Source organism: Mus musculus, chromosome 1 (assembly GCF_000001635.26).
Source record: "Mus musculus strain C57BL/6J chromosome 1, GRCm38.p6 C57BL/6J".
Classification (NCBI taxonomy): Eukaryota; Metazoa; Chordata; class Mammalia; order Rodentia; family Muridae; genus Mus; species Mus musculus.
This window is the reverse complement of record NC_000067.6, coordinates 162,656,720-162,791,484: the sequence shown is the minus strand read 5'-3', so window position 1 is coordinate 162,791,484 and position 134,765 is coordinate 162,656,720. Positions and strand designations below refer to the sequence as shown.

General features: G+C 40.4%; 2 protein-coding genes across 18 annotated transcripts in view; both read left to right on the top strand.

Annotated features, from left to right (window-relative positions):
- The first annotated feature begins 50,924 nt into the window (after positions 1 to 50,924).
- Prrc2c (proline-rich coiled-coil 2C) lies at positions 50,925 to 119,700 on the top strand. Of its 16 annotated transcripts, none has more exons than XM_006496770.4 (36): positions 50,925 to 51,160; positions 66,616 to 66,781; positions 68,198 to 68,375; positions 69,946 to 70,055; positions 70,879 to 71,004; positions 72,575 to 72,795; positions 75,124 to 75,206; positions 75,766 to 75,899; positions 76,006 to 76,093; positions 77,098 to 77,242; positions 78,128 to 78,181; positions 80,656 to 81,202; positions 81,799 to 81,956; positions 82,374 to 82,632; positions 83,512 to 83,719; positions 84,864 to 87,116; positions 89,095 to 89,303; positions 92,452 to 92,606; positions 93,212 to 94,052; positions 95,122 to 95,207; positions 98,561 to 98,749; positions 98,861 to 99,112; positions 100,252 to 100,344; positions 103,268 to 103,369; positions 107,229 to 107,430; positions 108,964 to 109,167; positions 110,152 to 110,264; positions 110,589 to 110,725; positions 111,428 to 111,659; positions 111,878 to 112,000; positions 113,257 to 113,475; positions 114,027 to 114,130; positions 114,668 to 114,794; positions 115,644 to 115,880; positions 117,334 to 117,386; positions 117,829 to 119,700. In XM_006496770.4, the coding sequence occupies exons 2-36, from the start codon at positions 66,670 to 66,672 to the stop codon at positions 117,899 to 117,901; spliced, it is 8,427 nt and encodes a 2,808-aa protein (XP_006496833.1). In that variant the 5' UTR covers positions 50,925 to 51,160; positions 66,616 to 66,669; the 3' UTR covers positions 117,902 to 119,700. The 16 variants fall into 16 exon arrangements, with proteins under 16 accessions (XP_006496833.1, XP_017175515.1, XP_017175509.1 ...); XM_017320026.2 differs by having other exon boundaries at positions 111,878 to 111,985; positions 117,829 to 119,237; XM_017320020.2 differs by lacking the exon at positions 117,334 to 117,386 and having other exon boundaries at positions 95,125 to 95,207.
- A 6,373-nt stretch (positions 119,701 to 126,073) lies between these two features.
- The window catches only part of Myocos (myocilin opposite strand), an 18,169-nt gene continuing 9,477 nt past the window's right edge, over positions 126,074 to 134,765 (top strand). The window contains exons 1-3 of one of the 2 annotated variants that reach the window (XM_017313712.2): positions 126,074 to 126,181; positions 133,126 to 133,439; positions 134,317 to 134,449. In XM_017313712.2, coding sequence (XP_017169201.1) covers positions 133,370 to 133,439; positions 134,317 to 134,449 — 203 coding nt within the window. In that variant the 5' untranslated portion in view covers positions 126,074 to 126,181; positions 133,126 to 133,369. Of the gene's footprint in view, positions 126,182 to 133,125; positions 133,440 to 134,316; positions 134,450 to 134,765 lie in introns of those variants that run through there. The other variant, NM_001177581.1, reaches the window with a different exon arrangement.

Here is a 134,765-nt window from a genome sequence, read left to right as displayed (position 1 = left end):
CTGAGACATCTCTCTATCCCAAGATTAGTGATAATTTTAATAGTCAAAGTTTGATTTTTTTTTTTGCAAAGTGACTCAAACTTTAACTATCTCGTATTTTTGTCAATGTCTTTTGAAATGTCTATCATGTTGGAATATTTGCCAACTGTCTCTATGACATTTTTATTTTTTTTTTCTATATGGAGTTTCATCCCAACTCTGTAGCAAGAAACTCACTGTAGTCTCCCTTTCCTATCTGACCCCAGTCCCCAAAATCACAGATCTTCTCCCTACAACTCATTCCATTATCCTAGCCTCTAACACCAGCAGACATTCACTAGGAACACAACAGCTAAGCAGAACAGGGAAACAGGTAAGCTAACTGAAGTCCCTCACCACTCCCTCCTCCCTTCCAAATCCAATCCCTGTCTTATCCCCAGCTCTGCAGCAGAACAACCAAGAAGCTTTTCCTGGACCCCTGTCCACATAGCCTGTGGATTCCATAGCTCTTCCCTTTCTAAACTCCCTTCCCCCACCCCACCCCCAACTCACTGCTTTGTGCCAGACCCCAACCACAACAGGGATCCTCTGAGACCCAAGAGACAATCTTCAACAAGTAGGTTAAAGATGGACCCACCTCTCCCACTGCTCCCAAATTCCAATCCTCCCAGTCCCATTCCCAGATCTCTAACAGGAAAACGTCTTCTATCTCCCTTTTGTCTTTACCCTCATTCCCAACAGATCACAAAGACCTTCCTCCCCAAGCTTCCTTTCCCCAACAGATGCCAACCCAGATTACTATATTCAGCAAAACTTTCAATCACCATAGAGTGAGAAAATAAGATATTCCATGATAAAATCAAAGTTAAACAATATTTATCTACAAATCTAGACTTCTTCTGGGTCTAGAAAGAAAACTGCAGCCTAAGGTGGTTAACCATATACATCAAAACACAGGAAATAAATCATTTCATAACATCAAAATTAAAAGAAGGGAAGCACACATGCACACATACCACATACCAGTGTCACCACCACCAATGACAACAACAAAATAACAGGATCAATAATCATTGGTCATTGATATCTCTCAATAGTAATTTTCTCAGTTCCCCAATAAAAAGACACACACCCAAGTTTGTAAAAGAAATATTCCTATAGTTTAAATGACATATTGACATTCTTATGCTTATAGTGGGAGACTTCAATACTCCATTCTCACAAATGAACAGGTCATACCAAAAACCTAAACAGAAATACTGGACCTAACAAAGGTAGATCAATAGAATAGAATTGAAGACCCAGAAATGAACCCACACTCCTGTGGTCACTTGATCTTTGACGAAGAAGCTAAAACCATCCAGTAGGAAAAAAAGACAGCATTTTCAACAAATGGTGCTGGTTCAACTGGTGGTGCACATGTAGAAGAATGCAAAAAGGAAAAGCCTTGAATACTAGGACACAGGGGAAAACTTCCTGAATAAAACACCAATGGCTTATGCTTTAAGATCAACAATTGACAAATGGGAGCTCATAAAATTGTAAAGCTTCTGTAAGGCAAAGGACACTATCAATAGGACAAAACAGCAACCCACAGATCGGGAAAAGATCTTTACCAACCCCACATCTGATAAAAGGCTAATATCCAAAATATACAAAGAACTCAAGAAGTTAGACTCCAGAGAACCAAATAACATTACTAAAAAGTGGAGTACAAAGCTAAACAGAGAATTCTCAACTGAGGAATCTTAAATGGCTGAGAAGCACTTAAAGAAATGTTCAACATCCTTAGTCATCAAGAAAATGTAAATCAAAATGACCCTGAGATTCCATCCACTTCACACTAATCAGAATGGCTAAGATCAAAAATTCAAGTGACAGCAGATGTTGCCAAGGATGTGGAGAAAGAGGAACACTCCTCCATTGCTGGTGGGACTGCAAGTTAGTAAAACTACTTTGGAGATCAATCTAGTGGTTTCTGAGAAATTTAGAAATAACTCTACCTGAAGACCCAGATATACCATTACTGGGCTATACCCAGCTACACTCAAAAAATGTTCTACCATATAACAAGGACACATGCTCCACTATGTTCATAGCAGCCTTATTTATAGTAGCCAGAAGCTGGAAACAACCCAGATGTCCCTCAACAGAAGAATGGATACAGAAAATGTGGTACATTTACACAATGGAGTACTACAAGCTATTAAAAAGAATGAATTTATGAAATTCCTAAGCAAATGGATGGACCTGGAGGGCATCATCCTGAGTGAGGTAACCCAATCACAAAGGAACTCGCACAATATCTACTCACTGATAAGTGGATATTAGCCCAGAAACTTAGGATACCCAAGATATAAGATACAATTTGCTAAACGCATGAAACTCAAGAAGAACGAAGACCAAAATGTGGACACTTTGCCCCTTCTTAGAAATGGGAACAAAACACCCATGGAAGGAGTTACAGAGACAAAATTTGGAGCTGTGACAAAAGGATGGACCATCTAGTGGTTGCCATATCCAGGGATCCATCCCATAATCAGCTTCCAAACGCTGACACCATTGCATACACTAGCAAGATTTTGCTGAAAGGACCCAGATATAGCTGTCTCTTGTGAGACTATGCCAGGGCCTAGCAAACACAGAAGTGGATGCTACAGTTACCTATTGGATGGATCACAGGGCCCCCAATGGAGGAGCTAGAGGAAGTACCCAAGGAGCTAAAGGGAACTGCAACCCTATAGGTGGAAAACAATATGAACTAACCAGTACCCTGGAGCTCTTGTCTCTAGCTGCATATGTATCAAAAGATGGCCTAGTTGGCCATCACTGCAAAGAGAGGCCCATTGGACTTGCAAACTTTATATGCCCCAGTACAGGGGAACGCCAGGGCCAAAAAGGGGGAGTGGGTGGGTAGGGTAGTAGGGGGGTGGGTATGGGGGACTTTGGGATAGCATTGGAAATGTAAACAAGGAAAATACCTAGTAAAAAAATTTTTAAAAAAGAAAGAAATGTATAACCATCCTTAACCATCAGGTAAATGTAAATCAAAACTACTTTAAGATTCCATCTTACATCTGTCTGAATGGCTAAGATCAATAACACAAGTTACTTATCATGATGATGAGGATGTGGGAGCAAGAGAAACACTCCTCTATTGCTGGTGAGAGTGCAAACTTGTACAGCCACTGTGGAAATCAATATGGTGGTTCCTCAGACAGTTGGGTATTGATCTACCTCAAGACCCAGCTTTACCACTTTTGAGTATATACCCAAAGAATGCTCCATTCCACAACATACACTTATTCAACCATGTTCATTGCAGCTTTATTTATAAAGGCAAGAAACTGCAAACAACCTGGATGTCCCTCAACAAAAGAAGGGATAAAGAAAATGTGGGATATTTATGCAATAAAGTAACTCAGCTATTTAAAACATGACATCATAAGATTTTCAGGCAAATGGATGGGACTAGAAAAAGTCATCCTGAATGAGGGAACCCAAACCCAGAAAGATAAATATGCTATGTAGTCACCTATAAGTGGACATTAGCCTTTAAGTAAATGATAACCAATCTATAATCTGTATACCCAGAGAGGTCAGGTAAAGAGGAGGGGTCTAGAGATGTATCTACATCTATCTCCCTGGGAGGAGGAAATAGAATAGATTTTACCAGTGGACTTGGGGCAGGTAGAGATAGGAGCAGCAGGGATTGGGCTGAAGGGGAGATGAGTTAGAGGGAGAGAGTGCAGGGAGAAGTGGCTATAAGTGGGGAGCATTTGGGAGGGGGGTTGCAGTGTGGAAACCCGATGCAGTGGAAACTTCCTAGGATGTATGAAAGTGATCCTAATGAGGACTCAGTAACCGGGGAGACAGAGTCTCACTCAGCCCGCATCTCTTGTAGCCAGGCAAGTCTTCCGGTGGAGGGACTAGGTTGCAATCAGTTGAGTTGTTGCCCAAAAAGGTCCAACGGAAATCATCAAACAATCCAGACTGTTGCGAAGACAAACGGTTGCCCTCAAAAAACTGACAGTGGGACCCCATTGCCGAAGACAACACAGAAGTAATTCATTGAACCTGGAGAGGTCAAGCTGGTGCCTAGATGGAGCCTTACCCCTACATTCTACTCTCCTTGGTGCAGGAAGATACTGTATAGGCTACTAAAAGAGAAATGTGATATCAACCTAGCCACAGAACATTTAACCTTCAATCTGTCCTGCCTGCAAAATAGGCTAGGGCAATGTTGGAACAGAACTTTCAGGAGTGGCCAACCAAAGTCTGATTTAATTTAAGGCCCACTCCATGAGAGAAAACCCATGCCTGACATTGCTTGAGTAACAAAGAACGAGAGAGACTAGGTAGTCCAGAAACTTAAGGTGTCTTGGTTCAGCTTCTATTGCTGTGAAAAAAAAAAAAACACTACTACTATACAAAGCTTGTTCTAAAACTCATTTAATTGGGACTGTCTTACAGTTTAGAGGTTTAGTCCATTGTCATCATGATAGGAAGCATGACATCACACAAGCAAACATAGTGCTGGAGGAAAAGCTGAGAATTCTACATCTGGATCCACTAACAGCAGAAAGAGAAAGTGATATGGGTCTGGCTTGGGCGTCCAAAGCCCAAATCTAGTGACACACTTCCTCCAACAAGGCCATACCTATTCCAAAAAGGCCATGCCTACTCCAATGAGACCACACCTCCCAATAGTGCCACTGCCTCTGAGCTTATGGGGGCTATTTTCATTGAAACCATCACATATGGTAAAACTAAACACTACTACTCCAAAAATAAAGTATTAATTAAATTATTCCTAATAATATTCTGCTATACTCATAGATCAGTGTCTTATTCAGTCATCAGGGAGGCATCCTCTGACAGCAGATGGCAAAAGATGCAGAGACCCACAGTCAAACATGACATGAGGAGAGTGTCTAAATGGAGGTTTCTATAAAATCCCTCCTCTCAGAGCTCAGGAGAATCCTGCGAAAGAGGAGGTGGAAAGATTGTAAGAGTTGGGGGAGGAGGGTATAGAGAACACTGGGAAAACAAGGTCCTTGAATCAACTAAGCAAGGTACATATGAGCTCACAGAGACTGAAGTAGCAAGCAAGTACAGGTCCCACATTGGTCTACTGCAGGTCTCTCCATCTGTAATATAGCTATTGGCATGGTATTTTAATGGAACTCCTTACTGTAAGACTGAGTGGGTCTCTGACTTCTTTGCCTTCCTTGGGACTCCTCTCCTCCACTGTGTCCAAGTTCAATATGATAGTTTTTGCTTCATCTTATTATGTTTTTTTTCATGTTCAGTTGTTATCTCTTAGAAGGTTGTTTTTTCCTAATAAGAGACAGAAATGGAGATGGCTCTGGGGGGGGGGGGTTGTGGAGGAACTGAGAGGAGGAAAGTGTCAGAAACAATGATCAGGAGATATATATATATATATATATATATATATATATATATATATATACTGTATGAGGAAAGAATTCATTTTCAATAAAAATGGGAAAGTGTCTATGATTTAATTTTGCTAGATTCAAATTCACCAATGGCTTCACAGTTCTCCAGTGTCACTATCATCAATTTTATAAACTCCTTCGGTTCTGCTGGCTGTTTTGTGACACTTTGTCACTGATTGGCATTGTCTTCATTGCCATACAATCATCAGACACATGTGACTGGTGAGATACTGAGGATCCAGATCTGTGGCTGTATTAGTAGCTTACACAAAGTAAATGAACTCACTATATAGACAGGGATGGCCTTGAACTAAGAATTCACAGAGAGCAACTGCCTTTGCCTCCCAAGTGCTGGTATTAAAAGCTTGCACCACCACACCTAGCTGCACTAAGTTCTGACCTCTCCCTTAAACTCTTAACAAAATCGGTCAAATCAGTATTTTGTAGAAGTAACACATTTGCATTTCTCTGATGACTGAAAACTACACTGGGGGGTAGATTTCCTTGGTGGCAATCATCGATGAGCCAGATGTCCCAATGCTTGCTGCATTTCAGCTGAGTGACAGCTTGCTACTTATGCCTTGAGAGTCAGCCTCTGAAATGAAGACAGTTCTCGGGGGTTTACTTGGGAGCTTGGACCTGCATGCCAATTTTGTTTTCCTCTGCATATATTTCACATCACCGCTGGCACATACATAATACTTTCAGTCCAAGTTACAGAATAACTCAAATCAGTCTCCATGGGTTTGGCTGCAATGAAGCAAGGCTGCCTCTTGTTTCATTACTTTTTCACACATGTATTTGCCCTTCTACCTTTCTACCATGTAATGACAGCATTTACATGGCTTAACTCTTCATGGAACATCGTTTTCATTTGTAACTAGAAATAGTTTCTTGTAGTCAAAATTACCTTCATTATTTCTTCACATATATCTTTGCTGAGAGTGGGTTTTAAAATATGAAATTAATCCAAATATGTGAGCCGTCTTCTTCTTATTCGTTAAGAAACTAAAACACCCCCCTTGTGATAGTTTGCATATGCTCAGCCCAGGGAGTGGCACTATTAGAAGGTGTGGCCTAGTTGGAGTCACTGTGGGTATGGGCTTTAAGACCCTCATCCTCGCTGCCTGGAAATCAATATTCTGCTAGCAGCCTTCAGATGAAGATGTAGAAATCTCAGCTCCTCCTGCACCATGCCTGCCTGGATACTGCCATGTTCCCTCCTTAATGATACTGGACTGAACCTCTGAACCTGTAAGCCAGCCCCAATTAACCGTTATCCTTTATAAGACTTGCATTGGTCATGGTGTCTGTTCACAGCAATAAAAACCCTAACTAAGACACCCCTTGTCATATCTCTTTATGTAATTGACTTTAACTTACATAAATCTGAGAGGGGGAGTTAAATAGGCTAAAGTTGTAGCTCTGTGACAGAATTTTTGCTTTTTAGGTTCTGTCCTAAGCAAGACCTAAGAACCAGGGATCCAATACTGAAACACAAGAGAACCTTAAATAAAAAGAATCAGTGTGAGGGAGTATCAGGGAGATGGCTCAGTGAGTAAAGTGCTTCCCTTGCAAGCATGAGTCTGAGCCAGGAGTGGTGAGTGTTTGTAATGTGAGCACTAGGGTGATGGAGACTGGGGGAGCCAGAAGTCTTCCTCGTAGGCCACCTCACCCACTTGGCAAGCTCCAAGCCATTATGAGACTCTGTCTTAGAGAAGTACACAAAAGCTCAGAAACAACATTCAAGGTTGTCCTCAGACCCCTATAAACATATACACACCCACGCATGTGCTCACACATGCACCTGTACTCACACACTAAATAATACAAAAATAATTGGTGTGCGAGGTCAATTAGATATGCACGCCCATCACCTAAGTGCAAAGAGGAGAGTGAAGTATTAGATTTGTAACTGTGCTGTCTACCGGTGCAGAACTCTGCTGGCAGATTTTTCAATTCCAGACACTTAACCACACTGACAAGTGAAGTGTAGCCTGCAGCCCTATGCTGTCAACTTAAGCTTCGGGTGCAGCTTAGGATCCAATTTCTGGAATCCTTTAATCCTAATAACTGAGAAATACTCTCTTAAAGAAACTCAGCTCCAGCTGACCTTTGCTGAACAAGTATTTCGGAACTGGCCTTGGAGACAGAAAAGTCAATCAGGCATGGATGCCGTATGTACGGTTCATTGGGAGAAGTTATTATCTAGTCTGAGAGTGAGCCTGATCTTGGATGTTTATAAAGGATTAGAGAAGCAATTGTGAGTGTTTCCATTTCCTAGTTGAAAATGAAGAGTCCCAAGATAATCCACAAACCCACTACTTTATTAAAACCACTTTGTCTCCTGTCAGTGATCACAAAATTCATATAGTTCATTATAAGAGAATAGCTTAAATAAAATCATGAGCTATCAAGAAGACTAGGAGCCGAACCAGACTTTGGAATATCACACTCAAGGAAATTAACATTAATCCAGTGGAAAAAAAATCTCTTGCTCAATATCAAAATACATCCAAAGCCGAACCAAGACTGGTCCTTGCGGAGCTCTCTGGCACCATTTCTGAAAAGGTACCTGCTACAAAGGAAACCCTTCAAGTGAAGGAAATTTTTGTTTAAAAAAAAAATACTAAGCTTCAAATATTTCATTTTTACTTTAATAAAAATAAAAATGAATTAATAAATAAATTCATCTTGAAAGCACTTATTTTTATTTTTCTGGGACTACCTTTTTGCATGCACATGTGTTCTAACATCTCGATCTTCGAAACTGAGTTCACTGGATGTGTTCAAAGCAACTCCTGAGTCTCTGTAGTAATAGTAATCACATTAACTCTTCAGGAGAGACACAAAAATACACACACGGGGTTGGTGAGATGGCTCAGTGGTTAAGAGCATTGACTGCTCTTCCAGAGGTCCTGAGTTCAAATCCCAGCAACCACATGGTGGCTCACAACCATCTGTAACGAGATCTGACGCCCTCTTCTGGTGTGTCTGAAAAACAACTACAGTGTACTTACATGTAATAAATAAATAGATCTTTTAAAAAAAAAATACACACACATTGACACACGTGTTCTCCTGGAGTCATCTTGTTTGTACCAGGCAAAGATGTCCCCTTCAGCAACCTCTAAGAATTTTACCTGGCATGTGACAAATAGTGCAAAAGAAAGATCAAATGGCCCACTGGTAAGAGCAAAAATACTAAAGAGACAAAAGCAGAGAAGAGGACCAACCAAGAGGAAAGACAAAGGGAAGCAAAGACCCCCAACTTAAACAGTGGAGACCTCCTGGTCATACAGAAGAATTAAGCCACTCTCAGCAAAACTCAGAAACTCAGGAGCAAAAGCAATGCCTGAGGCCAGGTGTGCTAGTGCACACCTGTGATTCCAGTGCCTCGGAGATGGGGCAATAAGACTAGAACTTCCAGGCCAACCTAGGCTACATAGTGAATATGAGAACATTCTGGGTTATATGAAATGTTGTGTCAAAAAAAATAAAAACAACCCATTGTTAACATCAAAAGAACTATGAGCTATGTATTCTGAGGGGTAATGTATCATTGCACCCAAGAAACAAGAACAGGATGTTTTAAAAGAATAATAAAAAAAAGAAGCTTGAAGAAAATAAAAATGGGAGTGAAAGAAAAGTTCAGGAATCCTACAGAAAGTGAGACCAAAGATAAAATGATGAATCATAAGAAAACTAAGAACTGGGTACCATGTAGGAAGCATAACATGGTTTTTAATTGTCTATTTCATTTTGTCCTTGTTTTTGGCTGTGATGCGGGGCAAATCTAGAGCCTCGCACACACTGGCCAACCTTTCATTAGATTCCTTTTGGAAATCAGACAGCTGAATAAGAGAGCTTCCAGAACTAGAATGGACAATCAGAATAAAATATCAAAGAAATAACACCTCTTTCCCTCCCCACCCCCAAAAAAAAATCTGAAAGCCTAGACAGCAAAGGCTTACTGAAAACCTTGCACAGTGAGTGAGAAAAGTCTCAAGCTAGGCTCCCTGAAGTTCTGTTTCAGACACGTGAAGCTTCTAAGTCCCATGACTAGTAGCAGTGAGCTGCCTAGATACAAGAGCCCAGCTCAGAGACACCAGGATTAGAGGTGTGAACTGGGAGACATTTGCATAGGAAAAGCATTTGAAGCCAAAGCACAAATGAAACAGCTGATGAGGAGTTGTGCAGATACAATGGTTCATACCTGTCATCTCACATTTAGAAGACTGAGGCAGGAGAATGGCTTCTACAACACTGTAAGTCTGGGCCAGCCTTGGGCTTTGCTTCCATATACTTCCTTCCACAATCCCAGCACAAAGACTTTGTTCAGTGCTCACGGATACCCAGATTTAAACACACACATACACACATATATGTATATATGTATATACACACACACACACACACACATACATACACACACACACACATATATATATATATATGTGTGTGTGTATGTATATATGTATGTTGAAGTCATGCAATCTCAGGAAGGAAATAACCATGTGTTCTCTTACATATGTACATCCTATCATATAACACACACACACACACACACACATACACACACACACACACTTGCATACAGAACAACATGTAGAACAGAAAACAAGAAAGGGTAAATAGGTGACAGGGAAAGCCTGAATGCAGGTGATGAATACTTGAATCATAGAATAGGATATAAAGCTAATTATTTTTTTCTGCTTTTAATTATGCCCAGATTTTAATATTAACAAAATGCGCTATTGTGAAGAACAGCTGCAAATGCCCCGCTCAGACAGGACACATGAACTCTAGCAAGCAGCTCCCCCTGCTGGCCTGGGGTTTTTTTTGTTTGTTTGTTTGTTTGTTTGTTTCTTTGGGTTTTTTTAGAATTAATTTTTTTATTAGGTATTTTCCTCATTTACATTTCCAATGCTATCCAAAAAGTCCCCAATACACTCCCCCCCACACTCCCCTACCCACCCACTCCCACTTTTTAGCCCTGACATTCCCCTGTACTGGGGCATATAAAGTTTGCAAGTCCAATGGGCCTCTCTTTCCAGTGATGGCCGACTAGGCCATCTTTTGATACATATGCAGCTAGAGTCAAGAGCTCTAGGGTACTGGTTAGTTCATAATGTTGTTCCACCTATAGGGTTGCAGATCCCTTTAGCTCCTTGGGTACTTTCTCTAGCTCCTCCATTGGGGGCCCTGTGATCCATCCAATAGCTGACTGTGAGCATCCACTTCTGTGTTTGCTAGGCCCTGGCATTGTCTCACAATGGTTTTTAATGATGCTCTTGAAAAGTCCTGAGACTGAACTAGAGTTCAGGTTAGTGGACAAGCCAGAACAACCTCAGATGACTCTTCAAAGCAAAACAACTGTTCTAATCACAGACCATGCTTATCCCCAATAGATTTCCACTACTGGAGACTGTGTTACTATTCATTCAATATTTAAAGAGAAAATTCACCCCACTTTTTTTTAAAAGATTTATTTATTTATTATATGTAAGTACACTGTAGCTTTCTTCAGACACTCCAGAAGAGGGCGTCAGATCTTGTTACAGATGGTTGTGAGCCACCATGTGGTTGCTGGGATTTGAACTTCAGACCTTCGGAAGAGCAGTCGGGTGCTCTTACCCACTGAGCCATCTCACCAGCCCCCACCCCACTTTTTGAAGACCATTTGCCATGTGAAAGAGCTACATCAAGTCATGCTATATTGGCACATTGGTTATTCCAAGATGAAATCGCCTGGTAAATTAACTTTGGAAAGACTAATTTGGCATCTTCTACTTCCCGAGGCAAGACACAGATTCTTTGGGGAGAGATGCTCTCTATATACCACGGATATTCAGCACTTACCTACAAATAGTTTGTTGCAGAAAAGTATACCCTGTTAAAATAAATTCTTAACACATCATTCCTACCAACTCTAATGGAAAGGGATTGCATGAGCGAATGCTGAAGGTGGCCATCTTGCTTACTGTCATCCCTAGTAATGTATCCAACTTCAGAGAGCCCATAGGTAGCTGGATATTCAAGTATGGAGCCCTTGAGAGAAACTGAATACTCATAAAGAAAGTAGGGAACAGTATACATCACTGGATAGCTACAATACATGTGTAACAGCAATATGCCTAACAATGTGGTTCTGTGTTTGGCTATGGCATAAGTCATTAAAAGTGAGTCTAGGAAGAACAGAATAGCCCTGTGTGAGTAGACAGGCATGTGATGGAAAGACTGCTGCAGAGCCCTTAGAAACCTTCCCTGAGGAGCTGGAGAGATGGCTTGAAGGTTATGAGAGCTTGCTGCTCTTGAAGAGACCTGGAGTTCAGTTCCCAACCCCCACCTGATGGCTCAGACCTGCCTGAAACTCCAACTCTGGGGGATCCAACTCTCTCCTCTGGCCTTTGCTGGCTCTTACCTGTATGTGGTACACATAAACTCCTACAGACACATAGATAAACACAAAAAGAAATGAGAAAGAGATCAACCTTGAAAGTTACTCTTCTTGGGTGAATTTTTGGACTGAGTTTGTTCCCTCTAGATAAGTGGTCTGGAGGATCTGTAACTATGTTAGTCATTTCTGCACACACACACACACACACACACACACACACACACACACAAGCATCAGGAGACCCCTGAGAATCCAAACTCTCTCCTATATGCTTTCCTGAAATACCTTGGGTGTCTGAGCTCAAGATTTCAATTTGCTTAGCTACTAAGAACTAATGGACGAAAAGGAAGAGGAGAAGGGGGGATCAGAAAGGAAGGAGAAGAGACAAGAACTTCTGTGGAGTGTTTTCATTTTTGCATTAGCAGTAATGTGGAGAACCGTTTGGAATTCTCTAGTTTGCGCCTGTGAAAAGCCCGAGTAAATAAACTAGCCTGCTTATTTATTTTATATAAACCAATTCGGTAGGCAGCTGCACACTGAAGATGCATGTATGCAATAAGCTCTAGTCTCCTAGTGCTAATATTCAAGTGGAAAGATGGAAATTAAATGCACCACCATAACATAACTAATGACAGGTGTGAGATAGGCTTTGAGGGACCATACAGGAGGGAAGCATCCGATGAGCTAACTGAGGGAAGGGGTGTGCTGAGGAATATGTTTGGGGAAGTGAGCCTTTAAATAGACACAAAAGAGAGACTGCTGCTCCTCAGATGCCGGCTGGAGGAGTAAGGGAATTCCAAGACAAGGACAGTAGGCAAGAAGTCCCTGAGCAAAAGATAGTGTGTCACATTGCTCAGGGGACAGGATAATGAAGAATGAAAGACCCAAGGTTAAAATCAAGCAAGACTTTAGAGGCCATGGTCATTGCTTCTCACTTGATCAAAGTTAAAAAGAACATGATTTAATTCGTGTTTCTCAATTTTTAAATACTACTTAGAGTGTTTAAAAAATCATACTAAGGTATGCTTGATTTATGATGTAACTCACCCACTTAATGATACAGTTTGACAAATTTTATAAATTGACTTAGTTGTCATTCATCAATGCAGTCACCTCAAAATGTGCCTGGTGTCCTGGGCACCTTTCTTTTTCTACACCTCTCCCAGAGCGACCACTGATTTGATTTCTAACTCCATGGACAGGGCTCAGAAGTGGTTTACGTGGTCCCAGTGTAGGAGTGTTGAAGTACTGGAATGTTTAAGAGGTTGGGCTAGTAGCTAGCAATAGGTCATGAGGTCTCAGGAATCTTACCAGAAATTGAGAAACACAAACAGGTAGGTGGATATGAGAAGAGTGTCTACACCCAGGAAGGTGACAACATAAGGGCACTCTGTCATTCCCTGCCCACACTCAGAACATCACCGCCTGTTCTAAGAAACATTCTAACAACAACGCTGATAAAGTAGAATGTAACAGTAGACAGTGACCAGGGATGGGAGGTAACAGGATATCGCTTGCTCTAAAGAACATAGGGAGGTGCCTGAAAAGTAGAAAGCTTTTGTTCAGAGCTCCTAGTGAAACTGTCCCTTCAAAAACTGAGTAACATTATACAGACTGAGCAGGTTATATTTAGGAACACATTTGTTCAGATATGCATGTGCCAACAATTAGTGAAAAACAGAAGCCATGGATAAGGAAGGAAGGAAGGAAGGAAGGAAGGAAGGAAGGAAGGAAGAAAAAGAAGGAACAAAGAAACAAAGGAAGGAAGGGAGGGATACATGGATGAGAAGGAGGTAGAAAGAAAAAAGTTGATAGGAGAAATTATGTAATTATAATCAACAAAAAGAAAATTTGACTATCAGAAAGTTCCTAGGAGTTCAACCTAAAGAAGGAGCCACACAGGAAGTGATCATCCCTACTCTCCCAGTGAGCCTCTCAAGACAAAACAAAATACATCCTTGGTCCTTTCTGCATTCACCTCCCCCATCTAGTTCAAGCTCTCCAGACTTGCTGATCTCCACACTTGGCTTCCACTTGAGCTAAGGCATCCTTGCTTCTGCTCTTGCCTCTTGAAACCCATACTCCCTTCACCTGCCAAAAGCACACGTTTCCCTGCTTAAAACATTGCATTAGCTTCCCCTCCCACATACAACAAATCTCAGACTCTAGCCATAGGACATTGGCCACAGGACTGCTCAGGCCACTTCCTCTAATACTAAAATCTGGGCCTGCTTGTCCCTTATACAAAAGGTCACAGGGCTGGGGAGATAGATTAGTTGGTAAATCATTTGCCTTGTGAGCATGAGTACCTGAGTTCTATCCCCGGATCTGCCACCCTTTTGAGACAGACTCTCACAATGTAGCCCTGGCTATTTGAAAACATGTGATATAGACCAGGATTAGCCTCAAACTCAGAGAGATTCACCTGCCTCCGTTGCCTGAGTGCTGGGATTAATACTGTGTGCCGCCATGCCCCACCCAGAACCCATAGTTGGTTTGGCGTTTGGTTTGGTTTGGTTTGGTGTGTGTGTTGTTGCTTTTTAACTGCCTAATGCAGTACAGTGCCCTGAAATCCCAGGGCTGGAGACATAACACGGGAGAGTACCTAGAGTTCATTGACCAGACAGCCTGATGGGCAAGCTCTGGGCCAGAAATAGACCCTGTCTCAAAAACAGGCTAACGACTTCTGAGGAACAATCCCCAAGGTTGACCTCTAGCCTCCACATATGCCTGCATACATACGCACATATATGCACAAATACCCAAACATACATGTGCATTTGCACATATATAACAATTCAGAAAAATAAATGGCACACACACACACACACACACACACACACACACACTGTCCATTCTCCCATATGATTGAGATCATCTCTATATTGACTTACAATACAATATACAAGAATACAATTGAGTTGCAATAGGTGATGCACACAGTATGTAACTGTTACACTATGCCTTCTAGCAATAATGACATGAAATAAGCATGTTCAATACAGGCTCAATTTCTAAAAAGTGGTTTTGGTCCATCTTAGGCAGTGGATGCCCCTGGTCCAGATGACCAAGTCATCTCAAAGTTCTTAAATAAATCCCTTGGAATTTCCTGAGGGGCAGTGGTAATAGGAGTATCTTTTATTATAATATTTGAGGTCTGCACACAGCTACTAAAACTCTTGGAATTTTCTAAGCGATGATAGTATTTCATTCCTCATAACAACCTGTGGTGGTTTGGATGAAAATAGCCCCCTCAGACTCATAGGGATAGGCACTATTAGGAGGTGTGGCCTTGTTGGAGAGGAAGTACGTCACTTTGAGGTTTCGATGGTTCAAGCAAGGCCTAGTATGTCTGTCTGTCTGTCTGTCTGTCTCTCTCTCTCTCTCTCTCTCTCTCTCTCTCCCTCCTACCTCTCCAACACCATGTCTGCCTGCCTGCATCCATGCTTCCCGCCATGAGAATAATGTAGACTATTATAAACCTCTTAATTGTAAGTCAACCCCAATTAGATGTTTTCTTTATAAGACTTACTGTGGTCATGGTGTCTTATCACAGCAACAAAACCCCTCACTAAGCCTCTGGTCCATCTGATCTGAGTTTATGGGAACAGGACAGTTTCTGAGCCCTGGGTTCAAAGTGGCCTAAACAGCTAGTGGTTAGAGGATTAGGATGTTGGACCTCACTTGGCAATCTCCAGGGGTGAGAGCGGGGCCCAAAGGTCACACTGCAGGCAGAGACTTGACAAGCTTCTGCTTGCTGGACACTTGAAGGTACTAGGAAGGTAGTATATCTCGAAAGACATTGGCCTTCTCCCTGGTGCCTGTCCATCTGCCTATTTTACTCTTTATCTATCTTTTGTAATATACTTTATTATAAACATTACAAGAACAATAAACAAAGTATTTCCCTGAGCTCTGTGAACCACTCTTAGTAAATTGAACGAATAGAGGGAGGGGTTCATAGGGAACCCCTACTTACAGCAACTCTCCTAGGCGAGCCCGGCCCATTGCAGGGTTTTCAGCTGGCACCTGAAACGGAGAGGAGCTTGTGGAAGAGTTTTGCTTGGCGAGGGCCACCTGAGCTTACTCAGTCTCTGCTCCAAGATGGAAGAGGCACATTCTCAGAGGCGCCTACCCTGAGGAGCAAAGCTTGGTGACTGAAAGGCATTGTGGGAATGAGAATATAGCCAGCTTTCTCCATGTAGGCAGAGCCCACGCCGAGCCCACAGGAGCACCCCTGCCTGTTTGTGCACTTCTTTCTGCGTTCAGACTCTTCTGGTCTGTAAGTTACCACATTTTGTTAATTTGCAATCTACCTCTGAAATCAGATAATCTTTTGGGTAGAAAGGCAAAACAGTCAGGGTGGATTATCACTAATCACTCCTGGCCCTCGTCCAAGCTTTGCAGGAAATGTTCCTGTTAGAATTGTCCTTTTTGTAAATTGTCTGAAGGTTTGTCTCTGCCCTACTTCACCTGCCTAAATCACCTTCTGTTTTGGTTTCCTAAAGAGCTGAGTAGCCAATAGCTAGGCAGGGGAAGACAGCTTAGACAACCGAGCAGAGATAGGAACTCTGGGAAAGAAGCAGGTGCCAGGGATTCGCCAGCCAGACAGAGAGGAAGAACTTGGTGACTGACTTAGAGGAAACAAGTGGGTCATGTGGCAGATGTGAACCACTATAAATGGGTTAATTACGTTTCACAGGCTTGGGAACAAGCATAAGCTAAGGCCTAAGTTTTCATTAATAAAAGGTCTCCACGTCATTATTCTGGACTAGTGGGTCAAAACAGTGCTGTGATAATTCCCCCTAGTATTTCCACTGCTAACCAACACTGCAATAGCAAAAGCATGGTACTGTGTAATTTTTTAAAAATATGAGTGTTTGAATTTATATATTTTTTCCTATCCAGTGAGGCCAGAAATTCAGTATGTTGTATAGGCAGCAACCAAGATGCCATCTTTGCTTTTGCAAGAAATGACTTTTTAAAAGAAACAAAAAAGCAACATGTGATGGTCTGTATATGCTTGGCCTAGGAAGTGGAGCTATAGGAGGTGTGACCTTGTTGGAGTAGGTGTGTCACTGTGGATGCAGGCTTTAATACCCTAGTCCTAACTGACTGGAAGTAAGTGTTCTTCTAGCAGCCTTCAGATGAAGATGTAGAACTCTCAGCTCCTCCTGCACCATGCTTGCCTGGATGTTGCCATGTTCCCACCTTGATGATAATGGACTGAACTGCTGAACCTGTAAGCCAGCCCCAATTAAATGTCTTTTATAAGACCTGCATTGGTCATGGTGTCTGTTCACAGCAGGAAAACCCTAAGACACAACACTAAGATTGTGTCAAGTCTGACCTACATTTAAAGTGCTAGTGGCAATGTTAGATGAAGAGAATCAGAGAAATCCTCCCAAAGCCAAAAGGAATCAGTTGCAGTTTTATAGGTGTCAAAGGAAGGGGGGAAATTCCAAGTTAGAGACATCCAGAGAAAACTAAAAATCAAGTCTGAGATGACTGGGGTAGAGAAATACAAAAAGTTTAAAAAAAAAAGGAAAAAAAAGGTTGGCCTAAAAGCCAAATTCTAAATCTTCACATATCTTGTTAAGTCCTTTAGGAGCTAAGGTAATTTCATCTCCTCATATCTTTGGTAGCTCTGGTACAATACTCGGCAGACAGAAGCAGATGATTAACTATTTGTTACATGAGAAAGCAAATGTTCGAGGTTACACTCACTCGTGCTTAGCTGAGTCAGGTGGCCTAAATAACTGTGAGGAACCCTGACAGATGGAGGAGGCTGCAAGTCAGAAGGAAATTTGCATATGACTTATGCATGCGGCTTGATGAGCCCATTAGATGACTCAGACACTGTTTTCTCAGTGTTCCTATACAGAGTCAGATGGTGATAAGGGCAAAACTGATTTCCTTTAAAGAAAAAAAAGGCAGTTATGAAAATAGAGTATGTTCACTTCAGAAAACTCTTGGCACACCTCAGTACCATCTCTCCCCTGTCTGAAAATATGACCGTAGTGATGAGGGGTTTCTACTGGCACATATACCAAGGTTCCTTTGTTAAGCTAGTCTTCTGTTGTTGGACATGCAGATACATGCCATATATTCATTTCACTTCTATAAATATACTTTAAATGCATCCCTAAGGTATCCCATACTCAACGGTCCTAAACACAGTCTTTCAAGTCCTATTAAAAACGTAAAGAAGAAGGCCGGAAAAGATATGCCACATTTATGTAAAATAGCTTACAAATAGAAATCTCTACTTCTAAAACTAACACATATTCACCACATTCACAATGCATTTTCAGTCAAAATTCTAACTGAATTTTGAAGAAGTTTAAGAAACTATTTCTAATGCATACAAAAAATAGTAAAGATTTTGAGTGGCTTATTGTTGAGGTGGGGGTGGGGCACAGATATGAAGACATGAAAGTTGAAAAAAGCCACTTCAAAGAAATAACTGAAAGCTGGCGGGACACAAACAGGTCACCAGAACAAAGGGAGTCCCAATAAGGCCTCAAGCACATGGTCTTCACATATCAGAGGGGGGCTCTGGCCTATTGGAAGGGCAGATATTTAGTAAGGGATGTTAGAACTGGAACACAAGACAGTTCTGCATCCCGTGTCCTACTACACCCTGTAGGTTGTGAGAGGGAAACTCTGTGGCTCAGGGACAAGTGAGAGAGCACCATTGTGTACTTGGCAGAGATAAGGAGACAGGGAGGACAGCCTAAAAAGCACACCGTCAGTGCAGAAATGTATACTTTAAAACATAAAAACAGAGGTTGTTTTTTTAAAGGAGGGTATCACAAAGCCAGCTGACAAGAAACAGCTGAGAAGAATACATACAGCCTGCTAGGCACTTTGGAAAGGGAGAAGGGAGGACCAGGAAGTCAAGGTTACCCTTGGCTACAAAGTAAGTTCTAGGCCAGACTGAGTTACATGAGAGCCTGGCTCAGAAGAAAAACAAAAGCCGCCAAATCTAAAATTCTACAGTTATATAGAAAGTACAGAGAAATTCTGTAAATAAATAAATAAAACAGAAAAGGCAATGAAAATACTACACTGAAAAACTCACCGAAGAATCTGATATATCATCTATGAAAACTTATTTTTAGACATGATAGTAACCGAAAGCATACAAGCTAAAATAGCAATCAGAGGACTGGGCTGTGGTGGCACATCCCTGTAATCCCAGCACGTGGGGGGTGGGGGGGATGGAGCAGAAAGATCAGGGATTCAGAAACATCCTTGGCTACATCATAAGCTCCAGAGTAGCTTGGAAAAAAATTAGCAATGAGATACCACCTCACAAACATTGGAAGCTTTCACACTACCAAGGATTGTCAAGAATTTAGAAAAAAAAATGGGTACTGCCAATACTGTACTTCTGAACCAGATGTGGAGCACCCTGGAGGCAGAGGGAAGGGGATGTCTATAAGTCTGAGGCCAGCCGAGTCTACAGAGCAAGTTCCAGGACACCCAGAGCTACACAGAGAAACCCTGTCTCGAAAACAAAAGAGACAATTGTGACTTGTCCCAGTGTGAGTGATGTTACATAGGATATTTTTTAGATTTCATTCACTAGTGTGTTTCCAAGCCTGAGAATGCCTGCTGACACACGTGCTTTTTAAAAGACTTTGTTTGAACCAAATGACTTCAATTCTGTGGTTTTGTAAAAAGCAAATAGGAGGAGAGATGAAGTAAGACGGTAAGTAGAATACTAAGGTGATAAATTCTAAGTGCACACACTTCACATTTCAGACTCACAAATGTTATGCAGGTTGTGTCAACTGAGAATATCAAGGCTGTGACTTTTCCAGACAGTGTCCTATTGTGTGGCCCAGACTGACCTTAAACAATACTCCTTTCTTAGGCCTGCAAGTGCTTTTGCAAGAGTGTACCACATCCCCACCTTCACTACACTCTTGCTAGCACACCAAGCATATCTCTTAATATTCCTGTTAGTGAGATGATAACTCAGCTTAAAATGATCCCAGTTCCTTGCAGGGCAGTGGTAGTGCAGGTGGATCACTATGAGTTCGAGGCTAGCCTGGTCTACAGAGCAAGGAAAAAAAATGTCTCAAAAGAACAAATAAACAAATCAAAGATCCTTATTCCTAACAGGTTTTCCAAGTTTTTCAGGAGAAAATGCCCTGCAAAATATTCTATAGAAGCCACAAAAGTCTGTTTCTTAGAATGTCAACTTTCATTAATGTAAGACTTGGTGGAAACTACCTCTTACATAAATATAATTACTCAAGAAATATATTATTCGATTAATAGTCTCATGTAGTTATAAAACAAACATTGTAAAAGCATGGTATATTCAATTAATAAAATAAGAGAATAGAAAACCATAAAAACATTACCCTAAAAATTGTTATGAATTAAAAATGCAAATATCAATTTTGATTTGCTTTAGGGCCCCATCAATCCTTACAATAAATGAAACGTGACAATTGTGTCGGCTATTTGATTTAAGAATATACTTGAAAGCAATACTAGGAGTGAACATTGTTTCATTTTATATTAACTGTTTAAGTAATGGCAGATTTTAACCCTTCTTTAAAAGGTTTCCCTCTTCCACATTTTAAGCTTCTCATTGAGTAATTTAAATTATCTTAGGAGTAAGCACTTTTTCTCCCAGCTTTCTATAATGAAAAAACAAAAGCCAAAAAAACCAAGCCTGAGAGCAACAGTTTAAGAGCCCATTCTTGGTGTTTGGGTGGTGAGTCTTTAAGAGCTGATATAGCTCTCCAGCCCAATGCCTCTTTTTTTTTTTTTTCCAAAAAAAATCTTTATGTTCCTTTATTGGAGCAAGATTCCTGGCGTATACAGTGATGTATTTACTAAACAGAGTCCTGGGCAGAAATTACACACTATCCATCTAGACAGATTTTGGTTACGCTTTGCCTATTGATGGAGTAGTTCCATTTATAAAGTTTTATACATCAGAAAGCTTTGAATTTGACCACGCTGTCCATTAATCATCTCTGAAAAAGTGGCATTGAATTTTAGCTCTATTTTACAGCATTAAAAAGCTTACTCATCAGGTAGCTTCCCCAACATTATCCTCTGCCCGATGGCGCTGAGCAGACAGCTCTTCATCCACCTACGTCAGTCTCACATCTGAGAGCTTCTGCTACATACCTGTGACAGACACTACCAACCACCTCACTGACTGCTGACCCTGACAGTTCACACTGCCAATGAGGACACACCAGCGGCTGTCCCTCATAGATGGCACAGAGCAACAGGTCAGTAACGGTGGGAGCAGGTAGGTGCTGCCGTGAGGTCCGGGTAAAGGCCCACTTTAAAAAGAAAATGCCAAATTGAGATAAAAATCAAGGGTACAAGTCCACAGCAGCAAGCTGTGCCCACAACTCAGTACGGAGACGTTAAGACATGATTCAAATCCCTTTCTCAATCTGCACAGCCCTGAGGTCATCCTGCAAAGTGCGTATCAAAAAATACGAAGTTGGGGAGACAAAGTTTGACGTGATGTCATTATGCAGTGAAACTTGGAAGGTCTGTTGAGCATCTGTTCTGACAGAAAAGCATCAGGTCCTTTATGTACACACTGATTTCATTGTAACAAAGCAACTTGTACACTTCAACATTTAAAATGAGCATCTTTTTCCTTCCAGTGAAAAACAAAAAAAAAAAAAAAAAAGAAAAGAAAAAAAGAAAAAAATTAAAGTTACAACAGAATGTCAACTCCAAATAAAACTGTACAGGTTCTGCTGATTCTCCCATTGAGTGTCAGGCCAATGCCTCTTTTTAAAATAAGTTTCTATGATGATTGCTTCAAGCTAACAAGAGTGGTCTTTCTCAAATTCCCCTTGGGATTTCCTTCCAGAAACAGAGAGAGATGCACTCACTGGGCAGCAGTCGCCATGAGGCTGTGCTAGATTTCCTCTTACGTGTGAACTTCGATAGGGAAATACACTCACACAAGCACTAAAAGACACTCACAAAACACTCACACACACATATACCCACACTTACATACACACATATTCACATACACACACCCATGTATATACACTCACAAACATATTCACAAATACACACACCCTCCTTTTTATTTTATTTATTTTTATTAGATATTTTCTTTATATACATTTCAAATGCTATCCCGAAAGTTCCCTATACCCTCCCTCCGCCCTCCTACCCTACCCACCCACTCCCGCTTCTTGGCCCTGGCATTCCCCTGTACTGGGGCATATAAAGTTTGCAATACCAAGGGGCCTCTCTTTCCAATAATGGCCAACTAGGCCATCTTCTGCTACATATGCAGCTAGAGATACGAGCTCTGGGGGTACTGGTTAGTTCATATTATTGTTCCACCTATAGGGTTGCAGACCCCTTCAGCTCCTTGGGTGCTTTCTCTAGCTTCTCCATTGGGGGCCCTGTGTTCCATCTTATAGATGACTGTGAGCATCCACTTCTGTATTTGCTAGGCACTGGCATAGCCTCATACGAGACAGCTATAACAGGGTCCCTTCAGCAAAATCTTTCTGGCATATGCAATAGTGTCTGGGTTTGGTGGCTGATTATGGGATGGATCCCCAGGTGGGGTAGTCTCTGGATGGTCCATCCTTTCGTCTTAGCTCCAAACTTTGTCTCTGTAACTCCTTTCATGGGTATTTGTTCCCTATTGTAAGGAGGAATGAAGTATCCACCTATTGATCTTCCCTCTTCTTGATTTTCTTGATACACACACTCTCATACATGCACTCACTCACAAAGCACATACTCACATGTACATACCCACTCACATACATACATATTCATTTACACTCATGTACACACTCACATACACACATACACACACTCTCAAATATGCACTCATTCACATACACACACATACACCCACACTCACATATATTCACTTACACTCATGTACACACTCACATACACACATATTCACATATACACACATTCTCACACATACACTCAGAGACACTCACACAACATTCACATACACACACATTCACAAATACCCACAGTCACACTCTCACACACACACAAACTCATATACTCACACATACATATTCACATATACACACTCACACACAATCAGATGTTACCTTCAGTTTAGACACAAGCACCATCCTTGCACTCACAGCATGCTATTTTTATACACAGCCTACAGAACACACATAATAACCTCCTCCTCCTCCCCCTCCTCCTCCCCCTCCTCCTCCCCCTCTTCCTCTCCCCCCTCCTCTTCCTCCTCCTCCTCTTCCTTTTCCTCCTTCTCCTCCTTCTCCTTTGTAAGGGATGAAACATTGAAAAGAATAAGCAAGTAGATAAACCAATTTAAGAAATTGCAGGTGAAGTTTGAAGTTGTTTAGGGATGCAAGATATTCAAACTATTAGATCCTCAAACTGGAAAACTGATTCTTGTGTGAGAGTCATGGCACTTGGCACTGATGCCATATTCTTTATGGATACTTGACAGTTCTGTATCCACATCAACATTCACATTCTCTCAGTCTTTAAGAAAGAAGTAATCTTTATCTTGAAAAGTAATTGAATTTCTACAGAGATGGAAATAGAGAGGAGCCTGAAGAAAAGAAGGTCCAGCGACAGGCCCAAAGTGGGGTCCAGCTCAAGGGGAGCTCACAAAAAAGGAACCTATCATGATTGCCCTCCAGAAGACCCAACAAACAGCTGAAAGAGTCAGATGCAGATATTTGCACCCAACCAATGGACAGAAGCAGCTGACCCCTGTTGTTGAATTAGGGAAGGCTGAAAGAAGCTAAGGAGAAAGGTGATCCTGTAGGAGGACCAACAGTCTCAATTAATCAGGACTCCTGAGATCTCTCAACACTGGATCACCAAACAGACAGCAAACACCAGCTGATATGAGGCCCCCAACACACATACAGTAGAGGACTTCCGGGTCTGTGTTCATTCAGAGATGATGCACCTAACTCTCAAGAGACTGGAGGCCCCAGGGAGTTTAGAGGTCAGGTGGGGTGGGGGTGGAGGCAGGGGAGGGGGAGGAGGTGTGGGATGTGGAGCAGTCAGAGGGTGGATGGGGGAGGTGGGTAATGGAATATAGTGTAAAAAATAAATTAATTTAAGAAAAGTAATTGAATTTAAGGAAAGTTTTTTTTATAAATTATATTTTCATAGAGCATAATTGAAACAAACTATTTTCTCAGCATCTAAAGGAGTCTTGTAAAGAATGTAATCATAGTAAATACAGTCATCTCTCAGCATCCATGGACCCTTGGGGATATCAAAATCTCTGAATGCCCAAGTCCCTTATATAAAGTGACATAGTGTTCACATATAACCTGTGCAGTTCTCCCACACGTTCACAATCAACTCTAGATTGGATCACCTACTACCCAAAATAAATGTTATGGAAACCGGTGTTATGTTGTACAGTTTAAGGAATAATGGAAAGAGATGACATTCCTTCATGTTCGATACAAATACAATCTTGCCTCCAATATTTTGACTACCTGATGGTTGAAGCCACAGTTGCAGAGCCCTCAGACACAAAGGGCTAGCCCTGTGTATGTGGTGAGGTCTGCTTGGCACTCCATACACAGCCATCTCAAAATATCTTCCTATGCATTCACTTGTTTAGTATCTGCTTCCCACACGAGATGAAAGATCAGAAACCTTGGAACAATCTTGGGGTTTATTTTTTTTTCTGTTTTATACTATGTACCCAGAACATAATAAGGGTTAACAAATGCCAGCTGGGCAAGGTTGTGCGCACCTGTCATCTCAGCACTCCAGAGGCTGGAGAAGAGTATCTGCAGAGTAACACTGTTCCGACTTGGCTCCTGATGCAGACAAAGACATTTGTTAAGCACCACCAACAAGCCACACAATTTTCTCTTTCTGCTTCCTCTAGAAGAGCATTACTGTTCACCACAAAGCTCCCTTCCCCAGCTCTCAACCCCATTACCTTCTGGAAAAGAAGCTGTAGTTCCCTAATGAATTGCCTCAAAGGTAATGGCTGCAGTTTGTTTACGTCATCAAGGTTGTTCCTTGGAGGCCTCACGGTACTTCCTGGAAACACATCCAAGACCTTTGCAAGAGGTGAGTTCAGGTTAGCTGATGACTTCTGGAAATTTTACAAGTCAGTTTATGTTGAATCCTGGAGTCAATTTCGACTCTTGACACAGACTGAGTTTGCAACAGGAGCATCCGCAGATGCACAGAAGTGCTGAGCTGAGCTTGTGCTTCTCAAAAGAGAAGCCAGGCAGCAGCATCCTGAGATGCTCTGGAAAGAGAATTCGATTGTTTTGACCCCCGCATTTCATCCCCTCACTGCACAGCGATTCGCAGAAGCAGGAGCGGTTCTGACACGTGGTGATTAAGAGGACAATGGTTCTTATTTATATCTAACCTGTCCATAAGCACCAAACTTTCCTTCTGACATTAAGGATTCCCATGCTTTAGTCTTGGACCTCTGGGTGTCTCTATGATGAGACCAATGTTATTCTCACCTAACCTCACTCAGATGCAAATGCAGATGCAGATGGTGAAAGTGCTTTCCAGACTTACCGTGTTATAAAAATCTGGTGACTTTCCACTTCCAACAAACTATCTCTCTCTCTCTCTCTCTCTCTCTCTCTCTCTCTCTCACACACACACACACACACACACACACACACACACACGGCTTTTCCAGAGGACTGAGTTCAATTCCCAGCACCTTCATCAAGTAGCTCAAAACTGCTTAAAACTCCAGCTCCAAGGGGACCCAACACCTCTGGCCTTGGCAGGGACCAACACTCACGTGCACAAACTGCCACACAGATACACACACACATCCCTGTCAATGTAGTTAATAGAAGAATGGGGGCAGCCTTGCTGGAGGTGACTAAACAGGAAAGGAGGGCTGGTTTGTTTGTGTTTTGTTTTTTTCTCATGAAAGTTTTGATTTGTTTGCTGGCATGTCCCCAGTCACTGCCTTTCAATCAAGTCTGTGTGCTCCACTAGCAACATATCAGCAAAACCTGTCTCCCAGACATTGAGTTCACCATTGCATGTATTCAGACTAAATACTGAATCTTCCTGAGTCCTCTTCATGTCTGAGCCACCTCAGAAAGGTGATGCCCTCTCCCCTCAGCTAATCATGGAAATGCTGTCCCAGACTGAGGAGAAGCTAAAAACTAGGAGGTGATCCTCCTGCGATGGTTCCACCATGGACTGTAAAGCTATGATGGATACCCACTTCTAGGCAAGACAGACGAGATTACATTTGAGGAAAGATTCCTGCTATTGGTATGCTTTTCCTGTATTTGTTAAATATATATAACAATCAGTAGGTATTAGCTTACCCTTTTGAGCGGATTTCTGCATAACAATGAAGATGTACTGTCTTGTGATGCTATATAAACAAATAGATGGTTTCTTAATTCTTAATGATGATTCTATAAGAATTACTAAAATTATACTAGTGATTACTAAGCCTTTAACAATAGGACTGCTATTAAGTCCTGATGTTAAAACTGCAATGAGAACTCTGTCAGTCTTCAAGTGTCACGAGTTAACTCCTTCTGAGATAGAAAGAGGCATTTCCAACTAAGAACACATTCCAAGAGGTTGTAAAGCTATTAATCAAAGATCATAAGAAGGGAACTAACAACTTATTGTAGGTGCAATGACAGAAGATAAAATATTGACTGGGTTTATCTACACAAAACTTCAATGATAACTTAGTTATGGTCTTTAACTCTCCATGAACCTATAGAACTAGTGACAGATAATGAATGTCTAGTCTTAATGGATACATATATAAGCATTCTCTGTTATAAACTTCTTATTCAATTTATGATTTGAACTTATGTTTAAACCTTTAGTGAACATGTGAACTATTCCCCTAGAAGAGGTATAAGAGACCAGGAACAATGACATTGCAAAGGCATCATCGCATCAGAGCAGAAGAGAGCAAGATAGGAAGGAGAAGGGGAAATTCAAAGGGAACTTAGAAATTAGGAGAGCAATATGCAGAATGCAGAGAGATGCATTAATGATGATTTAAAACAGTGGTTCTCAACCTATGGGTCTTGACCCCTTTGAGGTTGTTTATCAGATATTGTGTGTATCATACATTTATGTTAAAAGTCGTAAAAGTAGCAAAATTACAGGTAAGAGATAACAGTTAAATAATTTCATGGTTGGGGTCACCACAACTCGAGGAACTGTACTATATAGGGTCACAGCATTATGAAGACTGATAATCACTGATTTAAAGCTCTCCAAGAGCAACAGATTGATCTCTTAACCATGGAGCCATGTCCCCAGCCCCTAGTTTTGCTCTTATACTTCCTACCCTCTGATTCTATGAGAAATACTGGTCTGTTGTTTAAGCTTCTGTCTTCGTTACAGTTTTATTGATGTGAAGAGACACCATGATCAAATATTTATATAAAAAATATTTTATTGAGGCTGGCTTCCAGTTCAGAGATTTAATACATTATCATGCCAGGAAACATGGCAGCGTGCAGGCAGATATGGTGCTGGAGAAGGAGCTGAGAGTTCTACATGTTGATGCTCAGATAGCAGAAGGTGACTGTGTGCCGCACTGGGTGAAGCTTCCGTATATATGACCTCAAATCCTGCCTCCACAGTGACACACTTCCTCAAACAAGGCCACACCTCCTACTAGTGCCACTTCCTGTGAGCCAAGCATTCAAACACATGAATCTATGTGAGCCATTCCTACTCAAACCACCACACCTATCCAGACTGTGGTTTTTTTGCTATGGCAGGCCAAGCTGACTAAGGCAGAAGGTTTATGAAAAGAAAAACTTCTAAAAGAAGGTGAAGAAAAAGTAAGTTGTGAAGTCACAAAGAAAAACATTTAAAATACTATATTATGGAATTTTTCTTTAATTCATGAAATGAAGGAATATAAGAAACTCGAAAGCATTCATAAGCCCACTTGGAACAATTATCAACATTCTACCATCTTATTTCATGTGTTTCCTTACTTAATTTTTTATTTTTATTTGTTTAGTGAAATTGAGTTTTTAGATTTATTTTATCTTTAATTATGCATTTTTGTGTGTTGAGAGAGGCATATTCACATGAATGTGGGTGTCTGGAGGAGGAATATGCACATGAATGTGTGTGTATGGGGGAGACATATTCACATGAATGTGTGTGTGTGTCTGTGGGAGGCATATTCACATGAATGTGTGTGTGTGTCTGGGGAGACATTCACATGAATGTGGGTGTGTGTCTGTGGGAGGCATATTCACATGAATGTGTGTGTGTGTGTGTGTGTGTCTGGAGAGACATATTTACATGAATGTGGGTGTGTCTGTGGGAGGCATATTCACATGAATGTGTGTGTGTCTGGGGAGGCATATTCACATGAATGTGGATGTCTGGGAGAGTTATAGCCACATGAATGTGGGTGTCTGGGGAAAACAGAAGAGAACTGAATCCCCTGAGCTGGAGTCACAGGAAGATGTAAGCTACCTAGTGAGTCATTGTTGGGAACCAAAAGAGTCTTCTACAAAAGCCAGAACTGCTCTTGACAGCTAAGCCATCATTTGGGCAAAATGGGTTATTTTTATAGCAAATCAAGACACTAGCATTTTACCTAAAAACATTTCTATAATTTCTCAGAGGTATCTGAGAGACAAAGATATTTTTTTAAACAACACTCCCACATAAGGTTCATCATACTTTGTAAAATTAAGGGCAAATCTTTACATATGTCAATGTCTAGACCTAGAGAAACATAAAATTATATATTCATTAATGAATCAAGTTTTCAAATTATAATCTTTCAGTAAAGCTAAGAATTCTAAAAAAATAAAAGACAAAAAGAAAAGTATTTCAAAACTAAAATTTTCAACCTCCTTTTTTCTTCTGTTGTTCTGCAAATATAAATCTGGGTACTCAAAGTCCAGAGAATAAAAATAGGTTGTGAATCAAAACCATTAATCATGTCCTGTTATTTTTAGTTATTTGTCTCTTCCTGATATTTTAACTCAGCATCGGCTCAATATATTTCATTATATTTTTTTTCTGGGGAAAAGTGTTTTTGCATCAATCATGGAAAATTTTTAACCAAAAAGAAAAGAAATTAATCTAAATCTGAAGTTGAATGAGTTGTCAGAGCCACATCCACTCCTTTACTGGGGTGGTTACTTCATCATTGGAATTGCTATGTCAACTATCCTAAAAGTCACCTGAGGTGGTGAATGCCTCTAACCCCAGCACTTACAAGGTGCAGGATTGAAGATTAGAGATTCAGTGTTAGCCTCTGGCACATAACAAGTTTGAGGCCAGTCTTAATGAAATGGGATTATACCTGAAATGAAAAAAAAAAAAATCTGCCCCTTCCGGCCCACTGCAGCACCGTGGTCCCTGGCCCGGGGGAGTCTCCGGACACCCGCAAGGACCCACACAGGATCCGCCACGGGATCCTAAGACCTCTGGTGAGTGGAACACAGCGCCTGCTCCAATCCAATCTCACAGAACCTGAGACTGCATTAATAAAGGAAGCAAATAACCCGGCCTGATACGGGGCTCAAGTCCCTTCGGCCGGCCCACTGCAGCACCGGGGTCCCTGGCCCGGGGAGTCTCCAGATACCCACAAGGACCCACACAGGATCTGCCACGGGATCATAAGACCTCTGGTGAGTGGAACACAACTTCTGCCAGGAGGCAGGTTCAAACACCAGATATCTGGGCACCTTCCCTGCAAGAGGAGAGCTTGCATGCAGAGAGTACTCTGACCACTGAAACTAAGGATAGAGCTAGTCTCCCAGGTCTGCTGATAGAGGCTAACATAATCACCTGAGGAACAAGCTCTAACCAGAGACAACTATAACAACTACCTCCAGAGAATACAAGACGGCAAAAGGCAAACGTAAGAATCCTACTAACAGAAATCAAGACCACTCACCATCATCAGAACGCAGCACTCCCACACCACCTAGTCCTGGGCACCCCAACACAACCGAAAAGCTAGACCTGGATTTAAAAGCATATCTTATAATGACGGTAGAGGACATCAAGAAGGTCTTTAATAACTCACTTAAAGAAAAACAGGAGAACACCGCTAAAGAGTTACAAGTCCTTAAAGAAAAACAGGAAAACACAACCAAACAGGTAGAAGTCCTTATAGAAAAACAGGAAAACACATCCAAACAGGTGATGGAAATGAACAAAACCATACTAGACCTAAAAAGGGAAGTAGACACAATAAAGAAAACCCAAAGTGAGGCAACACTGGAGATAGAAACCCCAGGAAAGAAATCTGGAACCATAGACGCGAGCATCAGCAACAGAATACAAGAGATGAAAGAGAGAATCTCAGGTGCAGAAGATTCCATAGAGAACTTCGGCACAACAATCAAAGATAATACAAAACGCAAAAAGATCCTAACTCAAAACATCCAGGAAATCCAGGACACAATGAGAAGACCAAACCTACGGATAATAGGAGTTGATGAGAATGAAGATTTTCAACTTAAAGGGCCAGCAAATATCTTCAACAAAATTATAGAAGAAAACTTCCCAAACCTAAAGAATGACATGCCCATGAACATACAAGAAGCCTACAGAACTCCAAATAGACTGGACCAGAAAAGAAATTCCTCCCGACACATAATAATCAGAACAACAAATGCACTAAATAAAGATAGAATATTAAAAGCAGTAAGGGAGAAAGGTCAAGTAACATATAAAGGCAGACCTATCAGAATTACACCAGACTTTTAACCAGAGACTATGAAAGCCAGAAGAGCCTGGACAGATGTTATACAGACACTAAGAGAACACAAATGCCAGCCCAGGCTACTATAACCGGCCAAACTCTCAATCACCATAGATGGAGAAACCAAAGTATTCCACGACAAAACCAAATTCACACATTATCTTTCCACGAATCCAGCCCTTCAAAGGATAATAACAGAAAAGAAGCAATACAAGGACGGAAATCACGCCCTAGAACAAGCAAGAAAGTAATCCCTCAACAAACCAAAAGAAGACAGCCACAAGAACAGAATGCCAACTTTAACAACAAAAATAAAAGGAAGCAACAATTACTTTTCCTTAATATCTCTTAATATCAATGGACTCAATTCCCCAATAAAAAGACATAGACTAACAGACTGGCTACACAAACAGGACCCAACATTCTGCTGCTTACAGGAAACCCATCTCAGGGAAAAAGACAGACACTACCTCAGAGTGAAAGGCTGGAAAACAATTTTCCAAGCAAATAGTCTGAAGAAACAAGCTGGAGTAGCCATTCTAATATCGGATAAAGTCGACTTCCAACCCAAAGTTATCAAAAAAGACAAGGAGGGACACTTCATACTCATCAAAGGTAAAATCCTCCAAGAGGAACTCTCAATTCTGAATATCTACGCTCCAAATGCAAGGGCAGCCACATTCATTAAAGACACTTTAGTAAAACTCAAAGCACACATTGCACCTCACACAATAATAGTGGGAGACTTCAACACACAACTTTCATTAATGGACAGATCATGGAAACAGGAACCAAACAGGGACACAGTGAAACTAACAGAAGTGATGAAACAAATGGATCTGACAGATATCTACAGAACATTTTATCCTAAAACAAAAGGATATACCTTCTTCTCAGCACCTCACGGGACATTCTCCAAAATTGACCATATAATTGGTCACAAAACAGGCCTCAACAGATACAAAAATATTGAAATTGTCCCATGTATCCTATCAGACCACCATGGCCTAAGGCTGATCTTCAATAACAACATAAATAATGGAAAGCCAACATTCACGTGGAAACTGAACAACAATCTTCTCAATGATACCTTGGTCAAGGAAGGAATAAAGAAAGAAATTAAAGACTTTTTTAGAGCTTAATGAAAATGAAGCCACAACATACCCAAACCTATGGACACAATGAAAGCATTTCTAAGAGGGAAATTCATAGCTCTGAGAAACGGGAAGAGAAGCACATACTAGCAGCTTGACAACACATCTAAAAGCTCTAGAAAAAAAGGAAGCAAATTCAACCAAGAGGAGTAGACGGCAGGAAATAATCAAACTCGGGGTAAAATCAACCAAGTGGAAACAAAAACTATTCAAAGAATTAACCAAACAAGGAGTTGGTTCTTTGAGAAAATCAACAAGATAGATAAACCCTTAGCTAGACTCACTAGAGGGCACAGGGACAAAATCCTAATTAACAAAATCAGAAATGAAAAGGGAGACATAACAACAGATCCTGAAGAAATCCAAAACACCATCAGATCCTTCTACAAAAGGCTATACTCAACAACACTGGAAAACCTGGACGAAATGGACAAATTTCTAGACAGATACCAGGTACCAAAGTTAAATCAGGATCAAGTTAACGATCTAAACAGTCCCATATCCCCTAAAGAAATAGAAGCAGTCATTAATAGTCTCCCAGCCAAAAAAAGCCCAGGACCAGATGGGTTTAGTGCAGAGTTCTACCAGACCTTCAAAGAAGATCTAATCCCAGTTCTACACAAACTATGCCAGAAAATAGAAGTAGAGGGAACTCTACCCAACTCATTCTATGAAGCCACAATTACTCTGATACCTAAACCACAGAAAGATCCAACAAAGATAGAGAACTTCAGACCAATTTCCCTTATGAATATCAATGCAAAAATCCTCAATAAAATTCTCGCTAATCGAATCCAAGAACACATTAAAGCAATCATCCATCCTGACCAAGTAGGTTTTATTCCAGGGATGCAGGGATGGTTTAATATATGAAAATCCATCAATGTAATCCATTATATAAACAAACTCAAGGACAAAAACCACATGATCATCTCATTAGATGCGGAAAAAGATATAACACCCATTCATGATAAAAGTCTTGGAAAGATCAGGAATTCAAGGCCCATACCTAAACATGATAAAAGCAATCTACAGCAAACCAGTAGCCAACATCAAAGTAAATGGTGAGAAGCTTGAAGCAATCCCACTAAAATCAGGGACTAGACAAGGCTGCCCACTTTCTCCCTACCTCTTCAACATAGTACTTGAAGTCCTAGCCAGAGCAATTAGACAACAAAAGGAGATCAAGGGGATACAAATTGGAAAAGATGAAGTCAAAATATCACTTTTTGCAGATGATATGATAGTATATATAAGTGACCCTAAAAATTCCACCAGAAAACTCCTAAAACTGATAAACAGCTTCAGTGACGTAGCTGGATATAAAATTAACTCAAACAAGTCAATGGCCTTTCTCTACACAAAGAATAAACAGGCTGAGAAAGAAATCAGGGAATCAATACCCTTCTCAATAGTCATAAATAATATAAAATATCTCAGCGTGACTCTAACTAAGGAAGTGAAAGATCTGTATGATGAAAACTTCAAGTCCCTGAAGAAAGAAGTTAAAGAAGATCTCAGAAGATGGAAAGATCTCCCATGCTCATGGATTGGCAGGATCAACATTGTAAAAATGGCTATCTTGCCAAAAGCAATCTATAGATTCAATGCAATCCCCATCAAAATTCCAACTCAATTCTTCAACGAATTAGAAAGAGCAATCTGCAAATTCATCTGGAATAACAAAAAACCTAGGATAGCAAGAGCTCTTCTCAAGGATAAAAGTACCTCTGGTGGAATCACCATGCCTGACCTAAAGCTTTACTACAGAGCAATTGTTATAAAAACTGCATGGTACTGTATAGTGACAGACAAGTAGACCAATGGAATAGAATTGAAGACCCAGAAATGAACCCACACACCTATGGTCACTTGATCTTCGACAAGAGAGCTAAAACCATCCAGTGGAAGAAAGACAGCATTTTCAACAAATGGTGCTGTCACAACTGGTTGTTATCATGTAGAAGAATGCGAATCGACCCATTCCTCTCTCCTTGTACTAAGGTCAAATCTAAGTGGATCAAGGAACTTCACATAAAACCAGAGACACTGAAACTTATAGAGGAGAAAGTGGGGGAAAGCCTCAAAGATATGGGCACAGGGAAAAAAATTCCTGAATAGAACAGCAATGGCTTGTGCTGTAAGATCGAGGATTGACAAATGGGACCTTATGAAACTGCAAAGCTTCTGCAAGGCAAAAGACACCGTCAATAAGACAAAAAGACCACCAACAGATTGGGAAAGGATCTTTACCTATCTTAAATCAGATAGGGGACTAATATCCAATATATATAAAGAACTCAAGAGGGTGGGCTCCAGAAAATCAAATAACCCCCTTAAAAGATGGGGCTCAGAGCTGAACAAAGAATTCTCACCTGAGGAATACCGAAAGGCTGAGAAGCACCTGAGAAAATGTTCAACATTCTTAATCATCAGGGAAATGCAAATCAAAACAACCCTGAGATTCCATCTCACACCAGTCAGAATGGCTAAGATCAAAATTTCAAGTGACAGCAGATGCTGGCAAGGATGTGGAGAAAGAGGAACACTCCTCCATTGTTGGTGGGATTGCAAGCTTGTACAACCACTCTGGAAATCAGTCTGGCGGTTCCTCAGAAAATTGAACATAGTACTACCGGAGGATCCTGCAATACCTCTCCTGGGCATATATCCAGAAGATGTCCCAACTGGTAAGAAGGACACATGCTCCACTATGTTCATAGCAGCCTTATTTATAATAGCCAGAAGCTGGAAAGAACCCAGATGCCCCTCAACAGAGGAATGGATACAAAAAATGTGGTACATTTACACAATGGAGTACTACTCAGCTATTAAAAAGAATGAATTTATGAAATTCCTAGGCAAATGGTTGGACCTGGAGGGCATCATCCTGAGTGAGGTAACCCAATCACAAAAGAACTCAAATGAAATGTACTCACTGATAAGTGGATATTAGCCCAGAAACTTAGTATAGAGAGATATAAGGTACAATATGCAAAACACATGAACCTGAAGAAGAACGAAGACCAAAGTGCGGACACTTTGCTCCTTCTTAGAATTGGAAACAATCACCCATGGAAGGAGTTACAGAGACAAAGTTTGGAGCTGAGACAAAAGGATGGACCATCTAGAGACTGCCATATCCAGGGATCCATCCCATAATTAGCCTCCAAACGATGACACCATTGCATACACTAGCAAGCCTTTGTTGCAAGGACTGTGATATAGCTGTTTCTTGTGAGACTAGGCCGGGGCCTAGCAAACACAGAAGTGGATGCTCACAGTCAACTATTGGATGGATCACAGGGCCCCCAATGGAGGAGCCAGAGAAAGTATCCAAGGAGCTAAAGAGATCTGCAACCCTATCAGTGGAACAACATTATGAACTAACCAGTACCCCAGAGCTCTTGACTCTAGCTGCATATGTATCAAAAGATGGCCTAGTCGGACATCACTGGAAAGAGAGGCCCATTGGTCAGACAAACTTTATATGCCCCAGTACAGGGGAACGCCAGGGCCAAAAACTGGGAATGGGTGGGTAGGGAAGTGGGGGGGAGGTTGTGGGGGACTTTTGGGATAGCATTGGAAATGTAATTGAGGAAAATACGTAATAAAAAAAAAGAATTACCAGCACTATCATGAACAATTTAAGTGATGTGTCCTCATCATAAATTAATAAAATAATTAAATTTGATCTGTAAAAAAAAAATCTGTCCCCCATCAACTATGATTTAAGAATCTTCCATAGAGTTTGTATAAAATCCTGTCAAAAAACAAAAACAAAAAACAAACAAAAACAAAAACAAAAACCCTACAGCACCTAGAAATGTAAAACTCACAAAATATAAAACACTGAACAACAGATAGTGTGGCCCTCCTTATGAAAACAAAAGACTAATGGGAAATGGAAAGAACTATTGGCCTTTGGATGAACTTAGGAAGGAAAGTATCGGTGTTTTTCTTTCCATTTGAATGTTTAGAAAGACTCCTCTATACTTAATAGGTGCACAGTAATATTTGTTAACCAGGGAGGAGAGGGAGATGGTTCAGTGGATAAAGTACTTGCTGTGCAGGTGGTATGAGAGCCAGAGGTCAGATCCTTAGCACCTAGAAAAATGTTGGATGAGTATCATGGCAACTTTTAATCCCAGAATTCATGAAGTGGAGAAAAGGAGTTCCCCAAACAAGATGGCTTGCTGTATTGTTGAATTAGTGTAAGCTAGGTTGAAGAAACAAACAAACAAACAAACAAACAAAAAAACCAGACTCAAACTGGCCCCTCCTCTTACTGAATGCAGCACTATGGAGAGCCAGCCCCATCTGCCACTGGCAGCACTTGAGAGAGTGGATAGCAGTCCTGAGCCTTGCCCAGGCAAGACAGTGGAGCTGTCCCTGATGGCAGGTGGGGTTGGGGGTTAGCAGTCCCCAAGGGTATGAGTTTGAGAGAATTGACCCTACAGCTCATTTGCCATGGGGTGACATAGGTGGAGAGGTGGTACAACCCCCAACCCTTTACCACCTCTGAGAGTCAGGAAAGCTGCCCACAGGGTCCTGAGCGCAGGAGAGCTAGTCCTGCCCCTCACTAGTGCAGCATTCACGAGAGAAAGCCCTGTCTCTCTCGTGGGTTTCCCAGTAGTGCTGGTCCTGGTTGAGGGGGCCACAGGTGAGCCAGCCCTGAAGATGAGAGCAAGGAAGAGCTGGTCCCACCACTCATCTGCCATGAGGTGGCATGGGTACAAGGGTGAAGCCCTTCCTCCATCACCCTTCACCACCTGTGGCAGAAGGGAGAGCTGATAATGAGGTCGTAAGAGCAGGTAAGCTGGCCCTATCCCTCACCGACTGCAGCACTTGGGAGAGTGAGCTTTGCACCTCACCTGGGCAGCACAGTGGAGCTGGCTCTGGAGGCTTGGGTGTGAGTAAGCAGGCCCTGAGGGCCTCGATGGAGCAGTGCTATATAGCCTACCCTAGTGGTGCAGATAAGGAAGAGGTGGTGCACTGACCAGCTCAGCTACCACCCAGACCCAGATCCAGGGTTCTAAGATGGCCCACCCCGAAATCTACATCATCTGCAAACAGTTGGGATGCATGAAGGGACCAGTCCTGCTGTTCCAAAGATGCAAGATCTCCATGACACAGAACAACAATAGGATAACTAGGAAGAGTCCCAGTGATGATCCAATATGGATGGTGTCACAGAAGGTCTTGAACCAGACCAATGACTCACTGCAATGAACACTTGCAAGTTAAGATGCAAGTGAAGATGCAAGTGAAGATAGAGTGATAGACTGTGAGACAGCTTCCATGATGAGATGTTTTCTAGCTTTGTTTTTCTCTATGTTCTCTCTCTCTCTCCTTCCCTGCCCCCCCCAGTGTGTGTGTGTGTGTGTGTGTGTGTGTGTGTGTGTGTGTGTGTGTGTGTGTGTTTTATTTGGTGGGGAGGGAAGTTGCAAGGGCAAGGGGCAGATCTAAGGGGACAGGGAGATGAGTGGGACTGGGATGTATGATGTGACACTTACAATCAGTAGAAAGTTTTTAAAAATCATGCCTCAACACATACGATAGAGAACAGCTGAAAAAGATATCCAGCATTGGCCATGTGCACACAATTGCATGCACATGTGCCCCTGCACATTCACACATGTACACATTTGTAACACATACACATATCCATACAAAAAATAAATATACTTGTTGATTGGATTTAACATTGGAACTAAATTTTTCAACAGAAAAAAATAAGTTTTCAGTTATGTAAAATGCGATTAATATTTGCTATTCCACATTCTGGAACTCAGGAAGGAAGCAATTCTTATACAGTTTTTTGATCTGTATTTGTTCATTTCCTGCTGTTACAAATGTGTACGTTTGTGTTCTGAATTTGTTAGCCTACTTATTATCACTGTGACAAAATATCTGAAAGAAATGTCATAAGGAAAGAGAGGCTCACTTTGGCTCACAGCTTAAGCAAGTTCAGTTAGCAAACCACTCTTGGTTTTATGGTAAGATAGCATGCTATGACCAGAGCCACTTCAGAAAAGATGCTTACCTCGTTGTAACCAGAAAAAATAAAAAATTATGGAAGAAAAGAAGAGGAGAAGGAGAAGGAGGAGAAAGAGCCGCCCCCAAAATCTAAAAGCTTCTTTTAAGAGCATGTCCCCAATAACCTAACCCCTTTCCACTAGGTCCTGCCTCTTAAAGGTTCTGTTACCTACCAATACCAACCACCACCTATTGGTAGATTTAACTAACACCTGTGCCTCTAGGAGACAGAGCCAGTTTATCACAGGATTCATGCTGCACTTATGATTTCATGAGCAAAGTCATCTTGTATCCTCCACTACAGCTGTCCTTTCAAGGAAGCCAGAGAACTGTTTACAAGGAAGTTTAAGAATTTTCTTTATAGAGAGGTACTTATCAAAATGGTTTTGTGTCAATGAGATCTTGATTTTCTAGCCGGACAGCCTATTTGCCACATCTCTCTAAACCAATTCTATTTCATCCTTTCTTGGCCAAAACCTCACTAGATCTAAGCAGGCTTTAGGCCATCATGTATGCTTCCAATGGCAAACCAGCATACATACAAACACATTTTGTCGGCCCATGTATTTTTCTATTGGTACAATTTTACTGCCATCAACAGTAGCATGAATAACAATACCACTGGGACCTCCCTTTAGATAGCATTTTGCAGGAGGATGATGTGAACAGATATATTTATGTGTGTCATCATCAGAAGTTTTTTGATGCATTTCTCTCTATGGCGTCCCAACAAATGCAGCTTAACTACACAATGTAAGGTGGACCAATATATGTGTGTTGTTAGCAAAGAATCTTTTATCACGTGTTCTTTCATGTTAGCAGAACATCCTTTCTCTTGTGTCTGCTTCAGCAAAACGTTCCCTCATGATTCTGCCTTAGTTTTTCACCTATGTCCACTTCAGGAAAACACTCCTTCATGTGTTTGCCCAGCAAAACATCATCCGACACAGCTGACTCTCCAAAGAACCCTTAAAGTTTCCACTTCAGTAATCCTATATAAATGTTTGATGAATGAGTACATAAACGTGTCAAAACTGGAAACTAACAACTCGATAAACACTGACCACACCCAAGATCTGACCCAGTTGGAAGTTCACTCAACTCCATCTATGTAGCCTCACTCCAATGTCCCCCTGAACATTTCTCTGCTCAGAAATGGTGGGGGGTTCTTGTAAGATGTTTTGCTTTATGCATTTCTTGGCTTATAAAGGAAAGAGACTGCCATCATAAACCCTGGCCCCACAGAAATGCCTACTACAATTCAACATAATTCTCTAAGTATTAAGTAAGAGTCTACTGGCCAAGAAGGCTACAGCACATTGAGTCCTTGGGGAGGAGGAGGGAATGGACACCAAGAACAACATGGATAACAAGAGGAGTAAATGGAAGCACGGCTTCATCAGTCAGGTGCTAACCAGAGACCTTAACCATCATCATCCGCCAACTAACCTCCTCTGCTTTAACCAATCACGAAGTTTCTTTCTTTTACTTGTTCCAACAAACTTTATAAAGGATTTCCTGTTGTGCCTCCTCTGAGGCGCGATGAACCACTGTGGTCAGGTGTTGCTTGGCTCATGAATCACTGAGCAGTCAATTAAGCTTGTTAAAAAAACATCATGTGCCTGTTTGGTTTTGGTTTTGTGTGTGTGTGTGTGTTTTTTTTAACAAGTGTAAGTAAGGAAAAGTCTATCCGTGACTCATCTATCCCACTTCTTTTTGTTTGTTTGTTTGTTTGTTTTTGGGTTTTGGGTTTTTTTTTGTTTTTTTTCAAGACAGGGTTTCTCTGTATCACCCTGGCTGTCCTAGAACTCACTCTGTAGACCAGGCTGGCCTCAAACTCAGAAATCCGCCTGCCTCTGCCTCCCAAGTGCTGGGATTAAAGGCGTTCGCCACCACGCCCGGCTTCTATCCCACTTCTCTGTGCATATAAAATCAAATGAAGTCAAACCAAAGAGATCCTCACGCTACCATGTATACTGAAGCACGTTCCCAACTGCTAAGACACGGAGCCAATCTTGCTGCCCATCAAGGGGCAGGTGAATAAAGAATAGGATGCACACGTAATCATGAACATTTAATGTTATTCATCCATAAAGAAGGGTGAAACCCTGTCACCTGACACAAGATGATTGGAACTGATGTTAGGATGTTGAGTCAAATAGACCGGACACGAAAAGGCAAAAATTGCATGTTCTCTCTTGTGTGTGCAAGCTAAAAAATTATTGCCCCAGATGTAGGAAACTTATTACTGAAAGCTAGTAAAACATATATGCCTGATGTGGTGTCACACTCCTATGATATGTAGGAGGTAGAGAAGGATTCCGAATTTTAGATCACTCTGAGTTACACAAGTCTCCTTCCTTAAAAGAAGAAATAATGGAAGGAGGTAAGAGATTACACTGAGTAGAAGGACCAGGTCTGGGTGTTGCACAACACAGACACAATGATTAGAGTTCAAAATAACCTGCTGTGTATTTGATGTAGAGCTACAAGAGAACAAGGCACCACACAAGGAACTGCCAAGGGGAGGGAAACACTAATTACCAGATCTGAGCAGGGAACACTCAATTGTGTTGAAATTCTCCAGAGAGTCCAGTTAAAGTAAAATTAATACACGTTAATAAAATTATTATTTACAAAGATAATGATATACCACTGACAGAAACATTTGTCATCTTGAGTGCCAGTTACACAGGTACACACACAAGACGAGATCTATCAGTGGTAATCCTACTGGTCCAGAATAAGACCACTACCACAATTTAAAACCAAATTTGAAGCAAGCTTTAGTTAAATACTGGTCAAGTGGACGGACTCTAATCAGGTCTGTACCAGGGTTCCCAGGAAAATGGCAGTTTGCAGGGGCTTAAAAAGGCAAACCCCACAATTCCATGCATTTCCCTGAAGGGACAATGAGGGTCAAGCATACATCCTGATGTATTTCCTACATATGTATTTCCTCCTGCCCACATGTGATCAAGCACACCCAATGGAGTTTGGGAAAACAAACATGTTTAGGGAAGTGAAAATATGTGGCTTGTTATTCCATAAACAACAGCCTCCAGGATTTCAGGACGCATCTGCCCTTGGGCAGGGAGCTTACAGGCCAGGATCATTTTTTGTTTCATGGTTCTCCTAGGCACAGTAATTAAAACTTAAAACACAACTTTGTGCACTCACACTGGATGAAGACAGAGATTACAAGAGTCTTGCATCTATCTCAGGACCGAGGACATAGCTCATGAATATTATATACTTCTTGAGTGGATATTGAATGGGAATATGCTATATAGCATGTGCTTGTATAATTTGAGTTTGAGGCCAGCATGGGCTACAGGAAACCACACTTAAAGAAAAATGATCTAGTTATTTTCTTTTCCCTTTTCTCTTCTCTTTCTTCCTTCCTTTGACCTCACACATTCTACCATTGAGCTACATGCCAGCCCTTAAAATCACTCTGAGAGAGGATTTTGTTAAAAGTTGCCCAAGCTAGCCTTAAACTTAGAATCCTCCTGTCTCCACCTTCTGGGTCTGTGGGATCACAGGTGCATATCACCAAACCTGGCTTACATCATTTTTTATTATGCATCTCAATAAATCCACAAAGCTTAATAAAATTTCAAGGAAAAGGCTCTTTCAAATAAAGGTAAAGATGGAAAGGCAAGCCCAGAGCCACCCTAGTTGCTTTAGGTGACAGGCCATGGTGACTTGGATCACAGTCACTGTGAGTGGAAGAGAAAAGCAAAGACCTGACTATTAACTGCGTGTGGAGAATAAATACTCCATATGGAGGAGAGAATGGAGTCTGGGGGTTTTCCCAGATTTCTGGTATGAACAAATTATGTAGATGGTGCTACTGCAGGTTGAGTTGCTAGGAAACAAAACTATGCACGTGGTGCTTTGGAGAACACCAGCCTAAGGAGAGAAAAAGAAGCAGACGTAGGCTGAGAAGCTGACCTAGCAGCCAAGGGCAGCCCATGCGGGACTCTGGCACGTGGAGCGAAGGCAGGCTGTGGGGATATCTGATGAGGTGACATGGCCAGACCTCTACAGCTCCACACCAACCAACAGGAAAATCAGCTCCCTTTAAACGATGCCATCCTTCAAACAGGGCTCCGAGCCCAGAGCCATCCTCAGCCTGCACTCCCAATAGCTAACAAAACAAAACATTTCTGCTCAGCAGAAGACCTCTCTGCAGCACCTCCCACTGTTCCTGTGGCTGGCAGCTCTCTCCTCCACACACAGAAAACTCCTTCCTTGGATCAATAACAATTATATATTCTATAAACTCACAAGCATCAGCCAAGTAGTATAGGGGTTTGTTAGGAACGACTGACCTGTGACAGAGTTAGTTACTTCTCTCCGCTATGACAAAAGTCATTGGTAGGAACAACTAGAGGGAGGCTGGATTGGTTTAGCTTTAGAGTAGGGGCTTGTGGTCCCCTGGAGGCATAAATTTTCCACAACTGATTTTAATAAGGATTCAACTGCTTCTCCAGCCCACCACCCAGGAAAGGTAGTGGAAGAGAAAAGTTATTAGGGCACAGGGGAAGTAGATTTGTTTAGAAATAGTTCTTTGGGGGAGCAAGTCCAACCTTCATTGTCAGGATATCAGCAGCTCAGTCCCATAGCAAACATCAAATACAAATCAGCAGTCGAAGTCCAGTCCTCTTGACAAGCAGACACCACGCAAGAACCATCAGCTGCAGTTCAGTCCTGAAGAAGCCACGAGGCTCTCCCACCAGCCCAGGGCTGAGGAAGTGGCCAGAAGCCACAGGAACCTCACAAAAAGTTCTTTGGTGAGTTTCTTCTCTCTGGCGTCACCACTTGTGGAGCTCGGCAAACACAATGTAAGGTGAACCAATATATGTGTGTCATTAGCAAAGACTATTGAGGTGGAGCAAAGCAAACCAGTGCTCAAGATCCCACTATTTGTGGGGTCATATATATTCATATATATATATATATATATATATATATATATATATATATATGTATACACTCCATCTCGCATCCTTTTACACGTCAGCTATAGCAAAACATCTTTCCACCTGTGTCTGCTTCAAGGAAATGTCAACTGACTTTCCAAAGAAACCAGGAGTTTCCTCTTCAGTCCATCATGGCAGGGAAGGACTGATGAAGATGCTCTAAATGATAAGGGAAATATAGAGCAGAGATTGATTACTCACGTGGTGGCCCTACCAGGAACCAGATTGTACACAGGAAGGATCCAGGAGCAACCTACTATTTAGGACCTGCCATCAGTAACCTACTCAAAGTTTCCAAACTGTCCTCCAAACGTAGTGGGCCCCGCTGGAGACAAAGGGTTCAATTTTAGGAAGGGGACATTCCAATCTACAAGGGAATTGTATTGTATTGTATTGTAATTTTTTTTCATACAATATATTCTGATTATGGTTAGCTCTCCTGTCCTGGCTAGTTGACATAAGCTAGAGGGAACCTCAATTGAGAAAATGCCTCCATAAGATCTAACTGTAAGGCATTTTCTTAATGGGGGAGGGCCCAGCTCATTGTAGGTGGACTCACCCCTGAGCTGGTAGTCTTGGGTTCTATAAGAAAGCAGGCTGAGCAGGTCATGGGAAGCAGGCCAGTAAGCAGCACCCCTCCATGACCAGTGTATCAGCTCCTGCCTCCAGGTTCCTGCCCTGTTTGAGTCCTATCATGACTTCCTTCAGTGATGAATATGGGTATGAAAGTCTAAGCCAAATAAACCCAGTCTTCTCCCAGTTGCTTTGGTCATGGCGGTTCATCAAAGCAATAGTAAGCCTAACTGAAACACCTTCCCCAACTCCTCCCAGATCCTCCTTACGGTTCCACCCACCCAAGCCCATATCCTTCCTTCCTCTCAGAAAATAAGCAAGAATCTGATAGCAGTAGTAATAAGAAAATAAAAACATGCCGGGCGGTGGTGGCGCACGCCTTTAATCCCAGCACTTGGGAGGCAGAGGCAGGTGGATTTCTGAGCTCGAGGCCAGCCTGGTCTACAGAGTGAGTTCCAGGACAGCCAGGGCTACACAGAGAAACCCTGTCTCAAACAAACAAACAAAAAAACAAAAAATAAAAAATAAAAACAAACCAGAACAGGACAAATGGGTGTGGGGGGGGCACACATACAGACACAAAGAGACACACATTATGCACACAGAAATCTCATAAAACATAAAACTGGAAACCATAATATATAAGCAGAAGAGTTGTAAGGTTAAAATAAAATGCCCATATAAAGCATGAGACGAAAACCTCCAAAAATACATTGAGTTCATTTTGTGTTAGCCATCTACCAGGGGGCATGGGGCCTGCTTTTAAGTGTGGCAAGTATACGCAGCGAGACTCCATTGGAAATAACTAATTTTTCCATTTTGAGCAGTTATCAATTAGTGTTAGATTATAGGTTAGGGGTGGGTTATGGGTTGGGTAGGTATCATGGTTAAATGTAAAGTAATGTGTAGCATTATTTTATTAGTTGCTACATTGAGATCTCCAAGTTAAAAGCTTCATATAGGGACCAGTGTGACAGCTTGGTAGGTAAAGGCACTTGTCATGTGAACCTGGCAACCTGAGTGTGGTTCCCAGAGCCTGCAGTGGAAAGAAAGAATCGACTCCTTCTGACTTTCCTGGATGTGCAATGATGCATGATATCCTAAGCGTGCCTCTATGCATGCAGTACACGTGTACAAGAAGTACATACTTTTTGTAAGTTTCATTTAACCATACTGACTACTGGAACAACTAGTTCCAGTTGAGTGTAATTTACCCAGGGTACTAAATACTTGCAAAGCTTTTTAGTGTTCTTTCTCCCTACTCCAGGTTTCTCTTCTTTCTTCCAAGACTATGTGCCATATGAAGTTAAGAGTGGCACTGTGCTGAGCACTGAACTAATTCCCATTTGAAGCAATTATCTCAATGAGACTCTAATCAACTCGAAGAAGTACTTCTGAAACAACCATTTAATTAACCCCAGCAGAAATAAGAATGGAGAATACAAAGAAACTGATAAACAAGGACTAAGCTAGACATGGGCTCCAGACTGTGGCACAGGAAAATTCCCTCTTCCACAGGAATCGCTCAAAATGCCTGGTTGCCAAGGAGCAAAAAAATAAGATTTGAAACTGGGTAGCTTCACTTGTGTACTGAATGTACAATGGGTTGGACAGAAAATAAATAAAGGGTCCTTATTCTTTGAAAAATGCTAGAAGCAACAGCCAGGCTTGTAATTTCAGAAATAATTGAGTGCTGTAAGTACATTTGTCAGCATTATCTCAAATCTCTATTTTCCGGCCTAAAAATATTTAAAAAGCATTTTTCCTGTATCTCCAATTACCACCACTTACACCCCGTTTTAACTGTTTTCTCTTCTGCATTTGCTGCCCCTGAATCACTTCTTAGAGATCTTCCCCCTCTGATCCCAGCCTCATGCTGTGACTCACTTCCTGGCTCAGGTGAACTCATTCAAGAAAGCTTAAGGCAAAACTGGGACCCAAGTCTTCTCTGTCTTCCATCTCCCTTCCTCCTCCCTCCTCCCCTTACTGCTCCAGCCCTGAGTAACATCCCTGATAATGTTCTCTGCTCTCTAACCGCGTTGAACCCTCTTGACTTGGCTCACCACACCACTCTAAGAACTTAGATTCTCTCAGCTTAAATGTTACAAATACGTAGAGTGGACAGTGTAAATCACAATTACTCCAAAATGCATTAGCACATGATGTGACAAAATTTAACCAAAATGTATCTTTTATTCAATTATAAAAAGTTTTTTAGCTAATTAATAATAGATTGACAAATAAAAATATTATCGTATGTTACATATAATGTAAATGTTTATATGTTACATATATTGTAATATTTCACATAAAACATATGAGTTGGCAAAAGGCAGTTTCTTTTTGCACTGTATCTTATTGAGTGTGTAAGCATGTGTGTGTGTGAGTGTGTATGTGTGTGAGTGTATTTATGCAACAATGTGCCACATGTGCTCTGGGTACTCTTGGTTCACAAGATCCCTAAAAGTTCACACCAAGGTGTATGAGCTGTCTGATATGGATGCTAGAAACATAACTTGGGTTCATTGGAGGTGAAGCAAGAACCCATGAGCCATCTCTCCAGCCCCAGGGGTGGTTCCTCGAAGCAATGGCAATATTGTTCTTGTTTTCGTTTACAGACTTGGAGCATCTGTAGTTATTAATAAAGTAAGGCTACATTTTTACATAGTGCTTGATTATTATGGCTTTCATTATATCCAATCCATCATGTCTCACAGTCTTACTAAGTATGAGACATCCTGGTTTTGTTTGTTGAAGCTGAGTCTTTCTATAGAGCCCAAGCTGGCCTCCAACTTTCAGCCCTCCTTCCTGTCTCATCTTCCAAGTTTCCACATGCTGGGCTTCCAGCTCGTTGTATTATTTATTTGTTTGCTTGTTTGTTTGAGTTGGTATTTCACTAGATGGCCTTAGCTGGGACTTGCTATGCTAAGGCTGGGTTTGAACGCACAGAGATCCACCTGGTCCTGCCTCCAGAGTGTTTGATAAAGGGGTGCATTACCACTCTCAGCCTTGCTGATTGTTTTATTTGTAATCTAATGTCTCATACATTTTTGGTGCCTCCAGCTTTCTGGAATCAAACAAAGATAAAGTAAACATTTTAATTAAGTAAAATTTATTTATTTTTGTTTTTGAGGCAGGGTCTCTCTATGTAGTCCTGGCTGTCCTGGAACTCGATCTGTAGGAGTTGTTCAAGCTGGCTTCAAACTCAATAGAGAGTCCTCACCTGCCTCTCTCTATCAAGTGCCATTAAAGGTTTATGCCACCACACCCAGATAAGTAAATATTTTATTTTTAAAAATCATTAGTAAATACCACTGAACAATCATTAAAAAAAAAGATTATATTGTTTGGGGAGTCAATTTGTTTTCAGTTAAAAACTAGTTTGCCTGATTCCATACCACCAACTGCAAATCTAATGATAGACTAAAATTATTGTTTGAAAAGCCACAAGTTTTTTTTTTTAATTTTCCATGAAACATTTTTTGTTGTGTCAAATATATCTACAGTTGTTGAGGTGTTTGGAGCTGCCCAAGCAACTTAAGACAAAGGAAAGTTGTTTATTTATTTTTATGTGTATATACGTACTTATGTGGTATGTGTACATATACATGCGTATGTGGCATGTGTATATGGATGTTCACATGCATGGACATGTGCACAAGTGTGTGGCATGGATGTGAAGGTGTGATATTGACATCAGAGTCCTCATAGCTTTCCAGTTGAACCAGAGCACACAGATATGGCTAGCCTAGTCAGCCAGCTTGGCTTTGGATCCCTGTGGATATCATCTGAGTATTGGGAATTACAGGTGGCTGCCATGCCTACTTGACAGTTATATGGTGTTTTATTTAGGGTTTCCACTGCTGTGAAGAGACACCATGGCCAAGGCAAGTCTTATAAAGGCAAACATTTAATTGGGGCTGGCTTATAGTTTCAGCGGTTTAATCCATTATCATCATAGCTGGAAGCATCATAACATGCAGGCAGACACGGTGCTGGAGAAGGAGCTCAGAGTTCTGCATCTTGATTTGAAGGCAATTAGGAGACACTCTTCCACAGGCAGTCATGAGGGGAATCTCCTCTGCACTTGGTGAAGCTTGAACATAGACTCTCAAAGCCCCCCTACACAGTGACCCATTTCCTCCAACAAACCATACGTCCTAATAGTGCCACTTCCATGGGACAAGCATATTCAAACCACCACATATGGGTTGTGGGGATCCAAATTCCAGTTCTAACCCTTGCACACCAAGTGCTTTACCCACTAAGTCATTGGGTCAGTGCAAAAAGTGTTTAAAAAGTAACAGTTTTATTACATTGCATGTCTTGTGTAGAGGTTCCTGACATTTGCACCCATGGAAAGGAGATGATAACTTGTGGGAACTTGTTCTCCACCGTGAGTCCTGGGAATTGAACTCAGGCTATCAGGCTTGGTGGCATGCATCTTTACTCATCAAAGCATCTCACCAGCACCAAAACTAGTAATTGGCTTTGGGCGTGAAACTAACACGTGGAGATTTCAGTTAGATTCTCCCTCCTCTCACCACCAAAAGAAATGAGTAATGAGGAAAATAAAACTGCCCTCTGAGAGTTAAACTTTAAGATTGCATACAGTGAGCACCAGTAGAGATAAGTAAACTTGCCTTTAAAGCACACACTGACCTGACTCCACTGTGATTTGATTTTTATTGAAAGAACATTGCTAAGAGGTAGCTATGGAAACAGAGGAAGGAACACACAGGGGCACTTCAGGGCAGGTAGCCATCCAAGTGCTGTCAAGGAGAAACGAAGCCTGAATCAAAATCACAGCAGGATGTCCCTGCTATATTGGCAATCAATGTAGAAAACTGCAACCACTAGAAACTCAATATTTATTTCAACTTTTGAAACAAAACCATCCTCTTGTGGAACCAGATAAGTCAAGAAATGTCCTCGTATATAACACTTGTTCTGAACCTCTGCTCACCAAGCATCTTCTGACCCCTTTGGTTTCTTATAGTAAATGCTGTATCTAGCCAGGAGCGGATCCCGTGCCTTGAATCCCAGTATTCAGGAGGAAAAAATAGGTAGATAACTGGCTTATCCTGGGCAATGGTCCATGCCTTTAATCTTGGATCAAGATCAACCTGGTCTACCTGGTCTACTTAGTGAGTTTCAGGACAGCCAGAGCTACATAGTGAGACCATGTCGGGGGTGGGGGGGGGGGGTGTCTCTCACCAGCTCTGCAGTTTTGAGCATGGATGTATACAAGTCACAGTTTGTGATGGCTATTCTGGGTTATCAACTTGACTACTATCTGGAATTAACTAAAACCCACAAATGTGGAGGGGCTTGCCTGTGAGGATTTGTTTGTTTGCTTGCTTAATTTGAAGTGGCAAGATCCACTTCTTTCTTTTTTCTTTTTCGAGACAGGATTTTTCTGTGTAGCCCCAACTGTCCTGGAACTCACTCTGTAGACCAGGCTAGCCTGGAATTCAGAAATCCTCCTGCCTCTGCCTCCCAAGCGCTGGGATTAAAGGCGTGTGCCACCACTGCCCAGTGGAAGATCCACTTCTAAACTGTATCTTTGAGTTTAGAAAAAAAAGTTAGGAGTGCCGACTGTCCTGAGTTCAAATCCCAGCAACCACATGGTGGCTCACAACCATCCGTAATGAGATCTGATGCCCTCTTCTGGAGTGTCGGGAAGACAGCTACAGTGTACTTACATATAATAAATAAATAAATACATAAATACATAAATATTAGAAAACATACCTTTAATCAGGATCTTTTAAGGTGGGAAGACTCACCTCTAATCTGGGCTATGCCTTCAGCTGGAAGCCTATCCTATATATAAGGACATTGAAGAAGGTAGCTTTTGCTATTTGTCTTCTAGCTCTTTCCTCACTAACAAGAGTCCATTTCTTCACTGGTATTAAAGTCTTCTTTGGGATTCCAGTATGTACTGAAAACCAACTGAGAAATCTAGCCTTGTAGACTGAAAAACCTATTGAATTCTTGGACCTTCTGTTCATTGGCAGCCATTGTTGGATTAGCTATACCAGAGTCCATAAATCATTCTAACAAAATCTCTTTCTATATATACATAGAGATTCATTCTATAAATTCTGTTACTCTAGAGAACCCTAATGCACAACTCTTAGAAACTCATGAATTAATATTCTGTTTGTACATGTCAGTCTCATAACCAGGTAGATGTCAGCATATTTGATTGTTGGAGGGATCCTGCATTGCTCAAGAAAGATACTTCAAGTCCAGGATACAGAAGACTGGTTCTAATGGATTGTGGGAAAATAACCAAGGTGTTTTCTTGGTGAAAAGACAGGCCTCTCTCTGTCCTGTTCTATCAATCAGCAAATTATGTCTCATTTTGGAAGGTCTCTGAAGGGGCTAAGGGTTATAGTTCAGTTGGATTAGCACTTGCCTAACATGTTGAAGGCAAGCCCCAGATTCGAGCCCCAGAAATGCAAAGCAAACAAAATCTAAAACAAATGATCACAAATGTCAATTGGGGAAGAAGTTACTTGTGGTTACTGCGCTATTATTTTATGGTTGTTCTAACGTTGTGGTATCACCCCATGAATACATGCCAGTTGCAAGCGGAGGAGTTTACTCAGACCAGGACAAGAATCTTTGGATTTATTATACACTATAGATATCTCATAAAGTAGAGAAATATCACATACTCGTGGATTACCTTCTTTCCGTTGGGGAAAGGAAGACCAAACCTAGAGACTTGCATATATGTGACAAGATACTACGCGGCACTGAGGTACATGCTCAGCCCCCAGGTAGAATATTATCATTTTCCTTCCTCACTTCGGGTACTGCCTTGTCTCTACTATACACTTACCTAGTAAACATCTGCATGAATGACTCTTTTTTTTTTTTTTTTTTTTTTTTTGGCTTTCGAGACAGGGTTTCTCTGTATAGCCATGGCTGTCCTGGAACTCACTTTGTAGACCAGGCTGGCCTTGAACTCAGAAATCCACCTGCCTCTGCCTCCCAAGTGCTGGGATTAAAGGCGTACACCACCACGGCCCGGCCTGCATGAGTGACTCTTAACTGTTAGTTTTCTCTGTTAGGTAGTTGTTCCAAGAGGTAAACATTGCCAGAGGAGTCAGAAATAAACAGTGCCTTATTTTACACCAAAATTACAAATGCCGAAGGTGGCCTCAGCAAAGCACGCCAGTCGCTTTTGTCCCTAACACTTGGATTATTTTTTTCACTCCGAGGTAACTTCGGTCTTCTCAAATTGCCACCACACCATGGCCCCTCACTTTGCCCCCCCCCCCCCCCTAAGAACATTCGGTCAAAGCGCAGGTTGTAAACGTTTATGTTCCTCCATCAGTTGTTGTCAATGCACGGAGACAAACCAAGTCGTGATTCCTCACGGAGGGCTCAAGGTTTTTGGAATCTTCCCAGGTGGAAAAGCTTTGTCTCCGAAATGGCTCTGCTTGACGAACTCCCTCCTTCCAGTAGGAGGTAGCGTTGCCCTCCGCCGCAGTCGAGAAGCGGCGGAGGCTGTCACGTGACCCCGCAGCCTCAACCCCTCCACCCCCCCCGGGGCGGTCTTGCGGAGATTTGCCTTACGTACGCAACGTCATGACGTAGCACGTAGGGGCTGGCTAGCCGCCATCTTGCTTCTTTTTCTCGCTCGCTCTCACCCTCTCAGGAGGTAGCGAAAGTGCTTTGGCGGTTTGTACGGCGGTGGCTCGGGCTTTCGGGACCGAGCGGCCCTGCGGACGGTCTCTCGAGGCAATCTCCCCTCCCCTGACCCTGATCCGTCCGGGGCGAGCCCCTTGGAAGCGCGCAGACTTGGTTCTCAACCCTGGCGGGTAAGGAGAGCGAGGGCGTCCGGACCGTGAAGAGGCCCGATGGAGGAGGGAGGGAAGGCACGGGCGCTGGAGCCAGGCCTGGGGGCCCGCGGCGTCTCTCCCTGGGCTCCCGGCGTCGTGCTGTCCGCGGAGATCCGGAGCAGGGCTCGTCGCCCATGTGCGCGGCGTGTGCTGCGGCGGGGCGGCCCTGCGATGGCCGAGGGAGCCTCCGCCCGCGCGGGGCCTGCGCGCGCCGTTTTTCCACGGCGTGGAGGACGGTGCCCGTGGCGGCTCCGAGCGCTCTTAGTGCCTGCGGATGCTCCTGTGGTGATGGCTGGCGTTTGCAGCCAGCGGTGTGTAGTCCAGGGCGGTCGTAGAGGCTCTACCAGGACCCAGGACCAACGAACCCCACTTCCGCTGGGGACAAGCTGAACAACTTCTTGGAGGATTTGAGTAGTCTTTTCCTCCCTCTAGGCCGCTCCAGCCCGGCATTTGTGGGAATACGGCTCGGCTGCTGCCTGATTTTCAGAGAGAGCGTTTAGTATTACTGGTTGCTAGAGTAGAGACCCTAGTTAAGACCGAAGAAAAATAGCATGGGAGCCAGTGAGGACTCTTGCTTGATTTTGCATATAAGGACCGCTCTGATCTCTTTAAAGGGGATGTATATTTGTTTGAAGTGTGTTCAAGATCTTTGGGGTGGGGGGATCCAACTTGCCTAGTAATTCCTGACTCTTAAAACTACCCGGATTTCCGCATTGGCTGGTCTTCAACCTCGGTTCATAAATTCATACCCCAGCAGGATACTTAGAATTGTACAGTAGGCGGCCCTCCTGTTAGGGTTTCTCTTTGGGAATGCACCAGAAGAATCGGAAGATGCTTGCTTCATCGAGTGCTCAGGAGTCAATTCCCGCTAATAGACGTTACAGAGAGGGTGGTATGAAGCGGCCACCACGTCTGACCTCTAGCATTTTTTAAAAGTAGATTTAAGCTTCCATGTTGGTCATTAAGATGCTGCTTTGGCTGGAGCCATTTTTAGGTGTGTGTCACAGATGCACTGCAGCATCTTTTCTGGCTGGCTCCAAATGCATTGATTCTCCAAAAATTAGAAATAGATTGAGTTTGCATATAGAAAAGAAGTTTTTATATGATTTTTCTGGGATGAATTTGTCATAATAAGCTTTTGGGTTTTTTTGGGGGGGGTGTCTGTAGGTGTGTGTGAAGAACATAGAATGCTGGCTGATCTCTCATTACTTAACCTCTAACTGTATGCTCTCAAGACCTTTATATACATTATCCTTTTTGATCCTAGTCTTTGAGGAAGGAGCTCTTATACTTGGTTTACAGATGAGGACAAGATATTTGAGAGATCGAAGTAATTTGATCAAGGTCACAAATTTGTAGTGGTGCTGTAGTCAAAGCCATACTTTCTAAACCCAGAGGGGATGCTCTGAACTATCAAAGTGTTCATTTGGTCTTGTACATTTATAATTGTTGCTAAAATAAGGCACATTTTTAACTGGTACTTTTTCTTTAGCTTGCTTGGGTGTTTGAACATTGTTACATGTGAAGGTTAAAATGCTGCCAGATGTAAACGTAGTGTCTGTTTGGTGTCATAGGAAGACTAGGGGAAGACAGAAATGGGCTTGAGGCCAGCCTAGGCTGCGTAGTGAGAGCTTGTGAATGTTCAGTTTTGTTTTGTTTTTGAGAAGTGATTGTGAGCCCATCCCTTCATTATAAACTAAAGATGATATCAGTACCTCTCAGGCTTGCTGTAGAATTTAAGACTGAGTAATGCTCTTGTTACTGTGGTTAGTGCATAGTAAGTAAAAGGACAGCTAAAGATGAAGGGAAAGCAGGAGAGTCCTGGAAGAAGAAACTAGTGTTCAAGCAGTAAAATCTGTTCTCAGAATAGCCTAAGTCTTTGGATCCGTAAGTAGTTTCTTTTTCCTCTTCCACTCCTCTTTACATTTACATACTGCACTTTATTTCATAAGACTTTCTCCTTTGTGCTCTGTATAGTAAATAACCCTGGCATCAGTTCTAGCTCAGAATGAAGTGCAGAATTTCTTCAATGTCTTTGAATATAATACTGTTTCCTTGAGTCTATGTGCTACCCCCAAACCCCCACTTCCAGTTATTAGTTAGCTAGGTGGTAGCTTTTTATGTAATTTCTGTCATTCTGATATCTGATAGTAAGTAAAAGGACAGCTAAAGATGAAGGGAAAGCAGGAGAGTCCTGGAAGAAGAAACTAGTGTTTCTAAGAGTTCATCATTGATAAAATGCAAAAGAAGTCAATTACATACATGTTTAGGAAACTGAATCCTCTTGTTTTGGGGGATGTTTGTTTTGAGGCAAAGGCTCTCTTACAGAGCCCTGGCTGTTCTGGAGTTCTGTATATCAGGCTCTGGCCTCAAACTCAAGAGATCCTCCTGTCTCAGACTCCTGGGTGCTGAGATTAAAGGTGAGTGCTACCGTGCCCAGCAGAAAGCATCCCACAAGGAAAGCAGCCTGCAGTTAATACCCAAGTTCTGACCAAAACACTTTGACTTCAGAAAAGCAGGATTTATTTGTTGCCTTAGAGTGGAGTGACACAGTATGTGTTAATTGTTGCTAAGAATTCTGAGTTAATGTTAGTTTCCTGAGTCACAGCATTTTTAGGTCAGTGATACCATAGATGTATCAATCAGAGTTTCTTTGTGGCTTTAAGAATTCTTTAGAGTCACTTGTGTTGTGTTTTCCTTTTAGAGCTAACTATAAACTTGTCTTTGTACCACTTACCATTTTATTCTAGAGTTTAGTAGCAGGACAGTCATGTTTAGGAGCCTGTGTCTTTGCTAGAAGAGCCAGTCAAATGAGGTTATTACTGAAGTTCAACAAGCAACTTTTGTTTCATTGGCAGATATTGGCATATATTACCTAGGATACTAAAAGTATTACTGCCAGTGTATTGGATTCACCCTTAGAGGCACTACTGGATGCTGAATATTAAAGGAAGGCCCAACTAGCATATAGAGAAAGCATTACTAGTATTTTTTAAAACTTATCCAGGAAGCCATGTCATGGTAGCTATCTTTAATCCTAACACTGAGGCAGAGGCAGGCTGAACTGTATGAGTTGAAGGACGGCCAGGGCTACAGACACAAAGAAGCCCTGTCTCACAAAACTGCTATCTAGGAATTTTTCCCAGTTAGTCTTCCTTTCCTGGGCCTTTCCCATGGTTCTCTCACTTAGCTTATATGGTGGGTGTCATAGTTTATTTACATTGAATAGTTAGAAATACCAAAGATTGCATCCTCAAATAAGGTTAAGTGAGCCAATACTCATTGTGAGGCTGATTTGCATCACATTTTTCTGGTTTTATTTGAGACTGGTTCTAACTGGCTTAGAAGTCATTGTGTAGACTAGGCTGCCCTTGAACTCACATATTGGCCTACTACCTCTGCCTCCCCAGAGCTGGAATTAAATAAAGGCTTGTGGCCCCATAGCTGGCTTAATTTTCAGAGGAGTGTGGCTTTGTTTCTTATTACCAAGATACTTAGTCTTAAAGAAGAATGGTTAGAGTTACCAAGAGCAGGAGGCAGAACTCTCTTGAGTTCCAGGCTTCCCTGGACTGCATTAATAAGGTGTGTGTTAGTGGGGGGTTACCATAGAACCGGAGAGAGCTTTTGTGTGGCACCCATGAGGCTTAGGTTTAGTCCCTAATACTGCCCTTCACACCACAGAAAGCTCCCTTATAATTTTAGGATTAATACCTGAGGATGAAATTAAAGTCATGTGATTAAACTAGAGAAAAGTTGGTGTAGAAAAAAAAATCCACTCAGAAAAATATATCATGTCTGGTTAATTACGATAAAGGAAGACATTATGGCTAGGAGATAAAAATTGTGGGGCAGAAAAAGTGATTCAGTGGGTTAGAGTGCTTGCTGTGAAAGCAAGAGAACCTGGGTTCAAATCTCCAGCACTCATGAACATCCATTGCTACACGGGCCTGTAACCAAGAGTAGTACACGCCCAGTTCAGTGAGAGACTCTCAAAAACAAGGTAGAGAGTCTTAGAAGACTCCTGACAGTTTCTGGTCTCTGAATATAGGCACATCCACACAAATATCAATAATTGTAATTTTCTTACTGTGTGTGTGTTTGTGTGTGTTCCTAAGTTTCACGCCATAGCTCAGAGCTTGGCCTCAAACTCCTACCTCAGCCTCCTTGGTGCTAACATTACAGGCATTAACAGTCATCCTCGGCTGAGGTTTTTGAGTGTTGTGTTTGAGGCAGAGGTTCATTATAATCCACATCCTCCTGCCTCAGCTTTCCAAGTACTGGGGTTACAGGTGTGTTCCAGAATTAGGGTTGGTCGGTCTTGCACATGCTTGACAACTATTCTACCTCCAAGCTATAGCCTAATTCCTATTCCTTTTTAATATTTGCCGAGGACTCTACCCAGCCCTAGGGTAAGACTGTTTGGGGAGGTGGGGCACTACGGTAAACTTTACAGGAGGATTCTTACATTACAACACTAGAAAACTTTTTCTCTTACGTTGATAGTTATGATTACCTGGCTAGTAAGTTTTGACTTTGTCTTCAACCCATGTGTTAATACTTTATTTCCCCATTTCCACGCCCTGACCCCACCTGTGTCTCTTTGTGTATTCAGATTTGTCACCCTTTTAAACCTCAGGCTTCAGACTACTGGAATTACAGGTGAATTTACTTTTAATTAAGTAAATTTGAAATTAAAATGTACATGATTATTATTTGGTGATAAGTTTTTTTTTAACCATCTAATATCTTTAAAAATAAACATGTAAACTCTTAAATTCTAATCTGTGGGCCACTTCAAATTAGCATTCCACCAGTCTGTCTTTCCATCCGTTGGAACATAACTGCTATAAAAAATGAGTGGTGGATAAGATCAAGCAACAGTTGAGGTAATGAAGACCAAAAGTGGTTAAAAGCTTAGAATGGAATAGATTCATGAAACAGGAAGAGACAGCGGTGCAGAAAAGGATGCCAACTAGTCCTAAATAGGTACTTGACAATTGTACTAGGATGTCAACAAGAGAATTACGAGAGTGATTAAGCAAAGCTACTACAGATATGCGAGAAGGCCATAATATAACATAGTATGAGTACTAAAGTTCAGTGTAAGAAACATTTCTTAAATCTGTGGTAAACAGCCTCTGACTGAGGTGACATATCCTTGGTGACCCCAAAAGACTTTTAAGTCAAGTACTGGGGGGTGGAAGGTTAAGAGGCAAGGTGGTTAGAAAAAGTAATGAAACCTTGAGTTTCAGGTGTTTCAATACTTGAACGCTGAACTAACTGTATTTGAACTTAGGTTTAGTTCTTTTCAGTTCGTATCAGCTGTCAAGTTCAGGTCTGGTCTCTTGACTTTACAAAGAGACCATTAAATGTGTTCTGTATCCTTTGAACTTAATATTCTGTGGTACCACATGTCATCAATCTTGCCTTTATTTATTTGCCTATTTATTTTTGGGATTTGGAGGTGGGTCTCTCTGTAGCCATGGCTGTCCTGGAATTCACTGTGTTGACCAGGCTGGTCTCAGTCTCACAGAGATCAGCATGCCTCTTGTCTGCTGGGATCAAAGGTAGGGGCTACTGTGTCTAGCTTTAGCCATATTTAAAGTACAATCATGGGAGATTAGATTAAAAAACATCACTCTGGCAGACAGGCGGGTGGTATTCTGTGAGTTTAAGGCCAGACAGGTCTTCAGAGAGTTCCAGTTCAGGTATGGCATACATATTGAGATCCCATCTCAAACAAGTCACTAAATTTTGAGTCTGAAGAAAAGAGATAGTAATTCAGTCTTCCTTCCTCTTTCCAGCTGGTAATGTGTAAGTACAGGACTGCTGTTGTGGTTCTGTGGTCAGTGCACTACACAAAGGTACTAGGATGAAAAAGATAACAAGAACTTAAGTGTAGCCCATCTTCCAGTTATGTGCTCTTTTAAAGATACCAGCTTCTTGCTGATAGAACTCTAGTTATTTCCAGAAAGATACATTTTCCTATTTATTCAGAGGCTTTGTAGAGGCCTTTGGAACACCAGAAACAGGCTGGAAAAGTGGATCAGTGGCTAAGAACACTTGTGCTTTTACCAAGGCGCCAGGTTTGGTTCTCAGCATCCACATGGTGGCTCACAACTGTCTATACCTCCAGTTCCATTTTTAATGCATATTAAAGATGTATATTAAGGCCAGGCAGAGGCTGGCCTATGAATTTGAGGACAACCAGGGCACAGAGAAACCTTGTCTCTAAGAAACCAAAACATCCCCCACTCCAAAAAAAAAAAAGATGGATATTATAACTTACTAAATACTTTTAGTATAAATGAAAAATGGCAGAGGCAGGCGGATTTCTGAGTTCGAGGCCAGCCTGGTCTACAGAGTGAGTTCCAGGACAGCCAGGGCTACACAGAGAAACCCTGTCTCAAAAAAAACAAACAACAACAAAAAAAAATGATGTGTTAAATACTATGTAAGAGCATTTTAAGAGTTATTATTTAGCTAAGCAGTCATGGCACATCTTTAATCTCGGCACTCAAGAGGCAGAGGTAGGCAAATTTCTGTTTGAAGCCAGCCTTGTCTTTCTTAGTGAGTTCCAGGACAATACTGAGAAACCTTGTCTGAAAAACAAAAGCAGAAAGAGTCCTTATTTAATACAATTTTATCTTCAAACATTTTGTTTGAATTCAAGTTTTGATTTTTTTTCAAAATATGGCTATTGTATGGTAGTCTAATTCGAGTCTGCTTTGAGAATTTAAATTTTTTAGATCAAATCAAAGAAGCATAGTATGGGAGGTCTAGAATAGCTGTTGAAAGTTAGGAAAGTGGATCATACAAATATTAGTTTAAAAGTGGGAAAAGAAAGCTGAATGCTTCTTCATGCCCGGGAGAGAGTGAGTCACTGCTGGCTTCAGGTCATCCTGGGCTACTTAATAAGTGACTTTCTCTTAAAACAAAAATCAAAGAGTATTTCTGGTCAGGTTGTACAAAGACAAAACATCTTCCAAGGCAGGAGGAGTATTCTGACACTTTGAAGATGAAAAAGGAAGGTGTCGTGTAATATGTATGGCAAATTTGAACATGGAAAGAATGAAAGTTAGAACGTGTAAGGGAGGGATGCACACGCTCTTTTAAGGTTTGAAGACCAACGTTTCAGTGATATTGGAAGGATGCTATCCTTAAAATTCCAGCCCCTACTGTAACCCTTTGGTTATGTGGAAGATGGAGAAGGAAGATGCGCATTGTAAAATAATTCTTTTCCTCATAGCTTTTAACATTTTGGCCCTCCCTTTACTGCGGTCATCTCTCACAGATCTCATCAGTTCAATGTTTGACTGGCCCGAAAGCCCCAGGGAGCCTCCTGTCTGTCTCCTCAACTCTGGCATTTGAGGTGCTCCACCTCACCTCCACTGCATCCCAGTCCTCATATTCTCATTCAGGTTTGCAAAGTCCATTTTCCCACCACGCGCTCTCTCTCTCCAGCTCTAGGACAGGGCTTTTTAACCTTTCCACATGTCTGTCTGTCTCTCTCTCTCTTTGTCTGTGGTCCAGGTATATGAAATATACAAATTAAATATTTAGTGGTGATTATGAATTTATTTTAATACAGTTCTTTTGGTATTTTACTTTTTAAAGATAAAAACTTTACAGGTGATTGTTTGGTTTTTTGCATAAATAAGTTTTGTTTAAGTGTTTGATTTGCTGAATGTAAAAATCTTAAACATTTTTCAAAGACTGACTGGTACAGTGCAGAGAATGACATTTTGCATATCAGAAGTATGTTAAGGACCGTCTTAGAAATTTGTAGGAATTGTATTGTAGACTGGAATGAGCTTGACAAAGCCATCAACTTGAGAAGCAATTTTAAAATCAAGCAGTATAGCATAATACAGTCTGAAAGTAAACTAATTAGATACATCCTGAGGAATATTGTTTTCCATAATTAAACCATTTTACATTTCTATACAAGCAAAAAACGCTATATATACAGTAAAACACTGAAATTCATAGCACACAGGCTTCACCAGTATTAACCGAGGTGTTACAGGCTGCATTGTTGCACGGCATGAGGTTATACCCGGTGAAGTTGTCCAGACAGCATGGTTGAGTGCTTCCAGAAATGCTTTGGATTCATTGTAGGATTGCAAATTCAGAAGCCCTTTACTGTTAGCTACATTTTAGGTCATGACCCACATAAGAAGCTGATTAATACAGCAGTGGTTTGTTTGTTGGTTTGTTTGGGGTTTTTTTGTACAAAAGATTTACTAGCTAGATTGTTTTTCTAATTATAAAGGGTTTTCTCTGTCCTGGAAACATAATTCTCTTGTTCTCATAATCCAGGTTGGGTTTCAACGCTTGATACCCCTGCTTCCATCTTATAAGTGCTAGGATTATAGGCATGTACCACCATACCCAGCAATGTTGTTTCCAGTTATGACCTGACAGTTATTTGTATTACACCTTGGTTTTTAAGAAATGATAGTTTTTCATATTTTAGAGGCCTTCAACATATTTGCTTTGCAATTATAGAAAAAATGTAATTTAAAACCATTTGATGTTTTCTATACAGAGAAATGAACACTTGAGATGGTAGACAGGGCAGTTGCTCTGACCTGATCACTGCACACTATGTGTGTATATTTTATATGTCTCTCACACATTGAGTTGCGACATCATGCCTCAAGTATATACTTGTGTTAATTAAAATGTGTAAAATTGTAGGATATCATTTTAGACATTCAAATTACTATTGGGTGCAATGGGAGTAAGACCTTAGAAGGTGGGCAATATAATAGCTTGCTTTTCTACTTGGAAGCCACCTGTGGTTGAGAGGTGGTGATTGAAGGTCACCATAGTCAATCTTTAAATAAGATGTATATGGTAAGGTACTACCATATCCCAAACTGCAAGTACCATAATAACATTAAAACTTTATTCTACTTCCATCATTTCTTTTCAGAGCTCTTTATTCTAAGAAGCTGATAGATTCTTTTTATGTGAGTTATATATGTCACTCCTGGATACCCCCCACCCCTCACCCCCACAGACACACAATGAAGAAAGTCAGGGGAAAAGGAAAAGGTGCCCAGCATATAGGCATAGGTAGGGAGAATTCATTTTGCTTGTTTCCTAGATTCACCTTCGTAGAAACAAGCACAATAGCAAATGCTGTGCTTTGGCAAAGTCATTTCACAGTTCTTGGGTTATCTGGTTAATTCTGAAAATGGAGAATGGCATGATTTTATTTTATAATAACTTACTTTCAGAGTTGAGCATTTACAAAGTTTATGATTGGCCTAGGTTATAAGCTGGCCAGGGTGGAACCTGCAGTAGAACTAGCCAAACTTTGAATTTAGTATGATAAGTTCAGTAGAATAGTTAAAGTCCCAGATCTGTACATTAGGTTTTTGTTTGTTTGTTTGTTTGTTTTATTTTGGTTTTTCGAGACAGGGTTTCTCTGTCCTGGCTGTCCTGGAACTCACTCTGTAGACCAGGCTGGCCTTGAACTAAAAAATCCACCTGCCTGTGCCTCCCTAAGTGTTGGGATTAAAGACATGTGCCACAACAGCGCATTAGATTTTTATTAATGCAACAATGTATAAAGAAATTCATGTTTGTGGGGAGATAGTTTTGGAGGCTCTCTGCCTGTGAAACCCAGTTTGGTTACCCTTCTCTTGGCCATAGGCAATCCTCCTGCCATAGCCACCTGAGTAGCTACTACGATTATAGACTCCTGCCACATGAGAAGAAATTGTGTTTTTAAATTGTGGCTATATAGTTATTCTTAAATACTTTAAAAGGCTGAGATCTTATCTTATGGAAGCATTAATATACTGTTGCTCTTTCAGATGTGTTTATGATTTCGTTTGTTGTGTCTGCTTTCCAGCTTTATCCAAGTTTTAAACAAGAGACAGAAAAGAATAAGATTAGGACCCAGGAGATTCAGATAACTCCTGCTCAAAGCAAACTCCATAAATGGCCAAGTCCTCTAACATAATAAAGTGGCTGGTGTACATAACGTGCCTGTAGTCCCAACACTTGGGAAATAGAAACAGGAGGATTGGAAGGTCAGAAACATCACCTACATAATGTGAAGGTGAGACCAACTTAAACTGCATTAGACCCAGTTTCAAATAAATTAGCATGATGTCACATATAACCAGTACACGGCTCTCATATATCATTAGATGACTTACCACATCTAAACTATGTAAATGCTGCATAAATAGTTACACTGTATTGATGTTTTTTGTGGCTTTTTAAGAAAGGTATTTATAGTTTTTTTTTTTAATATTTCCTATCAAAAAATTGGTTTGTGGGTTCTGTACTTCATTCATATCATAAAGTGGGTTTCCACTTTTTTGTATTTAGGGGGTATTAAGCCTGGCACTTGAGTAATGCTTCACAAACAGAAGATTGAAGAATTAAATAACTTTCTAGAAGGTTTATATTTTGTGAATACCTTGAAACTAGGATGGCTTGGGGTGCTGAATGTTTGGTCATAATTAAATTTGACATTTTAATTAAAATTGTAGTAATAAAATACTGTCTTCTAGACTTAATACACCAGTCATTCCCTGCCCCCAATATAACTAGGTGGCTTAAACAGCAGAAATGTATTTCTCAAAGCAATGGAGACTGGAAGCCTAAGTTGCTAGCATGGTTTGTCTTTGTCTTGCTTCCCTTCTTACACATGAGCGCTTTCCATTGTTCTCCCACAACAGAGTGAGCTCTCTTGTCCCTTGAAATGCTGACCTGTTCATGACTTTTATGTCATCATCTGCGTTTCTAAATACCATCACCTCTGGGTTAGGGCTTCATAATTTCAGGTTACACAAATTCCTCTTATAATCTGTGGTGCTTTTTATGTTATTTCACTTGAAAATGACATTTTCTGTGTAGGTGCGCATGTTTATTTAATGGAGGCTCACTCAGTGCTCATAATGATTTGGTGTTCTAGATTGTAGTACATTGTGAGGAAGAAAGCATCAGCCATGTACAGTCTCTTTAACTTTAAATAACGTGTTACCTCATTTTAAATGTTTATCTCCTTAATGAAAATTGTTGTAATAAAATTATCTTGGACACTTCTTTTGAGGCACACCTGAATTAATATTGATACCATTGTTTTCAAGCTTTATAGGGTTTTTTTTTGGGCAATTTTCTTAATTTATAAATTTTAATGATTTAGACTTTTAAGTACTTCTGAGACCCAGTCTGGTAATTTTATATTTTGCATGCCAAAACCTTAGCTTTTTGAAAGGTGGGTCCCAAAATACATTGCTAAATTAGAATATAGTTCAATAATGTTTATAAGTGTGAGAATCTAATACCAAAGTTTAGTGGTGTTTAAGACTAGAGATAAGAGAAAATACTCTTAGAAATTGGGGGAGAAGAACTTATTTGTGGAGAAGGTGTCACCTTTTTTAAGTCCTTACAATTTTTTAAGAGAGGAATAAGCTTTTCCAAAGGCCAGCTTCAACATCTCAGGTGCTGAGGCTGGGTGTGTACTCTGCAACTCAGTCTTTTCTCTGGGGGAGCAAGACTTAATTCTCTGTGGCCAATGAAGAGGGGGAAACATACACACACTTGGTGGATGAAGCAAGGCTCTAACAACTTTGCTTTTTCTCTTACTCCTTTATATATCACCTAAGACAAAAATTCTCAACATAAGATCACCTTATAGCTACAAGTTACATATTCTCAAAAAAAAAAAAAAAATCACCAGAAAAACGTATTCTTCAAAAACAGATTAAAATCATTACACTGAGGGGAATTGCATGATGACTGACTATATATTCTTTTGAAACCCAAACCTTACTGAACATTTTCCATCTATCTTTGCACAAATTCATCTTAACCCAAAGCAATAATTCTTTTGTCGTTGATTAACAATTTTAAACATGCCAGCTCTATTGTAGCTAATTTTTCTGTTAGCTGACAACAGTTTCATTTACCAAGAAACCAATTTTTTTTACATATTTTTTTTGAAGCCTTACATAGCTAGACTATCATCTGTTCTACCTTCCCATGGTGCACACTAAAACCTGTGACCACATCCTTAGATCACAAGATTAACGAACTCAACCTAGAACAAGTGAATGTTTTCTTTGCGTATTAACTTGTCTCAAACCTCTGTTCCTTTCTCAAGTCCCACTCTGCGCTCGCAGGGCTTGAGAGGTCACGGGGCTCCCTTTCTAGCCTAGACAGCCCTCACTGCTCTGCAGAGAAGGGCACAGTCTGTCTACTGTTGGTTCTTTGATTCATCTTCCTGGCAAAGCAACTGAAACCATCTCCTGAGTCTTTATCAACCACACCAAATTCCTAAAACGATTTAAATCAAGTCAGGAATTCTGTAAAATCAGTTCATTTAAACACCATTATTTTATAGACGTTCATCTTCATATTGATCTGCAGAAAATTTGCTCAGTAGATTGGGCTATCTTCCTGAAGTGGTCACATCAGACCACAGGCAGTGAGGGTCTCCCCGTGCCCATTAATACCATGCTAGGTACAGGATGATTATAGCAATGATAAGCAGGAGAAGGCACAGCAGAAGCAAGAAGCAATTTGGTGATACCCCCCCCCCGGGGGGGGGTGCTGCTTTGCCTCTCTAAGGTACACCCATCACAGTTTTGCAAAACTGGACTATTTCCAGGTCCCTCACTTGCTCACCACTGCTCCTCCAGATGGTGTCCACCAACACTTATTTTTCTAGAAAGTTAAAAGATGGTAGAGAATGTCCATATTTCTTTATCCAGGTGTCCTGCCTTTAACTGTTTTACCTTATTTTCTTTGTCTTCTGTGTAAACATTTACTTCTGCACACACTGACACAGTTTTTATGTGTTTGGTTTTTAATATCTAGGTCTAAACACTGTAGTCTCTGAAAATCATATTCTTATGTCAATAATTTTCTGAGAGTAGTTCTTGAATTTGATTTAGTAAAAAGCTTGATTCTTTGTACATAACTCAGTATTGTTGCTGACAGACACTCTGGGGGTGGTTGCTGAAGTCACCAGTCTCCTTCGCTTTCCTCTCTCATTCCTTTCTGTTAGTGCTGTTGTAACATGCCTGAGACAACCTCCCAGTTGTAGTGGCTGCTAAGAACCAGAGGTTCTGCATTCAAATGCCACTTGAACACTGTCTTCACTTGAAGTAATGGTAGAAAGACAAAAGATGGTCACTGGTTAGTTAGCTTTCTGACTTCACATTTGCTTTTTATACCTTTGCAATCTCAAATTTCTAAGCTCTTATCTCTGCTTAGTGCATGAGGACAATATATTTCCTGGTCACAATTTCTTTGGTATATGGTAAGCACTGAGTAAGTGTACGACTGTAGGGTTAAAACATTTGCTATTGAAGCTCTGTCTAGAAACTTATATGATATTTTAGTATATCAGCAATTAAAAACTGTCTCAAAGATTGTAGTTTGAAGGAATTTGGGTTTTTTGTTTTTTTAATTTATATTTTGACAAACTGCTCCCCAAATTTCATTTATATCTTTTGGAAACCAGCTACTTTCTTTAAAAACATCCGTTCCCCCTATATACCCCATCTTTTGCCTTATAAAATTTTATGCAAAATGTTTGTTTATTTTTGGCCAAAATCTGTTAGAAAATAATATACAGTTGTACAAAATCTAGAAAATACATATGCACCATATCTAATTTCAGTGGAAAATGCCATTTTTACTGGGTTTTCTCAGTCAGAATCTCTCATTTTTCAGACAGAATGATTATTTCTTAATGCTAAAAGCAGGGTTGGGGTGGGCGGCAGTTATTTTAAAAATGTTTTTACAATTGAGTTCTTCAGGTATTTAGGGACCTTAGTGTGAATGATCGTGTATTATTCTTAATATTATACAACTATAGAGGCCTTCTTAAAAATATTTGTATTGCCAGGCAGTGATGGCGCATGTCTTTAATCCCAGCACTTGGGAGGCAGAGGTAGGCAGATTTCTGAGTTCGAGGCCAGCCTGGTCTACAAAATGAGTTCCAGGACAGCCAGGGCTATACAGAGAAACCCTATCTCGAAAAGCCAAAAAAAAAAAAATTATTTTATGTGAATTGGTGTTTTGCTAGTGTGTATGTGTGTGAGGGTGTTGGATCCCATGAAGCTGGAGTTAGAAACGGTTGTGAGGTGCCATGTGGGTGCTAGGAATTTAACCCAGGTCCTCTAGAAGAGCAGTCAATGCCCTTAACCATTGAGCCACCTCTCCAGTCCAGAGGCTCTTTTTATTAATTTTTTTAAATTTCATATGTAAGTACTATATTTACATAATTTCCTCTCCCTCCAATTCTTACTTTCCTCCATTCCCTTACAAATTCATAGCCTCTTGTTCTTTAATTATTTTTTATTAGATATTTTCTTTATATACATTTCAAATTCTATCCTGAAAGTTCCCTATTCCTCCCCCACCCACTCCTGCTTCTTGGCCCTGGCATTCCCCTGTACTGGGGCATATAAAGTTTGCAAGACCAAGGGGCCTGTCTTCTCAGTGATGGCCAACTAGGCCATCTTCTGCTACATATGCAGCTAGAGATACAAGCTCTTTGGGTACTGGTTAGTTCATATTGTTGTTCCACCTAGAGAGTTGCAGACCCCTTCAGCTCCTTGGGTACTTTCTTTAACTCCTCCATTGGGGCCCCTTGTTCCATCTTATAGATGACTGTCAGCATCTACTTCTGTATTTGCCAGGCACTGGCATAGCCTCATACGAGACAGCTATAACAGGGTCCCTTCAGCAAAATCTTTCTGGCATATGCAAGAGTGTTGTTCTTTAATTATTATTGTTACACATATATAATTATAAATAGTGTTGCTCCCATGGACATGTGTTTAGCATTTGACTCCTTGGGATTGGATAACCTATGAGGGTCTTTGTCCCTGGAGAGGACTGATTTCTCCTTCTCTTGGCAGCTGCTAATAGCCTGGAGCTCTTACCAGCATTCCTTCTCATTGGAGTGCCAATTGGTGCAAATTCTATGCTTTTAGAAATTATCTATGTATAAGGCCAGGCATGGTGGTACATACCTTTATCCTTTATCCTGGGCAGAGGCAGGAGGATCTCTGAGATTTCAGTGTTAGCCTCACACACGCACACATATACTCTCTATATATACATATGTATATATATATATAGAGAGAGGCGGAGGGGGCTTTCTTAAAAATATATATATATATTTAAAGAAGGGCCTCCATATATAATATATATTATATATGGAGGCCCTTCTTAAATATTCCTTTATTCAGGCTTAGGGGCTCAGCCACTAAAGGCTATGCTTACAACCAAAAATATGCCTATATTCTATGTAAGTTGAAAATGTGCTCAGAAGAGAAATATAGTTAGGCAGTGGGGTGCAATCTTAAGTAGTTTAGGATGATCAGTTACTGTTGGATGTAGCTAATACTAAAATTTTCTTTTTCTTTTTTCTTGTATGCATTACAAAGACTACTTTTAAGGGGTGTGTCAGGAGGTTTTGGACTAGATGAGTTTCCACCGAAATGTCGGAGAAGTCAGGCCAGAGCACAAAAGCCAAGGATGGGAAGAAGTATGCAACACTCAGTTTGTTTAACACTTACAAAGGAAAGTCCTTGGAAACACAGAAGACTACAGGTGAGTAGATGCAGTAGCCCACGTTATCTGGTTTGTGGGTTTGTTGATGCAAAGACACTGTGTCTAATGTGTATGATTAGAAGCTAGGGTGAACCCGTTTATTTTAGCCTTTTTGTATGTATTCACATTCTTTCCAGGGAATAAGAATTAAATATTTTACCTTTGAAAATTTGTTTTAATTTTTTAATGATACTTAGATGTTGTAGATGTGTGTGTTTGTGTGTGGATATGGGGAAGTGAGTGCAGGTGCCTGCAGAGGTCAGAGCTATGATATATCCCTTTGGAGCTGAAGTTACATAGAGATAGGTGTGACTTAGAACTTAACAGCTACTGTTCTTAACCTCACAGAACTTTGTATATATACACTTCTCTATACACTTGTGTCTATAGGAAAGAAACCATATAAGAGACGAAGAGGGGAGTGGGTGGGTGTGTTCGTGCTACAGGGGGAAAAAAGTCCTGTCTTTTTGACCTGGGTCCCTTGCACCACCAGTACATACAGTGAAAAGTAGAGCATTTGCTGCAGTATTGTGAACATTGTGGGCTTTGTTTGTGGGGTTAGGGGGTGATGAGACAAGGACTTGTTGCTGTGTATTTTAGTTAGGGTTTTATTTACTGCTATGAAGAGACACCATGACCAAGGCAAGGCAACTCTTCTAAGGAAAACATTTAATTGGGGCTGGCTTACAGGTTCAGAGGTTCAGTCCATTGTCAACAGGGTGGGATCATGGCAGCATCCAGGCAGGCATGGTGCAGGAAAGAGCTGAGAATTCTTATATCTTATTCTGAAGGCAGACAGGAGAAGACTGGCTTCCAGGCAGCTAGGACAAGGGTATTAAAGCCTGTATCCACAATGATAACACTTCCTCCAACAGGGCCACACCTCTTAATAGTGCCACTCCCTGGGGCCAAGCATATACAAGCCATCACACTGTGTAACCCTAAAGGGCTTAGAACTTAACAGTGGATCAGGCCAGCCTCCAACATGAAGCTATTTTCCCACTTTCACCTTCCAAGTTGTGTAGTTTGAACTTTCTTCTCTTAACATTTTAAGTTTTTTACTTAAAATAGATTGCCTGAAAACATTTCAAAACTAGCATTTCCCCTTCCCATATTCCCAGTATATAGTGTTCCATATTTAGAAGTTAAGGGGTTCTGGTGGGTGGGTTTGTTTTGTTTTTTGAGACAAATTTTGCTGGGGTCCCAAGATGGCTTAATATTTTGAGTGGATTGTTTACTTTTTACCTTCAATTAATGTTGTAGGTTATAAACTGAGTTTATAGAGCTCTACTTTAACATTGGGGACTAGTCAGAGATTGTTAACTCCTGTTCATGTATATTATTTGTTGAATAAAATGTATAATAGAGTGATGAACAGTAGATGTTCTAAGGAAATTGATGTTACTGATCTTTTAGTTGCAGCTCGACATGGGTTACAAAGTCTTGGAAAAGTTGGTATTTCACGGCGAATGCCCCCACCTGCTAACCTTCCAAGTCTCAAAGCAGAGAACAAAGGCAATGATCCTAATGTGAATATTGTGCCCAAAGATGGGACAGGATGGGCATCGAAACAAGAGCAACATGAAGAAGAAAAGTGAGTCAGAATCTGTTAAGAATAAAACACTTCTCTCATTGTAGGAAACTGCCACCGCTGTGCACTGTTCAGCCAATAGAAACACTCTATGACACTTATAATTCAGAGAGTTCTTCCTCAGATGAAAACACAAGTCAGCTTACTCTTTGATGCCTACTAACTCCAAGAATAGAGTCTTGGACTTCTCTTAACACTATTACTTAGCAAAAACATGAAAAATGAACTTAACATTCTAAGAACAAATCTACAAGCCAACCAATATTTACTGCAAACTATTATCTGAGTGTGGAACCCAGCATTCTGCTTTAATAAGTCCTTGATAAATGAAGAGTTAAAAAGATAATATAGATATTATAACTCTTTTGTGGTGTTATATTTAAAGTGTGAATAGACACATTTAGTGTAAATATATAATAACTGTGTATACACACTTTTAGTCGTTAGGCTCTTTGAGTTCAGTAGCATTAGCCATAAGCACAGATGACAGAGTGGCTAATAAACAGGTTTACTTACACTGCATAGCCTGTACCATACTGCCTCCTCTCCCACCCTGTTCAAACCAGGCCTTCACTTTCTAATGGGAGGAAGAAATTGAGTCAGAAAGAAATAATATTAAAAAATGAAACAAAAATAAGGAATTGGTTCTGTTGCCTAAATTCCAAGATGCCTAAGAATTCTGACTCCAGCTTTGAAACTGCTTGGTGTATCATGGGTGTTTGGGCATTATTTATAAAGTAAGTGGAAAACAAGAATTAGCACTGTCTGCCCCAATCCTTATTCATTCAGTAAATATTTTGTCTTCTGTCTGTCAAGGTTTGTACCAGATTATTAGCTGGGCTAAATACTAAGTAGTTATTGGTCAGTTGGTAGGATTTACATTGTTTGCATGGATCTTATCAAATCTCCATGTTCCTGCTTAATTTCTATAGTATATTCGATCTCCTTTGTAGAAATTTTAGTTTGCTGGAGAATTATTTTATAGTAGAAAGGGAGCTAGGGCTGTGTGTACAAAAAAATAATACCGGCATTCTTTAGTTTCTTGAATAACCTTTTCATTTTTAAGTATTGCTATATTGCAAGGATTGTATAAAACTATAGACTTTTTAATCCTGTTTTATTCATGAGAATGGATTAGACAGATTGCTGTTACATGTTTGAAATGTAATGCAATGATGAATCTATCATCTGACATTTGGAGTTTGCATAGCCTTTGCCCCTAATTATCCCAGTGTAAACTGAATGTCTGCATATACTTACAGTTCTGTTGATAATGTAGTTCTTTAAAACATTATTGGTAGTTACTTTCAGTATCACGTTGTTTTGGTTTCTTTTTAAACAAAATGGAAAACAGGCAGCTGTCATCTCAGTTATTTAAAGGGAGAGATGATTGGGAGAAAACAGACATAACTTTAAAGGTAATGATACAAAGGCAAACCACTTATAAGAGATGCCTCTGTGATTTATTCGTATTAATCCATTTGTAGCCAAACTTAGCAGACTTAATTTACATACATTTAAACATTTTTTTAGTGTGTAATATCTGAAATAATGGATTAATATTTTTTTAAAGAGCACCAGAAGTGTCACCAGCACAGCCCAAACCTGGGGTTGCAGCTCCCCCAGAAGTAGCACCTGCTCCCAAATCATGGGCCAGTAACAAGCAAGGTGGGCAAGGAGATGGTAAGTGGACATGAGCTGGGGGGTCTGGTGAGGGTCAGTGGTTACTGAACAGCCGTGCAGGAAGGAAAGGAAGAGAGCATTGCGAGAGGATATGGTCGCATCCTTGAACTCTATTAGGCTAGTTAAATTTCACTGACAAAAGTCATATGTGATCTAATCTAAGGAGAATCTCTGAGTTATCTTCTGCATTTTAAAGAACATCTATGAATTAAGGAACAACAGACATGGCCTGTACCCTTAACATTTCAATGAATACAAAAACATTGTATATTGATACTGGATTCCTTTCCCTAATTATCCCAAATGTCTTTTACAGAAATCCTCCTAGGATTTCTGGGTAGTGAAAATTAGAGAATGATCATAAAGCACAGTAGCTATAATACTTCTAAAAAATGGACACATATTTCATGTATAGTGAGTTGCTATTTAGTGGTAAATCAAAGTAGTAAATGAAATGAAAACATCTTAGCCTTGTTCGGGACTTGGTGTTTAGTCAAAGTATATTTCAGTAATCCAATCTAAACTAGTTGTTAAAAGATTTTAGCAGAGAAGTTGGTCTTCAGTAGTAGGAGTCATAATGAAAGAGAAACAAACACTCCTGCAACATGTCTGAAAGGTTTCTCTCAGGGTTTTGTGTCCTCATGGCTGTTCAATAACTTTTCAAGGGCTTAGGTACAGTTTATACGATTTATTGATATAAACAATTATTATAATGTAGAATAATTAATTCATCAGAAAAAAGCAAGAACTCTATCCTGGGAGGGTTACTTGAATTATCTTCATTATAAAAGTTAACTTAATGTGTTTTTGAAAAAATGTTTAGGAATCCAAGTGAATAGTCAATTTCAGCAGGAATTTCCCAGTCTGCAGGCAGCTGGAGATCAGGAAAAAAAAGAAAAGGAAGCAAATGATGAAAACTATGGACCTGGACCCAGTTTACGCCCTCCAAGTAAGAATGCTTTCTACATGTTTTGTCTTACAATGTCACCTCATGTGTGTTCCTGTGTATTTGCCTGCTTTGTAGAGACTAGTGTTGTATTCACTTAAAACAGATTTTTTTTTTTGTGCCAACAATAGTACTGCTGTAACTGTAGAGCTTGTTGGAAATGTATAATTACATCTGATTTAATCTGTAAGTCAAAATTTGTAAGGTATCCAGGTATCTTCTTTGTAAATAATAGGTGATCCTTTTGTCCTTATCTTTGCCCTGTTCATTCCCTATTCCCTTCCCTCTTCTCCATATGCATGTATCTGCCTCAGCCTCCCATGGCTTGGGATTATAGGCATATGCTACTGTGCCTAGCTGTCCATATCCATATACACACATACTATCTATCTAGAGAGATTGGTTTGTTTTGGTTTTAACATATTTTCCCCATTGTGTAAGATCTACCCATTTTTATTTTTATTTTTTTAATATACTTTTGTTTGTATTCCATGATTCTTTGCTTTCTGGACTCAAAATGAAATATTTTGGATAATGAAGGTTACTTTATGTGCATTATAAAGCATAAAATAAAAAAAGAAATAAATTTTTGAGACACATGTAAATGTTTTAGCTTCATGTTGTCATCATGAAACATTTCAACAGACTATATCTATGAGATTCCTCTAGCAAAATTTTATAGGTTTATATTTTAATGTTATATACATTGCATTTTACATTTTAACCTATTTCTTGTCAATATTCCTTGTCAAACTTACATATATCATAAATTTTTGTTTAACCTTTATAACATAATCAATTACTCATTAAAATTGGATCAGCTCCACTATTTCTTCAGTTAGTTACATTTTGACCCAAAAGTTATCTATTGTCTCCTAATAAATGTGGCAGCTTGAGTCAACAAACTGAACCCAACACATGACCTCCCACCATTTCTGAAGGAATCCAAAAGAGGCCTGGTTAAACGTTGTGACTAAAGGATTCTCTCAAAGCCCCCTTTGCTGTTACTGTTCATGACGTGCCTTCCCCAAAATACGTGATGGGGAGAGGCTAATATGAAAGAGTGGACTGTTTTCTAGAAGGGGGATATTTGTCTCTTAATAGTCTGTTCAGGATTTCCTTAAAACCAGAGTGGTTTTACTTGATTAAAGATGTAAACAAGATAATGTCACTGAATCTGCTCCTCTGGTCCCATGTAATTAGTAAGAGTTGACTAAAGTAAATGGATGTGAACATCCCCCATCAGCTTTTCTGAGTTGTATAGAATTTCACTTATCTTCCTTCCTTCCCTCTAGATGCCTACCTGACAGTCCAAGTGAGAATAGTGGTTTTTGAACCACTACAGAAACACTGACAAAGCTTTATACAAGCGCTGATAACCCTCCTTTCATGGGTTGTCATGGCTGCCTGACATAGAGCCTTTCTGCTTCACAATCTATGACTCTAGTCTGCATTACAAGACAGCAAATCCCCACTCTTACTGTACTTGGTGGCATTTTCTTAAAATATGCTAAGCTTGCTGTTGCTGTTATGTTACTAATATTTTCTTAATCCTTTTTGTCCTCCATCCCAGATGTTGCTTGCTGGAGAGATGGTGGTAAGTCTGCTGGGTCACCTTCCTCTGATCAGGATGAAAAGCAACTTGGCCAGGATGAAAGCACGGCTATAACATCAGAACAAAATGATATTCTCAAAGTGGTAGAAAAGAGAATAGCTTGTGGTCCTCCACAGGCCAAACTGAATGGACAGCAACCTGCACTTGCTTCTCAGTATAGAGCTATGATGCCTCCATATGTGAGTATTGCTAAACATGGCAATCAGTCAAAAGAATATTCTACTCTGGGACTCAAGAAATGGGGAAGATGTAGATCTTTGGTCTCAATAGCATCTAACTAAAGTCTGATTGTGAGAATAGTGAGGTAAACAAGTCACATGCCTCAGTAGCACAAGTAGCTTTATCATGTTAGACCACATATTTTTACAGCATATTAAGTCCCTGCTCTTAGGAGCCAAAAGCAGGTTGAACACTATGAGTTTGAGGCCAGCAGGACTACGTAGTGTGTGAGACCTTGTCTCAAAAGTAAACATAAGCACAAATGTTAATTGCAGTATCACAACTTTTAATTATTGTGGAAATAAAATTTTAGTTTACCAGTTCTTTGTGTTAATGAGTATTTTATATTACAGATTTAAAATTTTTTTTAAGATAAGTTCATTGGGTTTGCTAAATTGCCCAACTGATAGTTCATGGCCAATAACAAAGAGCCTAAAGGTTAAGAATTGTTTGAATTCTAATTATGTTTTTAAATCTACATTTTGCTTTTTTGTGAGACAAGGTCTCGTGAGTAGTTCAAGTAGGCTTCAAGATTAGTCCTGTCCCAGGCTATTGAGTGCTGAAGTTAGGGACATGCATGCTCTATTATGCCTACCTCAATTAAGTTTTACAGAAGAGTAGTGGTAAATGCCATTCTCCAGTCCTGGATACAGTATTTCATTTGTGGATATTTTTGGTTGTGTTTTAAAAGGAGAAAACATGGGAAAATACATAGCTCCATTAAGGTGGCTAAAATTAAAAAAAAATGAATTCTTAAATGGTAGGTCATTGTTAGGATCGAGGTAATGACTGATATTTCTTAGGGGTCTCATTCCTTCCCTGTGTGTAGACGCCTCTGTGCAGTTCTTTTCTTTCTTTCACTTATTTGTGTCAAGTTGCTTGTGCTTTGTTCCTTCTCTCTGCCATGTCTTAACTGTGCCAGAAAAGCAAAGGAAATTAAGTATTTTTTAAAGGTGGGAGGTTATAGTTCATTGTGTTTGAGGCCATGACCTTAACTCCCCCACAGTGCTGAAGGATGATATCCTAAGAAGTATGAGAGCATGACTTTTTTTAAAAAAAGTAAGGAAAACTTTATAAACTGACCCGGTCAGTTTGGGCCTAATTTTCAAATTGTGCTTGTAGATTTTTGAGCTTCCAGGTGTGGATATTGGAAGGCGCATCAAAGCAAAGGGCAGAGAAGGCTTCAGTACCAGCTGCTTCTATCAAGCCAGTCACCCAGTCTACACCACAAGTAGATACTGAGTGGTTAGAGATAGTTTCTGCAGTTAATGTTATGGCAAACTCCGAATTTTAAGCTATACACCTCATAGAATTAACATGTCTGAATAATTTAAAGGGGGAGCTAACGTAAACTAAAGACTGCATCCATTTTTACTCCTTTCGCTATAGTGCTGTAGCCAATGCCCACAGATTTCCTCAATACTTGATAGTTGACCTTGAGCTGGTGTTTAATTCAACCTAGTTTCAGCCCTGTGTGGTAGGAATGGCCCCTTTAGACATTACAGTCACACAAAAAGTCCTTTCTAAGTGTGATTTCCTTACCTAAAAAGATTTTTTTGTTGTTTTTTATTTTTTTGTTTTTGTAAGACCTTTTTCAGCAGAAGCAAAATTATTTCAGGCTTATGTGTCTGTAAATGAATAAATGTGTTGAGACTGTCTCCATCCAGATCATAGCTGAGTCCTTCAGTTACCAGGGTTTGCATAATCTGCCCCCACCCACTTTTAGGCTTACCTTTTTCCTTGACTGGATTTTTTTTAGTACTTAATTCATGTCATCTCTAGAGAAACTTGACTAAGAGCACATTTTCTATGCCATTCTTAACATCTGTCTGTTATCTGAAGTGATTTCCTCTTTATCATTGTTTTTCTAGTTGGTTTACGGATTTGTGGTTTTTACAGTTTGTGTCATTACATAAGTTAATTATATTAATGTGATATGGAGGTTCTTCAGTGTCTTAGTTAGGTTTTTGTTAGTATTTCTAGAGGTGGGGGTGTGAAAACATATGTCTTTAAGACAGGCAGATCCCCTGAGTTCACAACTAGCTGTTTTAGAGCAAACTGTAGGCCAGCCAAGGCTACATAGTGAGATCCCTGCCTTAAAAACAAAAAAAAGACTTCCTGGAATCACTTTTCTGTAAATGGTTTTTTAGTGAGGATGAGTGGTGGTCTATACTAGCAGACAAAGTTGAATATTCATATTATTTGCATCAACCATTCATACCTCATTACATTTTAAGAGCTACTCAAACTGAACTTGTGTATCATAAGTTACTTTTTTTATCATCCAGATGTTTCAGCAGTACCCAAGGATGGCATATCCTCCTCTACATGGTCCCATGAGGTTCCCACCTTCATTATCAGAAGCAAACAAGTAAGACTTAGACAAAGCCTACAGGGGATATGTGCTTTAAGATTTTTTTTTTAACATTGAGGGTTCGCTCTCAAAAGTATAATTATTTACCTCTTGTAAGCTAAAACTAAAATAGTAGCTAGGCGAGAGGGAGGGAGGGAGGGAGGGAGAGAGAGAGAGAGAGAGAGAGAGAGAGAGAGATCGATTCTGTCTCAGAAATCAAAAACAAAACCCGAAATAGTTGAGTATTTTAAAAATGTAATTGGCATAAATTTTTGAAAACAGGAAATCATGATTCTAAAACTAGTGATAATTCTTTTTCTTACTCTCCTCTTACTGTAGAAATTTTAGGATCCTTTTTAATGGTTCTAATTACTTATTTTGAAATGAAAAGAATTGAACTATTTAAGCTACTAAGTATATTTTAATGATTTCTTTATACTCATGTCATTCCAGGGTATATTTTGCTATAGAAAAAATTAATATCAAATTGAAATGAACTAAATTCCAATGTTTTAATACTCTCAAGTCAATATAACTAAAACCTGTGCATTTTTTCCTCTGCTCTCCCGTTGATTAGAAGCCTTCGAGGAAGAGGCCCTCCTCCTTCTTGGGCTTCTGAACCTGAACGCCCATCCATCCTTAGTGCATCCGAACTGAAGGAGCTCGATAAATTTGATAACCTAGATGCTGAAGCAGATGAAGGTTGGGCAGGTGAGGAACAGTTCATGAAACACTTGAAACTGCCTGGGGTTTAGTTTGACACAGTTAGTGGTGTGTTTATGAACTCACTCCATCTATGCTTTCCTTCATTTACCAGGTGCTCAGATGGAAGTAGATTACACAGAACAGCTGAACTTCAGTGATGATGATGAGCAAGGAAGTACTAGTCCTAAAGAGAGCAGCAGGTAAATTTGTGACAGTCTTGCTATTGATAGCGTGACTTTGTTGATAGAACATGAGCTGTTGGTACAAAGATGCTTCATTCATACGGTTTTTGTTTTTTTTGTTTTGTTTTTTTTTTTTACTACAGATTTTCTTTATTTTTCTTAGCTTACTTAATTGCTTCAGGATCTTGTTTTATTTATTTATTCATTATTTGTTATTCCCTAAAAGCTTATTGGCAAACAGCATTAGAGATTTGGGAAATGGAGCTTTTTAATCTCTGTTACTTATTGAAGGGCATCCAAGTAAGGAATATATGGGCTAATGTGTAAGAAACATTGGGCTTTTACGTGCCCAATTTGTAGTTTTCTCAGGCATGGCATTATAGTATGCTATAGTTTCATGATTGGTCGGTCATCTCTGAGATACCTGATATGTTGAGGTTATTTTATATCTGTCTATCTATATACATACATACATACATATATACATACACTAATATATCTTTTGAACCAGAGTAAATTAGAATATAGTCAATAATATTTTCTTTTTTTTTTGTTTTTCATGACAGGGTTTCTCTATGTAGCCCTGGCTGTCCTGGAACTCACTTTGTAGACCAGGCTGGCCTCGAACTCAGAAATCCACCTGCCTCTGCCTCCCGAGTGCTGGAATAATATTTTCAGTATCACTTATTTATATTTAGGTGACATCTTGAGAGGACAGGCAAGAAAAAAAAGTGTATTAGATTCATTTACATCACAGATGAGTATCCAATTTGAGCAGCTGCTATACTGCTATTTTAGTTATTACACTTTGACAGTGTGAACTAAATACTCCCCAAAACACTACAGAAACATCTCAGTATTAACATCACTGAGTCACAAACCTGTCAGTGATTGCTTTATACATTTTCTTCCCTTGAAATTATATGGAAAACTACCCCCCCCCCCCAGAGGAAAAGTCATTCACTTGTTCACATAATTTCTGTTTCTTTGTTCCTTTCCTCTTCTCCATTTTGGTTCTTCAGTGAGGATCAAACTGCAAAAACACCTGAAAGCACAGAAAACCGAAAAGAAGTAGATGAAGCTTCCAGCACTAAATCATCTTCTCAGATACCTGCTCAGCCTCCAGTCACAAAAAGTCCTTATGGGAAGGGACCACCATTTAATCAGGTTTGTTGGGCCTGTACAGGTCCTTATCATTACCAATAGTTTGGATGAGTTGATCTTAGAACCAAAATTGGAGTGACTTGAGAAAGGGGTTTTTGTGTGATTTGCAGGCAGGCAGTGGGTGCTGGTTGTAGTTTTGAGCTGGATTCACACATAAGATCCTCCTGCCTCTCCTCTGGGTGCTGAACTGTCAGGCATGTGATGTATAGTACTTGACTGAGGCTGTGTATTTTTTTGCTGCTTTTATTGCCTGTTAAATGAAATTACTGATATGGCTACTAAAATTAATTGTCAAGCCAAAACTGAAGATTAAATCAGGTCAAAGTAGAGGAATATTTTCTCAAAATAAACAAGGCGCTTTACCATCTACTGAATGTCTTCTACATCGTGCTACTTGCATGGGAAAGAATACACTGTAGAGAAATCTTAACATGAAGAAAATGGAGACTTACAATACCTGGTTATTGTGGAAAAGATAGCAAAAGGAGAGAAATATATGGGGAGCATATATTTTGATCTCATGAGTTGAGATGGTATAGCAGTAGCTACATTACAAACTGAAAGAGGCTGTAATTATCTAGGTGGTTTTTGCGTTTGTACAAAACAGATGGAAGAACATAACTGTTAGTAAGCTATAGGGAGCAAACTGGCAGTCTTTGAAAGGGAAAGGAAATTTTCCACTCTTTGTAGTAGGTTTGCTTGTTACCATACTGATATGGCTGTGTGGTTCTGTAAAAAGTGATTTTACAGTCACTGATTAACTTCTAAAATGAAGACAGGCCCAATAGGTTGACTTTGAACAGGTTTGTGTTCTCGTTGAGAAAATTAGTACACTGACTGTGGTCATAAATGTGTGGGGTAAATTTTTAAATCTCTTGGTCTTCATAGGAACGTGGCCCATCTTCACACTTGCCACCACCTCCCAAGTTGCTTGCACAACAGGTAAATTTTAAATAAGTGTTGATGTATACTCTGTATTTGGCTTTGTGAAGTTTTCTTCTGTTGGAATGATGCTTTTATGTTTATAACTTTCATTAACCAGTTGTACATTGTTCAGTGTGGCTTTTGCATGTTTTTCTTCTAGTTCATCCTTCTTACCTAACAAGCGCACTGAGTACCTCACTAAGGAAGGAAGCACAGAGCTGATGTCGGGCACTTTCACACTTGTAGTCTTCCTTCCTTGTTCCCTGACGGCAGGCAGTCCTGCCACTTACTGTCTATAGAGTGCAATACCCTGCTCTTCATTCTTTTTCATCATCTGCTCTATGTCTTTGTTCTCCATCATAGCAAAATTCTTTTAGTAAGTTGAGCTTAGCTGGATGACTCATAAATTTACCATCACTCCCAGGAGTGCTGCATGAACACACGTACACATCTATTGCCTCTTCTAATAAATTTGATTTCCAAGTATTAATCTAACAGAGAACTTGTACTAGACTATGCCAAGAAAAAAAAAAACAATGATAATAATAATAGTATGGCACCTAACTCAGTAAAAAGGATTTTTAGCTTCACAAAGAAAATCTGTGACTGTGGTCTAGGGAGATAGCCCAGTAAGAACCTGCGATACAAACATGAGCATAAGAATATCCACATAGACGAGAATCACACATGTTTGTGGTGTGCACAATAATGAACAACAATGACACTTTAACTTAAACAGTATTGCCTGACATTTTTTAACCTCTGTACGCTTATATATGTAATGAACACATTCATTTATATAAAAACCATATATACACACATTCACAAAGAAAAATATGAGTGGCCAGTAAGCACATGTGCTATCTAATAACCATGGTAATGCAAATTTAAATCGCGGTAATACTCTTTCTTTGCATCCATCATTGCCCTATAGTAATAACATATAGGATAGCGTGCATGCTTGAACAGTATAGGAAGGCAGCTTGGCAGTTTCCTGTTAAGGAAACATAATTGAGAGGGTCACTATCACCTGTTTATTCAAGAGGAATGAAAATATGCAGATGTGTGCCTTTATACCACAGGATACATATCTGTCATTGTTCTTGTACCTTGGACTACTAAACGGCAGTGAAATGGTGTAAGCCACCACAAAATAGCCTCCACAGTATTGTAGTGAGCCAGAGAGAATAGCACAAGAGATTCGTCTGCATCAGCACAATTCTAGCACAGGAAAAACAGTGTTAGGGTTGAGATATGTGAAGGTAAAAAGAGCAGGAGTGATGTGATGCAGCTGAGCTTGGTGTGTATCCCATCCTCATGGGAAGTCTTTCTATCCGTTGCCATGGTATACATTTACTTACTGGTATTTGATTTCACTATGCTGCTATTTTTCTTTTTTTGGAATTCTAACTGGGCAATATAGGAATCTCCATCCTTCTTTATCCTGGTGACTTTTCACTTCTCTATGTTGAAAATCTTGTGTTTTGTTTCTTTATGATTTAGCACTTTGTGTACTTTCTCTCTTATTTTTGGTGTTTTTAGCAGTGTTGTTAAACTCTGTCATCGTTTGAAAATGTTAATGAAAATAATATCAGTTACATGAACTAAAATCTTCATTGTGTTCTGGATACAGTGTAAATCTCTCTTTCCAGACGTAGTTTTGAAATTTCCTTCAAGGCCGTTTCTCTAGCAGCCATCTTGTCCCTTGCTTCTTACTCTGCAGCTTCCTTGTTCGTCTCCTTGGTACCCATGAGCTGTCATTTTACATATTTGGGCCTTGATTTTTCTCCCTGAGGAATTCCCCTTCTAAGGCATTCTGTCTGCAAGCTACTACTACTAAAACATGCACTTAAATTTCTATTATCTCTAAACTGATCTTTTATCTTAGTATAACTGAGTGAGCAATAATGCCTAACACAGTGAATGGGTATTTCTTCACTTGGTGTTTGACGTTCCAATTAATTTTTCCCTTCCTAATTTAGTATATTGTCTAGACTTACTATTTAAGAGTCTTTATGCACATACCAGAGGTCAAAGTTCAAGTTTGGGAAGTCAGTTCTCTACTTCTACAGTGTGGGACCTGGGGTTAAACTCAGGCTGTCTAAATTGTCAACAGATTACTTCTATCCTCCATCACCATCTTGCTGGCCCTTTTTCTTTTCATTGTCTTGTTTATGCTTTAACAGAATCTCTTCCTTCTTTCTTTTTCCTTCTTTTTGACCCTTCCCATCTCTCCATATTTATGGCACACAATATCAGTCCCAGAAAGTGATCAGGGTGATGATGGCTCAGGTGTTAGGGGTGCTTGCTGCCAAGCTTGACAACCTGAGTTCACTCTAATGAGATTCCATATAATGGAATGATAAGAGAGCTGACTCCTACAGGTTGTTCTCTGATTTTCACATGTGCACACATGCACACACACATAGACATAAAAACAAATTATTTCGAATACCAAGTTCTTATCTTCATCTGGTCTCTTACTCCTTCAGCATCCCCCACCTCCAGATCGACAAATACCTGGAAGACAAGGCCCCTTTCCCTCCAAGCCTCCAGTACCTGATAACGATGAAATATGGAAGCAAAGACGAAAACAACAGTCTGAAATATCTGCAGCAGTAGAGCGTGCTCGTAAACGCCGTGAGGAGGAAGAGCGAAGGATGGAGGAACAGAGGAAGGCAGCGTGCGCAGAGAAATTGAAGCAGCTGGATGAGAAGCTCGGGATCATAGAAAAGCAGCCATCTCCAGAGGAACTTAGAGAAAGGGAGAGAGAGAAGGAGCGGGAGAGAGAACTTGAAAAAGAGAAAGAGCGGGAGCTTGAGAAAGAGCAGGAAAAGCAGAGGGAAATGGAGAGGGCAAGACAGCAAGAGAAAGAGTTAGAACAACAGAGAGAAAAGGAGCAGGAACTACAAAGGCTGAGAGAACAGGAAAAGGAGGGCGAGCCAAAGGAACAGGAAAAAGAGGAAAAAGTTGAACCCCAAGAGCCTGTTGTAGAGCCTGCGACAGAAAACCAAGAAAGTGAAAACAACTGCAAGAAAGGTATGGTGCCCCACCCACATTTCATAGTTAATTATGCATTCTCCTTAGTTGTTAATGGTGGAGAGGTGAAGGCAGGGCCTTGCATGTATACTTGTGATGCATCATCCTCTAGGACAGATGGACAGATGGAACAAGTTTTCCTCAGGATAAAAACAGTAAACAGGTCCTTGACATAGCCCTGACTGGCCTGAAATTGCACTGTAGAGCAGGCCGGCCTCAAACTCAGAAATCTGACTGCCTCTGCCTCCCGAGGTGCTGGGGTTAAAGGCGTGTGCAGCTACACTTGATTGTCCTCTTCCCAGGTATAGATCATATCATGTAAATACTGAGTGTTAACATAAATATTTATTGAAATAAATGAGAAGTATTAGGACCTTGGGTTTTTGTCAAGTAAATACATATGTGTGTAAGTGAAGGATTTGGATCTGTGTTCTCCTTAGAGTCCAGGTTTATAAGAATCTGTTGATAGTTTAGTGATATGTTATTGATGTTTTTCATATTGGGTTACAAAGTGATGATTTGGAGTATTATGGAGATCCTTTTTCCTCTTTAACAGCATGTTTGATAGGATTATTTTTTACTGTTTCTTTGAGCAGAAGAAGAACCAATTTTCACTAGGCAGGACAGCAATCGCAGTGAAAAGGAGACCACACAAGTGGTACAAGAAGCAGAACCTGAATCGGGGGCTCAACCTCGACCTGGCTATTTCAAACAGTTTCAGAAATCATTGCCACCACGATTTCAGCGTCAGCAGGTAATACTACTAAAACCAAAAATACTTTACCTCATATATGGGATTGGAAATAGATATCTTATCTTTCAGGATCTGATAATATAATATAAAACAAAATACATAAAGCATAGGAACTTACCTTAGTTCCTTTTTTCTTTGTAGTACACTTGTTGAGAATTGGTTGTTGAGAAGTTAGTTGACTTTCTCTATCATGTCTTTTTTGTCTTAAGCTTTACTCATAGACACATCTTCTACTTCTAGGAAATGATGAGATGCTTATGTGAATTATAAGAAATTACTGTAACTTATTTGGTCTTTTGCCAACTCTGTGCTGATTGTTTTTATCTTTAAATTTCCCAAACACCTTTGTTTTCAAATACGGTTACACTAATTAATTATAGAATAGAAATGTCAGTAAGTGTGATTTTGGTTTTCCAGGAGCAGATGAAACAGCAACAGTGGCAGCAGCAGCAGCAGCAGCAGCAGCAAGGTGTGCTTCCACAGACTGTGCCCTCACAGCCGTCTAATGGTTCAGTCCCTCCTCCACCACACAGACCCCTTTACCAGCCAATGCAACCCCACCCTCAACATCTGGCTTCTATGGGTTTTGACCCAAGGTGGCTCATGATGCAGTCCTATATGGATCCTCGAATGATATCAGGAAGGCCTGCTATGGACATTCCACCCATTCATCCTGGTGAGTTGGGAGTGACTGTTACTACTTGCAGTTTTTAATGTTGCCTTGTCCTGTCCCTCCTTTTTGTCATAATTCCCTCAGCATTAATCTAGTAAGAACTTAAAATACGACCCCTAGGTCTTTATCAGGAAGTTAAAAGCTTTTAGTGTAGACATTTGTGGCAGCTATTTAACTCGACCAAAGTACTAGCTCTTTTTTGCTTTAGAACTTTAAATTTTTGAAATGGCAATTATTCTAGTTAAAATCTGTTACTAGTATTCTCACTTTGCCAAATATTTCAACATTTAAATTTTATCTTCATATATTTATTCTTTTTTTATAGTTTTCCTATTATTTATTATTATCATAATAACTTGATTCTTCATAAGTTAGCCAAAAAGTAAATAAGCCAGTTCTTTTGGGAATCCATTTAGAATTAAGCCAGATAATCTGTCATCAGAATGATACTATGGAAGATTTAGGAATGATTAAAAAGCTATTCACAAATTATAGCTCATTCAAAGCAGTGGCATGTGCTCATAATCCCAGGACCCAGGAGGCTCAGAAGTTTAGAGCCATCTTGAAGGTTGGTTGGTTGGTTGGTTTGTAAATCTCACTATTTGAATGCAGAGTTAACTATTTTAACAGCAAAGATGAATAAAATTTGCTGTAAGAAATAATTTTTCCCAAAACTTAGCCTTGTTGGTATGATTCTAATCTCAGTTTTTCTGTTAGCTGTTTTTTCTATGCACATTTTTTTTTCTTTTAAAATAAAGTGAACTCCTATTGTATGTCCCCTCTTAATTTCTTAGCACTCATTTTTGTATATGTTTATCTTGGTTTTGTTTCTTTCACTTTACCTAATTCTCTTGTGTGTGTGAACTTTTCTTTTTCTTACAGGAATGATTCCTCCTAAGCCGTTAATCAGAAGAGACCAGATGGAAGGGTCACCTAATAGCTCTGAGTCATTTGAGCATATAGCTAGATCTGCAAGAGATCATGGAATTTCACTTTCTGAACCTCGAATGATGTGGGGGTCAGATCCCTATCATGCTGAGCCTCAGCAGGCAGCTACTCCCAAGTCTGCTGAAGAAACTGGGGATGCAAGGTAATAAATTACTTACATCATTGAAAGATAAGTAGAATATTGCATCCCTAAAGATCATTCTGGGTGCCAACAGTATCACTCATGGACAAAGGTGTTTGCCATTAAGCCAGATGGCCAGAATTTGATGTTTGGAACCCATATGGTGGAAGGAGAGAACTAACTCCCAAAAGTTGTCCTCTGATCTCCACAGATGGTTGATAATAACAAAAGCTCTTCCCACTCTATCAACACACACACACACATTAACATTTTTAAAGGATTAGATTCTGATTTAATACCAAGCCATAAATGTGCTTCATTTTATCTTTGTGCATATTTTTTCTTTTTCTTGTATAATAATTTTAAATCAACGAGGGCAAATTAGTAAAAACAGGAATTTGCCTTTTTTTTTTTTTATAGTCTAGCCAATGGGCTGATAAGAATCTAGTAGTGATGAGAAATGATACTTTCAATCCTTAGAGAAACTATGTAAACCACACTTTAAAGCAAAGTGATAGTTTATAATGGGCAGTGGTGTAAACTCTCATCGATAGCCAGATGGCTAGTGTTTCTTTTATGGGGATGTATTTTAGTGATTATGTTGTATAGTTATTTGTGATTGGCAAATTGATAGACTTGCTCTAGTATATTAGTTATACTAACTAATTGGTGTATTAGAACTTCAGTATACAAGTCCATATTACTATCTGCAGTTACAGATACAGAGCTTCATATTGTGTGACTGAAAGTTTACCCCATCATTTATAACAGCATCTCCACGTTTCTGACTGCCCTAAGCCCTCTAGTAATCTTCATTCTATATTCTGCTTGAATGAGGTTGGTTGTTATATTTGCACCCTGATACAATTGGTGCCCTTGCTACCAGCAAAACTCTTATCTGCATTAGTGTTTCACAGTTATCTTTTCTTATTTTCCCTGAGTAACATCGTCATAATTTCTTCATTCACTCAATGATATAGATACTCTGTGTTCTTCTCTTTGTTAAGATATTTTTAATTGGGGAATGTCAATGTTCTTTATACTTAGGATTCATTATTTTGTATTCAGGGGTGGGGTTGTAGGGGTAATGCTGCAGTGAAGGGGTATATGTACACATGGGTAAGGTTGTTATGTTGGTAATACCTTTGAATTCTCATCATCACAGGCCTGAAACTGCAATGGACCATGAGCATATGACTGCTGCTTATCCTGTAGAACATAGTCAGTTGGAAACTCATTCAAAAACGGACGTTGCTAGAGACTCAACTGAAACCGAAGAACAAAAGTTTTTAAGCAGATCACTGGAAGATGTAAAACCTCGCCATGTTGATACAAATACTCAGTCTGCTTGTTTTGATGTAATTGATCAGAAGAGCTTACCTACTTCTGCAGAAGAGCGGATCTCAGCGCTAGAAAGTCAACCTGCCCGAAAAAGAAGTGTTTCTCATGGATCTAACCATGCTCAGAATGCAGAGGAACAAAGAAATGAGCCGTCTGTTAGCATACCTAAGGTTATCAACAGATGTATGGATTCCAAAGAAACTGTAGAAAAGCCAGAGGAGAAGCCAAGAAAAGATGGCTTTCTGCGATCTTCTGAAGGGCCTAAACCAGAGAAAGTCTATAAATCTAAATCAGAAACTCGGTGGGGTCCAAGACCAAGCTCCAACAGAAGAGAAGAAGGTAATGATAGGCCTGTGAGAAGGTCGGGTCCCATTAAAAAACCTGTACTTAGAGATATGAAAGAGGAGCGAGAGCAGAGGAAGGAGAAAGAAGGTGAGAAGCTTGAGAAGGTCACTGAAAAAGTTGTTAAAGCAGAAAAGCCAGAAAAGAAAGATCTTCCTCTTCCTCTCCCCCCTCCAGCACCAGCTCAACCTCAGCCACAGCCATTGGTTTCACCACCAGTACAGCCAGAACCAGAGAAACCACCATCAACAGAAACATCAACTTTGACTCAGAAGCCATCTCAAGATGAGAAACCTTTGGAACCTGTTGGTAGTGTCCAGGTAGAACCTGTAGTTAAAACTGTAAACCAGCAAAGCGTTGCAGCACCGACAGTCAAAGAAGAAAAGCCACCTGAGAAAGTCATTAACAAAGATGTTGGAATAGAAAGATCTCGCCCAGATTCTAGACTAGCAGTTAAGAAAGACTCATCTTTACCCACTAGGACCTATTGGAAAGAAGCTAGAGATAGGGATTGGTTTCCAGACCAAGGATACAGAGGCCGAGGCAGAGGCGAGTATTACTCCAGAGGTCGGAGCTATAGAGGCTCTTATGGGGGTCGTGGCAGAGGTGGTAGAGGGCACACTCGTGAGTATCCTCAGTATAGAGACAATAAGCCAAGAACAGAACATGTGCCTTCAGGACCTCTCAGACAACGAGAAGAAAGCGAAACACGAAGTGAGAGTTCTGATTTTGAGGTTGTTCCCAAAAGAAGGCGACAGAGGGGTTCTGAGACGGACACGGACAGTGAGGTTCATGAAAGTGCGAGTGACAAAGACAGTGTAAGCAAAGGGAAACTTCCCAAAAGAGAGGAACGGCCTGAGAACAAAAAACCTGTCAAGCCTCAGTCTTCTTTTAAACCTGAAAACCACGTCCGAATAGATAATCGGCCTTTAGAGAAACCTTACATAAGAGAGGAGGATAAATCTAAACCTGGTTTCCTTCCCAAAGGGGAGCCTACAAGGCGTGGCAGAGGAGGAACATTCAGACGAGGTGGAAGGGATCCTGGAGGCCGGCCATCACGTCCTGCCACCTTAAGAAGACCTGCTTATCGAGACAATCAGTGGAACACAAGGCAGGCAGAACCTCCTAAACCTGAAGATGGAGAGCCACCAAGAAGACATGAGCAGTTTATGCCTATACCGGCAGATAAACGACCTCCAAAATTTGAGCGAAAATTTGACCCGGCTAGAGAGAGGCCCCGAAGGCAGCGACCTACCCGACCACCAAGGCAAGATAAGCCACCTCGATTTAGACGGCTGAGAGAGAGAGAGGCCGCTTCCAAGACAAGTGAGGTGTTGGTACCCTCAAATGGCACAGCTAATAATGTTGTTCAAGAACCAGTTAATCCACCTGCGGACATTTCTGGAAATAAGACACCAGATTTGTCTAATCAGAATTCTTCAGATCAGGCAAATGAAGAGTGGGAAACAGCCTCTGAAAGCAGTGATTTTAATGAGAGGCGAGAGAGGGACGAGAAGAAAAATGCTGATAAGAGTTCACAAGCAGTTGTAAAGGCTGGTGAAAGTGTTTTGCCTCCAAAAAGGGAAATAGCGAAGAGAAGTTTTTCTAGTCAGAGACCTGGAGTTGATCGCCAGAATCGTCGTGGCAACAATGGCCCACCCAAATCAGGAAGGAATTTTTCAGGTCCTAGGAATGAAAGAAGAAATGGCCCACCATCAAAAGGTGGGAAGAGAGGGTGAGTACTGTAATTTAGAACATGCCTGGAAAGAAGGTACACAGGATGCCAGGCTAGATAAAAGACCCTGTATTGCTGACTGCTGTTAATCTGTTATGCTAAGACACTTCTTCTAAAAGGGTTTTCTTGGAAATTATGTATAGAGCTTTAGAAGTACTTGTACATCCAGAAATGAACGTACAGTTTCTGTAGTTGCTTTGTGCTAATGAGTAGCTCTCTGTCCTTAGTTTCTCCAGGTGTGTTTTAAGACTTGATGTGTTAAAACCACATTACTCTGGCACTCTGTGCTGTTATCTCAGAAATCCTTGGTGAATTGTCATAAATTGTATTCCCTTCTGGAGTTATAATAGTCCCAGAAAGACAATCCCTGCATGTCTACTATGCTCTAGTGGCCAACATGAGTCCTCTGGCAATGGGTATTAATTAATTTTTAAAACTTCATGTCTGAGGGTGTAGTAGCTTCTTAGTTGGTAGAAGTGTTTACGTAGCACTGCATAAAACTAGGCATGGTGCTTACGTGTCATCTCAGCATGTGGGAAGATAGCGGGCAGGGCAATCAGAAGTTCAGGGTTTATCCTTGACTAGATGGTTCAAAGACAACCTGGGAGAGAAAGTGTGTGCTAAGGTTGCTCTTTTAATACTAAAATGTTGATTATAGCGTTAATATTGGTTTCAGTATTGATTGGGTCCATTCAGATCTTTGACGTTTATTATAAAAGATGGAAGCTTTATATAATATGAAGAGAAACAAGAGTATGGGCTATTATAGCACATAGTATACCATAAGCATTCGTGGGTTGATGGCTTATGAGGCTAAGAGCACTGATAGCTCTTCCAGAGCATCTGGGTTTGATTCCCTGTACCCACATGGTAGCTAACTCCAGTTCTGGGCATCCAACTCTCTCCTCTTGCTTCCCTGGGCAGTGTACACACGAGTACAGACATAAATGCAGGCAAAACACCTGTACACATAAACATAAATCTTAAAAGCATTGTTTAGGAATAATAATAATATTGCACGTAATCTCAATTTCTTAGTTGTATAAAATTAGTATTTTCAAACAAAATTTTAGAGTAATGGACCAAGTTTTTTTTTCTGAATACATGCTCAATATAGATTTCACTTTGAATGTTCAAGAGTCAGGGTAACAATAAAAGCAACACAATAAGTATTTAGCCAGACCAAATTATTAGAATTTCAAGTACTACTAAAAAAATCTTGATTTGATTTTTGTGTTGTGTAGATAGCAACAACTCTATAAATTTGTAGAAACTCCAGTGAATGGTTGTAGTTACAACAGACTTTGGAAGGGCCCATATGGAAAGAATGAAGTCATTTCAGACTGTTAGGAGTCATGTCAGACACAAGGCAATCTTGAGAAATCGTATAGACTGATACAAAAATTAAACAGTAAACCCATTTTTATGTTATATTTTCATCTGGGAATTTATTAAAATAGACCTGGAATTGCTATGTTGTTATATTAAGGGACAAAAACTAAGGATATATTTATTTGCCTTTGAAGTGAGTTTTCATGTTAAAGGTGTTTTTAATATGGTTCCATCAGGACATAAATCGGATAAAACTTAACGTGTATATATGCTAAACAATGTAAACATTTGCAATGCTGTTTTAAATCCTATTTTGTACGCTGCCCACTTTAGGAGCCGATCTAGTACTGACTTGATTACAGAAGTTCTTTTTGATATATCCATATTATAACTCATTTATAAAATGACAAACAGACCCAGTTACCTCCTGGAGATAATTAGAATTCTAGACTTAAATTGTTGGGGAGAACTTCAAAGAACTGGCCTGCTGTATTGGAGCTTTAGTTTAATGAAGGTCAGAAGCTGCTGAGAGTGACTGGGTCTTTTTCAGTGCTGTTGTTTCTTAGGTATGACTTTGCAAACTGCCAGGAAACACAGCTTTGTTTTGTTAGAGTATGTCAAAATCATCTAAAGTTATTTTCTTTAGGCCATTTGATGACCAGGCCTCAGGCACAGCTGGTGCTGACCCTGTCAGTGGTAACTCTGCACACCACCAAGAAGGTGTGCCTAATGGTGCAGGACAGAAGAATTCCAAGGATGCTGCTGGAAAAAAGAGGGAAGATACCAAACCGGGTCCTAAGAAGCCAAAGGAGAAAGTAGATGCTCTGTCACAGTTTGACCTCAATAATTACGCAAGTATGTTTCAGATTCTTTTGTTTTACTTCTTGGTAAATTGAAGCAAATACTGTGAAAACATAAGGAAGGACAAGTTGTGCATTTATGTTAGACAAAATAACTTGACTTAGACTAAAAGAACATTATTAGCCTTTAGCATGTTATGAACATTGGGTATAATTTTTGTTAATGATACTCAGGAAGATTTCACTGTTCTCATTGGAAGAGGCTTGAAATGGATTAAACCAGTAAAATTGCAAAACATGTTTGAGAAAGCACAGAAAAACAAACATAAAGTGAAGATTTTAAGTTAGAACTAAAGCAATTCTGAACATTTCTTCTTAAAAGGAAAAAAGTAATAGTCAATACAAGCAGAGAATAACAACGGGAGACTGACTGTGATTGTGGGTAAACTAAGGAAGCTACAAATGAAGACATCAAATATGGATAATAAGCAATAAGGAAATATTTGGTGAAGAAATTAGTACAAATTATCTCAAGTTAGATGATTTTACTTGTAATAGTGTATTTGTCATTCATTCAGATGAAACCAAAGCATATCTGAGATTTCTTAATGAGGTAGTGATAATGGAAGGTTAGGTGAGGTAACAGTTATCCCAATATGAGATGTAGGTGTCTTTTCCTTGCTTCTAATTTTGTGTGGTTTTATTGGTATTTGTTTTTATTAAACCCTTACTTGTTTGGACTCAGATCTCAGACATTGTTTCTAGGCCAGTGGTTCTCAAAAGTGTGGTTCTCGATGATTTGTCTCAGTTGGAAATTGAAATGCAAATTCTTATCTACCAAACATATTGAATATGATTTTGAGAACTTTTGTAATTCAAATGGGGGGAAATGAAAAAGAAATAACTGATCTTAATTGCATGTTTAGGAATTTTTAGCTGGATTATTTAGAAATATAAGTGATTATCCACTCTGAGATATTTGACAGTCAGTTGTCAGAACTGGGGTGAAGTACTGATTATATCTAGTAAAATAGAGGAACAGAGATGCCACTAAAATTCTGTGTATAAAACAACCAGACCATAGTGTGAAGTTACAAGGATGTTACCTCTTTTCTCAGAATACCTTGTGTTTTCTTTACCCTTTTGTGCCGATATGAGATGGATGAGTGATGAAGTAGAGTGGGTATGCTGTTAGTGAAATGACACAGGCAGCCTGCTTCTGCACTCTCTCGCAGAAGTTCCTGTCCCTCCTGCTCCTTCCAGGCCGCTCAGAGAGGGCCCTGTCTGACACCAGAATATCACTATCCCGTTTTCATAGAGGCCCGCCTTACCGACTCACCCCTACCCCCACCCCCAAGGAGCCATAGATGCCATCTTGAGAATAAACAAAAAGCCTCCAAGTTGCTGAGGCTAGCACTCTCACTGATAAATGGCTAAGCCCTTCTTCCCAGGTACAGCTGGCACCTGTCCTTGGGAAAGAAGCACAAAAAACAAACATCCTTGGGAAGATTAGGGTCTCACATTTAGATCATGAAAGGAAAATAATCAGGGGTCACAGGGGACTATGACAGTGGCTAGTCATAAAACACACTAGTTCCTGATAGCACCATAAAGTTACTCCCCAGGTCAAAAGAGTTCCCCTCCTCCCAGTTGAGAGATTACACCTTGCTGCCTAAGCAAACGATATCATGTTTGAAAACTGACTTGTTGCCTCCCCCATCGCCATAAAACCCAAAGAATCTCTGACTGTGCTGGGTCACACTCCTGTCCTGCAAGTGGGAAGGTTTACAATCCGAGTCTGACTGGTGTTAAAAAGAGACTCTTTTTGTATCTTTGCATTGGGCCCAGCAGTTCTTAGAGCTCTCCTGGGGGTCCCATGGAGACACAACATTAGTTACTATACAAGAGTTACTAGTAGTGGTAGCCCTAGTTGATCTGGTAAACAGCTACCAGGCAGTTCCTGGGCAGCTGTTATCAGTAAGCCGAACAAAGAAATGCTTCAGGCAGGATGACATATTTTCACTGGATGATTGATGTCATGGAATTTAAAATTAAGCAGTATAGATTTTTACACTTTTCCACTTAATATTTTTGGCCCATAGCTGAAGTAGTTCAGGCCCTGTTAAGTGAAAGGCTGAAGTGAATTTAGGATTATGATGTTAGTCATGTGTTAGCACATACCTATAATGCTAACTTTAAGGTGGAGACATGAAAATCAAGAGTTCCAGGTTGCATAGTGAGTTCTATGTCAGCCTGGCTTACAAAATAAAAAGTTATCTCAAAACAACAATAAATGATAGAATTGTGATAAGTTTACTTCATCAATCTGAAATAATAGGACATCCCCGAAAGCCCGTTTTAGTGTTTATTTTACATTTTTCCTTGGTCTGTACATAAAATTGTAATTAAAAAAAATAGAATTTTAGGTTCTCTGCAAATTCCTTCAGTATTTTATATCTGTAGCCAAAAGTCACGTCTCTTCTGACTTTCAAGCATTATTTAACAGGTTTAGATTTGGTCTTCTGTCTACAGTATAGTAACTTTAGGCAAAATTGTCATGGTTTGAAAATACATGGCAGTAATAATTCCCACTTCTTAGAATGATCATGTGTGTATGAAGTAAAGTACTACTGTTTGGTGAGCATCACTCATATCTGAGGTTGGGAAGACATAAAATACTTTTGGTTTATTTTTATTTTCAAAAGAAACTGTGTTGCGGGGGGGGGGGGGGGAAGCTCACACACCTCTATGTGTTACACATCATAAGGGAAAAATAATTCTACTGGAACTGGTACCACATGTGTATAATCCTGACACTTGACAGGTAGGGGCAGGATCTGGATAGAGTTCAAGGCCAGCCTCGGCTACACAAGTTTGAGGCTGGTATTTGCTACTTGAGACCCTGTTTCAAAACCAAAAGGGTCTATCAATCAAACCATGCCATTTTAGGTTTTCTAATCTATGAAACTTTTTCAGAAAGATAAAATACTTTCTTACAGGGTAGGAAATAAGTTATACTCTCAAATTAAAAAATATTTTTCTGTCGGGCACAGTCTTTAACTCCAGCACTTGGGAAGCAGAGGCAGGTGGATTTCTGAGTTCAAGGCCAGCCTGGTCTATGGTGTGAGTTCCAGGACAGCCAGGGCTATACAGAGGGAAAAACAAAACAAAACAAAACAAAAAAATCTTTTCCACATCTGCAGGTGTTGTTATCATTGATGATCATCCTGAAGTAACTGTAATTGAAGACCCCCAGTCAAATCTGAATGATGATGGCTTTACTGAAGTTGTATCTAAAAAACAGCAAAAGCGGTTACAGGATGAGGAACGCCGAAAGAAGGAAGAGCAAGTCGTACAGGTTTGAGCTCAGCATTTTATTGCTAGCTTTGTCTGTTGATATCCAGAACTTGTTAACAAATGGTCAGGTTACTCAGGTCTGCTCAGTCTTAGAAGATGGCTGAGTAGCTTCACACCTGACCTTAAGCAATTAATTTTAAAATGAGCTACGACTATAGCTTGCTATTGTCCTTATAACAGACCATAGTTAATTCAACATATATTTTTACTAATTTGTTCTATGGTAGAATTCAATTTGTTTTAAATTATGTTGGAAATTGAATGAACACAAGTGCCCTGATCCAGAAGTAACTTTTGTCTTTCTCATTTGTTTGTTTGTTTGTTTGTTTGGTGAAGGTGTCAAATGTACTTCAAATTTTGTTAGTTTATTTCATATTTTAGAGGGAAGAGTAACCTAATATATAAAATTATATTTTGTCTATATTCTCCAAACTATCTTGACTTCTAATACTTTGTAAACTCATTACTACCCTAAGGGTGTCCAACTTAGAAAAATGAAATAGCTAAGTTAGCAGTAGGAAGTTCTAAAATCACTAGGAAGTACAAATTACATGTATACACTGTTTCTTTGGGTAAATTAGTGACAAAATGATCTGTTTGTTTAAGGTATGGAGCAAAAAAAATATAGGTGAAAAAGGAAGAAGTCAGACTTCTAAGCTTCCTCCAAGGTTTGCCAAAAAACAAGCTACTGGGACTCAGCAAATCCAAGCTCCACCCTCCGCGCCAGTTCCAGTGTCTTCCTCAGCTCCAGGCCTAACAGCCCCAGCAGCTGCAGCTCCTGCCTCCACCCCAGCTCCAGTTCCCATTTTGGCATCAGCCACCGCTCTAGTTCCAGTGTCAACCCCAGCTCCGGTTCTAACTTCATGCCCAGCTCCAGTTCCAACCTCAGCCTCGGCTCCTGTTCCAGCATCCACTTCATCTCCAGTCACAGCCTCTTCCTCATCCCAACCATCAGTTCCAGCTCCGACTCCTGTCTTGGCCTCAGCCTCAACTACAGTCTCTGTCCCTATTCTCACCTCGGCTTCCATTCCTATCCTTGCTTCAGCCCTAGCACCAGCTACTGTTTCTTCTCCAACCCCAGTGGTCTCAGCTACAGCTGTGCCATCCATTTCAACACCAGCCGTCCCAGCCTCAGCCCCAACAGCCTCAGTTCCCCTTGCCCCAGCCTCAGCTGCATCCACTGTCCCACCCCCGGCCTCGACAGTGCAGACCCAGACCCAGACCCAGACCCACAAACCAGTCCAGAGTCCACTTCCACCTTCAGCGCCATCTTCAAAGCAGCCACCACCCTCGATTAGATTACCCTCAGCTCAGACGTCTAATGGCACAGACTTCGTAGCCGCTGGGAAGTCCATGCCCACTTCACAGTCCCATGGCTCTCTAACAGCTGAGTTATGGGACAGCAAAGTGGCTGCTCCAGCTGTGCTGAATGACATTTCTAAAAAACGTAAGTATGCAACAGGGACGTGTGCGGTGGGAAAAGACAGAAGTACTAAAATTTCTTTTATATCTTAATTAGGAAGTCTTAGCTTCCTTTATTTTAGTAGCTTAGTTTCCTTTCCTTTTTATTTCTCTAAAACAGTTAACAGGATACTTTTCTCCATTGAGGTTTCATATCACCCTAACTAGGATAGTTATCGGGAACACCAACAAATGCCAATTGGGGGGGGAAAGAGAAAGAAACCCTTATATACAACTGGTAAATTAGCTCAGCCAATGTGAAAATCAGCAAGGAAGTTTTTCAACAACAACAAAAACCCCTAGAATTACCATAGAATCTACCTAGTCCCTTTCTGGATGTATATCCAAAGGGATTTAGATTAGCAGAGAAACTTGTACATTGATGATAACAGTGGGGACAGTGACCAAGATAAGTAATCATGATCTAGTAGAACACAGTGGGGTCCTACTCAGCCAGGAAGAATGATTCTGTCATCTATAGGGAAATGAATGGAAGTGGAAATCAGCATGTTAAGCCAAACAAAGTAGATTCACAAGAATTTTGTATTTTTCTTCCTGTGAGCTTTAGGTTGAGTCTGGGTAGGGTTCATGTACAGGTGAAAATAAAGGTGAATGGGGGGAACTTAGGTTAAAAGTGTGGTTTTCTCAAATGGAATCTAATTTGTATAAGGATAGGGAAGGAACCATTTAACATAACTAGAAAGAAGGGCAACGTACTGCAATAAGTGTAGAGCGTGTGTTTTGTGGACTAAAAAGTAATAATAGGGATGTGTAAAACACCTTTCATTTGGGCTGCCTTTTGGGGTGCGGGCATTTAAGAATCTCTTAGGCAGTAGTGGCGCACACCCTTAATCCAGGAGGCAGGGGCAGACAGGTCTACAGAGCAAGTTCCAGGACAGCTAGGGATGCATAAAGAAACCCTATCTTGAGAAAAAAAAAATAATTTGTGATATGCTGAATTGTTTTATTGTGTGCCCACCATTGTAAAAGGGTTGAATGTACTAGACTTCAGCATCTAAATTTTAATGGTCACATTTCCTCTGGCTTCTTTTTAGTAGGTCCTATTAGTCCACCACAGCCACCTTCAGTCAGTGCGTGGAATAAGCCCTTAACATCATTTGGATCAGCAACTTCATCAGAGGTAAGAATAGACTTACTGGCATAGATGGGAAGTTAATGACATAGTTTTTAAAATAATTTCCAAAACTTCATTGTACCTAATTATTACCTTGGGGCCACTAAAACAGATTAAATTCATGCCCAGAATTTCTGCCCTATTGGGTGTGGGTTGGGTTTTGAGTACATTTCTATCAGGTACCCAGATAATGCTAATACTGCTAGTCCTCCATATTTTATAGGCTGCTAAAGGTTAAACATTTGTTTCATTCTAATGTCCAGAAAGGACCTGGTAGAAACCAATACAGTCACTATTTTCCAGGCCTACCTCATATTCCTATCTAATAGGATAATTACAAAATTTCACAGCTTACTATTCTATCATTTCTTAACCATCTGCAATATTGGTGAATGAACATTTATGAAGTGAATGAACATTTATGAAGTAGTTTTGATGTGCCAGTTTAGTCTCCTTTTTGAGTTTACAAAGCTGGCACAGATAATAGAAGCAAAAGGCCTCATGGGAGAAATCAGCAGTATACTTGTTTAGTCAAGATGACAGCAAAGAATTTTCCCAAAGTATATGGAGGTAAGCTTAAATGACCAAGATAATTTAAGGCCAGGAGATCCTACTTGTGTGTCATTTGATTGAAGATTTGGAGAATATAAAGAAAGTAGTTTATTCAGATACCTGAGAAAAAGTCAATTCCCAGTTCAGGGAATAGTAGTTATCAAAGCCGTGAGGCAAGAGCAAGCCTGATGGGAGCTGGAGAGTTGACTCAGCTGGTAAAAGAGTTACTGAGTTCAATTCCCAGCAACCACACAGTGGCTCACAACCATCTATAATGGAATCTGATGCCCTCATAGGTCTGAAGACAACTATAGTGTAGTCATGTATATAAAATGAATAAATCTAAAAAAAAATTTTTAGCAAAGACAGGTCTGGTGTGTTCGAAGTAGTTCAGGGAAGTCCAGGTGAGTGGAATGAACTAAGAGAAAGAAACAACAGAGTGTGGGGAGGTTTTAGGGGCTTGGAGACATGGAGACATGGAGAACCATTGGAGGGTGTGATGCAAAGGAGTGGCAGGGTGTGAATATATAGGTTGTTTGTCTTATGGATGAGGGAGTAAGGATGACATTAGTCAAATGATTAATGTGGGATGTCATGAGAAGGTGGGCCATAAACCCACAACTGACTTGGTGTGAACAGCAAGAAAGAAAAAGTTTTTCGTTAGTTTAAAATGAGTAGATCCGAATGGATCGTGATTAGGTGTGAGGATAAAAAGGCCATAGAGTTACATTTAAGATGCTATGCCTGGGTTCAAGTGCTTACTGCTTTTGCAAAGGACCCAAGTTTGGTCCCAGCACTCACAGCAGGTGGATCAAGATACCTAAGGGGTCTGATGTCTCTGGCACCCATTGGTACTGGTACTCTCGGGTATACATTCCTTCCTACACATGCTAACACAACCAAAACTTAAGTGGACATGTCAATTAGTAGTTAGCTATCAGAGTGTGTAAATCAAAGAATGTCTGATTTGAAGATTTTACTTGCTAAGTCATCAATATATCATGGGGTTGGATGAAATTACCAAGGTAAGATGAATTATAAAGATGCAAAAGTGGGAAATCTAAACTAAGTATTGAGGCTTTCCAGCTCAGAGAAATGTGGGAGATGTTGGGTGCCAGCTGCTAAAAGAAGTATCTGAGAGAAAAGAAAGGGGATGGATCGTTATATCCAGTAGTGCTGATAGAGCAAGTGGTACATCTACTGAATTGGCAGTAAAAATTAATGCTGTAGGCCCATTACTGACATGAAAACACATTAGCATAAAATTGAGAAAATATGAGGCGAATAAAGAGAGCTTCAGGGTACAGTTGTTCACTATGTGGAATTTTGGTTGGAATGTCACTCGGAGGCCACAAATGCCATGGTGTACACATAAAGTATCATCTGGTGACATCGTAGTCGTCTTAGTTTTAGTATGCTGTAATATGTGCAGAACAAAATAATTCCCTTGTGATGTATTTCTCATTTTAGAAGTCTTCCTTATTAATCTACCATCCCAGTATTCTCACATAGCAGGTCTGGAATAGGCTTCATCATTTATTTTGTTATTAAAAGTTCTCTGGGGAACTCAGAGTCACTGTGCTTCCTGTTTGAGAGCCTTTATTTGATATTTATTGTTGATATTGGCTTTGTTGTTGTTGTTGTTGCTGTTAATTTTGTGTATGAATACACTGTCACTGCTTTCAGACGCGACAGAAGTGGGCATTGGATCCCATTACAGATGGTTGTGAGCCACCATGTGGTTGCTAGAAATTGAACTCAGAGTAGTCAGTGCTCTTAAGCACTGAGCCATCTCTCCAACCCCTGATATTGGCATTTTTTAAAGATTCATCATAGAGTGCATTTCTTGCAAAGTCAGATGATTCATGCTGATTTGAAGGAGATAGTGTAGAAATTTTGTTTTGTTTCTTGGCTGCAGTAGTTGTCCTGTAGGCATTCTAAAACCATATGTTTTGGTAGTGTCTTAATTATCTGTCATAATTTGTTCATCATCCTCATGTTCTTTGCAATTTCCAGCTTTTTAAGTTTGCAAAATTGACATTTCAGACAATGGCAAGAATTCTCTAATGATTTCCCATTTCCTTTTCTGTGAGTACACATGTGTACATGTATCACACATGTGTGCACGTAGAGATTAGTGGTCATTCTGAGTATCTGTCATTCTTTGGAATTCACAGAAAAATCAGAAAGCTATTTATTGTAGAAGTTAACAGCACAAATGGCCACTGAGGCCAGAGCACAGCAGTTCCTGAGCAGTGATGGAAGGCAGCATGGAAGAGGCTAGGTGCATGGAGCAGTTAATGAAAAAGAAAGCTGGACACAAAATCCAGATTTGCTATGGTCTAACAAGTTGCTATTTCCTTTTATTTCTGGCATTACTTTCTATTAGTATTTATTCCTTTCCAGTATGTTTTGCTCAGGAATTTCCTCCATCTAGAATTCTTCTATCTTAGCTTTTCTTACATTCCCTAAGGAACTTTTTCGTTCTTTCACTTTATCTAATAAAACCAAAGTGAGATTGCCTAGCACAAAGAATGTGTTCAGAAAATTCGCTTTTTAATTGGTGACTTGACTCTACCTGTATGTATATTACCTTCCCAGTCACACAGTGCTGCTTTGTTGAGGTTTTTATTTACGTTACTATCAGAGCAGACTTACTTAAGCCGAAGTCTCCGTTACTATGTCGAATTGCATTAAACATGCTTCTGTTGTGCTTTTTATTTGTGGCACTGCATACATTTTTTTTTTCAGTCAAGTCTGAATTTGTTTACTGTGATATACCAAGTGTTAAAACATTATTTTATTAGGGAACAAGAAATGGTCAAGAGAGTGGTGTTGAAATTGGAATTGACACAATTCAGTTTGGTGCTCCGGCCTCAAACGGGAATGAAAATGAGGTGGTTCCTGTGCTTTCAGAGAAAGCAACTGATAAAGTTCCTGAACCTAAAGAGCAGCGGCAGAAGCAGCCTCGGGCAGGGCCCATTAAAGCTCAGAAGGTAGGTGCTGTTCGTTAGGGTGATGTGATTCTAGAATGGACATACTGTTCTAAAATTTAACTTCGTTTTTAATAAATCTTTCATTATATTTTGTTATAACATTGGCTTTAGCTTCCAGACTTGAGTCTGGTAGAAAACAAAGAACATAAACCTGGTCCCATTGGAAAGGAACGATCATTAAAAAATAGAAAAGTGAAAGATGCCCAGCAGGTCGAGCCAGAAGGACAAGAGAAACCCAGCCCAGCTGTGGTCAGAAGCACTGATCCTGAAACAGCAAAAGAAACCAAAGCAGTCTCCGAAATGTCTGCTGAAATTGGGGCGATGATCTCAGTCTCCTCTGCAGAGTATGGCTCTGATGCAAAGGTAAGTACACACTGACTGCTTATTTATGAGTGACAGGAACATTAATCATGGACTTCTTATGCGGAGCATTTGATTATAATGGTGGTTGTATCGAGCCCTTTTTGGTGACTTTTGTTGTTGTTTGGTTTTGGGTTTTTGAGCCAAGATGTAGCCCCAGCTGGCTGGCTGCCGTGGACCTCTCTCTCTGTAGACCAGGCTGGTCTCTAACTCAGATCCACCTGCCTCCGCCTCCTGAGGGCTGGGGTTACCACCACCTGGCATACAGCAAACTTACTTTGTGATGTTCTATCATACAATGTAAATGTCTCTGCAAAAGGTTACATTTTTACAGAAGTATATCTGTATTTTGCTGAATGGCTTAAATAGAAAACTGTAAAAGATCAGAATTGTCTCCCTTAAGTTTGTAAGCATTCAAAGTTGTCTTTGTCTGGTAGAACTTTATTTTGCCTTCTACTATAATTCAAACTTAAGGTGAGACACACTTGGAACACATCACTGTTTCTGAGGTTGAACACTAAAAGTATTGACTTGTTTTTGGTTGCTACATTGAACGAAAGATATGTATCTTTTAAAATACAGTCAGCTCCCTTATATCTGTGAGTTCAGGATCCATGAATTCAAATCTGGATAAAAAATATTCTCTCTCAAAAATTGGAGGTGTTTTGTTTTGGGTTTGTCTTCATTAAACTATAACATCCAGTGGCAGAACATTTCACTGTATTCCAGGTTATTAGTTATTTAGAGAAAATGCCATAAACCTAAGCATCTGCATCTCTGCAGGCCCGGTATGTAACAAGGTGCGCCTCGAAGGCACGTTCTGTTAGGTGACTAGAGGTAGATAGACACTTGTAGTCATTAGGGGACATAACTCATAGAAAGAAATATTTAGTTTTGCTGATAGCCTTCTACCTCATGCTATGAAAATAGATTTTAAATATGTGTAAAAGTCTAGCAGCAACTGAGATGTTGTCTCTTGAAGGCAGGCGGGTTGATGCTCTTTCAGCCTACTGTTAGTTGGTGGATTCAAGTTTTAGGGCATAGTGGTTTATTATCTCTCTCCTTCTAAAATAGCTTTACTTCTATTAGACTGTCAAAAATGGCCGATAAATTCAGCTTTGTTTTCTTTTACTCCTCCACAGGAGTCTGTAACAGACTACACCACACCTTCCTCTTCTCTGCCTAACACTGTGGCTACTAATAATGCAAAGATGGAGGATACTTTAGTTAATAATGTAAGTAAACCATAAGATTTAGCAGGTTTGGATAGGAACCTAACTCATCCATCACTGTATCTTAAGCACACTGTTGTGAACAATGTTTGACTTGAGAAATGAGTTGATGGTCATTTTGTATTTTGAGCAATATATAAGTATACCTACTTTTAAAATCAAAGTTTAGGCCTCCCTCTCCTCTCTTCCCCTCCCGTCCTCTTCTTCCTACAACCTGTTGAAGTTGTCAGCTTTCAAAGGCTTGTGCTGGGACTTGATTTTTATTAGCACTCATCCTATTAACCTAGTTTGGTAAAAAGTTTTGGTTTCACCCTTACATACTATAGTTAATTTTATTTGGTTGGGTAATTTTGTCCACAAATAAGACTTTATGATTCAATGGAGCCATACTCGTTAGAAGAATAAAAGAAAATAAAATAGAAAATAGAAAATAAAATATAAAACCCCAGTTTCTCGTCAGTAGAATAAAAGAAACTGGGGTTTTATTTTGTTTTTTAAAAACAAGTATTTTCAAATTGAAGTACATAGATCTGGCCTTGCTTTTGTGGAAACTGAGCTGTAATATGAAAATATGTATTCCACAATTTCTTAAATTATCTAAGATTAGGTGATGTTAAGTTGTGTGGGAGATAAAGCCCTAGTTTTAAGGCTTGAATGTTTTAAGTCAGTACAGTTTATCATTTTGCCTACTTCAGTATAGATGAAAAAAACTAGTCTAAAAAGTAAGTTGCTCTGGCCTCATGCACAGCACATTTAAAATTTCTTGTATAGTTCTTGCTTTTGAGAATAAATAGGAAAAATTTTGGTTACCTGATCTCCCCTTTGAATATAAACTAATATAATCAAAAGCTATCATATTCAAATGATGATTGTTTTTTCCAAAAATATTTTTATATCTATCTATAAAGAGTTCTTCAAAAGAACTTTATCATTTTCAATATAAAAATCCTGATTGTCATTTTATATTTTTTTCCTCATGCTGTCTGTCCATCCCTCTAGCATCAAGTATGTGGGATTTTAGAAAGGTGAGCTACATTAGGGGTCAGTTCATCAAATTATAGTCAAATGGAAAGACTCCTACAGAGCTGTAGGAAAGGGGTGGAAAGGAGGCAGTTGTACTTGATATTTATAAGACTGCTTCATGAACCTAAGCCTGTAATAATCTACTCACACCATCACCCCCTTTATGAGGAGAGTTTCCTATATAATAGGAAACTTAGAAGAAAGGACACTTGTTGAGTTTAAATGCTGGTTCCACTGCTAGCTTATCTGTAATGTTACAGTAAAGTATATGCTTAAATTGTGCTATCTTTTCTCATTTAAAAAATATAAAATGTCACTTTTTCATTCTCTAAGCTTGTAGCATTTTGTCATTGAAAAATATATATGCTGATGAGCACTTCTCTGTGTGCTCCTAAGGCTGATTAGCATATGACTTTGTTCACTGACAGATACGGGGAAGAAGACATGCAGTCTCATCTATAGGGGAATATAGTCTTTATTTGCTTATTAGGAGTAAGATATCTAAGGCACCTATGAATGGAAAAAAAAAAATTTAGGTTAAAGAGTATTGTAAAGTCAGTGTAGATGACATTAATGTTGTTTCCTTGGGCCAGGTGTGGTAGTGATTCTGTGGTGACTATAAAGTCTTCCACGGAAAAAAATTGTAAGGACTTTGGAGATGTCTTTTCATTAGTCTGTTGGAGGCCTCCATTTTAAAATGCAGAACTTTGGTCTTTAAAAATACACATCTGGCCGGGCATTGGTGGCACACTCCTTTAATCCCAGCACTTGGGAGGCAGAGGCAGGTGGATTTCTGAGTTCAAGGCCAGCCTGGTCTACAAAGTGAGTTCCAGGACAGCCAGGGCTACACAGAAACCCTGTCTCGAAAAAAACCAAAACAAACAAAACCATATCTGTTGAAACTCCATATAGGCTTCTTTTTTAAAAAAAAAAATGTTTATGTGTATATGTATGAGCTTGAATGATGCACAGCTTGTATGCATGAGACAAAGAAAACGTTTTAGACAACACTTGAACTATAATGTGATGAATCACCAGGAACTCTGAACCACTGAGGCATCTCCAGCTCCAGGAGAGGCTTTTAAAATCAATATCTTAACTTGTGTGGTAGTTACAGTTGTCCAGCACTAAAATTATTGTGTATTTTGAATGTCCCACAAAGTTAAGTACAGGCGACAATTTTTGTTACCATGGTATAGCTGGTGTCAAGATTTACTTTAAAATCTTAGGTAGAATATGTTTTGACAGATCTCTATTTGATATGTAGTCCAAAGTATCTCAGAGTGACCTTCTTAGTATCTGAAAGAATGCCAGCCATTATTTTCTGAATAATTGAGTAAGTCATCAAAAGCAAACATAAAGCACTGCACAGAGTAAGGGTACGACATCCAGGGAATAGTGCACCACCTCCAAGTTTCTAAAACTGTTTGCTCCCGTCATCTAGAGTAGAACAGTTTGCTGTGATGAGGTAAGGGTATATTCGATACTTTGCCCCAGAGGTTACTCTGGTTTTTTAATCTAGGGAAGAGCTTTGCACTGTGTGTTAAATACTCAAGATAGGAACGTGTACATACTTCATATATGCTGAAAGCTGCATTTCTTAGAACTTTAGTGCACAGAGTATGGCTCTTGGATCAGTAGTAGTATCACCACCCCACCGCCCTGAGGAAGATTTCACTTCTAGTATAAAGAGTGCTACCTTGAGTAATATATACTTTACAACTGACAAGTTATTTTTTCCTGATAATTTGTATATATCCAAGTGGATAGTGTTTCTCTTAAGAAGTTTAACATAATTATCACCCTCTGTAAGCATTGTAACTTAAGTAATCAGATATTCCTTTTTGGACTGATGGGGCTTTTGTAGCCTACTTAGATTGTGATATGTTGCCTGCCTTTTCAGGTGCCCCTGCCCAACACCCTTCCCCTCCCTAAGAGGGAGACTATACAACAAAGCTCCAGCCTAACTTCAGTTCCTCCCACTACTTTCAGCCTCACCTTTAAGGTATGTACAACATCCATCCTTAAGGCTCCTTAATTGCTGCATGCAAAGAACGCAGGTTCACAATTATAGTATCTCTCTCTCTCTCTTTCTCTCTCTCTCTCTCTCTCTCTCTCTCTCTCTCTCTCTCTCTCTCTCTCTCTCTTTAATGACATCAAATTATACCTTAAAAATCATGTTAGTGCTGGGCAGTGGGTGGCGCACGCCTTTAATCCCAGCACTGTGGAGGGAGAGGCAGGTGGATTGCTGAGTTGGAGGCCAGCCTGGTCTACAGAGTGACTTCCAGGACAGCCAGGGCTACACAGAGAAGCCCTGTCTCAAAAAAAGAAAAAAAAAGAAATCATGTTAGCTTTTAACACTGCTTGGCAATGAGAGGTCCTGTTGTGCTTATACATCTTGTCATAAAAAATAGACTTAATAGCTTATGATTTGTACTCAAATACAAAGTGCTAATTATAATAATGTTCTTTTTTCTTATAAGTCATTTGTAAATTGAATGGATATAGGAATATGTCATGAAAAGGCTATAACATAGGCATACTTTATAAGCAAAACTGAGAATTTTTGGTTTGAAATACTAAAGATTGAACTTGGGACCTCACATTTGAGGCAAGCACCTTACCACCACATCCCAGTCCTTTGTTTACTTAGACACAGCCACTTTAAGTAGCCCAGGCTGGCTTTTAACTTGATGGTCCTGCCTACCTTAGATAGCAAGGGTTACAGTCTGTCCTATATCACTAGCTGGCACTATTTGCTTTGTTTTTCTAGCATCTTATTGTCCTGATTTTTGATCTATATTAATTCTTTATAGAAAAGCTACTTGAGATTATTGTAAGTCTCTGATTCACCTTGGCATTAGTAAATTAATGGTTAAGGGGTGGGGGAGTGGAATTGGGTTTGTGTGTGTATGTCTTTGTTCATAATCCTATTCAGCATGGTATTTAATGTATAAAGGCAGGCTTTCCTGATTAGATTATAGTAAACCTTTTGATGTTATACACTAGAGGAAGAAGCTAAGTTGTTTTAGTCATTTGGCCAATGATCATTTCTAAACTCTTTCTATATAACCTCATGACTAGCTCTTTGTGAGAGCTATGTCGGGCCCCAGTCCTTACTGTTCAGCACCAATTCTTGTTTGGCCTTGCTGCTAATTTTCTACTCAGGACTGTCTCAGTCTTGGCCTTGTTTTATAATTCAGATGATTTTGATGATTATATTGATCAAAATATCACACAAAATATCTTGTATACTTATTGTTGAGCCAGTTATTAATTCTTTAGAATATCTATTGGGTTTGCCTTTTTGACTCATTTTTAACATTCCAAAACTATTATACACAAAATTAAAATTAAATAAGCTTAACCTGTCATTTCTTTACTTTTGTGTCTACACATACACACATACCCTTTTATCTTGGAAAAATATTTAGTTGTGGAAAAGTTCTATATGTGCATTATTGCCAGCATATAAAATACATACTTAGCTAATATACTTGAATTTCCAAAAACAAACTGTTTCCTTGCTGGCTAAGAAGTGAAATCAAGCCAATATGGTCAATTATATGGTCAATAATATGTCATATAATGTTAGTTTTAGTATACTTTTCAAAATACTTAACATACTTTTATTATGTTCCCAACAAAATGTTTTGATTTACAGTTATTATCAACAGATTTTAGTGAAGATTAAAAGTGAACATTTCCTAGATAGGTAGATTATTTACTTTTATCTCAGAAGAAATCTCCTAATTAATCAAAAATGATGTCTTCAGACTTTTCTCCTCATTGTATTATATATGGAGAGTCCAGGTATAACGTAAGACTTGGATGCACATGAGCAAAGCCAGTCTTCCATCAGAAGCCAGGCAGAAACATCAGCTATTCCTTACTGGATGGAGGTGATACCACAAACCTCTGGCTGTGGGTTCCATCCTTCAGAACAGCTAATGAAAAACTCAGCTAAAATACCAGAGTACATACCCTGAATAAGAGCTAAAAAATAGAGGGCAGTGCAGGAGCAGAGAAAGAGGTCTCTGTGTGGGTGCTAGTCTAGACTTAGGAAGGATCTTACAAAATGGGGGATGAAGTTGGGGTTCCAGTCCCACCCTACTCTCCACAGCTTTTACTTTAAAATAAAATACACTTGAAAGGCATAGTGAATGTGAGAAATATATTTGTTCTTAAACATAGAAGAGTCATGCAATTTGAGTGTTTAACTGTGGTGGTCTGCATAGATAAATTGATGAGTTGTGTGATTTTTAAAAGGTTTCTAAAAGGTTTATTAAGGTAGGTTAAAAGCTTAGAAATTAACAGGCGGGGCTGGTGAGATGGCTCAGTGGGTAAGAGCACCTGACTGCTCTTCCGAAGGTCCGGAGTTCAAATCCCAGCAACCACATGGTGACTCACAACCATCCGTAACGAGATCTGACTCCCTCAGCTACAGTGTACTTACATATAAATAAATAAATCTTTAAAAAAAAAAAAAAAAAAAGAATTCATGCCAGGACAGCCAGGGCTACACAGAGAAACCCTGTCTGGAAAAAACAAAAAAACAAAAACAAAAAAAAAAAAAACAAAACAGAAATTAACAGGCGATGATGGTAATGGGCAGATCTCTGAGTTTGAGGCCAGCTTGGTCTACAGAGTGAGTTCCAGGACAGCCAAGACTATACAGAGAAACCCTATCTTTAACACACACACACAAAAACCACTTTAAAAAACAAATTTAGAAATTGGTATTTAAAGGGTTAAACTTGTTTGTTAGTGGTATTAAAGATGCTACGTAGGAAACGCACCGCCTTACAAATCATCTTAAAGATTATCTTGGGTTTACCTTTCATCACAGTATTTTTTCTGGTAATACAAAGAACCTTTTTGCCTCCATATGTGGTAGAATCTTGCTCTGCTCTTCAATTCAGAAATCACTAGACACATAAAATTACTCAACATTTGAACAATGGGTAGTCTAAATTGAATTGTGATCTAAATTGAAGAGAAAATGAGAGAGATCTACATCTGAAATTTTAATATTAAAAGGGGAAATTAAGAAATAGGTGGCATTTGTGTAAATCTCAGGGCTTCAGAGATCAGGAGTCAAGTGTTCAAAGTCATCTTTCAGTGCACAGTGAGTTTAAGGCCTGGCCATGCTATGCCACAGTGAAACAGTGAAAGCAAATAAGAGGAAACATGGGTTGTTATATCAATTACTATTTCAGTTATAAATACATTGTTTCAAATTATCTTTTAATCAATTTAATATTGCCTTTTTGTTTTTAGCTTGTAAAACATAGTGGGTAGAAAAATTTAGTTTCGTGTATGTGGCAGGCATTATTGTTATCTGAAAGTTAGTAGGCACTGCTGCTCCATTTTAAAGATCTCATTCTGTCCTTTAAAACATGAAAATCCGTGTGAACCAGGGCCACAAATATATATGTCCAAGACAGTACTTGCCCTGTTACATCACCATGTGCCTTTGAAAAGTGTTGATTTAAAAAGAAGGAACAGGGGACCGTGTTATATAAGGCCTTTTCTGACAACAGGCAGAATATTAAGTCTCTCCCATGGAAGACCCATTCTTCTTTATTACACTGGTGGGAGGTAGGGCCATTTGTTTTTTGATAAGTGCTTTAACTATGGTTCAATGTGTATCTCCCAAAGCTTTCAATAAGCTCTGTTAAATAAATAAATAAATAAATAAATAAATAAATAAATAAATAAATAAAACCCTTTGGGTAGAAAGTTTGAAAACTCTCGTGCTGACACTATTTAGAATCTCCGTACTAGGGTATAGAGGGTGTTGTCTATTGGTTTTTCTTGTTTTTTTACCTTGTTTGCTTTAATAGACGTCAATTTTATTGCAGATGGAGTCTGCACGGAAGGCATGGGAGAATTCTCCAAATCTACGAGAAAAGGGGTCCCCAGTAACTTCTACAGCACCTCCCATTGTGAGCGGAGTCAGCAGCAGTGCCAGTGGACCAAGCACTGCTAATTACAGCTCCTTTTCCAGTGCATCAATGCCGCAGATCCCAGTTGCGTCAGTCACTCCTACAGCATCACTATCAGGTAGAAATGTGTCACAGTTTTCCTGTATACCTTTTTGTTTGATTGCCTAATGGCAATTCCTAGACAAGCACTGTACCACTGAAGCACACCCCTAGCCTAAATGATGTGCTGCTCCCAAGCAGACGAAATACTTTATGAAAACAGCTTCTCTTACTTGCCCTTTTACTTCTGTCTCAGAATTTTAATGTGACTATTTTATTGATTGCTTAGTAGGAAAGATTTTACCAAATTCTCCCTCATTGCATAAAATCCTGTCTTCCAAATTTTGCTTTTGTTTTCAGTTTTACTATACCCAAGTAATTAAACACAGAGTTCAGAAAAAAAATTCCTACCACTTTTAAAAGATTTTTTTTTAGTATATCTGATTTAAAGGTATTAATGGAATAAATTATATTTTCTAATGAAAAGTTAGGTGGGTAGTGTTACTACTGTTTGATGCCTGGGAAAACTTTGTCAGGCTGGAGTTAGAATGAACTGTTGTTCCTTACTTACAGTTTGTGTTCTAAAGAATGGCCAGTGTTTGCGGATGCTTATTTGTAGGGAAGTTCATCCCGTTCCCTAGCCATGCTGCTTCTGTTTCAAAGCAGACTTTATCCCAGGCTTCTACAGTGTCCCTGATGTTCCCAAAGCAGTGGATGAGAAGTATGCCCGCACAGGGTGTGCTTGCTGTGGTTTTTACTTGGTGATTTATTTGGTGTTTTTTATTTGGTTGCTTTTGCCTATTCTGCCATTGTACTGATTTGAAGAATCCACCCCACTCTACCATTGGGGTCTGTCTGGGCTGTCCTATAGCAGTTTTTCTAATATCTGTAATAAGTATATTTAGACAATCCCAAAGTGGCTGTGGTAGTATACGCCTGTGATCTCAGCACTTGGTGGATTGAAGCAGGAAGACAACTATGAAGGCACTGTCTCAAAAACGAAAATGAAAGAAAAGACCTTGGAGATGATTCCTGCATTGTAATGTCATGCCAAATAGTGCCCTAATGACATTTTTTTTTTCTTTCTTTAAAATTTGTCTAGTCATTCCCCACTGCCCATTTTTTAGACTACCTTGAACTCCTCTACTTTAATGGGAATTGGTATTAAACAAACAGGAACTTGGTAGGATGAGTTGAAAAGGTCTTCAGTCTTTCTTTGGAATCCAGTGGCCTATTTTCAGGTCAAGCTAATTGTCTCTGGTATATTGTTGAACAAACAGTGACAAGGATAAAAGGCTGTCCATCCTTCATACTGACATGATTTTTCCCCCTTCTTCCCTTTTCAAGACAAGGTCACCTGTATTCCTAGAACTCTGTAGGTGAGAATAAGATTGTGCCTGTACCTCCTGAGTATGGAGACTACAGTACCATGGCTAGGATTGCAGGCTTGTGCTGCCTGGTCTGCAGTGCACTGCTAGCCCCTGAGACACTCCAACCCCCTCAAGGATTTTTGTTCTGTGGTTGCTTGAAGACTTACTGTAGATAAAACCCATGGGACCCATAGAATCAGAAGAGTGAACATGCTACATTTTTCTCCTTTCTTCAAATACAGGAGCTGGTACTTACACTACCTCTTCATTGAGTACAAAATCTACAACCACTTCGGACCCTCCGAATATTTGTAAAGTAAAACCCCAACAATTACAGACCAGCAGCCTACCTTCTGCAAGTCACTTTTCACAGTTGAGCTGTATGCCTTCCCTCATTGCACAGCAGCAGCAGAGCCCGCAGGTTTATGTGTCTCAGTCTGCAGCAGGTAAGGTTTCTAGGGGTGGTTATAGAAATTTAGAAAATGGACGCTGTATGCTCTTTTCGTCTCGTGACTCTTGCTGCTTAGATTTATTTATTTTCCAGGTGTACTTCTAGGTTTGAGTCCCTTCCATCCATGACAAGAATTCTGGAACTTTTAGAAGTGGTGTGGGTGTATGTGGGTGTGGGTGGGTGTGGGGGGGGGGGTGTCGGTCTGTCTGTCTCCACTTTTGTCTTCTACATTTATGACAAGTTAGTGTCTTATAATTTGCAACATAATTGATCCATGTTCTGCAGTTTCACTACAATCACCAAACTTCATTACTTGAAAAATAATACATAATGAAGTTCTTGGTAGAGAGAACATACGTATACCAAACAAGAATAACACTGTATGGTGACTGTTCCCGTTGTCACCCTGCACTATCAGTACTGTCTGTTAATGCCTGGTGTCTGAAGATGCTGTATTACCAGTAATGCATAAAGCACCTAAAGCCGAAGTTCTTCTAAGAAGCTGCTAAGACTTGTACTAAAGCATGTACTGACTGTATTATAGATAGGAGTCCTAATTCCTACCTGCATCACAATTGCTTGTTGAAAACATGGAAAGATAATAATCACTAAATGCTAATTGTTTTCAATATTGCCCTATTCTACTCTGTAGTTTAATATTGGAGTAGATTTGCTGGTTCAGTGGTCAGGTTCGTTTCTTGTGTGAAATATTACCAGTACGTAGCTAATTGAGAACAAATGAGAGCATTTATTTTGTATGGCCAAGTAGCACCAAATTTACAATGTTTTATTTACATGCACTTTTCTACTAGAAGTTTGATATCTTTTTACATTTATGCTTTTTCAGTGACTTTTCAGAATGCTCACATTTGAAATTGGCCAGAAAAAAAAATTTTTTTAACTGCTATAAGTAATTTGGTTTACTACTTGGAAAATCCTGAAATTTAGATAATAGTGATTGTTTTTTCTGATGGTCTAGCTCAAATCCCAGCCTTCTATATGGATACAAGTCATTTATTCAATACGCAGCATGCGCGATTGGCTCCACCATCCCTGGCTCAGCAGCAGGGCTTCCAACCTGGTCTCTCGCAGGTAAACATCCTGGTCCTGTAGTTCTTCATGCTTATGGCTTTTCTGTCTTGGGCTTTAGTGTTAGATTCACTTAAGTTAAAATCGGCTTTGAATTACCTTGAATAGGCTATTAACAAAACTTGGAGACATTTTTGATTCCCACATTACCAGAGTTTAGTATACCAGTGTAAGTCACAGGTTAAAAACAAAATTGGTTTTAAGGAGTTGCTGATCAATCTTACTTTTATGTCTGGAGTACTGTTTTATTTTCCCAGTCTTGTATTTTGTGTATATGAAGGTTGTGTCTATATATTACATGTGCATTTTCTTTTTATTGCATTGCAGCCGACATCAGTTCAGCAGATTCCAATCCCTATCTATGCCCCACTGCAAGGGCAGCACCAAGCCCAGCTGAGTTTGGGGGCTGGGCCTGCTGTTTCACAGGCTCAGGAATTATTCAGTTCTTCAATTCAACCATACAGGTAAATTGCCTTAAAAGTTGTTTCTGTCATTTTTAATAAAACAATTGAAGGTTATGAAGTATCTAGTGCTAATTTCTTTTCCCCAAACCCTATTTTTATAAACTAAATAATTGTGTACATTATATTTTCAAGCCTGTGCCTGGTGATTTCAACTATGTCTTGGTTTCTTTTGTTCTTGTACTTTGTTCATATAGAATTTTCATAACCTGTGAACTCTCTTAGAGTGATTTTTTTTTTATCTAGTCATGGTGACTCACACTTAGATTCCCAATTCTCAGGAGGCAGAAGCAAAAGGATCGTTCAGGGCCAGCCTGGGTCATAAAGAGTGATTAAACTGCAGTTAGAAGGGGCTGCTGCTTTACTTTCTCCCATACTGGTCTCAAGACTATGTGTAACGTCACCAAAGAGAAAACTAAGTTTGACTCTCAGTTTTGTACAGAACATGTAAAATGTAAATCATTATTATAATTAAAAGGTAACATGTAAACTGTTCGTTGCCAAGAGCAGTCTTTTCCCTCAAACTTTTGTATTTGGAGTTCTGTTGCAAACAGGAGTTAATCTTGAAACAAGTAGTCAAAGACCTTCTCTTCCCTGCTTAATTACTGATTTGAGAGTACTTGGTTATTTGAGACACAAGATTTTCACAATTCTAAATAAAATTAGTGTATAGCATGACCTTCTCCTGCTTGATACTTTTCATAGATCGCAGCCAGCCTTTATGCAGAGCAGTCTTTCCCAGCCTTCCGTGGTCCTCTCTGGTACAGCTATCCACAACTTCCCAGCTGTCCAGCACCAGGAACTTGCCAAGGCACAATCAGGTCTTGCCTTTCAGCAGACTTCAAATCCTCAGCCCATCCCTATACTGTATGACCATCAGCTGGGCCAGGCATCAGGACTAGGAAGTTCTCAGCTGATTGATACACATCTTCTTCAGGTAAGACTGTGCCTTTAAACCCAGATCCTTTGGGCCTGGATTTAACTTACAAAGAAAAATATCTGTACAAGCTAAATATTCTGTCTCCTGAGTGCTGGGATTAAAGGTATTCACCACCATGCCTGGCTGTGATCTTTCCTCTTAAGATGATAATGTTGATACAAATTGCCTGGGACTTCTTCTCAGTTTTTCTTCTGTTTTTTGGTAAATTTTTCTAGGCAAGAGCAAATCTTACTCAAGCCTCAAATCTTTACTCTGGACAAGTACAGCAGCCTGGTCAGACAAATTTTTATAACACTGCCCAATCCCCCAGTGCTCTCCAGCAGGTAAACTATGGCATGGTAAATTTCCTCACTTTTCTATATTATTCTTTGTATTGATTGTTTTGTTGTTAATTTGACATTTATATAGAACCAAGATAGAGGAGGTGGTTTTCAGATGTACACCGGAATGTCGTGGGAATCCCATTAGGTCTATTGGAAGTGGAAGGCGCTTCCTTGACTCCTGTAACAGCTCCTCCTCCTCCTCACTGCATTCTAGGTTCACTTGGTTTATTTAAGCTGGGTTTATAAGAAAGGAATCCATGCATATGGAATTTTGAAAATCATTTATTAAAGAATATAGTACATTCAGTGTTATAGGTGAAAGAAGACTCTAAGATAGTGCTTTAATCCTGCACAAACATCATGACCAAGAAGCAAGTTGGGGAGGAAAGGGTTTATTCAGCTTACACTTCCATACTGCTGTTCATCACCAAAGGAAGTCAGGACAGGAACTCAGAAAGCAGGAGCTGATGCAGAAGCCATGGAGGGATGTTCTTTACTGGCTTAATATAATGTAGCAGAGTAGCACTAAGGGCAGCATCTTAAATGCCCTAGTATAATTGGACTTTTCAATGGGAAGTGACATTCTGGTAGAAGGCTAGAGGAGAAAAGCAAGCCATTAATCTTTTGCTTGCTTTTGTAAGGATGACAGTAATATCAACTTACTGTCAAGTAAGAGTTGTTTTATATAAACTGAAAAGACCTTTTACTTATAAACACTCAATTTGGTGAAACCTGTAAATAATATAGAAATATTGGTGAAAGGAACTTGAGCGATTTTAAGTGTATATTTTCTGGTATTTGATTTGTGCTCTGAGTATATTCAAAGTTAATACACGGTTTTTTTCACTATAGTTAACATATACAAAACTGTAAATCTTGACCTTGGTGTGATAATGAAAGCACCAAATCCCACATTTCTCCAGACTAGTAAGACAACAGATTGTCCCACCTCTCATACAAGAACAGGTATAGTTAGGGCTGATGGGCTGGGTGTGCTGCTTCATACCTTTAATCCCATCACTTGGAAGACAGAGGCACACGAATTTCTGTGAGTTCAAACCAGTCAGGACTACATAGTGAGACCCTGTCTTAAAGGGGAGAAAGCAGAGCTAGTTACTTAACCTAAAAGATTTGTATATACTATATATATTTGAAAGTATTTTACTTACATTTTTAATTTGATGATCTCTTGGTTGTTGGTATTTATTTAGACACAGGCACACAGTAATTACAAGCAAATGGTTACATTTTCTTTTTGTTTCTTTTTCTAGGTTACAGTACCTTTACCAGCATCCCAGCTTTCCTTGACGAATTTTGGATCTACAGGACAACCTCTGATTGCTTTACCTCAGACACTTCAGCCCCAGTTACAGCACACGACCCCACAAGCACAGGCTCAGAGTTTGAGCCGTCCTGCCCAAGTAAGCCAGCCTTTCCGAGGATTAATCCCTGCTGGAACACAGCATAGCATGATGGCGACCACAGGAAAAGTGAGTGAAGCTTGGTTAGTGCCCATGAGGCTGTATAACTGGTGGGTGTCAGAGATAATAGATCTGTGTGCTTGTTATATCTGTGTTGAAAGGGCTGTAAGATTGCTCATTGGGTAAAGTTGCCACTACCAAGACTCAGTTCAATGCCACGAAGCCACATAGAAGGAGAGAACTCATAATTCAAAAATTGGCCTCCGTATTGAGGGTGATTAAGTGTGCACACACCAAGTACATAAGTAAGATCTAATATAAATCAAACATCAGTTTTTACAACCCCACAGAAAACCTCAAGAGAATGAATGTATGCTTTTATTTTTCCTACATTATTTACTACTTTTCTTATACTTCTTAGTTTTGTCTAATAACAAAGAATTCAGTTTTTTATGGAAGCATTAGACGTTAAATTTCTCAGACCTATCAGGCTGCTTGGTCCTTTGGCTATAGTAAGGTTTTTGTTTTAACCACTTTATAGTTTAACCATCATTAAGCACAACACATTGCTCACAGAATTAGAGGGAATGTTAACTTTATTGTGCCTTTTTTTTCTTCAGATGTCTGAAATGGAACTAAAAGCCTTTGGGAGTGGCATTGATATCAAACCAGGAACACCTCCAATTGGTGGTCGAAGCACCACGCCAACATCTAGTCCATTCAGGTAAGGTGGACATTTAAATCTGCTTAGGACACTACATAATATTTTGAAATTTTTAAAATTCAGTTGTTAAAATCCTTAAGGTGTTGCCAATCCTATGTTAAACAGAAGTTATTAAAACATTTATTTTACTAATTTTATCTAAGATGTTAACACCGTTACTTTTTTTTTCTTTTTTCTTTATTTTGCTCCACATCCCACATCCCCTGCCCTCCCCACCCAGTCTCCACGTGGATGTCCTCACCCCCACCCCACCTGACCTCTAAACTTCCTGGGGCCTCCAGTCTCTTGAGGGTTAGGTGCATCATCTCTGAGTGAACACAGACCTGGCTTTCCTCCACTGTATGTGTGTGAACACCATATTTCAAGAACATTCTGTTGATACAAGTATAGGAACTCTCTCTTACTTTTGCTGTCCTTAATAGTCTTACCATGTTCAGCCACTAAATGTGATGGAAATCCAAACGTAAATGCCTTTAAAATGTAGCAGCAGCATTGTTTACCTGGCACTACTGTACTAACCATGACTTCTTTTCCAAGGGCTACATCAACAAGTCCAAACAGCCAGTCTAGCAAAATGAACAGTGTTGTGTATCAGAAACAGTTCCAGTCAGCCCCCGCCACAGTGCGCATGGCACAGCCGTTTCCTGCACAGTTTGCACCCCAGGTAGGCAGACCCCAGGGGGTGAGTACAGTGCTTGTAATGATGGCTGGTTTGACTAAGGGTGTGGCTTTACAGTCACCATGTAGGTGAGCAGTTACGGTGTGCACCTGGGAATGAAAACTTGTCTGGTTTTAAAAATATGATACTGAAAAATAGATGCAGTAGTAGTTTAGTTTTATAGCAGACATGAGAAATGCTCAAGATCCCCACACGGCTCTGACAGTTTCAATCCTGTTTCTTTTGTCTTTTTGGAAGCAGTTTGATTTTCAGTGCAGGGTCCCCGTGCTTAGGTTTCCAGACCCACCCTCAGGTGGCTTTGGTCCTTATGCTACCTGCACAGTTGAAGAAAGTTTGCGGGAAATAATGTGCAGGCCTGAGTTTCTCCTCCCCTGGCTGAATCATTGGAGACTGGTTAAGATTAGTAAGTCACAAACTAGGATTGGTTCCCAAGGAACACATTTGTTGAGTTACTGTAACTGTACCTTCAGATTATGTTTAGTATAGAAGTGGGCTTTTCTGCAATTGTCCCTTTCTCTCTACCCCTTAGAGTTTCCATCTGAAGTGCCATAGCATGCTTTGCCTAATTTTTCTGTTAAACTTGATAAGCATGGCCCATTTATTCTTTGTCCTTATTAATGGAATGGCACGATCCAAAAACTTCCACTGGCAGAATGGGCACAGATTTACTCTGGGATAAGCCAGCCTGATCTAGTTGGCCTTTTTTTTCCTTTCCTTTTTTTTTTTTTCTTTTTTTCTTTCTTTTTTTTTTTCTTTTTTTTTTTTTTTTTCCTTTTTTCTTTTTTTTTTTTTTTTAACAGTTCAATGTTGTATGTTTTGTTTTTTTTCACTCAGATTCTCTCTCAGCCTAACCTGGTCCCTCCATTGGTAAGAGCCCCACATACTAACACCTTCCCAGCGCCTGTACAGAGGCCACCAATGGCACTGGCCAGTCAGATGCCTCCTCCGCTGACCACAGGCCTCATGAGCCATGCTCGTTTGCCACATGTAGCCAGGGGTCCTTGTGGATCACTGTCTGGAGTCAGAGGTAATCAGGCCCAGGCTGCGTTGAAGGCTGAACAAGATCTGAAGGTTAGTACAGTATTGATGGCCAGCAGAGCAAGAGTCTGTCTCTGAACCCTGTCGGAAATGCCCTGGCCCATAGCCGTGTATCCAGGCATTCGTTGTCTTTACCAGACTTAACCAAGCTAACTGCTTTTTGTTCATCCCAGCCCCCTGTTTGTTTTTGTTTTTGTTTTTTTTCTCCCTTCCATCCTTACCTTTTCCTCCTTTTTATGACCCCTTCCTTTGCCACTATAGTCAGAAAACAAATTAACATTTTAAACTATATTCAAATGGATTGCTTGTGAAATAAGTATCTGAGGGAAATCTGAGTTTGGATACAGTATTTTAAATATTAAAAAAAAGTAATATGGATTGTTATTACCAGTCACCCTGTATTATTTCCCTTTTTTTTTTTTTTCCTACCTTCCTGCCCTCCCTCCCCATCCCAACTTAATACATAATCATGATTTTGTGAACTCTGGAATGGGTAAGACATGTTAGCTACCTTGATTCTTATCCCTTCAGAAATCATTTGAGTAATTTTCATCTTAAACATTCCACATCCTTTTTTTGCATGCCACCTGTGGTGGCCATATTCCAGAATGCAATTATAGATGAACTCAGAAAAGCACTTTGGGATCCTTCATGGTAAAAGGCACAAACAGACATGGGTTTGCTGAGGCCACTAGGAGTCTGTGTGGGGACAGTTTTTAGCATAATTCTCACCCGTCTTCCTATACAGCCAATTTGAGCTTGTTTTTCTAACTACCTAGGGCTGACTTTAAGATTCAAGAGCGGTTTTCTCACCACGTAGATTAGGCTAGAGCAGAGATGAGCTTTGTGCGTATGAGCAGGAGTGTGCACAGTAAGGCTTCACTCTGAGTTAGAGGCATGTTTGTGATAATACTGCTAAAGAAGTCAGTTAACTGACTAAAGTCCCTTCGTGTTTCTAAAGCTTAGGAATCCAATTAAAGGTTACCCTCTAGGAGACTGCCTAGGACCCATTACTCAGTTTTGTTAGGCTGTGTGCCTAGGGTTTCCGTCTGTCTGTTACTACTAAAAAGTGCTTGCACCAAAAGCTTAGCAGATTGTGTAGCCTTCCACTCCCGGCTAATTGCCACTTGATCTTTAAACATTCTTATGTTAAAAAATGACATTAGAACATAATAATATTAGTGGGGTGGGAGAGTATAAATTTCTTATAAACTGTTTTAGTTAGTATAGGTTTACCAGTAGAACATGAAGGAGCTCTTGTGGTTTTTGGTTTTGTTTTGTTTTTTATTATATGCAAAAGGAGTAGAAAGTTAAGTTTAATTGGATATAGTATAGCACTATAATTACAGGTTAATGTAAGTATATTCTTTGGGGCACATTGTCATTGAAACGGATTATTTACCAGCTCAGAATGTGGTAGGAGCTATCAGAACTTAGTGATCAAGTGAAGTCGTAGTTACTAATTTCTGATGCTCTTCCCCTGCAGAAGAGAGCTGTGGGAAGAGGACTCAGCCACAAGACATTTGGTCCTAGGTGTTGGTAATGCCACAATATAAGTGCTTCCTTTTCATTCTATTGTAGACCACATGTTGATAACTAGAAGTTTTAAGTGTTACGTTACATGTATGCTTTCAGACTGTGCAAGCAGCCTCCCCAATAAAGTCTGGTATTAGTGAGCTGTTCCCAAAAGAGAGAGAATCGGCAGCAATGTGTATTTTATTGTTTATAAGAGGGCAGACGCTAGAAAGATGGTGGGGGGTGGCCTTGTTTCAGGTGTTTTGTTTTTTTTAAATCACATAGAATATTTTCAGAGCTAGGAGAAACCTATGCATTAAAAACTGAAAGATCGATGGGGCACAAACTTAGGGAAAACTGATTTTTGTGATTGGTACAAAAATTTGAACTGAGATTGATTTGACAGGCTTTGGTAATGTTAGGTAATGTTGCAGTGCTTTCAGTTTTTGTTTTCTTATTTTTAAAGGCAAAGCAGAGAGCAGAGGTTCTTCAGTCCACGCAGCGGTTCTTCTCTGAACAGCAACAGAACAAACAGATAGGAGGCAAAACCCAGAGAGTGGACAGTGATACAAGTAACCCTGAAACGCTGAGTGACCCTCCTGGCACCTGTCCGGAAAAAGTAGAAGAAAAGCCACCCCCTGCACCCACCATAACCACCAAACCTGTTAGAACTGGACCAATCAAACCTCAGGCCATCAAAACCGAAGAAACAAAATCGTAAAGGCTGTGGTTTATTGGGGATGGGTGGGTAGGGAAAGTGAAGTCAAATAATGCCAGCCAGCAGCCACAGGGGTAAAGTGGTCTGTGACATCATCCTGTGAGACACAAGGGGCATAGAGCATTTACAGTGACAGAGCTGCTGCACAGTGAGGCTCCACAGGCTCGCACCTCCGGTGTAACATTTGCATCTTCAGTTGGTTTGTATACAAGTACGTAAACAGTCTGTAAGTGCATACAGTTTAGTCCTAAGGAGCATGAAACACCAGAAGTAGGAGGAGGAGAGCGATAGATACCACAGAGTAGCTCAGCTGGACACTGGGTGGTCCCATGAATCCATCAGCTGTGGCTCTTCTGCTCCCTTGTGTTCTTTGGATGTGTCTATGGCTCTTCTAGGCTTGAAAGTAAAATGATGCTAACTGGTGCTGGATAGAGGAGCCTTATCTTTTATTACGGCAGCTTGCTATTTTTGTAACATGGTGATTTGGTTGAACACAATAAAGTACAGTAGTAACTGATCTCCCCTCTTCCTGGATGAGTGAGCAGATGATTGAATATTGATGTCAGCATCCTTGAACACACTCAGATGAGCAACATAGAGCTTCTGCTTCTATTTAAAATGATGCTGGGTTTGATTGTGGTCCGAAGCTTTGAAGCACTACTTGGCGTCTCCTTCCTTGGAGGTCTCACCATTTAAACATAACATTTGATAACGTGTTGGTAAGGTGAGGTCTAGCTTGTCTCCACTAGGTCATCTTCATATGAATCCAGTGGGTATACGGTTTTGTTTTAGGGATAGTTCATTTTTTAATGACGGTTTTTAGCTGACATTCATGGAGAGAATGAATCCTTAGAACTGTGCCGCTAGTGAAAGGAAATCCTGTCTAAGAGTGTTTCTTTACAGAGCAGTGTCACACCATCCTTTGGGCCCTCTGCTGGAAACATAGAATCAAGTCTCAAATAATGCCTTTTAAATTGTCTCCTCTAGTATTATAGATGTAGGACAGTACTGTATCATACCTCTGTGAATGTAACATAGCTTGTACCTGCTTTATGATACGTAGTAGTGACCGTGCTTTATCAGAGCTGTTTTTTAATGATGTTGCTCAGAATGTTTTCTTTCCAGATGATGATTGAGAAGCTAATTAAAAAAAAAAACAGAAACAAAAAATGGTGCCAGGTACCACAAGAGTAACAGAACTGTGCTGTTTTCTGGGATTTTGTTTTTTACTTTTTTTTTTTTTTTTTTTTTTTGATAAGAGTGTGCTGGATGTCTCTACAATTTTGTTCAAATGACTGCAGAACCTGGAAAAGCTGTTGCTGCTATTGATGCATAACATACTGCTATTATTGGTCTTTTTATATAAATATAAATATATATACATATATATAATTTGAATTTTTTGGAAACTTTAGCTGTGCTGTCAACTTTGGAAAAACGTATCCCAGTTTACTGTGTTGAGTTGGCATTGTACAGAAATTAACAGCCATATTGGTCTAGAAATGTTGAACTTAATTTTTTTTTCCATTTGTACAGGGGTAACGCACTGTATTAAATATGTAAGGTCTTATCTACGTGGGTTTGATTACAAAAACTAATAAAGTATTCTCTAAATAATGAGTCTTGGAACTTCTAATCTATTCCAAAGTCGGAAGCAAGGCTTGTTAGTGTACCAAAGGTCCTAGCCGTTATCCAAAGAGTTAGGGACTGCCCTGAGGTCAAGAAGCTTAAAGCTCACTCAGTCAGAGGTGGTGTTGAGGGTAATAGTTACAGTTTCTGTTCTTGGGATGATCAAACTTTGATGGCAAGATGGCAGCAGGATGATCAGGAGTTAAAGGCCATTCTCATCTAGGTAGTAAGTTTGAGGCCCATCTGTATGTGTGTGAGACCTTGTCTTGGAGAAAACCTAGGGAGACACGTGTGGTAGTGCACGGCTGTAATCCCAGCACTCGGGAGGCAGGGGCAGGCAGCTCTGTAATCCCAGCACTCGGGAGGCAGAGGCAGGCAGCTCTCTTGAGTTCCAGGCCATTCAGTGAACTCCAGGACAGCCAGGCCTACACACAGAAATCGGGGTCGGGGGCAGCCTAGAACTGGAGAGTCAGATAAAAAAAATCTAAGATTGCTCTTGGTTTAAACTGCCAAATAGAAAAAATGTCTTACCATTCTTGGATAAAAATGGAAGGACCAGAAGTGGACCTGAATGTGTATTTCTCAGTATTTTCATTAGCATGTTCACAGTCATTAACGTTAATTACTGAGTTGGCAAAGCTGAGGGAGATTTTAATTGTTTATCCCTATATGTGGAACATAAAGGCTTCTAGAGAATTTTAGCAGAACTAACCACTGAATAATATATGTATCACTGAGTCAATATATTGTGGTTTCTAAACATTCAAGGACATTGGCTAAGCTTTTTAGGTCTGTGGTTTTCTGAATGTTGTGGCTTATTCTAGAGAATAATCAGGAGAAGGTGATGACAGGGTCAGAACCCCTGTTAAGAGGGTTTTGTCACATTGGCCTTCTTACTAAGTCACTGTCGCCCAACTGTTTTGTATATTCTAACCTTAAGTTCCTAAGTTTTAGGTCATAGAAGATGAAAAGCCTGTATAGCTTACAGTGTGTGTCTCTGCATGCATGTACATACTACTACACTGTGCTAAAATAAAACACCACTGATACTTCTGCCTTGTCTGCAATGGAAAATGGTAACAAAAGCCTGTCCAATGGAAGTAAGGAAATTTATAAATTGGCCTGTGGGTCACCACAGGAGTCCACTACTACTGGAAATTATGTATTTACATTACAGTTCATAACCGTAGCAAAATTACAGCTATAAAGTAGCGACAAAGTACTTTTATGGTTGGAGGTCATCACAACATGAGGAAATGTATTAAAGGTTGTATCATCAGGAAGGTTGAGAGCCACTGGTGTGAGTGCCACTTACGGTCCTTAACTGTAAAAGGGGGTCTGGGGCTTTTCACTCAGGTAGTGGTGAAAGTGGTGGATAAGGCAAGGGTAGGTACAGTTTTTAAAGTTCTTTTCATGTCAATCCTGGGCTAGAGATGAGATCTGAAAGGCTGAGTGAGACTGTATTGTATGCTTGTGAGTTAGGAGCACCAGAATGGAACGTGTTTAGGTAGGTGTTCTAATAGTTCAGTCACTGGTTTGTTGGGGTTTTTCCCACTTGTGTTGTCATCGTGCATTATGTATTCAGTTGGTAAAAAATGTAGTGGTTCAAAATAACAAGTATCCAGGTTCTTTTGGGTCAAGAACGTGTTGCTTTGGTGTGGTGCCTTTGACTTGAGGCCCTCAAGGTGAATTGTACTGCAAAGTTTCAGATGTGGAGAGGTAGCAACTCTCCCACATCTCCATGAATGTGAATCAGCCAGGTCTGAGAGAGAGTCGAGCACAGTAAGGCACAGGCAAGGAACATAAATAGTGGGCAATTGGAAGTGAAGAGTCACTTTCAGGGCTTAAAGCAAAGGGGAAAAGATAAAGGAGACTCAGCTACACCCAATCCTGGGCCTCTGCTGAAATGGAACTAAAGATGAGTTCGTCTCCCTAGCTCACTGGTGCCATCTTAGATGTTGCAGTCTCACAGTGTTGGATCTGCACCTTTAATCCAGACCCCATAACCTGAGTCATGTAACACCACTTGGAGCTCTTGGTTTAAGCAGTCTACTGTGACTTCACAGCTACCATGGTACCTGGCTTAACATTTTGTCAAGTACATTATGTCACACATACATACATACATACATACATACATACATACATACATACCATGTAGAACAATGCCGTCCATCAGAGGTAATAACAGGTCTTTGTTCTGAGGATTGATTGACCCCAGATTTCTCAGGGTTGCTCAAAAGATGGTCCTTTGTTCCTCCTCCCATCACCATCCCTTTTCATGACAGCTGTCTCCTTAGCTCTCAACCGTGTCTTGAAAAAACAAAAGTTAAAAAAAAAAATGCCATCATGTTCAGATATCCATATGTCAGCTTCCCTTTCTGAGCAAGAACAGAAGCCTCGGCCTTTCTATATCAGTAGACTCCAAAGTCCCCACCTTACTCTAAATCCATCTGTCTAAGGGAATGGCCTCCCTGGAAGTCACTGCAGCAAGATTTGTGCTTGCACTGCAGAAGCAGCATTGTCTACCTGGGAACTGCAGCCCAGCCTCTGAAATGAACCATGAACACCAGAGTGGATGCCAGAGGTGGGCTGTGACAGGTACCAGTCACTCCTAGAACAGTCTGCTTTGGACTGCTTTCTGCATATACCCTCAGAGGCCCTTTAGCACAGCAACTTCCCTGGTATTTCTTACAGACACATCATGTTGGCAGAGTGCATCTCTATAAAGGGACACCCAACTTGGTTGTCAGGGCTCAGTTGATGGGAGCAGCTTAAGAGGAGTTGAGACACTGGCAAGAATTCTGTCCAGCAGCCATCAAGGTAGCAGAGGGCTGGAAAGAGGCAGGACTATTCCAAGCAACCCCTTCTTTTCTGGTTAGTTTGAATCTAGCGGAGGAAACAATTGTTTATTCCTCCAACAAGTAAACAAAGCAAGGATAAATAGAAGCATCTGTCCATCTCAACAAAGAAGGGAATAACTTGCTGACTTGTGTATTTGTCTTGTTCTCCTTTGCTTTCATCTTTCTTCCTATATCCTTTCCCTCTTTTCCTATCTGCTGTTCTTTTCAAGTTCCTAGTCTGTCCAATAACTACTTGAGCTCTTTTCTCTCTTTAGTGTGGGTATCATTGTTTGTATTTAAATGTCTGGCTTGCTTTTTCAGTTCACATGTTACAGTGGTCCATTCTGAATAATAATGAAACCTCAAAGGAAGATATGGGATATGAAAATGCCAAGGATGGGATATACATATAAAAGGCTTAATGAGGCTGAGACAATGAAGGGTCCTTTTATTTAAAAGGGTGGGGGGGGGGGCTAGGATTGTGAAAAGAGGAGGTACCCAGAAGTACCTACCTCCTCCTGGGGAACTTGTGCTGGAAGGGATGTTACTTCCTCTAGGGGGGCTAGGTGGGAGGAAGAGGTTTAAAAGGAAAGGGAGGGTGTGCCAGACTGCAGTGGGGGGAGGGGGAATACAAGCACTACATTGCATAGTTGTATGAAACAAGGGGGAAGCTTTAGTTAAAAAGATTCCGTATGAAACCAAAAATGATATCCAACCCATTTGAACAAATTACAAGGAGACAGTACATTTGTAAAGGGAAAAAGAAAAGGCAAAAATCATCCCTCCAGAAGTTCAAGATCTGAATCTAAATATTGAATGAGTGAAATGTCAACTCAAGAATTCAGCCTGATTTAGGAGCTGATCCATGACTACAACAAGGAGACAAGGAGTCAGTGGCTGTGGCCTAGAGAGATGTGAATGAGAAATATGTCAGATTTGGGGGGTGGGGGGGAGATTAATCATGGAAATGGAAGGCTCAGAAAATCAAGTTTAAAAGTCAGTGGATCTCCTGGCTGGGGTAGTGTATGCCTTTAATCCCAGCATTTCTGAGGCAGAGGCAAATGGATCAAAAGTCTAAGGCTGGCCTGTTCTACAAAGTTAGTTCTAGGACAGCCAGAGGTATACACAGAGAAACCCTGTCTCTAAAACAAAAACCCTCAATGGATCAAGTAGGAGAAGGACACGGGTAAAGTGTCATTGTGCTAGCAATAAAGGAAAATTATAACTGCAACTTTCAAGACCATGACTGAGAGAGATCAAGCCTGAGTCTTTGGTATAGAAGAAAAACGTATTCAGCGAAATAGTAGCAGAAAATCCCTCAAATCTAGGAAAAGATGAATACTAAGAGGCATTAAAACCCCAAATAGGGACCAATGAGATGGCTCAACAGTTAACACTGGCTACTCTTCCAGAGATCCTGAGTTCAATTCCCAGCAACCACATGGCGGCTTACAAACATCTATAAAGGGATAAGATGCCTTCTTCTGACATGTAGATATACATGCAGATAGAGCACTCTTACATTTAAAAGTATATATAGACTAGGGGGCTGGAGAGATGTCTCAGTGTTTAAGAGTACTGTCTGCTCTTTGAGAGGTCCTGAGTTCCCAGCAACCACATGGTGGCTCACAACCATCTGTAATGGGATCTTCTGGCATGCAGGCATATATGCAGATAGAGCCTCATATATAAAATAAAAAAATAAATAAAATCTTTTAAAAATAGACTAAAGAAATAGACTCTCCTTGTCACACAATTAAAATTCTGTTGTAGCTCTGATAATAGAATGCTGCAAAGAGAAGCAATAAGCTAAAAAGGCAAATTCACTAGAATTACATGAGTGGAAACCCTAAAAGTCAAGGACATGTAGAATAATTGATTTTAAGCTCTAAGAATAAATAGCTGACAAACTTATTCAACAAAGGTATCTTGGAGTCTTTAGAAAATAAGGAAATTCCAAGAGAAAGACAAATTAAAGCAGCCCTTGACACTAAAACAGCATACAGGAGAGGCACTTGCTGGAAACCTATGCACAGAGGAGGAATTCGCGCTCAGAAAGGAAAGATCTCATGAGAAGAATAGCCATAAGAATTAGAAAATAATCAAACAACAAATTGGTAAAGCCAGTATTTTAGTCAGGGTTCTTTAAATGAACAGAACTAAGAAAATGAATAAGTAAATATATATTCATGTATGTGGGATTTATTAGACTGGCTCACAGGGTGTGTCACCATGCAAAGGCTAAGAATTTCATAGGTGTTCAGCCTACAGGCAGGACATCTCAGCCATCCCAATCTGGCTTTGGAGTCCTGGAGGAGTTCTGAAGAGCTCCTGTCTTCAGTGTGTTCTGGAATCCTGAAGCTGGGTTTACTACTGGCAGCACCCACATAGACGAACTTGCCAGCGAGGATGGGGGCAAGCACAGTCTGGATGGACTCCATGACTTTAACAGGAAAACATGAAGTTGGGAGGTGGGTTGGGTCTGGGAGGAGATGGGGGGAGTAGTAGAGATGAATAGGATTTTTAAAAAATGTACATGTGTATGAAATTCTCAAAAAAATAATAAAAATGTTTTAACCAAGAGTTGATCTTTGAAATGGTGAACAATATTAGTAAACTCTTAACTAAATAAATAAAAGTCATCAATACAATTAAGAAATAAACATAAAAGACATCAGGATAAGAGGGGAGGAAAGGAGACTATTTAAAAGAGCTTCAGAAACCCACAGCAAGGAAGAAGGAGAAGAAAGGAGGAGGAGGAGGAGGAGGAGGAGAAGCTGCTGTTGTTGAAAACTTGAGAGAAACATGAGAGAGATGTACCAGAGAGAAGAAAGTGAACAGAACACAGCCCCAGCCAGCAGGCTCCCAGAATGCAGGAAGGGAACAGAAATCTCATTTAAAGGGTAAGCCGCTCAGCCTTGTGCAGTTCACCAGAGAGGCCATAGCTCTAAATCCTCCTCAAACACAGTTGCAGAGTGCTCTGACTGGCAGAATAATCAACAGTGGAAAGTTCTTGCTCCAAAGGCTGTGGCCAGGGGTCAGCTTGAAAGACAGCCTATTGCTTCGAATTGAGCTATCCTAAGGACTTGAGACCAGAGAACAGTCTGCGTGAGACAGCTCGGGAAACAGCTGGGGGTGAGGGGTGCTGGGCAATGACAAAGTGGGGAAGTAGAAGTCATAGGAAGTTAATCCATTTCTGCAAGCGCAATGTCTAGGTCCCACCCTCAGTGCCTGGGATAAGACCTCATCCACTGAGAAAACTGCAGACTGATCATCCAGAGCCTGACGTTAGCCCGTGGATCAGCAACTGGCGCCAGAGAACTCCGAAGCGGGTCATGTGACATCCTTAGGCACATCCCTCTAGAAGGGTTAATTCGTGCTTGGTGGGTTTTGAAACTACAAAGAAAAGTGTGTCCATCCATATTTTGGTACTGTAATTGTTTCTCACCCTCCCCCTCACCCTCCCCCTCCCCCTCCCCTCCCCCTCTCCTCCCTCTCCCTCTCCCTCTCCCTCTCCCAAACCCCCAGGTGAAATGTTAGCTACTGCTTGTGCCCTACAGAGGAAATCTACAGGAGGAAAGGGAGGCCCAGCCCAGACCATACGCTGCAAAGCTGTGTGACCAGCAGAGGTCAGTAGTACATAAAGAAGGGAAGCTACTAAGGGCGAAGCCTGTCGAGGCCTCTGTTGATTATGTGTTTACCCAATATAGGCGAACGACAGCATGAATACCAAATTCAACTGACCCTCTTCCCCGCCCCACCACCATCACCTTGAATACAGAAGTAATCCCGACGTTTCATCTGTTATTCTTTTTGTCCCTTGAGTTTAAGATTTATTTTTATTTCATGTGCATACAAGCTTGCCTGCATGTATGTATGTGAATATTGTGTCCGCCTGGTGCCCCAAGAGATCCTGGAACTGGAGTTACAAGCAGTGTGCGGCTTTATGGGTTCTGGGAACCAAACATTGATCCCCTGGCAAAAGCAGCAAGAGCTTTAATCACTGAACACCCCTCTCTCTGTCTCTGTCTCTCTGTCTGTCTGTCTCTGTCTGTGTCTGTCTGTCTCTCTCTCTCTCTCTCTCTCTCTCTCTGTGTGTGTGTGTGTGTGTGTGTGTGTGTGTGTGTGTGTGTGTGTGTGTGTGTGTTTGAGGAAGGATTTCTCTGTGTAGCCCTAGCTGTCCTGGAACTTGCTAAGTAGACTTGTGTGGCTTCCAACTCAAAGATCCACCTGCCTCTACCTCCTCAGAGCAGGGATTAAAAGTGTGCACTACCAACCTGGTGTGAACCGTCTCTTAAGCACCCTGTTATCATCATCATCATCGCCGCCACCGCCACCATAATATTTTAAAGACTCTTATGTTTTCTTTCTATTCATCTTTATACATTTGTCTACTCGTTAGTAGGCAAACGTTTAGTTGTTGTTGTTTGGGGGGGGGGCTTTTTGGCCTTCTGTTTTCACACTTTCCCTTTATGCTTTTAGTACTATTACAGTCTTGCCCCACTCTAGGCTTTTAAAACTTTGTGGGTTTTTCCCCCCTTCTTACATTCATGTAATTGGGGTTATGGACTTCTCTCATTATTGGGGATTTTACATTCTTTTTTGATGTCTTGAGCTTTTTCCTCTCCTTCAGAGCTTTCTGTTCTGTCTCTTCTCACATGTTTGCTTCATTTCTTTCCCCTCTCCCTGCCAGGCTCCTTTATGTTGTCCATGTGTGCTTCCATGTCATGTACACTTTGACGTTGTTGCTTTTGAAGCCAGTTGATTCCTCTATTCTGCTGCGGGAGGTTTACCCCTCAAGAGTAGAGCAGGCTACTCCGTAAGAAAAATACACAAAGAAAATTGGAGGGGATAACCAGACCAACAAGGAGGAGGAAGGGAAGGAGGGGAGAGAGGGAGAGAGAGGAGGAGGAGGAGGAGGAGGAGGAGGAGGAGGAGGAGGAGAAGAAGAAGAAGAAGAAGAAGAAGAAGAAGAACAAGAACAAGAACAAGAACAAGAACAAGAAGAACAAGAAGAACAAGAACAAGAAGAAGAACAAGAAGAAGAACAAGAAGAACAAGAACAAGAAGAACAAGAAGAAGAAGAACAAGAAGAAGAACAAGAGGAAGAAGAAGAAGAACAAGAAGAACAAGAAGAAGAAGAACAAGAAGAAGAACAAGAAGAACAAGAACAAGAAGAACAAGAACAAGAAGAACAAGAAGAACAAGAACAAGAAGAAGAGGAGGAGGAGGAGGAGGAGGAGGAGGAGGAAGGAAGGAAGGAAGGAAGGATGGATAGATAGATAGTGTGGCTGGAGAGATGATCCAATGGTTAAGAGCACTGACTGCTCTTCCAGAGGCCCTGAGTTCAATTCCCAGGAACCACAGAATGACTCACAACCACCTGTAATGAGATCTGATGCCCTCTTATGGAGTGTCTGAGGACAGCTACAGTGTAGTCATATATATATATGGGTACTGACATCTCCAATACACTGGGGTGTTCCACTCAAACTAGGCTTCACCAATAGCCTCTCATAGGCTCTCTTTATGGTGACAAGCCTCAAATCCTTTGCATGACCCCTTCAGTCCTGGGCCATCAACTACAGCTGAGGCTATACCTTCACCAGTGGCCTTCCATGACCTCTCAAAGTGCCAAGCCTCAGCTGTTCTTCATGACACCTTCATGCCTTCAAAACCAGTACCACCTGGGTGATTCGTACACATTACCAAGTCCAGCTGCACCACGAGGTACAACCTTGGCTATCTCTGGAACACAGCTTCTTTGTGCTCCCAGAAAACAATTCCCAGAAGATTTTACCTCGGTGATGCTGGCCTCTTCATAATCACTGCTAATTCCTTAGCTCCAGCTAACCAGCATCAATTGTCCCAGTAGTTCCTTCCATTCTTAACTCTAGAGCCAGAGCCACATGGCTGAAGCTGCCGAGTTCTGCTGCTTACAGGAACTAGAGCATGATCCCCTTGTACTATTACATTATCACTGGCTTTATGTTTTCCAAATCCTTCACTGCCTAAGCTTGGCTATCCTGGTTCTTGCCCTGTAGATTGACCTTGAATGCAGAGATCAGCATGCCTGTCTCCTGGGGATTAAAGGTGTGTACCACCATGCCTGAATCTAAATTCAGCTGGGTAGGATCTTGCCCCAAGGTCCCACTCCCTTAATCTGTTATTTCCTAGGACACAGGATTTTGCTCCATTTCACTTCCTGGTATGCCTTTAATACTCAGACCATATATTTTATATTTTGCCTTTCTAAGCTTGTTCAAACTTCTCCTTGTGAGATTTAACCAGAGAACAGTCTCTGCTGGGCTTTTTTTGAAACTTCCTTTGTCAATGCAATTAATGCAATTAATCCAAGTCTCTTCACCTTAGCCTCAGGCAGACTTTTCAGACAAGAGCAAAAAGTAGCCACATTCTTCACCAAAATACCACAAAAACAGTCTTTATGCCACATACTGAAATGCTTCTCCTTTGAAATCTCTTGGGCCAGGTCAACACAGTTCAAATTACTCCCATAAACAAAGTCTTCCATATTCCTACTAGGATGACCCATTAAGCCCCATTCAAAGCATTCCACTGAGTTCCAAATCCAAAGTCCAAAAATCCACATTCTTTCAAATAAAAGCATGGTCAGGCCCATCACAGCAATACCCCACTCCCAGTACCAACTTCTGTATTGGGTTTTACTGCTGTGAACAGACACCATGACCAAGGCAAGTCTTATAAAAAACAACATTTAATTGGGGCTGGCTTACAGGTTCAGAGGTTCAGTCCATTATCATCAAGGTGGGAGCATGGCAGTATCCAGGCAGGCATGGCACAGGCAGAACTGAGAGTTCTATGTCTTCATCCAAAGGCTGCTAGTGGAAGACTGACTTCCAGGCAACTAGGGTGAGGATCTTATGCCCACACCCTCAGTGACATACCCATTCCACCAGGTCACACCTATTCCAACAAGGCCACACCTCCAGATGATGCCACTCCCTGGTCCAAGGATATACAAACCATCACTATATATATATAAATATATATATATATATATATATATATATATATATATATATACACACACATATATCTTTTAAAAAATCTTTTAAAAAATGAATAGTAACCTTAAAGTGGATACAAACAAGCAGATGAATGAAGTCAGACATCAACCCAAGACCGGGAGAGGAAAGCCAGAAACACAGAGGAAGTCAGGAAGATGGGTGATAAAAATCAGCAATGTGCATGAAAAGTCAGAAACAGAACAGAAAAACTCAAGTGATGAAATGGAAACATTTGTTGTAAAAAAAAAAAAAATGAAACGGCATTGCAAAACAAGAAATTAAAAACACAGCAAAGCAAACAAACCACTGCCGACAACAACCAAAAACATGGCAGAGCAAGTCACCAACTGAGTCAGTCAAGCAGAAGACAGAATATCAGGGATGGGGGGATACTAAATTCAAACTTCCATAAAGAAAGAAAGAACATAGCAAGAACTCTGAAATATGATCCAGAGGCCAAACCTGAGAACTGTTGGAGTAGAAGAAGCTGAGATAAAAGCTAAAGGCTGAGAGGATCTGGTCACCGAGGTTATAGCAGGAAATTCCTCAAATCTAGAGAAGAATCGGGCATCTGAATCCAACACTAGAATCATTCTGACTCTCCAGGAGACATGACTGGAGAAGAACCTGTCCATAACATATTGTCTTCAGGATACTGAAAATGCAAAACAAAGGACAGTACTAAAAGATGTAATGGAAAAATGTTAGCTTAGGTACAAAGGCAAATGCAATGGAAGAATACATTTTTCATCAGCAACTCTGAAAGCCAGGAAAGTATGACATTCTTTTTTTATTCTCTCTCTTTTTATTTCCTCTCTCCCTCTCCTTCTCCTTCTCCTTCTCCCTCCCTCCTCTCCCCTCCCCCCAGTGTGTGTGTGTGTGTGTGTGTGTGTGTGTGTGTGTGTACATGGAGGCCAGAGGTAAGCATCAGCTATCTTCCTTAGTTGCCCTTTACCCTATTTGTTGCTTAGTTTGAGATTATGCAGCTTGCCCTGGCTGGCCTGTTTTTACAGACATCTGCCTGCTACTGCCTCCCCGGTACTGGGAATGCAGAAGTGGACCACCACGTCTGGCTTTCATGTTAGTTTTTAAGATAAGATCTCTCTGAATCTGGCTCTCACTTGATTCTGCTACTGGTTAGCCAACAGGCCCCTGGGATCTGACTGTCTCCCCACCCAACGCCCAACACTGGCATTCCAGACCCATGCTACTGTGCCCAGCTTTTAAGCGGGTGCTGGGATCCTAACTCAGGTCCTGACGCTTGATGGAACTAGATGGTGAGTTCCGACAAAACCATGCCCTGCAACAGGTCTCTAGGCGATGGAGGCCAGAGGGTAAGGAGTTCAAGGCCATCCTCTGGCACAACCTTATCTAATGGGAACAGTAATGGGCATCAAGCCAGGACAGCTGTTTGACAAAGATCCAGCAAAGCTAAGTGGAGTGACGCAATCATTATCCTTCGGTCTTTCATTTTCCATCTTCTTCTCCACATGTTGCACGCCAAGGGGCTGTTAATATTTGTTCAGCTTGAGATGTTGGATTGATGGAAATTTTCTTAGGAATCATTTACACCCCCTCCCAGGAGTACCGTTCCTAAGCTTTCCCAGGAAAGTCCTGTGCATACTACCACTCCCTCTCTTAGGGAGATATATCCTTATCTGGCCCTACTTGAAGGTTTTCCTTGCTCCTGAAGATTGTAATTCAAAAGTAAAGACAACAGAGACCTCCTTACAAGGCTCTGACTCCAACGTGCTCTTGGAACATCTGCCTTGTGCTCACTCAGGAACAAGACAATCAGAACAAGGTAACCTTAAAAAGGTAAACAAGAGTCAGTGGGCTAGAGGAGTTGGCAGCAGATGAGACTGAAACTCTTCCTAATCTACACTGTGAGCATTACGAGTTGATAACGCACTACTTGGGACATGACAATGTGCCCAGGCTGGCTTGGAGATTTTCTTCTGTCAAATTCCCTTGAAACCACAAGATTTGTAAATACTGGGTTATTCTTAAGCGTGGGGTTGATGTGGGAAAATGATTGTAAAAGACAGTGCTGTTCTGTCAGTGTTTATCAATGATGACTAACTTATGGTCAATAGTAAGTTAAAACCCATGTCTGGGGACAAAAAAAAAATGATATGACCTATGTTTTGGAACAACATAAATCTATCCCTGCCTACTGAGTTCTGTATAAACAGAGCACCCTGTCTGCCAGTTAGGCAGGCTGCAAGACTCCCAGAATCCAGTGCCTGACTCTCCTTCCTCCCTGACTCCACATCTCCTCTGCAGGACCTGACATTGCTGGAGCTAGCCATGGTAATACTCATCTACATATTGAATTTGAAGTCAGCCTATTGAATCTGAGGCCAGCCCAGTCAGGTCTGACCCTGTCAAATAAAAAGAAAAAAGATGAAGTAAATACAGAAAGAAGGCTAGGAGGAAAGATGGAGAACTCAGCCCAATTGCTTTGCCTTTCTGAAATCTGCATACAGTAATTGCTTCTGACTCCTTCAGCCAAATGCAAATTAAAACCAAAAAAAAAAAATCCATGCTTTGGAAACCTTTCACATCGTAGATATATGTAGGCACTTGGAAAATCACCTGGCTAAAAGACACAGACACAGACACAGACAGAAACACAAATGCTAGTTAAGATTCGGATTCAAGGGGGTGGGAACTTAGCTCAGTGGTAGGACACTTGCCTGGTGATCATAAGGCCCTGAGTCTAAGTCTTGTCTTAAAAAAACAAAACAAAAAAGATGAAATTTCAAGATCCTGCCTGGCTCAGCTTAAGTAGTCATTGGGGTCCCGTGTGTTCGGTTTTGCTAAGTTCTTGAGATAAAGGGACGAAGCTGGGCTCCTGTTTCCCAACATGTATAAGGTTGTGTTTGGGGGACACCAGACTGATCCATGACAGTATAGGAGTAGAAATACCTGCATCCACTCGTACACATATTCATAGCATCATTCCTACATCCCTTCCTGCCTGGGCTGAGCATATCTTATATTCAAGCTTTCATTTAAGCATTTTTAAGACTGGAGGGAGAGTTAATAAAGGAGGGATTTTTTTTTTTTTTTTACAAATATTTTCTCAGTCTTTACAACTACCCTAGGAGTAAGTAAAAATTCTCTGGCAGATAGGAAAATCAAAACCCAGAGGTTAAGTTACTTGCCCAAGATCACTTGGCTCAGAAGAGGAAGCTGGGAATCCAAGTGTTAACACTTCAGAGCCCAAAGCACCTGGCACCCCAGCAGGTTGGCCTAGAGCTTGTTGTGTAGATCAGGCTGGCCTAGACCTTACAGAGATCTGCCTACCTCTGCTTCCTAAGTCTGGCAAAGGTAATTTTAGGCAGAGGAAGAAGCACTGATTATTTTAGCTCTGGGAAGACAGATGTTCGTGAACCTGTTTTTTAATGTGTACTCGAGAGCTACAGGTCAAGATGTTGGCCAGGCCAGTTCCCCATGGTCTAAGCTGGTGCCTTCCCTAATGCCCAAGTAACATACATACAGTGTCCTTCTCTGTGCAGGAACCCAGCCTCTCTCTGAAGCAAAAATGGGTGCATTTTGCAACTGGTAGACTCCATTGGTAGAGAACATTCATGTCAGCTGCTGCGTGCTTCAGGTGCAAATAAATTCTATCAACTCGAGTTCCGGAGAGAGAGAGAGACTCACTCTAGGAAGATAAAAGAGTAAAGGAGATGAAGATGTTGGTCATCTGTTGGCTCGTTCCTTCTCTGAGGAGATAGAGCTGTTCTGTGGGTACCGAATGCAATGGTAGCATTTTTTAGCAAAGCCACTAAGTGTGGAAATGGCCATCTACCAGCAGATCTGAGATTCGGAGGTGAGTTCATTGTTTGTTTCCACAGGAACCAACCTGTTCAGCCAGAAGCCCAGGCTGTTGAACTCAGGCTGTTGAAATTCACACTGTGACATTAGCAGTGTGGCCACTGGAGTGGGGCACTGTGTACAGTCTCTCCTGTCCCTTAAGGAAAGACAAAGCAGGATGGCAGGACCTGCAGGTTGTTTGCCTGTGCTGTAGGGAAAGCTGGTATTTCTGACATCAGATAGGCATTGGTTCAGGTCCCATACATCCTCCCTAGTTTCTCTCCTGGTCAGTTGCCCCATTTCTCTTGTGGCAATTATGATACAGGAGAAGTGGTGGCTATCAGGTAAACCCGTGGGAAAGGCTGCCCTGTAGCACCTGGCACTGCCCAATGAGTATGCCGGTACTTCTGTTACCAGTGCCAACTCTCTGGTGTCTAAGTTCCATGGGCATTGGTGTAAATGACCTAACCCTGGCCCTCGGCTTTACCTTAGCCCTTTCCCATCCTTCAGACAGCACGGGCTCTGGGAAGACAGGTCTTCAAGCTCCAAAGAACCCCGGGAGGAAATACTGTTCCCCTGGATTGGCACCGATAGTTGAGAAGCCTCATGAGACAGGGCCACTGAGCAACCTAGGGAGACTCCGTTCTCTTCTTCAAGCCCGTTTCCTCTCCCTTACCAGGGCCACTTACGGCTGGCCTGCTTCTTCATTTAGTGGTTGCAATAAGCACATGTGAATTGTTTAAATGGTCCGTGAGACCGCGGCCCCTCCCTCATCCAGGTTTGAAGAAATATCTGCCTCTTGACAGATGTGGCAATGAGAGCCCTGTTCAGGGCAGAGCAAGCTGGACCCAGCTGAGTGGCCTGACACCCAGCACCCATTTCCTGCTTCCCAGGTGCAGTGTATCTAAAACCCTCCATTGGGCCGAGTGAAGCTGTGGTTCAGAGAAACTCTATGGACAAGCTTGACTTCCAGAACATTGACCTGGTCTCTGAGATCAACAAGCGTAGGAAAGCCATGGCCACAAGGTACCCATAGGTTCTTTAGCTTGCTTGTCAGGTAGGCAGGAGAAGGGCAGCTCAGCCTCAGCTAGTTTGGCAGAAGCTGTAGGAAGTAGGGATGCTGTGAATCTACTCATCCGCTGCCTTCTTAGCTGCACCTGAGAGGCAAAGCTGACGAGTTTCTACCCGCTGTGAGGGGCAGAACGTCTTCACAGTCCCTACTGAGAAGAGGTGATGGTATTCTGTGAGTCTAGCCCTAGTGTTGATGGTGGAGTGAGTTTCAAATTGTTGTGGGCAGGGGATCATGTTTATTTATTTATTTTACTTTAAATTGTATTGTTTT

Coding starts and splice junctions, on each gene's coding strand:
- Prrc2c (XM_006496766.4), top strand. CDS start 66,670: ATGTCGGAGAAGTCAGGCCAGAGCACAAAAGCCAAGGATGGGAAGAAG. Junction 81,957..82,373: donor CACGATTTCAGCGTCAGCAG/GTAATACTACTA, acceptor TTGGTTTTCCAG/GAGCAGATGAAACAGCAACA. Junction 87,117..89,094: donor TCAAAAGGTGGGAAGAGAGG/GTGAGTACTGTA, acceptor TATTTTCTTTAG/GCCATTTGATGACCAGGCCT.